At 38.0% G+C, this 144,179-nt stretch overlaps 1 protein-coding gene, 1 long non-coding RNA gene and 1 pseudogene across 3 annotated transcripts; all 3 read right to left on the bottom strand.

The window, feature by feature from the left end:
• Positions 1 to 32,969: 32,969 nt before the first annotated feature.
• LOC149213288 (uncharacterized) lies at positions 32,970 to 33,984 on the bottom strand. 2 transcript variants are annotated; one of them, XR_016250322.1, is made up of 4 exons: positions 33,716 to 33,984; positions 33,440 to 33,609; positions 33,247 to 33,291; positions 32,970 to 33,165 (listed from the first exon to the last, which is right to left on the bottom strand). It is a non-coding gene; the product is annotated as an uncharacterized LOC149213288 (long non-coding RNA). The 2 variants fall into 2 exon arrangements; XR_016250321.1 differs by having other exon boundaries at positions 33,739 to 33,984.
• Positions 33,985 to 35,685: 1,701 nt separating this feature from the next.
• On the bottom strand, positions 35,686 to 36,306 carry LOC149213287 (F-box/kelch-repeat protein At5g15710-like). Its single transcript, XM_089388960.1, has one exon. It carries the CDS (start codon positions 36,304 to 36,306, stop codon positions 35,686 to 35,688), a length of 621 nt encoding a protein of 206 aa, XP_089245086.1.
• A 2,473-nt stretch (positions 36,307 to 38,779) lies between these two features.
• Positions 38,780 to 97,065, bottom strand: LOC149213286 (uncharacterized; annotated as a pseudogene).
• Between the last annotated feature and the right edge of the window lie 47,114 nt (positions 97,066 to 144,179).

Here is a 144,179-nt window from a genome sequence, read left to right as displayed (position 1 = left end):
TGTATGTAGATTGCATGGTTGTTGCAGGTTCTAACATGCAGGAAATAAATGTGCTCAAAAGAAAATTTGCGAACTCATTTGCAATGAAAGATTTGGGTGCTGCAAAACAAATCCTTGGTATGAGAATAACTAGAGATAGGAAAAGTCAAAAATTAACATTGTCTCAGAGTGAGTATATACAAATGTTGTTGAAAATATTTAATATGCAGAATGAAAAACCAGTTAGTATACATTTGGCTAGCCATTACAAACTAAGTAAGGACGTGTGTCCCAAGACTCAGGATGAAATGGCTTATATGTCTAAAGCTCCATATGCATCAGCAGTTGGAAGCTTAATGTATGCAATGGTTTGCACAAGGCCTGATATTGCACATGCAGTGGGAGTTGTAATCCGGTACATGAAAAATCCACGAAAATAACATTAGATAGCGATGAAGTGGATTCTCAGGTATTTGGGAGGTACCACAAATCAAGAATTATGCTTTGTTGCTTCAAACATTTCTCTACAGGGATATGTTGATGCAGATATGGCGGGTGATAAAGATAACAAGAGGAGCACAACATGGCATGTGTTTACTATAGGTGGAACAACTGTCAGTTGGGTTTCAAAACTGCAAAGTGTTTTTGCACTCTCATCAACGCAAGTAGAGTATGTTGCTGTTACAGAGGCTAGTAAGGAAATGATTTGGTTACAAAGGTTTCTGGATGAATTGGGTAAGAAGCAAGAGTTGGGCAGGTTATACAGTGACAAACAAAGTGTCATAGATCTTGTAAATAAATCTACATTTCATTCCAAGACAAAACATATACAACTCAAGTATTATTTCATACAGTCAGTGTTGGAAGATGGACAATTGAAGCTAGAAAATATACACACTAGCTAGAATATTGTAGATATGTTAATGATTTTGGTTGTTGCTTATGATCATGAAAATAAAAAAATCATTAGAAGTAGAGATGTCATATTCAACGAAAAGGTTTTGTATAAGGATCAGATACAGGAAAAGAAATGGGAAAAGGAAAATTGAGAATACACAGTGCTTGATGACATCACAGAAAAAGTGAAGGTGCTTGAAAATCATAATGATCAATAGCCATAATAAAAACAACAACAACAACAACCTCAAATGTCTGAAAATGGTTTTAGAAGGTATACCAGGATAAGTAGACCCCTTGAACAATACTCTCCTTCATTATATTATGTATTATTGATTGATTCTAGTGAACCAAAATTTTATGATGAAGTAGTGCAGGTAGAAACTAGGAAGAAGTGGGAGCAAGCCATGAAAGAAGAGATGGAATCCTTAGCACATAACCAGACTTGGGACTTAGTTAGATTGCCTGTAGGTAAAACAACGTTGCACAATAAATGGATTTACAGGTTGAAGGAAGAAGATGGAGGTAGAAAAAGTTATAAAGTTAGACTTGTGGTAAACGGGTTTGCACAGAAAAAGGGTATAGAATTTGATGAGATATTTTCTCCTGTTGTTAAAATGACTTCAATCAAAACTCTTTCAAGTCTAGTAGTAGCTAAAGGTTTGCATCTTGAGGAGTTAGATGTAAAGACAACATTTCTCCATGCGGGTTTGGAGGAAGAGATATATATGCAGCAGCCACAAAGATATGAGGTAAAAGGGAAGGAGAAACTAGTGTGCAGGTTGAAGAAGAGCTTGTATGGCTTAAAATAGGCTCCAAGGCAGTGGTATCTAAAATTTGACAGGTTTATGTGTGAAAAAGGTTATACTAGATGTCACTCTGATCATTGTATTTATCTCAAAAGGAGAAATGATGGAAGCTATATTATATTGTTATTGTAAGTAGATGACATGCTTGTTGCAGGTTATAACATGCAGGAAATAAATGTGCTCAAAAGAAAATTTTTGAACTCATTTGCATTGAAGGATTTGGGTGCTGCAAAACAAATCCTTCGTATGAGAATAACTAGAGACAGGAAGATTCGAAAATTAGCATTGTCTTAGAGTGAGTACATAGAAACATTTTTGAAAAGATTTAATATGCAGAATGAAAAACCAATTAGTATACCTTTGGCTATCCATTTGAAATTAAGTAAGGAGGTGTGTCCCAAGACTCAAGAAGAAATGGCTTATATGTCTAAAGTTCCATATGCAATAGCAGTTGGAATCTTAATGTATGCAATAGTCTACACAAGGCCTAATATTGCACATGTAGTGGGAGTTGTAAGCAGGTACATGAAAAATCTAGGAAAATAACATTAGATGGTGGTGAAGTGGATTCTCAGGTATTTGAGAGGTACCACAAATCAAGCATTATGCTTTGGTGCTTCATACATTTCTCTATAGGGATATGTTGATGCATATATGGTGGGTGATAAAGATAACAGGAGGAGCATAATAGGGTATGTGTTTACTGTAGGTGGAACAACTGTCAATTGGGTTTCAAAAATGCAAAGTGTTGTTGCACTCTCAACAATGAAAGCAAAGTATGTTGCTGCTATAGAGGCTAGTAAAGAAATGATTTGATTACAAAGGTTTCTAGATGAATTGGGTAAGAAGCAGGAGTGGGGCAGGTTATACAGTGACAACCAGAGTGCCATACATCTTGTAAATAAATTTTCATTTCATTCCAAGACAAAACATATACAGGTCAAGTATCATTTCATATGATTAGTGTTGGAAGATGGACAATTAAAGCTGGAAAACATATACACTAGCTAGAATCCTACAAATATGTTAACAAAAGTTGTAGCTAGGGAGAAACTGAGATTTTACTCATTTTACATTGTTCTTCAAGTATGATGAAGAAGATGAGAAATAGCCAGGTCTAATGTGGAGTCATTATCCAACAAATGAAGTAATAGTGGAGTGGCTATACTCAGTCTCCAAGCGGGAGATTGTTGGGTGTGGAGCCTGATTATCTTCTTTATCCAGAGGTATCACCACATTGGCCTTGTAAAATGTTGTAATTTCATAGTCAATTTGGGTCATTCATTAGGCGGAGATATGACGGTAGAAGTTATGTTTAATTTAGTGTTTTTTCCCCTAGAAAGCACCCCTTAGTATATATGAGGGAATTTTATTGTGTCTATGGAGATCTATATTCTGAGCGAGAAAGAGAGAGGAGATTGAGCAAGAGAAAAGAGGGAATTACATCGGATCTATTGTAGGTTGTATCTCTTCCGTTTGCTAGATAATAAAAAAGGAAGAACTAGTTGTTTCTCCGTGGACGTAGCCCAAATTGGGTGAACCACGTATATCTGTGTCTCTCTTGTTTTATGTGTTTATTTTTCTGCAATATATTTTATGTGTTCCATTACTCTGTAATATATAATTTTCTAACACCCCATGCTTCATAACAATTCGCTCTCTGCAATAGTTTCTTTCTACTTCCCAGCAGATGCATCGACGTTGAAAACACGAGACCGCTCCTAGGCTACATCTTAACTAACACTCACGCCCCTCTGCACCTAGCTCGCGACCTCTACCCGCAAGACTCCTACAGGCCTCCCCACTCAGCCCTCGGCCCATAGTTCCCAGGATCCCCATGCGAGACAATAAAGGTTTGAAATAGAGGGAAATTACAGCAATACCCAGCAGTAGCAGAATATAGACATAAGACTGAGCCAACACAACCAGACGCCATCCCCAATTCCACCAATCTAGACCAACAAGACAACATACAATCAGTGTCATTGGCTGAGGGTGTGAGTGACAAGTGTGACACTTGTGATAGATCATTGAATGACCATTACGACTGTTGTGCAACAATGCATACAACTTTGTGTGTGAGTGCGACAGATGTTTACATAGTAGAAAAACTTGTACAAACCTTGCTCATGGCTAAAACATGACTGCAAGTGTGACATTGTGAGCAACATGCAAAAGGATGTCATGGGAATGATCAAATGAGGAGGGTGAAAAGACTCAACATGGGCTCACGAGATGAGCCCCAAGTGCTTGCAAACATCAATGAAAAACCGAAGGAAGGCTCCGAAATTGAATGCAAGCCAAAATTTTGGAGGGTGTTGCAGCTGCTACAACAATAGGGTAGACTCCCATAGATTAATTTGATCACTTTGGTCAAGGAATTTTTGTTTTAACCAATTTTTTAGTTTGAACAAGTTGAATTCATAGTTGGTTTCAACAATTTTATACTACAGGTCTAACAAGGGTACATGATCTAAGTTTAGAGGTGGGGATAGCATAGGGTTCTCTTTTGGCTTCTTTCTCTTTTCTTTGGGGAGTCTCATTTTTGATGGCATGATGAATTGATGAAATGAGGAAAGGTCATGATTACTTGGAATAGTAAAAAGACAAAATGATGCTTAATTGGGTCCCTGATGATATTTTGAAACATCAATGGTTTGCCAAATGAAATGGTTGTTGTTTGAATTAAGAATCTGTAAAAGGCTATTGATCATATGACACGGTGAAGGAAAGGAATTTTACATTTTCTTATCATTATATAGAGTAATTCCACAATTATCATTAATCATGTTACCCTTAATAGGGAGCGGGCTCCTTGCGCAGGAGCAGAAGGTAGTTAACGCCGCAACAACTTGGTGACATGGCGAGAGGGCTGCCAGCTGGAAGCATAGGATTGGGAGGAATTAAGTCATTGGAATGAGCTTAAATGATCAAGAGTAGTCACGGGAGTGTGGTTTGCGAGGGTTAGGTGGCGGAGAGCGCATGGAGGGAATTTGGAGACTAGAGGTTGACATTCTTGGTGATGAGTGGAAGTGGCATAAAGTCATCAACGGGAGACTTTTTGGGGTGGGGCGTGATGAGATTAAAGTGATGGGGATTACAAAACATCAAGAGGATGCCATCTAGCATGAGTTTTGGACCCCCCCCCCAATGGAGAAGTAGAGTTGAACTCGAGGGGCCTGAAAACATTCCCCCGTCATTGATCCTGGTGGGGGATGATCCCAGTCATTTGTTTTCTACTAAAGTTCTATCTTGGGCTAAATACATATTTCCAAATTTCTTACAAGTGCATTAAAGAGCTCTTACCCCTTACTTAAGGTAAGGTTAATAAAAAACTAACTTTCCCTAAATATTATTTAGAAACAATTCCATGTTGCATTTGAACTAGCAGAGCACACTTTTAATGATTTTTCCTATCAATTAATCATGATTAAACCAAGTGATTAATTTATTCAAGCCCGACAAGACCTTTTTGAAAGGTACTAATTATCAATGTGATCATCATGTGTTTGAACCAAAACCATTCCTATGGGGGATGGTGAGGTAGCTAGTTATAAGAGAAAGTCAAGTGTATAGTTAGGAGGACTCAAAAGTGGGGCTAAGGTTGGTGTCTTTTTGAAGGAATCGAATGAGAATTGTGCTTGATAATCCCCCAAAAAAAGGTACTCTTTTCTATAGAAATTTCATGAATCCTTTCGTTAACTCAGCATATTGACGATGAAATGGCATAAGAATTTTTCTTTTCATTTGCCATGGGAGGCCGACAGGATTTACGAGCCTGTTCTTGCAAAGGTTCAACTAGTTCAAGCCCTAACTTCTTATATCCTGACCTCGTTGGGGACATGCAAAGAAAAACAGAGAAAAAGCAGACTGCTTTGATACCATTGATCTGGATTTAAACATGAACGCAAAAAATTACATATATAACCATAAATACAGAGATGCAACATAAATAATGCTTCATTTCATTAATGTAAAATACTGAAATATGCTTACAAACAGAATTGGAGATAAACCAGTTGGGGTGATGGTAGCTTGCCTCTAAGAAGAGATGTGGTAGCTACATGGCTCTAAACTATGTTATAATGAGGCTCAAAGGCCTATTTATTTTTTAGAAACAAAGGAGAACCCTCACCATCCAAAACCCTAACCATAGGAGATGAAGCGCCAAACTAGGGGCCCCGTTTGGGTAAATTGGTACATCAACTTCCCGAGGTCGTAACTTTGTCATACGATCTCCATTTCACGTGCACAATACCTAGTTAGAAAGATCTATTCGAGGACTACAAATTTGGGATGAACATGGCTCCATTTCACTCCCAGTTTTCCCAAAAAAAACATCGTTTAAGGCCTCAAAACAACCTTAGAAGTCCAGGACCGGAAAAAATTCTAAAAATAGTAAACTATGCTACAATTAAGGAAAATGAAAAACTGAAAGAGACAGATTGTGGGGGTCCAAGTGGGATAGGCAGGTGGCCACCAACATCCACCTGGATCATTTACAATTCAGTGGAAGAAATATTGTCACACATGAAGTACATATATATTCAAGAGGCGTAGATTACTTAGTCTATGTGGGATTTTGTTTGCATTAGGGTTGAAGTTCAAACTTTATGGGAGTTCAGTGGAATAAATATTGTCACACACTTCTATATACATGAAGTACATATATATTCATGAGGTTTTGATTAATTGGTTTATGTGGGATTTAGTTCCCATAAATTTTAGATGGGCACTTCATGGGAGTAGTTCTGAGCACTAGTGAAATTGAAATTTGTATTGAGTAAATGGTTTTCCCATTCAACATCAGGGCCTACTCATAAGTTGAGAGACAAATTGAGGGAGATGAAGTTCTGAGCACTAGTGAAATTGAAACAGTCCAGATCAATGCCATTGAAAATTTCCCAGGTGATGCTCATGCAGTTTTAATCTAATATTGTCACACATCTCTATATACATGAAGCACATATACATTTATGAGGTGTAGATTAGTTGGTTTGTGTGAAGCTTAATCCCATCAAATTTTAGGTTCAAACTTCATAGGAGTTGAGGATATAGGAAAAAACAACATCAAGATCTACTCATAAGTTGAGAAAGAAGTTTGAGGGAGATGAAGTTCCGATAACAAGTGAAATCGAAATGACCCAGATTGATGCCACTGAAAATTTCCCAGGTGAGGCCCACATAGGTGACCCATCCAATTCATGCACCTACAACATTTCCTCCACGGTCCATAATGAATGGACTTGATCATGACCACACATAGAAGAAATCCATCAACTGGATTACATAAAGATGAGTGATTCACACGAATATATTAATTAACTAAATTATTTCATATAAAACTTAACAACATATTTATACTTAGTTCTTCATCACCTCACCCTATTCTCATTCCTATTTTTTCAACACAAAGACAGAATGCCATGGGACCATCGGCTCCCTGATTTTCTCCTGTTGCAATTGTATCCTTTTCTTATTCAAATTGATGATGAGCTAGCCCAACCTTCCCAAAAGACAATACCAAGAAACAGATGCTAACATATTCCCATAACTTTCTCTGATATCTTTGAATGCATCACATTCCAAAATGTTTTTTTTTTTTTGGTTTTTTTTTTTCTTTTCCGATTCCAATGAACTCTTTTTGTTGTAGATCACTCCAATGAACTTCTGTTTACGATATATTTTGTGGATAAATAATGTGTGTATGAAATATTGATCTAATGGTGTGTGATTCTATTGGATAACTATTAGATAATGTACACAAGCATGTTCATGTATTTTTGCGAAGACTTTGATGAATTAGCTAATGTTTATTAATAACACAAGTTTATCTACGTGAGCCCTAATCTAGAATTGTTCTCTTATGCACGTAAGTGGATAAATCAATTGATAAAGGTCCGCAAAAGCTAATGGTAGACCTTCGTGAAGGTCTAAAGACTGTTTGACTAGAGTTGTAGCACCGAGCCCAAGGGGATTATTGCATGGAGGCAGATCTGAGGCACTAAAACACATCAAACTTATCTCTGGATGCATAAACTTGGTTCTTACATCCCCCCATACTGCTTCGGGTGAGACTGCAGCCTGCACTACACGGGTTGTTGCCGAAAGGGCCAGTAGTGTAGGGATTTGTTGGTTGGCACAACTAACTTTGAACTTGGGTCAGGACCCCCAAAGCCAACATACTCCCTGTTCCTACAGAAGTCAACTGTCATAACCAGGATCCTTCGATCCAGAGACTATTGCCTACTCATGAGAATGTTGAAGATCTTGGCAACCAACCAGAACATAGTTGGTACGCTGTCATGGTGGAATGACACGCTCTTCGCCCCCCAACAATTCTGCCTTTTCTCAGACTTTCAAGACGATGCCTCTTTCCTACATTGTTATGCTCTACCACACCATCACGTGTAAACATATGGAAGTGTTAGGGCTCCTGAATTTCTCAGATGATCATTGCACATTTTTCTGCATGACTAGTATTGTTGGCCTCTACGTAGAAGCCTAGAACCAACCCACTCCTTTCCACATTCTGCATTCACTGCCTACATGAGCACTCTTCGTTGTCATGCCCTCTGCATATCTAGCCATTCAACGTCTAAATTCCATCATTCTTGGTGAATCCATATCACTCTTCAACATGCCACCTTTTGTAGGCTTTATTGATGCGCTCGTCTCTACCTATGCATTACTATGCATCTACCATTCATGCTTTGTCACAATCTGTGGATGTTGTCCTTGGTACCTTTGCATAAACCTTAGGTTCCAGATCAACATCGAGTAGCAGATCCACCTCTTCTCAACTTGATTGGTTTGTCACTTTGTCAAGGTCTTTCTTCAACTACCCTTGATTTTCTTTTTTCCCCTTTTTCTTTGAAAGTTTTTTATTGAACCTGTTGGTCACTTTTTGAGCATTGAGACCATTTGATAGAGGGCTACTACAATAAATGGAGAACTAGATATTCATGAAAGGAAACGATGTAGAGAGGAATCAAAGTATTAATGTAGGATCACGTAAGTTCTAGAATAAAAAATGCTTGGCTCAAGGGAGACTCTTGTGGGCCAAAATGGATATGTCTCTATGGTGGCCTGTACAAATTATGGACGAGAGAACTATAAGTCAAAACTACATTTTTAAGGATCCAATTAAAGGTGGAGTTCTAGCTCGCTTTTATGGGAGCTGTATTTATGCTTGGGTAGACCCATTTTCACAACCTGAGTAAAGTTTTAAGGGTTCCAATCGTTGTGCTTTTGAGAAGGCCTTGGAAGAGGATATGTTGCTTCTAAGTAAGATTATGAAATCTTTTGTGGAGCCAATTGGAAATCCCAATCCAAAAAATTCATCTCAACTTAAAAATTTTCCTTTGTCAATCGAACGGTGCAAGGCAAGTCTGCTTATTTACTTTATCCTACTCTGTGTGGGTAGAAATACTTTGTGCGAACCCATGTCGAGTAACACATGTCACACTAGGTGGCTTTCACACGAGATTCTCATTATAACTTTTGTGGAGATGGAGCCAAAATACGTCCGACACATGGAGAGATTTGGTGATGGAGGGATGCCCTTCTGGGCAGTCGGGCCGAGGATTGATCTCTCCAGGATTGCACCTCTTAGTGCAATTGCTAGTATATATGTTTTACTGGACTTTGATACATAGGTTTGGTTCAACGACTATAGCTTTGTAATGAGCTTCCTCATAGTACTTACCTCCCACTGGGAAGCCAAATCCATGTGTTATCAATTAAACTGTAAGCAATAATATATGCTACTTCTCTCCATCGAATCATGAAGTCAGATGGTGCAAAACAAACGTGATCTCCAGCTCCTATACAACATTCCGATAGAAAATTCGTTGGATGATCTTAATCAATTTTTCATGGACTGATGTGTTGATACCGTGTTCTAGGGTCTCATAGCTGAAATCATATAGAAGGAAAAGGAATTGTATGCCCTATTCCTCTTCAAAAGACATTATTCCCAAATAGATTTATATATTCTAGAGTTTCAAGAATAATACTACGAGAAAGTATTTAAGAACAAGGCAATTACAACTCAAAAAATTGACTTCATTTTTTATAATTTCACGACTAGAAAACAATCGAACAAAGTCTTTAAGAACAATGCTATTACAGCTCAAAAAATTGATGGACAATTAAATAATACTTCGCTATAAATGACTTTGAGTTTATTTCAGAAAACATAACTATTTAAGAATACCTCCACCAATACTAAAAATGACTTTGGTTTTAATAGGGTTCGTGTTGTTTAATGTAAGCCACCATAATCATTAAATAAAAACTATGTAGGGTACATCAAATGTCGAAACCATTAATCATTTAATAGAGAAATGCCATCATACTACAAGACACACTTGAACTATTCTTATATCAATGAGATCTCATCAAACTAAAATTAACTGAAACAAAATATCTAACGGAAAATAAGATATAATTTCTTCACTGGAATGGTGGGCCTTTCATATATATATATATATATATATATAGATATATATATATATATATATATATATATATATATATATATATATATATATATATATATATATATATATATATATATATATATATAACCGTTAATCATTAAATTCATAAGACAAATTTTAAACGTCAAAATTCTAAATATTTAAAGACATTTTATTTTATATAAACCACACTGAAATTGTTTCATTGGACTTTGATAAGTAAGTTTGGTTCAACGTTTATAGCTCTGTATTCGGGGTCCTCATAGTGATTACATCCAACGCAGCAGCGACGACTTAAGGGACAGCTGGGAAGCCAACTCCATGTGTTATCAATTAAATTGTAAGCAAAAACATCATATACTTTACTGAGTATACGACCTCCAAAGAGTAAATATGCGAAACAAATGTGATGTCCAACTCCTCTGCAATAACAAAGTTGTTTCATTCTTACCATCCATTCCTCCCTACAATCTATATATATATATATATATATATATATCTATAGAATTTTTTTTTCCTTTTGGAAAAAAATTTCAAACATGAAACATTATTTACAATTTACAAATATAAAATCATCAGGTAAAAACAAATCCTCCTATGAAATATAGGATCCTAAAATCGGGTAGGAGTTCAACGACGAGTTTAAGAGATGGAATTTGATGCTTGATAGGTAGAACTAATTTAAGGTCATAAGCAAATTGAAAGGGCATGAAGCCTCTAAATTGCTTTATTTATGCTTGATATGACCAAAGAGAAGAATATAACATTCTATGCCATCAGGTTTTGTGATTTCCTACTAACTGATGTATCATGGTCTTGAGGACACTGTTAATGGCTTCAACTTGGCCGCTAGGCTGTGGATAGTAGAAAAAAGAATTATCTTGGCAAAAGCAAAACATAGAAGTAAAATCAGACATCATATGGTTATGAAAGTGTGAACCATGGTCTATAACAATTATGCAAGGCACACAAAAATGACAAATGACCTAATTGAATAGGAATAAGGTCGCAAATTCCCCATCAATTCGGAAAGTGGGAATGGCTTCAACCAACTTCGTAAAGTATTCCATGACAACAAAAATGTAGCCATGGTCATCAAAGGAATGGGGTTTCAATTGATGAATTCAATGCCCCATTTAGAGAAGGGACTGATATAGACAACTAGATGTAGAAGGGCAGGGGGCACACACATTTTCTTTGTATATACTTGACAAGGATGACACTGTTGGATTGCAGTAATGTATAATTTGAATAAGGTTACCCAGTAGTATCTTGTGCGCAAAAAATTTTCAGTAAGAATCCATGTCTGAAAGGTGACTGTCACACATGGCAGTCATTAAGAACTTATTCTGCTTCAGAAAGGGTAAGACAACATCAAAAAATTGAGTCAGTGCCACAATGATGTAAAGTATCTTTGTGCACTAAGTAGTGCTTAGCCTGGTAGTGGATACGATCACAGTCATATGACAATAGATATGAGTGGAAACGATGTGTTTAGAGGTTGAAAAGGATGTATCCATACCCTGTATCAGTAGATTTGACCAAATAAATGGATTCATCTAACATAGGGTTATGGGCTACTTCATCCAAGTCAACTCTGGGAAGGTCCAACAATAACTTTGCGGAGACAAAGGATTTTTTTTTACTTTGCAGTGGTGAAAAACAAATCGAATTGTTGGAGGGTGACGATCCACTCTTAATTATTTCTTCCAATAACTTGAGGAGACAAAATGTGTCTCATGGGATTCTCTGAGGAAATGACAGTAGTCTAACATAATAGGATGTAATGTCAGAATCGATTGACAATAAAGGCTACTACTAGAGATAGTTTCTCCACATGTGAATACCATAATTCAAGCCCGACCAGACCTTAGTAATTATCACTGTGATCATCATTTGTTTGAACCAATACAATTCCTATAAAGGATGGTGAGGTAGCTAGGTATAAGAGAAAGTCACGTGTATAGTTAGGAGGACTCAAAAGTGGGGCGATGGTGTCCCTGTACAAAATAAACAATAAATAGAAGATCAAAAAACATAACCATTCTATAATCAAGCCAAGGAATCAAAACCTAATCCTACAACCTAGATGAGTGATTTTGGGTCCTTTGTCATTCTTTCTTCCCTTAGAGGATTCCCACAATGGTAGAAATTATGTTTAATTTAGGGTTTCTTTCCCTAGAAGGCAACCCCTCACGATATATGAGGGAATTTTATTGTGTCTATGGAGATCTATATTACGAGCGAGAAAGAGAGAGGAGACTGAGTGAGATAGAAGAGGTAATTACATCAGATATGCTATAGGTTTTATATTTTTAGTTTTCTAGATAATATAAAAGGAAGAACTGGCTATTTCTCCATGGATGTAGCTCAAATTAGGTGAACCACATATATCTGTGTCTCTCTTGATTTATGCATTTATATTTCTATAATATATTTTATGTGTTCCATTGCTCTGTAATATATAATTTTCTAACACCCTATGTTTCCTAATAATTCCCTTTCCACAATAGTTTCTTTCTACTTCCCACCAGATGCATCAACATCGAAAACAGTAGACCGCTCCTAGGCTCCATCTTAACTAACACTCACGCCCCTCTACACCTAGCTCGCGACCTCTACCCACAATACTCCTACAGGCCTCGCCGCTCAGCCCTCAGTCCACAGTTCCCAATATTCCCATGAGAGATAGTAAAGGTTTGAAATATAGACGCAGGACCGAGCCAACACAACCAGGCACCATCTCCAATTCCACCAATGGTTCTCGAAATTCAAATTATAATTCCTAGTTTTCCCCCACTCCCTCTAGTAGATACCCAAACAAGTCAACATTACAATGGATGAGAGATACGGGAAAAAATATCATTGTTACTTGCAGGCCGTTGACAAGCTTGAAGCTGAGGATGGTGTCATAAGTCCCATCCATTGCACCAACTCTCTCGTCCACGAACAAACTCACCAAGATAACCCATCTATCTACCCTTCCCTACATTAAAACCTTCTCCTCCACCACCCTTGCTTCCACCTTTCCCACCTCCCTTTCATTTAATCATGCCAAGGGCCACCACACCCATCGCCTTGAGTGTGTGGGGGGTGGTGGTACAGTAATCAGGAGTACTCAGCATTAATCCCGATTTGTTGTCCCAACCACCAACTCGCACCCCGATCGGGGTCTTGGTCTTCTAGGAGGCCGTATTGCTAGATTTGCCTATGATCTTATGCCAAGATTTCCGCTAGGGTTCTATATCTATCATCCCAGGGTTGGACTGGCCATAGTTTTTCTATCGAGCCATTTTGATGATTGCATTCCATATTGGTGAGAAAGTATGCCCCTTTATTCCCTTCTCTCATGCCATGTCTGACCATAATTTAATCAAAATTTTCTATTATTTCACCGATATCTTGGATTAGTGTGCCTGTCCTCCAACTATGGTTGAGATTGTCCCATTTAGTTCTATCGTTTAGCTTTGTCGAGGTGTTTATGACCAAACTTGATTCACCTTGTACCACTAGGTTCCAGTATCCCATGCAGACAGCTATTTGAAGACCTTGCCTGGCTGTAGAAAATCCTACCTTATTGTTACTTGTGATCCTATAGAAGTCAACATATATTAGCTCAGTGTTGGCCTGAGCATCCCAGAAGAGGCCACCTAGGCCTTCCAGTCTAGGATTACCTTTTTTAGCCCCATCGAAATTAAGTTTTATGAATCCCTCCCTCGGGGTAATGAAAAATATTTGTGAAGCCTGGTACATCTTAGTCCCTTCCCTACTGCAGCATGGTCCACTTTATGTATTTTTCCTCGTAGCTCTTAATAGGGTAGTATTGCTCCTTGATGGCATCTAGAAATGAACTCCAAGTGGTGCAACTGAAAATAGTGAGACCGTACTTTCATTCTTCTACTTGCAGTAGGTTTCCCACCAGTCCTTGATGTGGGGGGCTGCATTAAGAAGAGAAAAAGTGATCTTTTGTTGGATGGAAAAATCATGAACAGAAAAATAACCTTCTATTATGTTTAACCATTTATCTATGACATCTGAATCTATCTGACCCTCGAATACAGGGATTTCAAAGTTAACTTGTACCTTAAAGGGTGTGGCATTTCTAGAGTGGCTGTTGGAAGCAAATGTGTCATCCATGGGTAGCCGCTGAAGGATCCGAGCAAAGTTTTCCATCATCGCATTCCTTTTTCGCTCGAGGGATTCTTCGAGAAAGATTTTGATAGGATCTCCTACCCCCTTGTATTTCTTTTCGTCCTCCATGGGAGTCCGTTGGGATTTGCGAGGCTGGTCTTGCAAAGGTTTGACATGCACAATACCTCATTAGAAAGATCTATCTGAGGACAACAACTTTGGGATGAGAAACATCAATCCATGGACCCATGTTTCTCCAAGTTTTCCCAAAAACCCTTGTTTAGGTCCTCAAAATGGCCCTAGAAGTCTAGGACCCGAAAAACTGCTAAAAATAGTAAAATGTGCTACAATTAAGGAAACTAAAAAGTTGAAAGAGACAGATTGTCGGGGTCCAAGTGGGATAGGTGGGTGGCCACCAACATCCACCTGGATCATTCCTCCACCCTTAGGAAGTAATGTTCCCATTGCGTTGAGTTCCTCCATGAGATGAGGAAACTTCTACTGAACTTGGTCCCTAGTGAGCTCTTCTCAACCTCTAATGTGCCTAGTAATGGTGGGAAGCATGGTTGAGGGAGGTCTACATTGAAAACACGGTGTAGGCGAAGGAATGGTAGAATGTTTTGCTCAAAATCATTATTTCCCATAGGCTTGGTAATGGTGTAAGGACCATATCGGAGTGGTCTAAGCTTCTGATGGGCTCTTATAAGGCATTATTTATGCAGATGCAACAAGACTTTGTCACCCACTTGAAACTTGTGTGGTACCTGATGCTGATCATGTCGCTGCTTGTACTTGGCATTTTCCAGAATGGAGTGACGATATATTGATCCGTTGGGTAGAGGTGATACGAAAGTCAGTTCAGATGAATGCTTGACCTAACAGTCCAACGGTACCCCTGTGGGTGAGGAGGAGATGTCCCTGCCTTCTTTCATGACTATATCCACTTGCTTCTACTGCATGGAGGAACCCTTCTTGGGGGCCATGGATGTGGCGATGATCTTCCCCTTACTTTGGGAGAAAACCAGATAGAAAATGAATTTCCTAGTCTGGGAGATGATCTTGCTGCATTTCTTAGCAGAGATCAAAGATCTGGCAGTAGGTGGGGCTACCTACAGTATCATGTATAATGAATTACCCTAAGAAATAATAATAGTGTGAGGCCTTGACTCATACACAACATGTCGTCTCCACAAGTATGGTTAGCCTAATAATACATCACAAATATCAAGAGGTGCAACATCATACAATACCTTATTTATGAAGGGCTTGATGCTATAGGGAAGGCGGCATTGCTGACAGAATCAAAGATCTCATCCTTAGTGAAGCCACCTAAAACTATACGGATGCGGGTGTGTTGTAGGCAGTAGGCCCAACCGCTTCACAACCTCTGCTAAAATGAAATTCTTTTGGCTGCCACTGTCGACAATGAATTGTAGCAGCGAACCCTTCACCCACATTTGTGATTGCAAAAGATGCTCCCCCTCCTCTGGATCTTCGGGCTCATTCTTATGGACCTTGGTGGTGGCAACAATGGCGTTGGGCTTCGCATCAATGATTTTCTTCCCTTTGTCATTCCCCTTGTTGCGTTCTAACTCAGGTTAGAAACATGCATCTGATTTTGAAGCCTTCAACTCAACCACCAGCGACTGCTTGGTCTAACACTCACTTCTGTTATGAGTGGGGCGCTTATGCAACTCGCACTACTTTCCTATGTCCTTCTTTGACTTCGTGGTGTTTTTATTTTCTTGCGGCTTCGATGGGTTGTCTTGGGTCACCCCTTGGCTTTGTGCTCAATTCTTCGGATTTGTAGATCCAAAGTCTCGCTTCTTTTGTTTAAATTTTTTCTCAATCTTGACAATGTATCGGTACGCCATTCCGAGTGAGGAGATGTTCAGGAACTCCATCTCATCCTGGATTTACTTGTGTAGGCAGTCGCGGTATTTCAGTACCAAATGCATCTCGGGATCATTGATACCCAACTTTGTGCAAAGGGTATAAAAATATTTGTGATCTTCCGCACATCTTGGTCCATTCTCTACTGCAGCATGGTACACTTTATGTATTTTTCCTCATAGATCTTGACAGGGTAGTACTGTTCCTTGATGGAATCCTAGAATGAATTCTAAGTGGGTTCGGCTGAAAATAGTGAGCCTGTACTTTCATTCTTCTACTCGCAGTACATTTCCCACCAGTCCTTGACATGGGGAGTTTCTTTGAGAAGTTCAAAAGTGATCTTTTGTTGCCTGGAAAAATCATGAACAAAAAAATAACCTTCTATTATATTTAACCATTTATCTACGACATCTGCATCTATCTCACCCTCGAATATGGGGATTTCAAAGTTAACTTGTACCTTAAAGGGTGTGGCATTTCTAGAGTATTTGTTTGAGAAATATTTTAATAGGATCTCCTACCCCCTCATCTTTCTTTTCATTTGCCATGGGAGGCCGACGGGATTTACGAGCCTGTTCTTGCAAAGGTTCAACTAGTTCAAGCCCTAACTTCTTATATCCTGACCTCGTTGGGGACATGCAAAGAAAAACAGAGAAAAAGCAGACTGCTTTGATACCATTGATCTGGATTTAAACATGAACGCAAAAAATTACATATATAACCATAAATACAGAGATGCAACATAAATAATGCTTCATTTCATTAATGTAAAATACTGAAATATGCTTACAAACAGAATTGGAAATAAACCAGTTGGGGCGATGGTAGCTTGCCTCTAAGAAGAGATGTGGTAGCTACATGGCTCTAAACTATGTTACAATGAGGCTCAAAGGCGTATTTATTGTTGAGAAACAAAGGAGAACCCTCACCATCCAAAACCCTAACCCTAGGAGATGAAGCGCCAAACTATGGGCCCCGTTTGGGTAAATTGGTACATCAACTTCCCGAGGTTGTAACTTTGTCATACGATCTCCGTTTGACGTGCACAATACCTAGTTAGAAATATCTATTCGAGGACTACAACTTTTCGATGAACATGGCCCCATTTCACTCCCAGTTTTCCCAAAAAAACGTCGTTTAAGGCCTCAAAACAGCTCTAGAAGTCGAGGACCCGAAAAAGTTCTAACTAGCATTTGCACCACAAGTTGCAAAGGAAACGCCGTAAGGCGGTATAAGAAATATAACATAAAAGAAGAAATTTTCGTACAAAGTTCTCTGAGTATGTTTCTAGTTGCAAACCATTAATCATTAACCCCAAACGCATACTCTCTAGATGACAAAGAGATTTTAAAAAGTGGAATGTTATCATTCATGTTTATATTTTGAGCCCATTAAAAAATCACCGATTACGAGATTTCACAATTAAGAGACTTCACAATAAGGGAGTCCCCTTTTAGAGGATTTGTAATGTTTGTGTCATGTAAAGCACCCAGACATGTATGTAATATTTACAACATAAAAATGCTACATGAGTGGCATAAGAAGGAAAGTGTGTTGATACGAAGCTACTCTTTGTTTTACACTTTCACCCATGAAGAAATGTCAAAACAAAGCAGATAGGAAGGTACCTTATAAAGAGTCTAGGTGTTTTAAGCCTTGATGAAGGCCACATTCCTCAGAGTCATAAGTCAAAGATTTGGAATTTATTAATGAGAGTGAATTCAAGGCTTTGAACTCTGCAATATGAATACAGAGAAACACTCCTTTCGTCCACTTTGTGACTTATTATCAAGATAAAACATAGGTGTATAATGTATTCATGAAGACAGATTAATGTCAAAGACAAATAAAACTAATGTTCTTTGTAAATTGTCTCTGTTCTTCTAAACACATGCACACTTGCAATACCCAACTTTTTGTTGGTATTGTTGCATAACTGCTAGATTTTTCCCACGCCTACCTTGCATGAGGAATTGATCACAAACCAAATATAAATGTCATTTTCTGCTAAATTTATCATGCAACCCAAACTATCCATCTTGCTAGCAGAAGACAAATAATCAGTATAAACTATGAGCAGGAACAAGGCACTTGTCACAACATGCATATTGTTCCATTTCTGCGAGTACAACAGTCCACCTGAATACAAAGAAACACTCCTACGCTCCTTTAGTCCACTTTGTAACTTGTTATCAAAATAGAGGATAGTTGTATTTAACGTATTCATGAAGACAGAACAATGTCAAGACAAACAACACTGGTGTTCTTTGTATGTTGTCTCCATTCTTCTTAACACATGCACGCATGTAATACCCGTCTTTTTGTTGATATTGTTGCAAAATTGCTAGGTTTTTGCCCACCCCTACCATTGCATGAGGAACTGATCACAAACCACATTGCCTGCGAAATTTATAATGCATCCCAAACTATCCATTTAACTCTCGTAAACTTCCATTCATTTTAATACCAAAAGTATCCTTAAAAACCTTCTTGATAGCATTAATCTCCCCGAGATCTCCTGCTTGGGTTGAGGTTGCATATGCATTGATATAGTTGAATTGCAGTGTTATTGAGGATACGATAATTGGTCATTAAGAATTTATAAGTTTCAATAAAATATTAAAACTGTACTAATTCTACAACACTGATGATCCTTTATTAAAAAACCAAAAGCACTGACCTCCTTTGGTAAAATTCCTGCATCTTCCAGAGCTTTCCGAATGCAAATTAAAACTCCAAGTCCATCAAAGTGTGGATCGTTCATCTGGAAAACATCACAAGGGACAGTGTAGCTAACGTTGGGCTTTTGATTGAATTCTCAAGAATTTCAGGGATCATGGCTTTGAATGTTGACCTAATTTTTGAAATCTTAAAGCGAGTGGATGGCGCAACAATTGCCAATGTACAGTGTGTGTCCTCTCTATTTTCTGCTCTGCAACAAGAGAAGATCATAGTTGGGAGGAACTACGCTTCTCACTATGACTTTGCAATATTTACATAACATTTCCATTAACATTGGAAATATAGAATGCATAAATTATTGCAATCCTCTACTATGGCATGATTTTTTCCTCCACTTGTTCCACAAATTTGACCATTTCGGTTTGGAAGAAAACTTCGGTGGGTCAATGAATTCTATGCCAATATGCTTGTATAATCGCAGAACCATGCGTTGATGCATTGACTACGAATGGTCCGCATTTTGCTATCGATTAGGAAACTTCTGAGTCCATTACCAAAGAGCATGTGTTGTGCCACTTCACTCTCCATATGCCATGGAATTTTGGGAATCTTGCTTTTTTCCAGTGGTAATATTATACAGCTAATCCAAGACAACCGCATAAATTATTATTAGATGTCATCCTATAGATCAAAATGACAAAAGGATGGCACCTTTCTGGATAACAGGGTGTCTAAAAGGGTAGCCTGGTTCCTTATGTACTGTCTTGCTTCACTATATTATTTCATGTTTCAACATGTTAAAAGACGGATTAGAATTTCCATAACGAGCTTCATCATTCAAAGAGACAGGCATGATCCAGCTAGAAGTAGGGGATATTTTGGAATTTGTTTCCAATGAATTTCCAGACAAGCCAAGGGAAATTTGTGCCCTCTTAGTGCAATGCACGCCAAGAAGTTCACAATATTTAGCTTTTTACTTGGAGACACTTTTGAGCCAATACCAAGCAAGCACTAGAAGCACTGCTTTGCGAGATATCACAAAACGCCCAACTTGATTTCTGCAGTTATTAAATTTGCAGAAGCCAGGTTTTAATCTTGTATACTTTGTATTAGAGTTAGTTAACATTAACTCTCATGGCAACGAGGCAGAATTATATACTGCAAGGTTGAAGCAATTCTATAGACTTTTCAGTAGTACTACTCTCTTGCACTGATCTTTGAAAGAGTATATTGTAGATATATTTAGCTCAGCTTCAGCAGAAAAGCTGCTCAACAGGTTCATGATATGCCTGGCAGAATACTGTCTTGAAACAGTTTCTGATGTTTTTCCGTTGTTGAAGGACATGGTGTTTCAAATAAAGAGTGGAGAAAGCATTGATTGCCACTGTTAGTTCCTTGTGGGTTTGCTCACCGCTCAAGCGGGAAATGCAATTTCCTAACAAACGCTATTCTTCCAGGGAATAAAATGTCGTTGTTAGTTGAAATTACAAGTTTACAAACAAATGACGAGGCTTTGGGAAATTTTTTGAAGGGGTTTCCTTGTGTTAAGAATCAGGGAAGATATGGCTATATTGATGTGTACATGGACACTTATTTTCGATTGCTCCAGGAGGATTTCTTATGGGGTTTGAAGAAGGGTATCTCTGCTCTAAGGAAGAATTCGTTACAGGATGCGCCAAGGCACTTGAAGATTTGGAAAAATGGTTATGTTCTGGGAATCCATTTCGGTGGAAGCTATTCACAACTGTGGCAATACATGTAAAGAAGCTGAAGAATTATAAGCGTCCACTGTCCGGAAGCCTTCTTTGTCTCTCCGATGATGGAGGGAACTTTGAGTCCCCAATTTGGGGTGTTGTGGCTCACTGTGAATATTCTGTGAATGGAATGATCATGCTTGCAAGGATTGTGGATGGAAGAAGCGGAACAGGAGAAGTGGAGATCCAGGCAATTGGCTGACTCTTGTGTGCGAGCTCAAATATTGTGATAGCTAAAAGCCCTACATTTTACAAGGCCTATTGACCTGTATTGAAAGCATTCCAGGAGAAAGATATGATAAGGGTCATTTCACTAGCAATCAAACCAAATAGAATATCCTCCTTTGCAACTAAGAAAGGTTGAATCCTCTTTGTTTGATACAATGGAGGAAGCCCTGTGGTGGACCTGACGAGAATATTTTGGTCAAAATCCCACCATGTAACTTGTGGCCCTTGGATTGTCACCCAATATGTAATCAATCAAGCATTAGAACACCACCAACAACATCATCACTAGAACAAACTAAAACCAAATTGATTGCATCCTATAAGAGAAGGCTATTTGGAAGACTGTGGTCATTTCCAGCAATTCCCCTATAAAGTCTGGCCAAAAATCCCACCATAGGCCTGCTGTTGTAGTTTGTAGGTTTTGTCCGCTTATAGTTGTCTCTTGCATCTACGAAGTTATCATTGTTATCAGGTCCTGCAACAACAATACCAAATGAAACATTAGGGTCATTCCACTAGCAATCAAACCATATCGAATATCCTCCTTTGCAACTAAGAAAGGTTGAATCCTCTTTGTGATGCAATGGAGGAAGCCCTGTGGTGGAACTGATGAGGATACTTTGGTCCATATTCCACCACCATGTAACTTGTGGCCCTTGGATTGTCACCCATTATGCAATCAACTTGCAAGAGAAAGATTTTAGCCAATAGACTGGAGAAAATTTCAGTATTTCTAGCTCGTAGGCCAACTGAATTATCATAACGAATAATCATAACTCACCAAGAAGACATTCCACGCACCAAAAGCAATGTTCTGCGAGACATTAGAAAATGCCCAGCTGGATTTCTACAGGTATTAAATTTACAGAAGTCGTGTTTTAAACTTGTATACTCTGTATTAGAGTTAGTTAACATTATCTCGCATGGCAACGAGGCAGAATTATATACTGCAAGGTTGAATAAATTCTATAGGATTTTCAGTGGTACTTCTCTCTTGCATTGGTCTCTGGAAGAGTATATTGTAGATATATTCAACTCAGCTTTAGCAGAAAAGATGCTCAAGAAATTCATAATACGCCTTGCAGAATACTGTCCTGAAACAGTTTATGATGTTTTGTCGTTGTTGAATGACATCGTGTTTCAAAGAAAGAGTGGAGAAAACATTGATTGCCACTGCCAGTTCCTTCTGGGTTTGCTCACCGCTTAGGTGGGAAATGCAATTTCCTTAACGAACGTTAATCTTCCATGGAATAAAATGTCGTTGTTACCTGAAATTACAGGTTTACAAACATATGATGAGGCTTCGGAAAATTGTTTGAAGGGATTCCCTTGTGTTAAGAGGGGAAGCTATGGCTCTATTGATGTGTACAGGGGCACTTATTTTTTATTGCTCCATGAGGATTGCATCTGGGGTTTGAAGAAGGGTATCTCTGCTCTAAGGAAGAAGTCATTACAGGATGCGCCCAGGCACTTGAAGATTTGGAAAATTGGTTATGTTCTGGGAATCCATTTCGGTGGAAGCTGTTCTGGCAAGTATAAATATTTTAAATGTAAAAATTATGACATGAATAATGCAGAAGAAGTCATTACAGGATGCGCCCAGGCACTTGAAGATTTGGAAAATTGGTTATGTTCTGGGAATCCATTTCGGTGGAAGCTGTTCTGGCAAGTATAAATATTTTAAATGTAAAAATTATGACATGAATAATGCAATTGTATTCACATATTACTGTAAAAAAAAAAAATTAGTGATAAATTTATCCACCCGGCATTGTACTAAATATTTAATAAAAGTTAATATGCATGAACAAAAAAATATATTTTACCAATTTTGTATTACAAACTTAATAAAAATTAATATGCGTGAATACAGAAACATATATTTTACCAATTTTAGAATTACTCCAGTTTTTCTGTAAATCCAACTTACATTTGAGTTGTGTGCAGTGACTTCATTTTTTATCTGTGATATTAGTTATGGCAAGAACTATACTAATTATTTCGATGAATAGTTTAAGTTGAACTAAAACCAAATTGATTGCATCCTATAAGAGAAGGCTACTTGGAAGACTGTGGTCATTTCCAGCAATTCCCCTATAAAGTCTGGCCAAAAATCCCACCATAGGCCATTTCCAGCATTTCCCTCCCTAAAGTCTGGCCAAAAATCCCACCATAGGCCTACTGTTGTAGTTTGTAGGTTTTGTCCGCTTATAGTTGTCTCTTGCATCTACGAAGTTATCATTGTTATCAGGTCCTGCAACAACAATACCAAATAAAACATTAGGGTCATTCCACCAGCAATCAAACCATATCGAATATCCTCCTTTGCAACTAAGAAAGGTTGAATCCTCTTTGTGATGCAATGGAGGAAGCCCTGTGGTGGAACTGACGAGGATACTTTGGTCCATATTCCACCATGTAACTTGTGGCCCTTGGATTGTCACCCAGTATGCAATCAACTTGCAAGAGAAAAATTTCAATATTTCTAGCTCATAGGCTAACTGAATTATCATAACGAATAATCATAACTCACCAAGAAGACATTCCACCCACCAAAAGCAATGTTCTGCGAGACATTAGAAAATGCCCAGCTGGATTTCTGCAGGTATTAAATTTACAGAAGTCGTGTTTTAAACTTGTATACTCTGTATTAGAGTTAGTTAACATTATCTCGCATGGCAACGAGGCAGAATTATATACTGCAAGGTTGAAGAAATTCTATAGGATTTTCAGTGGTACTTCTCTCTTGCATTGGTCTTTGGAAGAGTATATTGTAGATATATTCAACTCAGCTTTAGCAGAAAAGATGCTCAAGAAATTCGTAATACGCCTTGCAGAATACTGTCCTGAAACAGTTTATGATGTTTTGTCGTTGTTGAATGACATCGTGTTTCAAAGAAAGAGTGGAGAAAACATTGATTGCCACTGCCAGTTCCTTCTGGGTTTGCTCACCGCTTAGGTGGGAAATGCAATTTCCTTAACGAACGTTAATCTTCCATGGAATAAAATGTCGTTGTTACCTGAAATTACAGGTTTACAAACATATGATGAGGCTTCGGAAAATTGTTTGAAGGGATTCCCTTGTGTTAAGAGGGGAAGCTATGGCTCTATTGATGTGTACAGGGGCACTTATTTTTTATTGCTCCAGGAGGATTGCATCTGGGGTTTGAAGAAGGGTATCTCTGCTCTAAGGAAGAAGTCATTACAGGATGCGCCCAGGCACTTGAAGATTTGGAAAATTGGTTATGTTCTGGGAATCCATTTCGGTGGAAGCTGTTCTGGCAAGTATAAATATTTTAAATGTAAAAATTATGACATGAATAATGCAGAAGAAGTCATTACAGGATGCGCCCAATCACTTGAAGATTTGGAAAATTGGTTATGTTCTCGGAATCCATTTCGGTGGAAGCTGTTTTGGCAAGTATAAATATTTTAAATGTAAAAATTATGACATGAATAATGCAATTGTATTCACATATTACTGTAAAAAAAAAAATTAGTGATAAATTTATCCACCCGGCATTGTACTAAATATTTAATAAAAGTTAATATGCATGAACAAAAAAATATATTTTACCAATTTTGTATTACAAACTTAATAAAAATTAATATGCGTGAATACAGAAACATATATTTTACCAATTTTAGAATTACTCCAGTTTTTCTGTAAATCCAACTTACATTTGAGTTGTGTGCAGTGACTTCATTTTTTATCTGTGATATTAGTTATGGCAAGAACTATACTAATTATTTCGATGAATAGTTTAAGTTGAACTAAAACCAAATTGATTGCATCCTATAAGAGAAGGCTACTTGGAAGACTGTGGTCATTTCCAGCAATTCCCCTATAAAGTCTGGCCAAAAATCCCACCATAGGCCATTTCCAGCATTTCCCTCCCTAAAGTCTGGCCAAAAATCCCACCATAGGCCTACTGTTGTAGTTTGTAGGTTTTGTCCGCTTATAGTTGTCTCTTGCATCTACGAAGTTATCATTGTTATCAGGTCCTGCAACAACAATACCAAATAAAACATTAGGGTCATTCCACCAGCAATCAAACCATATCGAATATCCTCCTTTGCAACTAAGAAAGGTTGAATCCTCTTTGTGATGCAATGGAGGAAGCCCTGTGGTGGAACTGACGAGGATACTTTGGTCCATATTCCACCATGTAACTTGTGGCCCTTGGATTGTCACCCAGTATGCAATCAACTTGCAAGAGAAAAATTTCAATATTTCTAGCTCATAGGCTAACTGAATTATCATAACGAATAATCATAACTCACCAAGAAGACATTCCACCCACCAAAAGCAATGTTCTGCGAGACATTAGAAAATGCCCAGCTGGATTTCTGCAGGTATTAAATTTACAGAAGTCGTGTTTTAAACTTGTATACTCTGTATTAGAGTTAGTTAACATTATCTCGCATGGCAACGAGGCAGAATTATATACTCCAAGGTTGAAGAAATTCTATAGGATTTTCAGTGGTACTTCTCTCTTGCATTGGTCTTTGGAAGAGTATATTGTAGATATATTCAACTCAGCTTTAGCAGAAAAGATGCTCAAGAAATTCGTAATACGCTTTGCAGAATACTGTCCTGAAACAGTTTATGATGTTTTGTCGTTGTTGAATGACATCGTGTTTCAAAGAAAGAGTGGAGAAAACATTGATTGCCACTGCCAGTTCCTTCTGGGTTTGCTCACCGCTTAGGTGGGAAATGCAATTTCCTTAACGAACGTTAATCTTCCATGGAATAAAATGTCGTTGTTACCTGAAATTACAGGTTTACAAACATATGATGAGGCTTCGGAAAATTGTTTGAAGGGATTCCCTTGTGTTAAGAGGGGAAGCTATGGCTCTATTGATGTGTACAGGGGCACTTATTTTTTATTGCTCCAGGAGGATTGCATCTGGGGTTTGAAGAAGGGTATCTCTGCTCTAAGGAAGAAGTCATTACAGGATGCGCCCAGGCACTTGAAGATTTGGAAAATTGGTTATGTTCTGGGAATCCATTTCGGTGGAAGCTGTTCTGGCAAGTATAAATATTTTAAATGTAAAAATTATGACATGAATAATGCAATTGTATTCACATATTACTGTAAAAAAAAAAATTAGTGATAAATTTATCCACCCGGCATTGTACTAAATATTTAATAAAAGTTAATATGCATGAACAAAAAAATATATTTTACCAATTTTGTATTACAAACTTAATAAAAATTAATATGCGTGAATACAGAAACATATATTTTACCAATTTTAGAATTACTCCAGTTTTTCTGTAAATCCAACTTACATTTGAGTTGTGTGCAGTGACTTCATTTTTTATCTGTGATATTAGTTATGGCAAGAACTATACTAATTATTTCGATGAATAGTTTAAGTTGAACTAAAACCAAATTGATTGCATCCTATAAGAGAAGGCTACTTGGAAGACTGTGGTCATTTCCAGCAATTCCCCTATAAAGTCTGGCCAAAAATCCCACCATAGGCCATTTCCAGCATTTCCCTCCTAAAGTCTGGCCAAAAATCCCACCATAGGCCTACTGTTGTAGTTTGTAGGTTTTGTCCTCTTATAGTTGTCTCTTGCATCTACGAAGTTATCATTGTTATCAGGTCCTGCAACAACAATACCAAATAAAACATTAGGGTCATTCCACCAGCAATTAAACCATATCGAATATCCTCCTTTGCAACTAAGAAAGGTTGAATCCTCTTTGTGATGCAATGGAGGAAGCCCTGTGGTGGAACTGACGAGGATACTTTGGTCCATATTCCACCATGTAACTTGTGGCCCTTGGATTGTCACCCAGTATGCAATCAACTTGCAAGAGAAAAATTTCAATATTTCTAGCTCATAGGCTAACTGAATTATCATAACGAATAATCATAACTCACCAAGAAGACATTCCACCCACCAAAAGCAATGTTCTGCGAGACATTAGAAAATGCCCAGCTGGATTTCTGCAGGTATTAAATTTACAGAAGTCGTGTTTTAAACTTGTATACTCTGTATTAGAGTTAGTTAACATTATCTCGCATGGCAACGAGGCAGAATTATATACTGCAAGGTTGAAGAAATTCTATAGGATTTTCAGTGGTACTTCTCTCTTGCATTGGTCTTTGGAAGAGTATATTGTAGATATATTCAACTCAGCTTTAGCAGAAAAGATGCTCAAGAAATTCGTAATATGCCTTGCAGAATACTGTCCTGAAACAGTTTATGATGTTTTGTCGTTGTTGAATGACATCGTGTTTCAAAGAAAGAGTGGAGAAAACATTGATTGCCACTGCCAGTTCCTTCTGGGTTTGCTCACCGCTTAGGTGGGAAATGCAATTTCCTTAACGAACGTTAATCTTCCATGGAATAAAATGTCGTTGTTACCTGAAATTACAGGTTTACAAACATATGATGAGGCTTCGGAAAATTGTTTGAGGGATTCCCTTGTGTTAAGAGGGGAAGCTATGGCTCTATTGATGTGTACAGGGGCACTTATTTTTTATTGCTCCAGGAGGATTGCATCTGGGGTTTGAAGAAGGGTATCTCTGCTCTAAGGAAGAAGTCATTACAGGATGCGCCCAGGCACTTGAAGATTTGGAAAATTGGTTATGTTCTGGGAATCCATTTCGGTGGAAGCTGTTCTGGCAAGTATAAATATTTTAAATGTAAAAATTATGACATGAATAATGTAGAAGAAGTCATTACAGGATGCGCCCAGTCACTTGAAGATTTGGAAAATTGGTTATGTTCTCGGAATCCATTTCGGTGGAAGCTGTTTTGGCAAGTATAAATATTTTAAATGTAAAAATTATGACATGAATAATGCAATTGTATTCACATATTACTGTAAAAAAAAAAAATAGTGATAAATTTATCCACCCGGCATTGTACTAAATATTTAATAAAAGTTAATATGCATGAACAAAAAAATATATTTTACCAATTTTGTATTACAAACTTAATAAAAATTAATATGCGTGAATACAGAAACATATATTTTACCAATTTTAGAATTACTCCAGTTTTTCTGTAAATCCAACTTACATTTGAGTTGTGTGCAGTGACTTCATTTTTTATCTGTGATATTAGTTATGGCAAGAACTATACTAATTATTTCGATGAATAGTTTAAGTTGAACTAAAACCAAATTGATTGCATCCTATAAGAGAAGGCTACTTGGAAGACTGTGGTCATTTCCAGCAATTCCCCTATAAAGTCTGGCCAAAAATCCCACCATAGGCCATTTCCAGCATTTCCCTCCCTAAAGTCTGGCCAAAAATCCCACCATAGGCCTACTGTTGTAGTTTGTAGGTTTTGTCCGCTTATAGTTGTCTCTTGCATCTACGAAGTTATCATTGTTATCAAGTCCTGCAACAAAAATACCAAATAAAACATTAGGGTCATTCCACCAGCAATCAAACCATATCGAATATCCTCCTTTGCAACTAAGAAAGGTTGAATCCTCTTTGTGATGCAATGGAGGAAGCCCTGTGGTGGAACTGACAAGGATACTTTGGTCCATATTCCACCATGTAACTTGTGGCCCTTGGATTGTCACCCAGTATGCAATCAACTTGCAAGAGAAAGATTTTAGCCAATAGACTGGAGAAAATTTCAATATTTCTAGCTCATAGGCTAACTGAATTATCATAACGAATAATCATAACTCACCAAGAAGACATTCCACAGCTGGATTTCTGCAGGTATTAAATTTACAGAAGTCGTGTTTTAAACTTGTATACTCTGTATTAGAGTTAGTTAACATTATCTCGCATGGCAACGAGGCAGAATTATATACTGCAAGGTTGAAGAAATTCTATAGGATTTTCAGTGGTACTTCTCTCTTGCATTGGTCTTTGGAAGAGTATATTGTAGATATATTCAACTCAGCTTTAGCAGAAAAGATGCTCAAGAAATTCGTAATACGCCTTGCAGAATACTGTCCTGAAACAGTTTATGATGTTTTGTCGTTGTTGAATGACATCGTGTTTCAAAGAAAGAGTGGAGAAAACATTGATTGCCACTGCCAGTTCCTTCTGGGTTTGCTCACCGCTTAGGTGGGAAATGCAATTTCCTTAACGAACGTTAATCTTCCATGGAATAAAATGTCGTTGTTACCTGAAATTACAGGTTTACAAACATATGATGAGGCTTCTGAAAATTGTTTGAAGGGATTCCCTTGTGTTAAGAGGGGAAGCTATGGCTCTATTGATGTGTACAGGGGCACTTATTTTTTATTGCTCCAGGAGGATTGCATCTCGGTTTTGAAGAAGGGTATCTCTGCTCTAAGGAAGAAGTCATTACAGGATGCGCCCAGGCACTTAAAGATTTGGAAGATTGGTTATGTTCTGGGAATCCATTTCGGTGGAAGCTATTCTGGCAAGTATAAATATTTTAAATGTAAAAATTATGACATGAATAATGCAGAAGAAGTCATTACAAGATGCGGCCAGGCACTTGAAGATTTGGAAAATTGGTTATGTTCTGGGAATCCATTTCGGTGGAAGCTGTTTTGGCACGTATAAATATTTTAAATGTAAAAATTATGACATGAATAATGCAATTGTATTCACATATTACTGTAAAAAACAAAAATAGTGATAAATTTATCCACCCGGCATTGTACTAAATATTTAATAAAAGTTAATATGCATGAACAAAAAAATATATTTTACCAATTTTGTATTACAAACTTAATAAAAATTAATATGCGTGAATACAGAAACATATATTTTACCAATTTTAGAATTACTCCAGTTTTTCTGTAAATCCAACTTACATTTGAGTTGTGTGCAGTGACTTCATTTTTTATCTGTGATATTCCTTATGGCAAGAACTATACTAATTATTTCTATGAATAGTTTAAGTTGATTGTGTATAATAAAAAATAAAATCAGTTGAGACATGCAATCTTTTCTTGGTCCACCGATAGTGAGTTCTCGATGAAAAATAACTCCATCAGCTATCCATGGCTCAAATACATATTTATTTAATCACTGCAAATAGAAAATTAAGAGCAAAGAGAAAATTATGCAAAATTTTTATTGCAAATAAAAAATTAAGAGCAAAGAGAAAATTATGCAAAAATTAAAGATAAAAGAAAAGTGCCTACTGTCAGAACCCTCTATGCCCCAGTTTTCCTGTTGTAAGTTCCAGGGTGGGAAGGGTCAACTTGCAGGCTGAAGGGAACGCGCAAATGAGCGTTGAGCATGGGTAGGAACCCAGCCGGAGACAACCAGAAGGGTTGGTGGTCAGAAGGTCTCAAGATCGATCCTACATTCACCTCTTCAGCAAGAATTGCACTACATGGATTATTATGGTGACATATATTGTCACACAGAAAATAATATGGCACTGGGAATTTCATGGTTAGAAGTGGGCAACACAACCAGCAAAAACCGAAGTCTGTTTAAATACAAATAAAAAGACATCATACACGTAATTATGAAAGTAGTTTATCCAACCATTATGAAAGTAGTCTATCCAACCGCACTTTCTGCAGCAAAGCTAGAACAACATACATACAAAAAGTTGGAACACTTACGGAACAAAACACACATTTGCTTGAAAATCTAGGAATCATTTTAAAGGGCAAATCTGAAATGGGTATAAAAATACCAACGCTGCAAGATGTTAGGGGATCCCTCTGCGAATCCGTGAGCTCCTTCAGAATCTTTTTTGACACCCATAAAAAAGAAAGAAGCACAATAAAGCCTATAAATTGAAATCCCCACAAATAAAACTTAACTTTTTTGACACCCATAAAAAAGAAAGAAGCACAATAAAGCCTATAAATTGAAATCCCCACAAATAAAACTTAATCCTACCAAAAAAAGCGAGCAATGAAATTAAGAAACACACACCATGGAAAAAAACCAAAACCATTCCATGCATATTGAGTAAACTAAAATAGGGAAAAGGCAAACTATAATAGTTGCAATTCAGACATTACCCAGACAAATCACCCATTGGAATGCCCTTTCTCGATATTGTGGAGCGATTCCAATTGAAACTCTGGTTAAATAGGGAGGAAGCATCCAACATACATATGCAGGTAACTTTCGAACCCTTAAAAAAACGCAACCCACATACAAAAAGCTAGAACATCATACATACAAAAAGATGGAACAGTTACATATTCTTTGCGCCAGAAAGCTGCAAAAAACAAAACAAACATTCGCTTGAAAACCCAAGAATCAATTTAAGGGGAAAATCTGAAATGGATGTAAAAAAAAATAACTGCGTTGCAAGATGTTTGGGGATACCACTAAAAATCCTGGAGCTCCTCCAGAATCCTTTTTGAAACTATGGCTGCAACTTTGAATGTTGTGCAAACCCTTCACTTATTAAAACATACGAACGGAAGAATACAGATATGTCACAAGGCGATTGATATAATAATCCAATCTGATGGTCTAACAAAACGATTGGATAATGCACAACCGCACACAGTGACACGGCGCGGAGTAGCAAGACCTAGCTGTCAGAAAAACCAAGCGAGACCTAGCTGCCACATAAACCTACCAGTGGCATGGAGCCTCGTAGCGGTAATGTTTTGAACAATAAATATTCATGTTTGGTTAGTTACAAACCTAACAGGATCGAACGGTAGAATTTGTTTTAATCGTCTAACATGTAAGATCGACGATGCACAATGAGACAAGTGGTATGGAGAGGGAGTCTATTTCAAAGGGTCAAAGGGAAACGCCTTACGGCGTAATTAAAGCAAAAATGGTCGTTGAGGTAACGTGGCTGTTGTAAAATAATTAATAAATATGGTGATCGGTTGAGGCACTGTTGTCCATGATGTATCCTTCTTGGCCTTCCATCCTTTTTCGTTTCATGGATATGTACTCTATAAAATCCCACGCCAGGCTTCTGCAGACAATATAGCTTAATCTGATATGTCGCCACCATATCCATCAATTTATACATCGCTTTTATTTGTTCTCGAAAAGGGCGTGTCCCATATAATACCCAGAATGAATCACTACATTGATGAATACCTGCAGTATATTTTCTCTCTTTTAAGTATAATGATAAGGATTTAAATGGGAAACTATGCTCCGTCAATTAGTATTACAAATAAAATTGAATTTTATAAGAACCGTAAAGACTAAGATTACGCACCTGGATAATCAAATCCACGGAAAAAGCATTATGTTTTAAATAGTGGGAAGAACTTGACCTTTCACTCCACTGAGAACTTTTCGAACTTCTGGAAACATCCATCTGATAACTATACTGCCAAACGATTGGAATAAACAAGAAACAAATCCACGCGAGGTTATGGTATCTGTTATCAAGTAGTCTGAGAATTTCTTTGTTCACGTTGCAGGAATTATGAACAAACAAAGACAATTAGCAAAATATAAGTAATGTTGAACCCAAAACATCAAATATTTTAAGGCGTAAGATTTATGGTTCCTCTTCTTCTCAGTTATTATATGGATTAGTAGACATTTAGGTAAGAGATATACCTATAGTCAAAAAAGAAGCCACTGAGAATTGATATATGGCAACATGAAAAGAATGTGTATAGGAACAAAAACAGGGTTTCACCAGAAAGGTATACATAAGTAAAGCCTGCATGTCACTCCTTGGCTAATCGGGTGATATTAAGAGAATATTTTAGCATAACAGAATGAAATTGTTAAATGTGATAGTGAAAGCGCTAGAGTTGTCGTTGCCACGAATTTAATTAAAATTAAGAAGAATAAAAACCCAATACACTGCAGATCAATAGAGTGTAAATTCGACTTAGATGGCACAAATATATAAATTAAGTCAATAATTGTAATGAAAGCAATGCAATTGATATCGAATTCAAAGGAATCAATCCTAACAAATTGTGACCTGAAAAGAATTTGTATAAGAACAAAATCAAAGAGTTTCACCAGAACGGTATACCTAAGTAAAACCTGCATGTCACTCCCTCTTGGCTAATCTGGAGATATTAAGAGAATATCTTAGCATAACAGGATGAAATTGTTAAATGGGATAGTGAAAGCACTAGAGTTGTCGTTGCCACGAATTTAATTAAAATTAAGAAGAAGAAAAACCCAATACACTGCAGATCAATAGAGTCTAAATATACAAATTAAGTCAGTAATTGTAATGAAAGCAATGCAATTGATATCGAATTCAAAAGAATCAATCCTAACAAATTGTGACCTGAAGATTAGCCTCCGTGGAATAAGAATTCCATTCCTCTCAAGTCCCGACGGACAGGGCTTCCCCTAACGCCGCCACATCAAGACGGTTAACCACTACGAAAAGTCTGAGCTTAAGGTAAATCTCCATAAATACTAGTAAACAAGAACAAAAAATTAAAGTGTCAAGCCGAATGTCATGAAAAAACAAAAAGAAAATACTATACGGGTGTTTACCTCATTCGGAGTTAGCGTCCATCCGAATCTCCATATACTACTACGCTGGAGGAAAATAAATCACCGTGAGCATAATGACGCTGGTTAAGAATTCGAAATAATGTGTGTTGTTGCACAGAGGCCTTCCAGCCAAGCCAGCAAAACAAATTAACAAAAATCTAAATCTAAATTGGGTAGCAGGGTTTTGACTTACCCTAATGAACTCCTACCATCTGATTGAACATTGAAATCTCAATCGTTCACAAGAAATGTGCTTACAAGCCACGTGAAGTCACATGTAAAAAAACGCAACCCACATACAAAAAGCTAGAACATCATACATACAAAAAGATGGAACAGTTACATATTCTTTGCGCCAGAAAGCTGCATAAAACAAAACAAACATTCGCTTGAAAACCCAAGAATCAATTTAAGGGGAAAATCTGAAATGGGTGTAAAAATAACTGCGTTGCAAGATGTTTGGGGATACCACTACAAGATGTTTGGGGACACCACTACAAATCCTGGAGCTCCTCCAGAATCCTTTTTGAAACTATGGCTGCAACTTTGAATGTTGTGCAAACCCTTCACTTATTAAAACATACGAACGGAAGAATACAGATATGTCACAAGGCGATTGATATAATAATCCAATCGGATGGTCTAACAAAACGATTGGATGATGCACAACCGCACACAGTGACACGGCGCGGAGTAGCAAGACCTAGCTGTCAGAAAAACCAAGCGAGACCTAACTGCCACATAAACCTACCAGTGGCATGGAGCCTCGTAGCGGTAATGTTTTGAACTACCAGTGGCATGGAGCCTCGTAGCGGTAATGTTTTGAACAATAAATACTCATGTTTGGGTAGTTACAAACCTAACAGGATCGAACGGTAGAATTTGTTTTAATCGTCTAACATGTAAGATCAACGATGCACAATGAGACAAGTGGTATGGAGAGGGAGTCTATTTCAAAGGGAAACGCCTTACGGCGTAATTAAGGAAAATGAAAAATTGAAAGAGACAGATTATGGGGATGCAAGTGGGATAGGCAGGTGGCCACCAACATCCACCTGGATCATTTATAATTCAGTGGAAGAAATATTGTCACACATGAATTACATATATATTCAAGAGGCATAGATTACTTAGTCTATGTGGGATTTTGTTTGCATTAGGGTTGAAGTTCAAACTTTATCGGAGTTCAGTGGAATAAATATTTTCACACACTTGAACTATTCTTATATCAATGAGATCTCATCAAACTAAAATTAACTGAAACAAAATATCTAATGGAAAATAGGATATAATTTCTTCACTGGAATGGTGGGCCCTTAATACAAAAGGAAAAACCTATGAAGTTACAGTCATACCCATATGTACCTACCCAACAACCTTACAATTTCATTAACTCAAAAGAAATAGTTATAATTAATATTGATTACAGAAGTCTAAACTCAATTAACACAATACTGGGTAGATTCATCTATTTTTAATTTTAACAATATAAATACAAAATTTAATTTTATGCCCATTTCATAAAACAAGTTAATGGAAAGGATTTGATTATCCCTTTATAATTTAGTTTTATTAATTATTTTATATATATATATATATATATATATATATTTTGAAAAAAAACCGTTATTTTATTTATATATATATATATAACCGTTAATCATTAAATTCATAAGACAAATTTTAAACGTCAATATTCTAAATATTAAGGACATTTTATTTTATACTGAAATTGTTTCATTGGACTTTGATAAGTAAGTTTGGTTCAACGTTTATAGCTCCGTATTCGGGGGCCTCATAGTGATTACATCCAACGCAGCAGCGACGACTTAAGGGACAGCTGGGAAGCCAACTCCATGTGTTATCAATTAAATTGTAAGCAAAAATATCATATACTTTACTGAGTATACGACCTCCAAAGAGTAAATATGCGAAACAAATGTGATGTCCAACTCCTCTGCAATCCCAATCTGAATATGAGAAACAAAGGTGATATCCAACTCCTCTGCAATAACAATGTTGTTTCATTCTTACCATCCATTCCTCCCGAAAGGAAGACGGCATCTGTGCAATCTTCACCCATTCCCACGCCACTGGGTGGTCCTCCTCACTCTTAAACTTAAATTCCCACACACTAATCACATCCACGTGCTTGCGCTTCCTTTGTCCACCAGCTTGTCGAACGGAAACGATCCAGTTGGCAGAGATGACAAGGAGACGTGAAAGGCAAGTGATCATCTGCCAATGTCCACCGCCCTTCCTCAATTTCCGAGGGAATGGTGCAAAATGCATGGGAATGGGGTTGGGCGTTAGAGCAGAACCGCTTCCTTCCTCTAAGGGAATGGTGAAACACCCGATACCATCCACATCTCGCCCCGCATCTTCCCCCAAACAGTGCGTGTAGAATGTTCCGTCGCAGTAAAAAAGCTTAGCGGATCTTTACATCCTTACATTCCGCGGAAGGTATCCCGCTATTTTCCATCTTTTTTGGGACGGTTCGTAAATTTGCACCGACTGTTGTCCAATTTCATCCTCAATTTCATCATCAATTTCATCCTCGACAATAGCTGCAATTCTGTATGTAGTGTCATTATATTTCTCATCCACGACAATGCAATCTGAGTAGGGACTTCCCTGTGCAGCCGGAATTTCAACGAAGGTTCGTGTATAAGGATTGATGAGTCTGCTAGAGTCTTGTCCCATATTTCCAACCAAGATAAGACCTCCCATAGATTCTTTGAAATAATTGATATCTGGCCAGTCCCGGTCCTCAAGGAATGAAAGGTCAAGACAGGAGTTAATCCAGGTCCTTGTGTAGAAACAGAAAGCCATACATGGGGTTTTCATACTGAAATCGCACACAAGCAGCCGAGTCTGATTGTCGTTGAGAGATGCCTCAGCCCACCTGGTTAGGAAGTAGTTTGAAGAAAGAAAGTCATTCCATTGCTTGCAAATCATGCGATAAGTATATACGAATTCCACCGGCATCCGCGCACATATCTCTGCTTGAAAGTCAAATGGCAATTCTTTCCACCATGAAGCCGCCTTTTCCATTTCCATATTTATAACTCAAGCGATCAATACAAATACAAAGTCAAAGAACACATACAGAGTCGAAGAATACACTATCAAAGAACACATACAGAGTCGAAGAATAGTTAGTGTATGAAATATGACTCGAAAGCAGTGATCAAATTTGAAGGGCAGGTCTTAATTTCATTTAGAAGGGCACATATTCAGGTCGCACTTCTATAATGAAAAGCATAAAAAAAAAGAGCAATTCAATTGACAACAATAAATTATTTTCAAATTTCTTTTTATTTTTTCACACGAAAATGGTGGAACAACAACCCCATGGATGTTGTATATAAGTCAGGTCTGATATGAGCCACAGGAAAATGGTGGAACAACAACCCCATGGATGTTGTATATAAGGCAGGTCTGATATGAGCCACAACTAATATATCGAATGCATTTACCATTAATGGATAAAAAGGAGACCTATATTCCTGCTCCAGTTTAGATAAGGATTAATTTTGTAGGAAATTTTTGTGACCAAAACGTTCAAGCCAATATACAAGTAGCTCAATCAAATTTAAGTTTATTGCATGAACGAAAAAATTTAGTAAAATTCTAAACAGGTTTAGGATTCAACAAACGAATGTACAAATGTGTATATGTTTTTGGTATCTCCTTTTTTAATATGAAAACATACCAGGAATTGGGAATCCGAAAACAAATCAAATCCAGTATGTTAGGAAGCTTGTTGAATGCGCTCCTCTACAAGCATAAATCGTGCTTAAACCTTGCTTGAAAGTCGTTTGCTGAATGATGAATCTATGCTCCTCTCCAACTTAAATCGTCATCAAACCTTGCTTTAGGCAACCTTCAAGCACAACCCAATGAAATTACAGACCTAATACATGGCCCATATTGACATCTAGTTGCTCTCAATTGAAACTACCAAATGTAATGGTATCAAGGGGTAGTTGTGACATAATAATTAATAAGAACTTCTATCATATGCACAATTAAAAAAAACAACTCGAAAAGAAACTGTTGTTTTTGAAATGGGAACAACTGCCAAATGTAATGGTATCAAAAGGTAATTGTGACATAATAATTAACTAGCATTTGCATCAGATGTTGCAAAGGAAACGTCGTAAGGCATAAATTGAAGAACACAAATACGACACAAGATTACTTTGATAAATAATAAAAATATATTGACCACTCAAATCAATGCCCCATTAACTGGAACCACTTAGTAGACATATCTATCAACATTAGGATTATACACAATGATCAAGAAATTTCCCATATACAAACAACACCTTCCACAACAACCTTTTGTCACGTCCACATTTTAAAAAATGCCTTGGAACATGATTGGAATCTCCCATATTGTCTTTTTCATTATGCAGATAAATCTTCCCTATTGCTATTTTCATCATGAATATTGTTAGTTCATTGTTGTAAAGTGTTAGTGTGTTAAAATATACAAACAGCACGTTCCACAACAACCTTTTGTCACATCCACATTTTAAAAAATGCCTTGGAACGTGATTGGAATCTCCCATATTACCTTTTTCATTACGCAGAAAATCCTTCGATCAAGTCTTGTGTAATGTGCAAGACTAATCTTTGTGGGGAAGTCACCGTTGTACACTATGACCCTTTAGAGCCTTTCAGGATTTTAGACTCTCTTTCAAAATGTTGGTATTTATATCGGGGCATACCTTCTAAAGAGTGGTTGTTACCGAAGGAGTCACAGATGAGGCTTTATTTAATGAGCAAGGAATATTTTCCCTCGTACTCCAACTTTAGAGTACAAGACACTAAAAAAATTATGTAGCTGAAAGTGATCCATCTTCAAGATATTTTTCCTGTCAGTTACGAACAAAATGTTTAAAACCTCAGTTCTGCGAAGAACTCTGTTAAGCTGGAATGTAAGAGTTTCCCTTGTATTTGACAAGAGCTTGAGAAAAACTTCGCAGAGGAAATCGTTCAATAGGAGGGTTTCCTTTTCCCCTTTTCAGTTATATCTGTGATCATGAGTTTCCATTAACCCACAAGTTTCTTCGGATCAAGGTCTGATCCGTGAGTATTGAAAACTGTTTTCAGCACAAATTCACCTTAACATAAGCAGGTTTCAGTCTTTTAACATACATCTCATAAGTCCTGACTAATGAGACAACCGACTAGGCTAAAATGTTGAAACCTATGTGATTCCATTCTAACTAACTTGAATGCATGCTGAGACGAATTGATTCAAGGTAAAATATTTGCAAAAACAATAGTTCCTAGAAGAAAAGGTTTCAAACATGTTGAAGAAAATAAATATGAAGAGATCGAAAAAACATAACTAATTCATATTGAAACGCCTGTCTGCTTAAAGTATTGCTTGCAAAGAAAAACCGAAGATGATTCGTCCTTTTAACTAAAAAGGAAAAATTCCTCCATTTGCTCATACAATGCAAATGTACCTATACTATGTGTTGAGAAATTGTTGCCATCCATGCTCTAAATGCCTTTAAAGAAGATAATCTTGGGGAGCAAATAAACAATAGCAGGGATATATGCCTTCAAGATTAAAATTGATGAACAGGAAGATTGCACTGAGAGTCTTATTCTTTCTGGTGAAACACATCAGAGTGAATCTATTCCATTCACTCAAGTCGACTGGAGGAGGCCATGCCCTTGGTTCGATTCTCACAACAGAGGAATCCACTTTAGGGCATGGCGTAAAATGCCTCTTGCTCACATCCATAAGGCGCTTGGTACTGGCCAGAAGATCCACATTGACAGCCAGGCGATTGAAAAGGGAATCACCAGGCTTTGCCACGAGGCAGTGGCCAAATTCCTTCTGAAGCATGAGGGTGGCACTTCGAAACTTGGGCATGGTGGAAAAAAGCTTGAAGATGAGCGGAGATGATATCTGGTAAGGTATATTGGCTACACATATGTCAAAAGTTGGAAAGTCTGTTCGTAGTATGTCCCCTCGCACCAACTGTTCATAACAGAAAAGAAAAAGGAGATAGTCATATTAGAGAAGAGCAACTTTGATTTATCGTAACCCCAAAAATTAATAAGGTATCACCAAAGACAACAATCACAAGGAACAAAAAAGGAATTGCAAGAGACAATTACGAAGACATCACAAGGGAACCTGCAAAGCACATAGCTTAGGCTAACCTTGCAGTAAACAAAATCTCTTTCCAGTGCATTTTCCTTGTAAATCTGGCAGAAATTTTGCCAGAATCTTGGAATTACAGGTTTGAATTGCATAAATTTAATACTGAGGTGCCCAATTGGACATAAGGGGGTAGGGAATCCATCTGCAACATCAAATTTGCAAAAAGAAGAAGTTTTTTATTGCCAAAATTGGCATTTTTCATTGCCAGACAGAAAGTGCAGTACGTTACAAGATTATGGCTTCCCAAAGCACACAGGTACTTCTAAGCATCATTAGATTGGAGAAAGGTAGTAACTGAAGAAAAGAAGGCTGCTATCACATAAGCATGAGGACTTCACCCCATAGCCAGTTTTCATCGCATAGGCATGAGAAATTCACCCTAAACCCAGTTTTCAGATTGGCAAAGATTTGAAAAAGTTTTAATGTATGTGGTATTTCACAAATAAACCTTCTTCAGTATTGTTGTCAATGTAGGATTTTTTTTTGGTTGATGTTTCCAGTTTACAAATGCAGCAAGCGCACCCTTCTCCATTATGGGATTATCACGATGAACTGAAGTCAGGTCATGCAGAAAGCATGCCCATTTCCATTATGTGAATATCACAACGAACTATAGCAGGCTGACAATAGATATTCGAAAACATATGTCTCAGTGATTGTGGCAGAAGACCTACACCTTGCCCCATCCACATGGAGCTGGAGCCTGAGCTGCTGCTTACACAGGTGCATAGAAGCAACAGCTCATGAAGGGAAAACATGTCTCTGAGGATTTGAAACTTGGGGTGGGCATGAAGAGTCACAATCCATGTGGAATTGACATATTGTTAATGAGGTAAATAAGGTGAATGAATGTAAAAACAAGATGCAAAGGAAATTGGAACTCACCTCCAATCTCTGAGCCATTTCGGTCCCCTTTATGCGTTTGTGAACTACTTCGATCATCCGGGGATCGATCTCGACTGCGATGACTCTGTGGGCGGCCTGCAGCAACTCTAGGGTTAGATTTCCAGTACCCGGGCCGATTTCTAGGACGGTATCACTTTCTCTCATGTCCGCTTTCTCAACGATGGATTTGAGAACACCGGGATTTGTGAGAATGTGGGATTTGTGAGAATGTGCTGCCTGCTCAGTACAGCCTTGGGATCAATCAACTCCACCCACAGACAGTACAAGAAAAGCCCGCCAACAGGGTTAGTGGGACGCATGTAGCACTAGAGAGCCCGGTTCAGCTGCCCTGATGAAACTATTCGATCTGCCAAATGAAACGCCCAAACCGTTTGGGCAACCCTTTTGAATCAACGATCAACGGCTGAAATTGTTGCAATCGTCTAACATATAATCGTGTGGCTTACACGATGACAGGTAAGCAGAGAGGGGAGTTGATTTCAGAGGGAAACGCCTTACGGCGTAATAAGAACTTGCATCATATGCACAATTAGAAAAAACAACTCAAAAGGAAACTGTTGTTTTTCAAATGGGAGTTTCTAAAATGGGACTTAAGTTTTAACATGAAAAGAAATTTACAAATTCAACATTCCTAAAATTCTAATTTTTTCATTTCTAAAATTCTAATTTCAGGAAAAATGAAATTTAAAAAAAAAATGACAATTTGACAGCACTTCTTAAAAAATTTTAAGATATTATTCCAATTTTTTTTTAAATGAAAAAAATCAATTTTTAAATTTTTTTTGACTGCTAAAATTTTCTTCTTACTTCTCTGACTTGCCAGAGACCCTTTGAAGGGCTCTGACGTGTTCAATTTTGATCCCTGCTCGAAAGGACTATATATAGCAAAACTATGAAGATTGAGTCTCATTGAAACAAAATATGGCACGTCGGTTCAGAGCTTATATTATATTATGAATAAAAAGTACGACGATTTTATATAGAAAAATATAATATTATAGATAAATGAAAATAATTGGGCATTTAAAAAATATAATATTATCGAGGAAATAATAATTTTTTGGAAACAATAATTTTTTGTTTTATATATATATATATATATATATATATATATATATATATATATATATATATAATTGGTAAACTGACTGTACATATTTATATATTTCAATGGTAAACTCACTGTAAGTATGTACTCACTCTAAGAAAAGGGAATTTTCCATGAGACACACTCAAAGGAACGCGAATTATTCCTATCAAATGATTTTCCTAGCCTTTGTAGACTATTGTCCCCAACCCATTTTAAAAGTGCGAGTAAGTCCTTTACCTTTGGGAGGAGTTAGTGGTATTCTAGTCTCACTTCACTCAACTCATTCTATGTATTTTACTTCCATGTCACCTTGGCCTTCTCTATATTGGTGCAGTCCTTTACCTTTTGGAGGAGTTAGTGGTATTCTCGTCCCACTTCACTCAATTCAATAGTGTTTCTATGGATCTAGAGCGAGGTGTAGTGATGTAATATTTAATACAAGGAGACATTTTAAAGTGTTTGAATTATATTTAAATAATTAAATTTATAGTAAGATTTTTCCAATAAATAATTAGATAATTTTTATAAGCTAAATATATTATGTGTATTATTTTAATTATTGTTATTATTATTTAAGTGATTATATATAATATAAATAATAATTTTCTTTAGTTAATTTTTTTTCCTTTTACTTTACAAAATTTTATAATTTTCTCAAATATTCTTTAAATAACATGTCATTTTAAAAGTCAGATCATATCTTTTTAATGGAGTGTTTCTCCTCTTACATCTTTAAACATAAGAAAGATATATGATTTCCTACAACTCTTAACATAAGAGAGAATATATAAGTTTTCCTACAACTCTCAACCTAAGAAATATAATATATAAGTCTTCCAAATATGAATGATAGATGAGATCATCATCTCCAACATGTTTTTCCTAAAATTAAAATTTTTCATCTCAACGTGACAACTATGAGTTGAAAGAGGCAAATGTTACCATACTAGAACTTAAACATTGACCTAGGTGTCCTTGTACAAAATAAACTATAAATAGAAGATCAAAAAACATAACCATTCTACAATCAAGTCGAGGAATCAAAACCTAATCCTACAACCTAGATGAGTGATTTTGGGTCCTTTGACGTTCTTTCTTCCCTTAGAGGATTCCCACAATTGGTGTTCAATCTATTCAACATTGTTGATATTAATTTCAAAGGTTGTGTTATTATTCCAAAACTTTTTCAAGGGTATAGCCTACGCCTTCTAACTCTCCAAAAATGAGAAAAAATGAATTTTGTAATATTGATTATACATTCCAAGAACATCTAAAAATGGAGATGATGAAGATCCAACTATCAACCATAAAGATAATGAGAAACTAGCTTGTTCAACAGATAATGATGCTAGGAAAATTTGATATGTATCCCTGTATTTAGTTCTTGTTTCTCTATTCTATAGCAAGTTCAAGATGTACATGTTGGTTTTTACTCGATAGGTAACACCTTATCAAAGTGAATTAATGATCTCGGTCTCCATTTGAAGATTCCTCTTTTGACTCAGGATGAGGAAATTCTTGTGACCATTCAGAAAGATGAGATAATATACCAAATCAAGTTGTATTGTAATACTATTCTTGGTGAGGGGAAGCTAGAAAATCAAAACTATGCTATTATTTTCTCTTTTAGACAATCTCTTTAGACAACTAATATGAATCAAGGAAACTATCTAGAAGAAGCATCGAAAATGTGAAACTTGCAGTGTTCATTTTTTTGTTATTGGAGTTGTTAATAGATAAAGGAAGCTTCACAAGTATGAGTTTTAATATATCAACTTTCTAGGTCCACTATCTAGATCCACTATCAAGACATGGAAAAAATGTGAAGAGCGAAGGAGAGATATATAGTGGGTACTTATGGTTAGGAATCCCTAGGGCCGAGTAGGGTCAAAATGTTTTATATATATTAAGGTTGTATATTAAATAATAAGCCTTTGAGATAAATAATAAAAATAGATGGTAGAGATTTGTTTGTCCCTACAAGTTTTTAGGAATTCTAGATCAACCACTCTTCTTTTAATTAATATTCTTAGATTTTCAAGTCAACAAACCTCATAATCGATACCCCTTCCATATTGGGCTGAAATTGAAGTATTCATTTTTCTCTAATTCAAGTTGTTAATAGATATAGGAAGATTCATATGGGGGTGTAAGATCCTAACATGACAGTCGGTTGAGCAGGACGAAGAGATAGGGTTTTCAGGCTTCTACAAGTGTTGAACTCCATGGAAGGACAAAAAGGAGGGAGCTCCACACCCTCCTACAGGCAGGCAGTGGCTAGCTGAGGTAAGAAACCAATAGAGATTTTCAGAGGTCCTTCGGGTGAAGGGAAAAGGAACACAGAAGAGGAGCAAGACTTAAACAAGTCAAGGGAGAATAATAGCAATAAAGAAAATGAGGAAGAAGACAAGGAACAGGGAGCGAAAAACAAAGCACACAAGGGGCCATGTAAACCCAAACCTAAGGTCACACCAAGAGTAGTTTTAAATGATCCTGCTCTGCAGGCACACGGGGACCACATGTAGACAATTTGCTATCATTTGTAAATTCATGGGATTATGGCCCACTGAAAAGGCATTACAGACATGGATTAAATACCACTAGAAACCAAAAGGAAGCATAGACCTACATCTTGGGTCAAAGGGTTTCTTCACTGTGGTCTTTACAAATATTGAGGATAAAGATAGGGTGTTTGAAGGAGGGCCCTACTTCTATGTAGCAGTAGGCCTCTACATGCAGCCGTGGAGGATGAATTTTGTCCTAGAGCGAGAAACTTTCACTTCGGTCCCGGTCTAGGTAAGACTCTACTCCCTACCTCTTGATTACTGGCAAACAAAATCATTATCTGTCATAGGAAATAAATTAGGGCATTTTGTCAAAGCTTCTGAGGCCACCATAAGGGGAAAATACACTTCCTTCGCACGAATATGTGTGGAGATGGATCTCTTTGGAGCTCTATCGGATGAGGTCATCTTGGAAGTATTTGATGAAGAATGGGTGCAAACAGTAGATTATGAACATATGCCTTTCAGATGTCGTAGGTGCCATGAGCATGGGCACCTATTTAGAGACTGCCCTCTCAGTAAAATAGAGAACAAAAGTAAAGCTACCACAATGAAAGATACTGAAGGCTTTCACAAAGTGAGACATAGAGGAAAAGGGGGAAAGAGGGGGCCAAAGCAACATCAAACAGAAGGGAAATAGGCTAGTCTGAAGAGGTTCCAAGTACTCGAAGAAGAAGAAGAGATAACAAAAGTAGATCAGGTAAGGGAAGTCAGCCCAGTGAAGAAGGAGAAAGAAGAAGACAGTGAACAAACATAGGATATTAACAAACAGAAAGAGACTATGTTGAGCGATGTAGAACTAGAGATGGACCAAGAAATGACCCAGAGTGAGATGGAAATGGAGGATCATGAACTGCATGAGATTCTTGATAGAGAACACCTAGATCTGGAAGGATTCTTCAAACAGGGGACCATAGGAGGGGTAGACTCATTACCTCAAGAAGAGTTCAACAGAGTATAGTAGTTGTTCCTATGGAAAACTCAAGCTAAAGGGCTAGAAAGGCAAAGAAACAATGAAAGGAAGGACAACGAAGGTGTAAAAACTATGAAAACCACACCTGGATTAGCACCTAGAAGCCCAAGAAAGAAAAGAGGTGTGAAAAAGAAGAACGAGTTACTAATGGAATGTGGAAAGCCAATGATAGATTCAAGTAAGATGAAAGACCTAACCAGCTACTCTTTTACAAATCTTTAATAATGAAGTTCACATCTTGGAATATCTTGGAATACTTAGTAATAGAATGAAACAAGAAGCTCTGGATATGATCTTTATCCAGGAAACTAAATGTTCCATTCAAAAAATAAAAGAAATTCACAGTAAATGGCTCAATAGATTTGAGTTTCTAGAAGTCAAAGAAGATAACACAGTAGGAGGCATACTCATTCTTTGGAACCCCCAAAGGATTGGCATAATAGATGCTGAGGCATCTACGAATTATTTATCAGTGGTTATTCAGCCTGTGGGAGATAGGGAGACTTATCTGGTCACGAATGTTTATGGCCCTCAAAGAATGGATGATAAACTTAGGTTTCTAGATTCTCTTATGGATCTAAGAGATAGACATGTAGGAGTACCATGGATCATGGGTGGTGACTTCAACATGATCAAATCACTTTCGAAGAAAAAAGGGGGAACCAGAACTCTAAGCAAAGACGCTTTAGCATTTCAAACTTTTATAGATAATATGAAGCTAGTTGACACTGACATGAGTAATGGTCTCTTTACTGGGAACAATAAAAGAGGAGGAGAGTCTCAATTAGCCTCAAAGTTAGACAGATTCATAATCTCAGAGGACCTTTCACTCACCGACAAGGAAATGATAGCGAGAATCCTCCCCTTTGGAGGCTTGGACCATTGGCTTGTTCAACTTGAGATTTAGGGCATTGGTACCCCCAAGAACAGACCTTTTAGATTTGAGAATATCTGGCTCACCCACCCAGATTTCATTAGCAACATTACAAAATGGTGGACAAAAGATCTGCATATTCAGGATACAAGAATGTTTCTTCTACACAAAAGACTAAAGCACATCAAGCTTAGACTTAAAGATTGGAACAAGAATGAATTTGGCAACATTTTTGAAGCAAAAAAAGCTGTTGAAGATAAAATGCACGAACTCAATCAAGCCCTTATCATGGATGGCTTTGATAAAGTCAGAAATGATCAAGTCACCAAACACCATCAAGACTGGGAGAATTTATGTAAACAAAAGGAAATATTTTGGAGACAAAAATATAGAGTTCAATGGCTAAAAGAAGGGGAGCGAAACACTAGATTTTTCCACAGATCAACCATAAAGAACAAATCTCATAATAGGATCTGTTCGATCAAGGATGAGGGAGGTCATCTTCTTAATTCCCATGAGGTCATCTTCTTAATTTCCTCCCAACGCCTTTTTGAGCAAATCTTAAGACAAATTAAGGAGACGATAAGTACCATAGTGCGAACTTCCACTAAGAATCCACCTTCAGAAGATGAAATGCAGATACTTCTTAAGTTGGGTATGCAGGGGCTTATACCACAGGGCTTGGATAGGAACGCACTGAAAATGGATACTAAGCAGGATTACTGGCATCCTGCACCTCAGGGTTCTTTGAAATACAACATTGATGGGGCTTCCAAAGGTAACCTGGGTATTGTTGGCTTTGGAGGGGTGTTAAGGGATGAAAACGGTTGTATCCTTTTCATTTTACATTGCCATTTGGGAAGAGCCACTAACAATATGGCAGAATTAATGGCTCTAGAGAAAAGTTTAGAATTCCTGAAGCAGGATAATCTCTAGAATGTAATAGTCGAAGTTGATTCTGAGTTAATCATTAACTCAGTCAAGAGAATTAGTTGTGGCACGGAGCCGGAAAAAGTCTCAAAACACTGGAGTCTGCTCCAGGTCTTTCAACGGATTCAACTTCACCTCCAGTGCTTACGTACAGTGATTTTTAACCATGTGCGAAGGAAAACAAATAAATTGGTGGACATTCTGGCCAATCAAGGGGTGCTCTATAACAAAAGCAGGGTCACACTAAGTTGGCAAGAGATGCCTCAAAATAGATTAAAGGCACAATGTCATGACTAGGCGAATGAGGATAGAATGGTGTTTCGAAAGAAAGCCACGGAGGCAGGGTCCAGTTGATTTGGATTCATTGTAAAGTGATTTTTCTGCAGTGAGGAATTTCTTGGGATGCAGGTCATTGTCAGCCTCCTCAACCCTCCTAAGCACAAACATAGAAGTTTCAGGTGGAAGTTGCTTGGCAGACACTGCTTTCTGGATGGTCGGTCGAACAGATGGATTTTCCCGCGGAGATGAGATGATGCGTGGGGCCGGAGTCCAGGCTTTCCCAGTAGACTTAAAACCCTTGTTTTCCTTTCTGTGGTGTAAATATTGCTCTCGGGGTGGTTTATGGTCCATCACATGCCCTTCAAGTTGGAAGTGGTTTTTCTGAGTTGGGAGTGATTCCACTCACCAAGCAACATGTGACCAAGGAAGGAATACCACCCTCATCGCGTGGTAATCCTCAATGCTTTAGGCTCGTGCGATATGCTCCTCAGCCGTCAGATCACGCAAGACGGATTTACGGTCAGGAATAAGCGAGCATGTTGGTGGGTCCAGGTTGTTTATTGCGTGGTTAATCATCGTGCTACTAGGTATTGCGATATTATCCTCCGCCGTTGGATCTAGCAAGGAGGTTCGATGGATAAGAAAAAAAATGCAGGTCCAGGTGAGGAATATCTTTGGGGCTTGTTTCGCTTCATGGTGGGAATCAGTGGATTTCGCGCACTCTACCTGCTCGAGGGTTATCCCCCCTTTTAGACCCAAAATCCTTTTATCTTGGTCCCTATTTCCTCATCGGGTCTGTTTCTTAATTTAAAGTGTCAGCTTGTTTTTGGACCGATTTGAGCCTCGTCCGTCAAATCTCTGAGGGGAGATCGAATGGTCTCGGCTGTGTCTGTATTTTGTGGGTATTGTTGTTTGTTGAGGGACCTTCGCTCGGTGTTTAAGCCTTTAGCTTGGTGCCCTCGGTTTTAAGTGGATAGTTTTTTCTTTGCCCCACAGGTCCTTTGGGACTATTGTATTTTATGTAATCCATTTTTAGATATAATGAAATAGAAGGCATGACTCTTGCTTCAGGAAAAAAAAGATATAGGAAGATTCATAGATATGAGATTTAATATAGACGTTTCAGAGCCACTATCCAAGCCCATTACCAAGACATGGAAAAAATCTGAAGAGTATAGGAGAGATATATAATTAATACATATGGTTAGGAAACCCTAGGGTCAACTAAGATCAAAATATATAACATAATTTGAGGTTTTATATTAAATAGTAAAAATTAGATATATATAATAAAAATTGATGGTTGAGATATATTTGTCCCTATAATTTGAAACTTGTTGGAAGACTTTAATAAAATAAAACATGGTGTATGATGTTTAAAAATAGTTAGCTTAGAGAGCATATTTTTATAGGAAGTGTCTCAGCACCTTCCTCGTTCATTTCAAATGAAGAACATGTCCCTTTTATGAAATTATGAGTATGAGTATTGTGTTTATAGTGAATAATGTAATGAATTTTCAAACCCTATATTGAGATCAAGGCTATGAACATGCCAAAACTAAATGTTGTTGAAATTCATGGACCTATCCTCAAGTTTTGTTAGCACACGAAGGTTAGTTACGAGTGTTGCTAGTCAAAAATGGATAAGTTATCTCTTTTTATTTTCCTATGGTATCATTCAAACCTTGTTTCTTTTGAGAGATAACATACTGGAGACAATCATAACAAATTTTTATATGGGATTACATATGAATGGAATTTGATCCCTTTTACCCTGAGCACAAAAACAAATTTATACTAGTTTGGAATATTAAGAGTTGTAGGTGGAAGGAATTTGATCATAATTTTGAATGTCATTGAGAATCATTCTCTCCATACTAATACTAAAGATAATATATGAAGGTGAAATAATCACATTGGTCTCTTTTACTGAAAATACAAAGGTTGGACAAATTTTTCAGAAGGAAAACAAAGTAAGATTTGGGAAGTGTTCAATTGAAAAGAGTGGAAACAATGTCATTAGAGTTATGAAGAATAAAATCATAGCAATTGCTATGCAATTTATTTTGTTTTATGAGGTTGTTCTTGTTGGGCAATGATTCATCAATTGAACAAGACTATTATTCCATAAGAGTATATATCAACCTGTCCTTGAGTAATTGCTTGATGCATATAACTAAGTCAAATTAGGTGGTATTCTCGATAAAAATATATTATTGGGAACATTGCATACTTTTGGATGCATTTTTATAATTTGATCGATTATACAAATTACAAGTAATCTTGTTCAATCTACCATTATGGAAATACCTAGAGAAACCATAATTATTGTGACTATTTTACCCTAAATATCAAAGGAAATATTGATCATTTCAATCATGTTTGTTACATGTTCTCACTTCCATGCCTTAGTATTACTTAAGGAGTGATAAAACTTAATATTATGCAGTATCATTTTCCTTCCTTTCATAGTTCAAGAATCACTAGTAATGAAACCAATGTTATGTCGCATGGAAGGCCTATTCCTATGTATAGAAAATGCTAGGAAAGTTTTAGAGGACACACTATTTTAGGAAGTAGGGGTCTATTTTACATAAAGATACATCATTAAATTTTTCATCAAAGGATATACATATTTATTCAAGCACCTAGGGCTTCAAAAAGAGTTTGCTTCATTAATGCTAGGGTCATCCTTAAGGAATATTCAATAATGATAGGGTTTCATCATATTAAAAAATGATACGCTTTTATCATTGACATCAATGACAATTTTTTCAAGTAGTTGGAAAGGACACATAATCTCGGGAATTTTTGGATTCGTGAGAGTTTGCATTCAGTCGGAACACATCACCCTGAAGCTTCTTCCCTAATATTTTTCGAATGATGTGGAAGTGAAAAGATCCTAGGGTGACTAGATGATGAGACAGGTGGGCATGCAAGTGGTAGGGATAAACAACAAGGTGGCATGTAGATGGAAGGGCCCAATAATGAGATGACACCTTTTGGTTGCATTAGGGAGATGTAACCTTGGAGGTTTTTACACAGGAGTTTCCAAATGAGAGATGAGGAAATTCCCTTCCCATTGCCATTATATATAATCTTTTTCTATATATATATATATATATTGGCACCTTTTGGTCCCATTAGGGACATGTAACCTTGGAGGTTTTTACACAGGAGTTTCCAAAGGAGAGATAGGGAAATTCCCTTCCCATTTCCATTATATATAATTTTTTTCTATATATATATATATATATATATATATATATATATATATATATATATATATATATATATATATATATATATATATATATATACATTTTCTTTCTTTTTCTTTTGGAAAAAAATTTCAAACATGAAACATTATTTACAATTTTCAAATATAAAATCATTAGGTAAAAACAATTCCTCCTTTGAAATATAGGACCCTAAAATTGGGTAGGAGTTCAAAGAAAAGTTTAAGAGATGGAATCTGGCGCCTGATAGGTAGAACTACTTCAAGGTCGTAAGCAAATTGAAAGGGCATGAAACCTCTAAATTGTTTTATTTATGCTCAATATGACCAACAAGAAGAATATAGCAATCTATACCATCAGGTTTTGTGATTTCCTACTAACCAATGGATCATGGTCTTGAGGACACCGTTAATAGCTTCAACTTGGCTGCTAGGCTGTGGATAGTAGGAAGAAGAATGATTTTGGAAAAAACCAAGCATAGAAGTAAAATCAAACACCACATGGTTATGAAAGTGTGAACCATGGTCTATAACAATTATGAAGGGCACACAGAAATGAAAAATGACCTAACTGAATTGGAATAAGGCCGAAAATTCCCCATTAACCTGAAAAGTGGGAATGGCTTCAATCAACTTCGTAAAGTATTCCATGATAACCAAAATGTAGCCATGGTCTTCAAAGGAAGTGGGGTTTCAATTGATGAAGTCAATGCGCCATTAGAAAAGGGACCGATACAGACAACTAGGTGTAGAAGGGCAGGGGGCACACACATTTTCTTTATATATGCTTGACAAGGATGACACTGTTGAACTGCAGTAATGCATAATTTGAATAAGGTTAGTCGGTAGTATCTTGTGCGCATAAATTTTCAGTTAGAATCCATGTTCGAAAGGTGACCATCCACATGGCAGTCATTAAGAACTTATTCTGCTTCAGAAAGGGTAAGACAACATCAAAAAATGAGTTAGCACCACAATGATATAAAGTATCTTTGTGCACTAAGTAGTGCTTAGCCTGGTGGCGGATGCGATCATGGTCATATGAAAATAGATCTGAGTGGAAACAATGTGTTTAGAGGTTGAAAAATATGTCTCCATACCCTAGATCAGTAGATTTGACCAGATAAATAGATTCATCTGACATAGGGTTATGGGCTACTTTATCCAAGTCGACTCTCGGAAGGTCCAACAATAACTCTGCGAAGACTAAGAATTTTTTTTCCTTTGCATTGATGAAAAGCAAATTGAATTGTTGGAGGATGACGATCCACTCTTAATTATTTCTTCCAATAACTTGACGAGACAAAATGTGTCTCATGGGATTTTCTAGGGAAATGACAGTAGTGTGACATAATAGGATGTAATGTCAGAATCGACTGGCAACAAAGACTACTGCTAGAGATAGTTTCTCCACGTGTGAATACCATAATTCAAGCCGGACAAGACTTTTTGAAAGGTAGTAATTATCACTGTGATCATCGTGTGTTTGAACCAAACCATTCCTATGGAGGATGGTGATGTAGCTAGGTATAAGAGAAAGTCATGTGTATAGTTAGGAGGACTCAAAAGTGGGGCTAAGAGAAAGTCATGTGTATAGTTAGGAGGACTCAAAAGTGGGGCTAAGGTTGGTGTCTTTTTGAAGGAATCGAATGAGCAGTTTTCTTGATCGTCCCACAAAAAAGGTACTCCTTTCTTTATAAAGCTCATGAATCCTTTTTTTAACTCAGAATATTGACGATGAAATGGCATAAGAATTTTTCATTCCTTTGCAAACTTTTGAGTTGAATAATTGATGGTGGTGTGGGAAATTGAGTAATCTCCGTGAACTTGTCGACATCAACCCATATCTCGTATTTTGAGACAATAAATTTAATAATAAGCCCAACCTAAACAAATAATACACACCTATCTAGATTCAAATGGATGTTATAGAACCTACACCTAAGAAAAATAACTCAACTGTGAGATAGGTGTTGGGATATTTTCTTGGAATGAGCAGGAAGATCATCCATGTAAACCTGAACAGTGTGTTTGATATTGTGAAAGGCATAGTCCATAGCCCTCTGAAATGTTGGGCTTGCATTCTTGAGACTAAATGGGAGCTTAGAATATGCAAATGTGCCCCAAGGATAGATGAAGGAAGTTTTGTGTTGTTCGACTAGTTTGATAGTGCTCTGGTTATATCCCGAGAAGCCATCCATGAAGGAAAAATATTCACAATCGTCAGAATCGTCAATAATTTGGTCAATGAATGGGGCATGATAATTTTCTTTTGGATAGGAACCATTCAAATTGTTGTATTCAACACATATTCAGGTGATGCCTTGTTTTTTGTCTACAAGAACCAGATTAGATACCCATTCTCTTAATGGAATGAGATAAATGAAGCCAACATGCAGTAGTTATTTGACTATAGTTTTTATGGAAGTTGTTTTGCGAGGGTGGAAATGTGGAGGTCTTTTCCAGACATGCTTGGAATTTTCAAATATCTTGATCTCATGCTCGACAATAGATGGGTCTATGCTAGGCATTTCCTTGTGAGACCAAGTGAGGACATCGTCAAATTCCTTAAAGAGGCAGGTCAAGCTCGCAATTTTCTAAGAAGTGCAGTCAACTCTAATATGAATGTTTTCCACAATACCTAGTTTTATTGAGATATTGATCAATAAAGTTTTGGAAATTTTACCCAATTTATCCTCTGAATCCATAGTTCGCACATTTGTATAAGCGAAAGGAACAATCTTAGGTTAGTCTAAAGGCAAGATTTGTAAAGGGATCACGTTCAAGTAAGATACTAAAGCGTAATGGTGAAAAGTATCCTAGGGTCACTCGTCTTTAGACATGAGTTCCCCGATATCCTTGTTAGAAGGAAAGACTTGAGTGAGGAGATCAATAGAGGGAGGGAAGATGGAAGAGGAAGTGGTACCATAAATCATGACCAAAGCAGTAAGAGAGTTAAATGTGGATTGGACATTTTGATAAGAAAGTTCGGCTGATGATAATGTCATATTTTCTCCATAGGAATAAATGGTTGAAGGGGCCTGGAGGATCCAAGGATTAGTGTAGCCATTAAAAATAGTATAAACCATTGAGACAATTTGTTGAACCTCTGGTGGTAGGAGAGAAAAACATCCTAAAATCGAGGAACCATTTAGAATGTTGGTACCAATATTGACATAAGAGTTAGGTATGACACCCACTGAGGGCACGTTGCTGCTTGGTAATGAGGATTAATTTGGAGCACAAAAGGATAGTGAATCCACTGTGACTCTTTTCCCATCAAAAACAAAGTGGATGATTCGGAAGACCAAACAAATAATGGCAGTCATGGAATAAGTCCAACTATGGCCCAAAAGTAGTTATAGTTGATATGGTGATCTATGACTTCGATATCCAACATTATAGTTTTCCCACACAAAGTGATGGGGTAGCTAGCAAGGTATCCTTTGGGGATGAAAGTATGATCATAAAATTCTTTGAGGGAATTCGATGGTGGTGAGATATTGGGAGAACCCACGGAGAACCAACCAGAAGTAGACATTATGCAGGTCGAAGAACCTTCATCAATGGTAGTGCAGTGAATATATTTTCCCTTTGCCATGACCTACACTTGAAATGAAAGTCGATGGGAGAGGTGAGGCTTACTCTTTTCCTTGTCGAAAATCACTAGATTGGAATCTTGAGGATAAGTTCCACCAATGGCCAAAAGCAAATCTTTCTATTATGCTCAGAAGATTTGTAATACTTCGAGGGGAGACATAGTAGAAGGTGCTTGCACCAAATCTTCTATGATGTTTTATTTTTAGGCATCACGTGTAGAGGTATTGTGTGTCATTCGATGAACTATCCCTTTTGGGGGACAAATCATAGGGTCAACGATAGGCCTTTTGATATGCATATCATTAGGTGACAGGAGAAGAGAGCTTGAGGCAATGTTCGAAGCGTTAGTGACTGAATTCCCATAGTCCTTGGCTCGTGTTTGTAAATCAACCATTTTGAAGGTGTAAATAATTGATGATCCTTCTCCAGAATGAGGTGGATGCGAACCATTGTTTCCCCCTTGCGAAGGTTGCGGTCGATTCAATACAAGATGTTGTTGTTGTTGAGTAGGGAAAGGGTTATTGAGGAATGTAGGGGTCTCGCCAGTGTCCTTTTGTGCAAGGAGTTTTGTTCACTATTGAATAAGAGGAAATTAATAGGTCATATGGTCCTCACCACATATCTTTCAAGGGATCTTAAATTTCTTTCCTTCCCTTTCTTAGATTTAGCAACAACTTTTTGATTTGGATTGTTCCAAATTGTTTGCCTCTCTTGAGAAGGATAGATTTATTTCTTATTATTCTTGTTCTTACTGTTGGGATTTTGTGTAGGCTACACAAAGTTGATCGCAGTGGTTGGATGAGAAGCCAATTGGGTAGTAGGAGCAGTAATGACAGTAACAAATAATTGGGTACCCTTACAACTCAGTTGTTTTATAATAGACCTAGAGGTGGCACCGACAATACCATTAGCATCTGCACTGAGTTACTGAGTAGAGGGAGCATTGGAAGTTCAAGGAGAATTAGGGAGAAAATCATAAAGTGTTCCAGATTGTGAATAGGTGAAATCTAAATGTTAGGCATGACGAATAGGTTAGTCTTTTGTAACCACACCAACCATGGCAACGTCCTTGGAAATGGGGGGAAGAAGAGACTTGTAGAACTAGTCTGCTAAGAGGTAATCCATTATGGGGGGCTTGAAAAGCCTCTACCTACATATCCATTTATGGATAAGATCAGAGATGTGGGTGGAAGTGTCTTAGTGTAGGGTATTAAGGAGTTCTGTTTCAGTTTCATAGCGTATAGGAATATAAAAGTGATTTGACAATTCGATCACCAACAAACCAAAAGTATTAACTGATGATCATTGTAACTCATTGTATCACTTGGTATCATTTCTAGTAAGGGTGTGGGAGAAGAGTCTGAGCCAAATACTATTGTCAATCATGGAGTTCGATACACACCATACATGGTAAGTAATGACTTGTGTAGCCCTGTCATCTCTCTTTTTTCCTTCAAACTTCGAGATATCTACAGGAATATTATGTGAGGTTCGAGCCCAGAGTAAGTTATGATTAATGGGGTCATTAGTCAACTTGTATAGATATGGGATATATAAAGTTTTCAAAATAGGCAAAGGCGTAGGTGCTCCCAAATTTAACCACGAAGATGTAGGATGACTTGAAGGACCAAGGGTTTCCAGCAGGGTACATCATATTCAACAGATAATAGTTTCCTGGGGCTGGTGGTGTGGTCATATAAGGTGGCGGGCCATATGGCATACTAGGCTCGACGACAAAAGACTAGTTTCCCCCATGATAGAAATTTCCCCCTTTACTCAATTATGGTTGAGGAGAGGGTGCCAAAATAGATATAGCAGGAAAAGATTGAGGGATATTGTTGGCCACATAGGTTGCAGTAGGTGTGGAAATGACACCGACAGAGTGTCCACTAGGAGGAAACATGTCTATCAATAAAGAACCAAGTTTTCCTATAAGTATTACGGAGACATTTATGTCCCCGAATGGTATGTGTACATTGGAAACATTACCCCCAGGCATTGATGCCCGGGGGTTAGATATTAGCAAGGGATTGCAACCAAATGGATTGTTGAAGGTGGTCATACTAACATACCATGGAGTTTTATCGAACTATGTTAAATAGCATGTCACTAGGAGTATGAGTTTCATTCTATGGTACTTCCATAGTTGAAAAGAATAAATATGAGCACATATTTAGACAACATAATAGATATTTGTCCATACTTATTAGCTATCTTCATAAAGAGTACCTCTTAATTTGTACATGCATCTTTCATACCAAAGGAATAAGAGTAAAGTAGCCGCACCTTCTAGGTGGGTTTTTTCTCATAACAGTTTCTAAGGAAAAAAATTTGTGTTTATTATGGATAGTTTGTGTATTTGTTTATGTTTTATATTTCTCACATTGAAGGACTAATTTATTCATTGAAGCATAATGATAACAAATATGGAATCTATGATCTAAATAGAATTAACATTCATAGTAAATATTTCATTATATTGTAAGATATGTTGTGATGGACCATTGAAGTGAATATCAATGAGTTTAGAAATTGTTAATTTGGGGTTTTAGGTTTGAAGAATAAAATATTATTTAAAAGAATACATGTAATGTAAGGTGGTTGTTAGTGGTTATTACAATGGTTAGATATATTTGCTTTTACACAATTTTTTTTCATGTACATGTTAAAAACCTTTTCCCATTCCAACTGTTCTAAATATAATACAATAATCTAAATAGATGATACATAAATTAAATGATAGATATACAATTTATTTTGCTTTCTAAAAATTATGATAATTTTTTTTTCAATAATATATAGATATATACATATACATATACATATACATATACATATACATATACATATATCTATATCTATATCTATATCTATATCTATATATATATATATATATATATATATATATATATATATATATATATATATATATATATATAGTTTAATTTATATACCAAATAGACTTTTAAACAATTTCAAGAAAGAATGTGCTTTTTTGTTGTTTAAAATGCATTTTTGAATAAATAGATGGATTCAACACCTTGCAAAACACCTAAGGCACTCAAATTCTACAAATCAAACAACTTAAACTCATTTTTTTTAAATATCCTGATTTTGGTTAAAATTAACTAGAAAAAATGTTATGAAAAATGTTTAAATTAATTGTTGAGAGAAATAATCACTCATTAACGTTTTCATAATTTTTGATAAATAATTTTTAGTTAAATGTAAATCTTATACATTTTTTTTTGTTAAGCTTGGTAGGTCCTCTTTTTTCCATTCATTTATAAGAAAATTTACACCACATAGATTGGCTAGGTGGCCTCAACTTTCCCATTGGGAAACAAAGTCTATTGGCCACCATTCCCCATTGTATGCCATCCAAAGTAAAAAGGTTGCATTCTTTCTATCCAAGATATATAAGTCTCTGTTTCATGATCGTATTCTAGATTTCTACCTATACATATTCTTGCATAAGGAAAAGTAAAATCTATCTGCATATAAAAGAATTAAGCAAGGGAGATTATCTAGTCATTCTACTCCTCCAAGGATGATTCCACTGGTGCAGGATCTTTGACATTCGATTTGAGAATCTCAAATAGTTCCAAGATACATCGAATGTGCCTTTCAATTCTACAAGCTTGGTATCTTGCTTATGGAGTTGGAAACTGAACTTTCTAGAATTATTGTTTGTACTTTGGCATGCTTTGGACATAAACAACCATGCCACCAAGATCTTCTTCATAGCCTTTCCCAATAGGCTTTTCATCAGCCAATAAAGGTATAACGTTTGTTTAAATTTCATTATCTTGCCTCTAGTGTTACTAGGGTCCAGGACAAGGTTCCTCTAGTCATCCATGTCCTCCTCTGTCTCACTGCCCTGCTTAACTTGCTCTTCCCATTCCTCTAAAAGTGTATGAATACCTTCATCGATTCCCTCTTGATGTGCCTTGAAAGCCTCACTGATAAGCCTTTCCACCGATTTCATTTATGGGCACCTGGGCCCATCTTCCACGACCACGTCTTTTCGCAGGTCTAGCCATGGCGGAGATGACCCAAACCTATTTAGAGAAACAATTCGTTAACCAAAAACAATTCAACATGGTATAACAATGCTCCCATCCCTGGGTTGAATTACTAGTAATAAACTCCCCACCGTGCTCCTCCCTTTTCCCTTTAGTATCGATTCTAGGGCCTTCGTGGTCATAGGTCCATTCCCTAGGAGGGGATGAACTACTGCCACTAGCAATGATATGTCATCACCACCCCCACCACCTCACGGCCATAGACAGGTTCTCTTCCCCTTGATAATTCCAAGTTGGTTAACTCGGCCGCTTACCAACGTTAAGCCAGCCATGGTTTGCAAACCCCTTCCCCTCTACCCAAGACACATGCGTATATCCTTTGGTATTTTCTTTGCTGACCTCCCCTCCCCGTGTTGGGTGTGGCGCTCAATTATCCTCTTTACTTAGAGGTATCACCGCATTGGACCCCAGTTCGTAATGTTGTGGCAACACTGCCTGTAAAATTTGGTGCTACAAGGGAGGTCTAGGGGGGGCGGTAACGATATTTAAGAGCCCCCCCCCCCCCGGCAGGGGATCGGGGCAAGCACCCCCAAAGCTAAAAATAGATGTAAAATTACCTTGTAAAATGTTGTAATATCGTAGTGAATCTGGTCCATTCATTAGGTAGAGATCTGACGGTAGAAGTTATGTTTAATTTAGTGATTTTTCCCTAGAAGGAAACCCCTCGCTATATATGAGGGAATTGTATTGTGTCTATGGATATCTATATTTTGAGGAAGAAAGAGATAGGAGATTGAGCGAGACAAAAGAGGGAATTACAAAGGATTTGTTGTAGGTCATATCTCTTCAGTTTGTTGGATAATATAAAAGGAAGGACTAGCTGTTTCTCTGTGGATGTAATCCAAACTGGGTGAACCACGTATATCTATGTCTCTCTTGTTTTATGTGTTTTCTGTGTTTATATTTCTGCAATATATTTTATGTGTTCCATTTCTCTGTAATATATAGTTTTCTAACAACCAATATCAGAGCCGAATGTCTATTTGGCTGATAAACTCACACGAGAGAAGGGTTCCTAGTTCGAGTGGGAGCAATGGCAGAAGATGGTAGGTTTAGGGTGGAAAAATTTAACGGATAAAACTACGAGTTGTGGATGATGCAGATGGAAGATTAACTGTGCTAGAAAAATCTATACCAACCATTAAGCAGAAAGGCGAAGAAGTCGACAAGTATGACAGACACAGAATGGGATATTCTTGACAGAAAGGCACTTGGAACAATACGGTCGTGCCTAGTGGCATCGATAGCGTTTAATATCTCAAACGAAACAACAACAGAGGGTTTAATGAATGCATTGACCAAACTATATGAAATCCCCTTGACCTTAGATAAGGTATTTCTTATGAACCGTTTATTTAATATGAAGATGTCAAAAGGTGGATCTGTTGTTGATAATTTAAATGAATTTAATTCAATTACCAATCAGTTAAGTTTTGTAGGGGTAACTTTTGATTATGAAGTTAGGGCTCTACTATTTTTATGTTCATTTCTAGAAAGTTGGAATGGTTTAGTTATGGCCATTAGTAATTTTTTCTTTGGATCTAGTACTTTAAAGTTTGATGATGTTGTCGGTGCAATCCTTAGCGAGGAAATGCAATGGAAAATATCTGGTGAGACATCAGGTAATGCTTTGACTGCATAGACTAGGGAAAGAAAAATGGAACGAGGAAAGAGCCCAAGATATCATATTAAGTCAAGGAAAGCCAGATCCATGTCCATATCAGGGGTAGTGTCCTTGAAATGCGGGAAGAAAGGAAACATGAAGAAAGACTACAAGTCACGGAAGGGAAAAGAAGGAGAAGCGTAGCAAGAAAACAATCATGAAGTGAATGCGACAAGTGATGTGTTGCAAGATGATTTGATTCTTTCATTAGAAAATATTATGGATGCCTGGGTGGTAGATTTAGGGGCCTCATTCCATGCCACACCTGACAGGAAACATTTTCATTATTATGTTCAAGGAGATTTTGGACAGGTTCAATTGGGTGATGATAAACCCTCTAAAATCATTAGAATGGGTACAATTTTCTTAAAGAAGTAGAACATAAATCAATGGCTATTGAAGGAGGTGATGAATGTTCTAGATCTAAAGAAAAATCTAATTTCAACAGGACAGTTGGGAGGTAAAGGATGTGTGACTACTTTTACAGATAAAACCTGGAGGGTCACTAAAGGAGCCCTAGTAATAGTAAAAGGATAAAAGGTTGGTACAATGTATTTATGCAATGGTATTTCTAATTATGTTAAAGCTTTAACCTCTACCAGAGAAGAAACGAGATTGTGGTATCATAGGATCAGGCACATGAGTGAGAAGGGGATGTAGATTCTTCACTCAAGGAATTTGTTTCCAAGTTTAAAGCATGTTGATTTAAAATTCTGTGAGAATTGTGTGTATGGAAAATAGAAGAGAGTCAGATTCCTCAGAGTTGGGAAAGAAAAGAAGAGAAAAAAAATAGATCTTGTGCATACAAATGTATGGGGACCTGCTCAGGTATCATCTCTTGGTGGATCTCGTTATTATGTCACTTTTATTGATGGTCCAACCAAAAAAGCCTGGATTTATTTTATTCAAAATAAATCTGATGTATTTGATACTTTCACGAAATGGAAATATTTGGTTGAAAATGAGATAGGAAAAAGGTTAAAGTGTCTCAAATCAGACAATGGAGGTGAATATTGTAGCAAAGAGTTTGATAGGTACTATTCAGAGAATGGAATTCACAGGGAGAAGACAGTTCTAGGAACACCACAAGAAAATGGTGTCAGAAAGGATGAACAAGAAAATCATAGAGCATGCAAGGTGCATGAGATTACATTAAGGATTTCCTTTACAATTTTGGGCAGATGTTGTAGATAATGTTGTTTATCTGATAAATAGAGGGCCTTCAAGTTCCTTGGATGGTGGTATTCCAAAGGAGGCATGCATAGGTAAAAAGGTAAACTACTCATTTTTAAAGACGTTTGGTTGTGAAGCCTTTGCCCACATTAATAAAGAAAGTAGAACAAAGGTTGAGGAAAAATTAAAAAAAATGTACCTTTATCAGATATGGTGTTTATAATTTTGGTTATTGCTTTTATGATCATGAAAAGCACAAAATCATTAGAAGCAGAGATTTCATATTCAATGAAAAGGTTTTGTATAAGGATCAGCTGCAAGAAAAGAAATGGGAAAAAGAAAATAGAGAATACATAGTGCTTGATGAGGTCACAGTAAAAGTGAAGGTGCTTGAAAATCGTAATGATCAACATCCATAACAACAACAACAACCACACAACAACAAACAGCTCAAATGCGTGAAAGTAGTTTTAGAAGATATAACAGGATAAGTAGGCCCCCTGAACAATACTCTCCTTCATTATATTATGTATTATTGATTCTAGTGAACTAAAATGTTATGAAGAAGTGGTGCAGGTAGAAACCAAGAAGAAGTGGGAGCAAGCCATGAAAGAAGAGATGGAATCCTTAGCACACAACCAGACTTGGGACTTAGTCAAGTTTCCTACAGGTAAAAACAAATTGCAGAATAAATGGGTTTACAGGTTGAAGGAAGAAGATGGAGGTAGAAAAAGTTATAAAGTTAGACTTGTGGTAAAGGGGTTTGCAAATAAAAAGGGTATAGACTTTGATGAGATATTTTCTCCTGTTGTTAAAATGACTTCAATCAGAACTATTTCAAGTCTAGTAGCAGCGAAAGATTTTCATCTTGAGGAGTTAGATGTAAAGACAACCTTTCTCCATGGCGATTTGGAGGAAGATATATATATGTAGCGGCCACAAAGATATGAGGTAAAAGGGAAGGAGAAAATAGTGTGCGTGTTGAAGAAGAGCTTGTATGGGTTAAAACAAGCTCCAAGGGAGTGGTATCTAAAATTTGACAGGTTTATTTCTGAACAAGGTTATACTAGATGTCACTCTGATCATTGTGTTTATCTCAAAAGGAGAAATGATGGTATCTATATTATATTGTTATTGTATGTAGATTGCATGCTTGTTGCAGGTTCTAACATGTAGGAAATAAATGTGCTCAAAACAAAATTTTTGAACTCATTTGCAATGAAGGATTTGGGTGCTGCAAAACAAATACTTGGTATGAGAATAACTAGAGATAGGAAGAGTCGAAAATTAACATTGTCTCAAAGTGAGTATATAGAAACGTTGTTGAAAATATTTAATATGAAGAATGAAAAACCAGTTAGTATACATTTGGCTAGCCCTTACAAACTAAGTAAGGAGGTGTGTCCCAAGACTCAGGATGAAATGGATTATATGTCTAAAGTTCCATATGCATCAATAGTTGGAAGCTTAATATATGCAATGGTTTGCACAAGGCCTGATATTGCACCTGTAGTGGGAGTTGTAATCCGGTACATGAAAAATCCAGGAAAATAACATTAGATGATGATGAAGTGGATTCTCAAGTATTTAGGAGGTACCACAAATCAACCATTATGATTTGTTGCTTCAAACATTTCTCTACAGGGATATGCTGATGCAGATATGGCGGGTGATAAAGATAACAGGAGGAGCACAACATGGTATGTGTTTACTGTAGGTGGAACAACTGTCAGTTGGGTTTCAAAACTGCAAAGTGTTGTTGCACTCTCAACAATGAAAGTAGAGTATGTTGCTGCTACAGAGGCTAGTAAAGAAATGATTTGGTTACAAAGGTTTCTGGATGAATTGGGTAAGAAGCAAGAGTTGGGCAGGTTATATAGTGACAACCAAAGTGCCATACATCTTTAAATAAATCTTCATTTCATTCCAAGACAAAACATATATAGCTCAACTATCATTTCATACGGTCAGTGTTGGAAGATGGACAATTGAAGCTAGAAAATATACACACTAGCTAGAATATTGTAGATATGTTAATGATTTTGGTTATTGCTTATGATTATGAAAAGAAAAAAATCATTAGAAGCAGATATGTCATATTCAGTGAAAATGTTTTGTATAAGGATCAAATGTAGGAAAAGTAACGGGAAAACGAAAAATAGAGAATACACAATGCTTGATGAGATCACAGAAAAGGTGAAGGTGCTTGAAAATCATAATAATCAATAGTCATAACAACAACAACAACAACCTCAAATGACTGAAAATGGTTTTAGAAGGTATACCAGGATAAGTAGACCCCTTGAACAATACTCTCCTTCATTATATTATGTATTATTGATTGATTCTAGTGAACCAAAATGTTATGATGAAGTAGTGCAGGTAGAAACCAGGAAGAAGTGGGAGCAAGCCATGAAAGAAGAGATGGAATCCTTAGCACATAACCAGACTTGGGACTTGGTTAGATTTCCTGTAGGTAAAACAAAATTGCAAAATAAATGGATTCACAGGTTGAAGGAAGAATATGGAGGTAGAAAAAGTTATAAAGTTATACTTGTGGTAAAGGGGTTTGCACAGAAAAAGGGTATAGACTTTGATGAGATATTTTCTCCTGTTCTTAAAATGACTTCAATCAGAACTATTTCAAGTCTAGTAGCAGCTGAAGATTTGCATCTTGAGGAGTTAGATGTAAAGACAACCTTTCTCCATGGGGGTTTGGAGGAAGAGATATATATGTAGCAGCCACAAAGATATGAGGTAAAAGGGAAGGAGAAACTAGTGTGCAGGTTGAAGAAGAGCTTGTATGGCTTAAAATAGGCTCCAAGGCAATGGTATCTAAAATTTGACAGGTTTAAGTGTGAAAAAGGTTATACTAGATGTCACTCTGATCATTGTGTTTATCTCACAAGGAGAAATGATGGAAGCTATATTATATTGTTATTGTATGTAGATGGCATGCTTGTTGCAGGTTTTGACATGCAGGAAATAAATGTGCTCAAAATAAAATTTGTGAACTCATTTGCAATGAAGGATTTGGGTGCTGCAAAACAAATCCTTGGTATGAGAATAACTAGAGACAGGAAGATTCAAAAATTAACATTGTCTTAGAGTGAGTACATAGAAACATTGTTGAAAAGATTTAATATGCAGAATGAAAAACCAATTAGTATACCTTTGGCTAGCCATTTCAAATTAAGTAAGGAGGTGTGTCCCAAGACTTGGGAAGAAATGGCTTATATGTCTAAAGTTCCATATGCAATAGCTGGAATCTTAATGTATGCAATGGTCTGCACAAGGCCTGATATTGCACATGTAGTGGGAGTTGTAAGTAGGTACATGAACAATCTAGGAAAATAACATTAGATGGTGGTGAAGTGGATTCTCAGGTATTTGAGAGGTACCACAAATCAAGCATTATGCTTTGGTGCTTCAAACATTTCTATATAGGGATATGTTGATGCATATATGGTGGGCGATAAAGATAACAGGAGGAGCATAATAGGGTATGTGTTTACTGTAGGTGGAACAACTGTCAATTAGGTTTCAAAACTACAAAGTGTTGTTGCACTCTCAACAACGAAAGCAAAGTATGTTGCTGCTACAGAGGCTAGTAAGGAAATGATTTGGTTACAAAGGTTTCTGGATGAATTGGGTAAGAAGTAGGAGTTGGGCAGGTTATACAGTGACAACCAGAGTGCCATACATCTTGTAAATAAATTTTCATTTCATTCCAAGAAAAAACATATACAGCTCAAGTATCATTTCATATGGTCAGTGTTGGAAGATGGACAATTGAAGCTAGAAAACATACACACTAGCTAGAATCCTACAGATATGTTAACAAAAGTTGTAGCCAGGGAGAAACTGAGATTTTACTCAGTTTACATTGGTCTTCAAGTATGATGAAGAAGATGAGAAACAACCAGGTCCAAAGTGGAGTCATTATCCAGCAAATGAAGCAGTGGTGGAGTTGCTATACTCAGTCTCCAAGTGGGAGATTGTTGGGTGTGGAGCCTGATTATCTTCTTTATCTAGAGGTATCACCACATTGGCCTTGTAAAATGTTGTAATTTCATAGTCAATATGGGTCGTTCATTAGGCAGAGATATGATGGTAGAAGTTATGTTTAATTTAGGGTTTTTTTCCCTAAAAAGAAACCCCTTACTATATATGAGGGAATTTTATTGTGTCTATGGAGATCTATATTCTGAGCGAGAAAGAGAGAGGAGATTGAGTAAGAGAGAAGAGGGAATTACATCGGATCTATTGTAGGTTTTATCTCTTCAGTTTGCTAGATAATACAAAAGGAAGAACTGGTTGTTTCTCCGTGGACGTAGCCCAAATTGGGTGAACCACGTATATTTGTGTCTCTCTTGTTTTATGTGTTTATTTTTCTGCAATATATTTTATGTGTTCCATTGCTCTGTAATATATAATTTTCTAACACCCCGTGCCTCATAAAAATTCCCTATTTGTAATAGTTTCTTTCTACTTCCCAGCAAATGCATTGACGTTGAAAATAGGAGACCGCTCCTAGGCTACATCTTAACTAACACTCACGTGCCTATGCACCTACCTCGCGACCTCTACCCGCAAAAATCCTACAAGCCTCCCCACTCAGCCCTCGGCCGATAGTTCCCAGGATCTCCATGCGAGACAATAAAGGTTTGAAATAGAGGAAAATTACAGCAATACCCAGCAATAGCAGAATATAGACACAGGACTGAGCCAACACAACCAAGTGCCATCCCCAATTCCACCAATCGCGCGAACCAACAAGACAACATACACTTAGTTTGATTGGGTGAGGGTGTGAGTGACAAGTGTGACACTTGTGATAGATCATTGAATGACCATGACGACTCTTGTGCGACAGTGCATACAACTTCATGTGTGAGTGCGACAGATGTTTACATAGCAGACACAACTTGTACAAACCTTGTTCATGGCTAGAACATGACTGCAAGCATGAAATTGTGAGCAACATGCAAAAATATGTCATGTGAACGGTCAAATGAGGAGGGTGAAAAGACTCAACATGGGCTCACGAGATGAGCCCCAAGTGCTTGCAAACATCAATGAAAAACAGAAGGAAGGCTCCGAAATTGAATGCAAGCCAAAATTTTGGAGGGTGTTGCAGCCGCTACAACAATAGGGTAGACTCCCACAGATTAATTTGATCACTTTGGTCAAGGAATTTTTGTTTTAACCAACTGTGTAGTTCGAACAAATTGAATTCACAGTTGGTTTCAACAATTTTATACTACAGGTCTAACAAGGGTACATGATCTAAGTTTATAGGTGGGGGCAGCATAGGGTTCTCTTTTGGCTTCTTTCTCTTTTCTTTGGGGAGTCTCATTTTTTGTGGCATGATGAATTGATGAAATGAGGAAAGGTCACGATTACCTGGAATAGTAAAAAGACAAAATGATGCTTAATTGGGTCCCTGATGATAGTTTGAAACATCAATGGTTTGCCAAATGAAATGGTCGTTGTTTGGATTAAGAATCTATAACAGGCTATTGATCATATGACACGGTGAAGGAAAGGAATTTTACATTTTTTTATCATTATATAGAGTAATTTCACAATTATCATTAATCATGTTACCCTTAACAGGGAGCGGGCTCCTTGCGCAGGAGCAAAAGGTAGTTAATGCCGCAACAACTTGCTGACATGGCGAGAGGGGTGCCAGGTGGAAGCATAGGATTGGGAGGAAGTAAGTCATCAAAATGAGTTTAAATGATTGAGAGTATTCGTGGGAGTGTTTTCTGCGAGGGTTAGGTGGTGGAGAGCGCATGGAGGGAAGTTGGAGACCGAAGGTCGACATTCTTGGTGATGAGTGGAAGTGGCATAAAGTCATCAATGGGAGACTTTTCGGGGTGGGGAGCGATGAGATTAAAGTGATGGGGTTACAAAACATCGAGAGGATGCCATCTAGCATGAGTTTTGGAACCCCCCCCCAATGGAGAAGAAGAGTTGAACTCGAGGGGCCCAAAAACATTCCCCCATCATTGATCCTGGCAGGGGATGATCTCAGTCATTCGTTTTCTACTAAAGTTCTATCTTGGGATAAATACATATTTCCAAATTTCTTACAAGTGCATTAAAGATCTCTTACCCCTTACTTAAGGTAAGGTTAATAAAAAAACTAACTTTCCCTAAAGATTATTAAGAAACAATTCCATGTTGCATTTGAAGTAGCAGACCACACTTTTAATGATTTTTCCTATAAATTAATCACGATTAAACCAAGTGATTAATTTATTCAAGCCCGACAAGACCTTTTTGAAAGGTACTAATTATCATTGTGATCATCATGTGTTTGAACCAAAGCCATTCCTATGGGGGATGGTGAGGTAGCTAGGTATAAGAGAAAGTCACGTCTATAGTTAGGAGGACTCAAAAGTGGGGCTAAGGTTGGTGTCTTTTTGAAGGAATCAAATGAGAATTGTGCTTCATCATCCCACAAAAAATGGTACTCCTTTATATAGAAATCTCATGAATCCTTTCATTAACTCAACATATTGGCAATGAAATGGCGTAAGAAATTTTCCTTCCCTTGCAAACTTTTGAGTTGAAGAATTGATGGTCGTGTGGGAAATTGAGTAATCTCCTTGAACTTGTCGACATCAACCCATATCTCATATTTTGAGACAATAAATTTAAGAAGATGCCAAAAATCAACAAAGAATACACACTTATCTAGATTCAATTTGATGTTATAGAACCTACACCTAAGAAAAATAACTCAAATGTGAGCTAGGTGTTGGGCTAATTTCTTGGAATGAGTAGGAAGATCATCCATGTAAACCTGAACAATGTGTTTGATATCGTGAAAGGCATAGTCCATACCCCTCTGAAATGTTGACCCTGCATTCTTGAGACCGAATGGGAGCTTATGATATGAAAATGTGCCCCAAGGATAGATGAAGGAAGTTTTGTGTTGTTCGACTAGTTTGATAGCGATCTGGTTATATCCCAAGAAGCCAACCATGAAGGAAAAATATTCACAATCATCGCAATCGTCGATAATTTGGTCAATGAATGGGGTATGATAATTTTCTTTTGGATAGGAAACATTCAAATTGTGGTATTCAACACATATGTGGGCAATACGTTGTTTTTTGTCTACAGGAACCAGATTAGATACCCATTATGTTAATGGAATGAGATAAATGAAGCCAACACACAACAGCTATTTCACTATAGTTTTGATGGAGGTTGTGATGAAATATAACACAGCCATATAGAAACCCACACAGCAAATTAACACATAATAATCAAACCAGCAACACACAAAAGACAAACTGGCAGAAAAGGCAAAGCGCCATCATGTGGTCTCTCATGCTCATGTTATTCTCTCATTATTAAAATAATGCTTATGATACATATAAATAGATGAGCAGGTTGTCTTAGGATAGTGCATCTATCTTGGACCAACTTGGTTGAGACAATTATCAACTACACACTAACTTAGGAGAACTAGTTGGAGAGAATCTCTGCTCGTAACTAAACTCCTTAGTTTGAGAAACTAACTCTCATTATTTAATTTAATTAATTATTTTATTTGGATTTATAACTGTTTTTAAGAGAGTGAGGCTAACATTCCCCCCCCCAATGATAAATCCAAAAAGAAAAAGGAACCATCTTCCAAGTTCTTAAGTTGCTCCTAAAATATCATTTGCCTAAAAAAAAGACCAAATGTGGATGCTGAAGAAATTGTAATATGAAGAGACTATGAGTCAACCTCATGATTGATTCATCTCTGAATGTCACTTGACAACTCCATCATGTGCCAAGCTGTAAAAGGATCCAACTGTCCTTTGCTTGAAAACAGCATCCGGTGTCCACTGTCACAATTTGATGAACAACAATTGGTGTATTTGCTGATGATGATCACCCACTGGCTAATGAAGACACCCACTGGCTAATGAAGATGCCCACTGGCTACTTTTCTAATGTTGTCGAGACTTTCAGTCTGAAAACTTCTTGTCAATTTCATTGACATTTCCCCCCCTTTGTGAGCTGAAAGGAGAGACAATCTTATCCAAATTATATATGAAATCCCCCCTGTAGGTGTAGGAGTATTCCACAAGTGTAATCCCCCGTTCAACTACACGATAGTACCATCATTATGTTGGCTACAATATGTGTGAGTGAATGCCATTGTAAAACTTATACAATCTTCTGGCTGTGGATGACCATTCCCAGGGATCAATCCATGAATAGTTTATCTTCAATCTGGTAGGTTGCTCATGTTTGCAGCATTTCTCTGATGAATGATTTGACTTGCCATAATGGCTACAATGATGGAGATAAAAACATTGATCTTCCAGATGATCAGTTCCTTAACAATGAGAACATTTCGGTTTGTTTGCAACTTTAGTTGGTGTGCATTTCTGTTTGTCTACAACTTCATGTTGTGTGCATTGATGTCTGTCTGTGATTCGGATTTAAACAGGAACGCAAAAAATTATAGAGATAACCTTAAACACAGAGATGCAACGGAAATAATACTTCATTTCATTAATGTAAAATGTTGAAATATGCTTACAAACAAGAATGGAAATAAACCAGATAGGGCGATGGTAGCTTATCTCTGAGAAGAGATGTGGCAGCTACATGCCTCTGAACTGTCTTACAATGAGGCTCAAGGGCCTTTTTATTATTGAAAAATAAGAGCAAACCCTAAACAACCAAAGCCCTAACCTAAAGAGATGTAACACCAAGAGTTTATGGGCCCCGTTGTGGGGAGTTGGACAACCAACTTCTTGGGGTCACGACATCGTCATATTATCTCTGTTTGATGCGCATGATAGCCTGTTGGAAATATCTCTCCGAGGACTACGAAGAAAAAGATGATTTTAGATAGAAAATTGCTGGCAGTAGATTTCCCAAAAAACGTCGTTTAGGGCCTCAAAATGGCTCTAGAAGTTTAGGACCCGAAAACTGATAAAAATAGTAAATTGTGCTATAATTAAGGAAACTGAAAAACTGAAAGAAGCAATGGTGGGATTCCAAGTGGAATTAGCAGGTAGCCACTAATATCCACCTGGATCAATCTGCAACTTGCTGAGGTGATTTGTTCAAGTAATCCAACACTGATCAACTGAATGGGCTTTGAATAATTAGGGATATGCAAGTTGTCGTTATCTTTGAGATATCCTAAGCTGCGTCGATTTCGATTACTTTCAATTTCTTCCCATGGCTTGATGATGGGTTTGGAAGAAAGTTTCACTGGAACAACTTCAACACTTGAATCAGGTTGGGTGAATGAGTTCAAATGAACAACTATATTTGGATTGGTTAAAGACTTAGAAGTAACATGCTTCTCTTGCAACTTTGTTCTCTGTAGTTGTGACTCTAGTTGAACTCAATAGTTTCATGTGCATGTTGAAGATGCGCTAGAATTTCAGCAAGAATGGTCAAAATTTTCCCTTGCCTCTCTTCACCAACAGTATGTGTCTAATTTTCCATTGGAGTAAACAAGCTCACTAAATATTTCCCACCTTAAATTCTTTGGAAGGTTTCCCACTATTTTCCATCTTTTTTCCAACGGTTCGTAAATTTCCACCAATTGTTGATTTCCCACAAATCTATTTTCATCATCCAACCTACGCATCCCAATAGTTGAAACTTTATATGTAGTGTCATTATCTTTCTCATCCATGACAATGCAATCTGAGTAGTGACTTTCCTGTGGGGCAAGATTTTAAACGAACTTTCATGTATAAGGATTGTTGAGTCTGCTAGAGTATTCTACCATATCTCAAACCAAGATAATACCTCCCACAGATTATTTGAAATAAATGATACTTGGCCAGTACCTATCCTTAATGAATGAAAGGTCAAGGCAAGAGTTAATCTAGGTCCTTATGTAGAAACATGAAGCCATACATGGAGTTTTCATACTGAAATTGCATACAAGCAGTCGAGTCTAATTGTCATTGAGAGATGCCTCAGCCCACCTGGTTAGGAAGTAGTTTGAGGAAATAAAGTAATTCCATTGCTTGCAAATCATGCTATAAGAATATACGAATTCCACAGGCATACGCACACATATCTCAGCTTGAAAGTCAAATGGCAATTTGTTCCACCATGAAGCTGCCTTCTCCATTTCCATTTTTATATATTAAGTGACCAATACAAATACAGAGTCGAAGAACACATACATAATCAACTATAGCACAACTATGAAGATTGAGTCTCATTGAAACAAAATATGGCACATCAGTTCAGAGCTTATATTATGAATAAAAAGTATGGTGATTTTATATAGAAAAATATAATATTATAGATAAATGAAAAGTATTCGGCATTTAGAAAATATAATATTATAAAGGAAACAATAATTTTTTCTGATATAGATATATATATATATCTATATATATATATATATATATATATATATATATATATATATATATATATATATTTCATTGCTAAAATCACTGTAAGTATGTACTCACTCTAAGGAAAGAGAATCCTCCAAGAGACACACTCAGAGGAACAAAAATTATTCCTATCAAATGATTTTCCTCGCCTTTGTAGACTATTGTCCCCAACCCATTTTAAAAGTGTAAGTCTTTTACCTTTGGGAGGAGTTAGTGGTATTCTCATCCCACTTCACTGGACTCATTCTATATAATTGGCTTCCATGTCACCTTGGCCTTCTCTATATTGGTGAAGTGCTTTACCTTTGGGAGGAGTTAGTGGTATTCTCGTCCCACTTCACTCAACTCATTCTATGTAATTGGCTTCCATGTCACCTTGGCCTTCTCTATATTGGTGCACTTCCACACCTGCCTTGTGCTCATCGCCCTCATGAATTCCTTGATGTGCTCCTTTTTCGATCACCTGGATGAAGAACTCCAAGGACACATCACCCTCATGCTCTCCCTTGATTTTTCTTTTGAGGGGACTCTAGTTCTATTACACCAATGCTTGTCAACTTGTAGATTCTAGTTGAAATTCAAAAAACTAAGTATTGTGAGGCCGACTTGTGTACTTCATTCTCAAATCTATTAATTGTTGTTTCCTGTCCTCTATCACTCCTATATCCCTCCAACTCACGAAGTCATAAGAGAATAGTTCAGTTATCCATGCGTTTGGTTACAAGGATTAAATCCCTCCCAAGACACATGACCGTCATGCTCTCCCTTTGATGGTTCTTTTGAGGGGACTCTAGTTCTGTTACACCAATGCTTGTCAACTGATAGACTCTAATTGAAATTCAATCATTAAATAAATACATCACTATAGCCCGCTCTCTATCTAAACTAATATCCCAAAAATATATTCTTTAAATAAATTAAAATTAAAAAGTCATTTAACAAATTATGAATTATAATGATTTTATTGACTAAATTCTATTAAACAAGTGAGGATGAAAAACTTCAAAAATTTTCCAACAAAATAAAAATGGAACACCATATCATACATTGAACTTGTTGAGTCCATGTAATTTGGAAAAGTAATATTTTTCCATAAACTTCACACCTAAACTAATAACTTTTAATATTACAAAATAAATTTTTATTTTAAATCTATTTATATTATCCATTAATGTTCAACAAGATTGAACCTTTTATATTAGAAAATCAATTCACTGTAAACATCATCTTTATTAACATATATATGTCAAAAACTTAATCATACTTTTTGATCTAAATAATAAAAAACCATAATAGAAATCAACCTTAATATTAAATAATAAGTACTTAGTGTTCAACAATGAAAACGTGTCAAAAAAAAATGATTGATTGCTTTATAATATTGTATTATATGTTCTTTAATAGATTTTTTAAAATTATAGAAAGACCAAACAAAACTACTCATTAATATATTTTTTAAAATGATAGAAAGACCAAAAAAAATATGGCACATTGGTTCATAGCTTATATTATGAATAAAAAGTACGCAGACTTCATATAGAAAAAATATAATATTATAGATAAATGAAAAGAATTTGACATTTAGAAAATATAATATTATAAAGGAAACAATAATTTTTTGTTTTATATATATATATATATATTTCATTGGTAAACTCACTGTAAGTTTGTACTCACTCCAAGGAAGGAGAATTATTCCTATCAAATGATTTTCCTGGCCTTAGTCAACTATTGTACCCAACCCATTTTAAAAGTGCGAGTAAGTCTTTTACCTTTGGGAGGAGTTAGTGGTATTCTCATCCCACTTCACTCAATCCAATAGTGTTTCTATGGGTGTGAGTAAGTCATTTACCTTTGGTAGGAGTTAGTGGTATTCTCGTCTCACTTCACTCAATTCAATAGTGGTTCTATGGATCTAGAGCGAGCTGTAGTGATATAATATTTAATATAAGGAGACATTTTAAAGTGTTTGAATTATATTTAAATAATTAAATTTCTAGTAAGATTTTTCCAATAAATAATTAGATAATTTTTATAAGCTAAATATATTATGTGTATTATTTTAATTATTGTTATTATTATTTAAGTGATTATATATAATATAAATAATAATTTTCTTTAGTTAATTTTTTTTCCTTTTACTTTACAAAATTTTATAATTTTCTCAAATATTCTTTAAATAACATATCATTTTAAAAGTCAGATCATATCTTTTTAATGGAGTGTTTCTCCTCTTACATCTTTAAACATAAGAAAGATATATGATTTCCTACAACTCTTAACATAAGAGAGAATATATAAGTTTTCCTACAACTCTCAACCTAAGAAATATAATATATAAGTCTTCCAAATATCAATGATAGATGAGATCATCATCTCCAACATGTTTTTCCCAAGATTAAACTTTCTCATCTCAACGTGACAACTATGAGTTGAAAGAGGCAAATGTTACCATACTAGAACTGAAACATTGACCTAGGTGTCCTTGTACAAAATAAACTATAAATAGAAGATCAAAAAACATAACCATTCTACAATCAAGCCAAGGAATCAAAACCTAATCCTACAACCTAGATGAGTGATTTTGGGTCCTTTGTTGTTCTTTCTTCCCTTAGAGGATTCCCACAATGGTGTTCAATCTATTCAAAATTGTTGATATTAATTTCAAAGGTTGTGTTATTATTCCAAAAAAATTTCAAGGGTATAGCCTACACCTTCTAACTCCCCACAAATGAGAAAAAATGAATTTTGTAATATTCATTATACATTCCAAGAACATCTAAAAATGGAGATGATGAAGATCCAAGTATCAACCATAAAGACAGTGAGAAACTAGATTGTTCAATAGATAATGATGCTAGGAAAAATTGATATGTATCCCTGTATTTAGTTCTTGTTTCTCTATTCTATAGCAAGTTCAAGATGTACATGTTGGTTTTTACTCGATAGGTAACACCTTATCAAAGTGAATTAATGATCTCGATCTCCATTTGAAGATTCCTCTTTTGACTCAGGATGAGGAAATTCTTGTGACCATTCAGAAAGATGAGATAATATACCAAATCAAGTTGTATTGTAATACTATTCTTGGTGAGGGGAAGCTAGAAAATCAAAACTATGCTATTATTTTCTCTTTTAGATAATCTCTTTAGACAACTGATATGAATCAGAGAAACTATCTAGAAGAAGCATCGAAAATGTGAAACTTGTAGTGTTCATTTTTTTTTTATTGGATTTGTTAATAGATAAAGGAAGCTTCACAAGTATGAGTTTTAATATATCAACTTTCCAAGTTCACTATCTAGATCCACTATCAAGACACGAAAAAATGTGAAGAGCGAAGGAGAGATATATAGTGGGTACTTATGGTTAGGAATCCCTAGGGCTGAGTAGGGTCAATTTTTTTTATATATATTAAGTTTGTATATTAAATAATAAGCCTTTGAGATAAATAATAAAAATAGATGGTAGAGATTTGTTTGTCCATACAAGTTTTTAGGAAGTCTAGATCAACCACTCTTCTTTTAATTAATATTCTTAGATTTTCAAGTCAACAAACCTCATAGTCAATACCCCTTCCATATTAGGCTGAAATTGCAGTATTCATTTTTCTCTAATTCGAGTTGTTAATAGATATAGGAAGATTCATAGATATGAGATTTAATATCGACGTTTCAGAGCCACTATCTAAGTCCATTACCAAGAGATGGAAAAAATGTGAAGAGTATAGGAGAGATATATAGTTGATACATATGGTTAGGAAACCCTAGGGTCGACTAAGATCAAAATATATATTAAATAGTAAAACTTAGAGATATATAATAAAAATTGATGGTCGAGATATATTTGTCCCTATAATGTGAAACTTGCTGGAAGACTTTAATAAAAGAAAACATGGTGTATGATGTTTAAAAATACTTAGCTTAGAGAGCATATTTTTATAGGAAGTGTCTCAGCACTTTCTTCATTCATTTCAAATCAAGAACACGTCTCTTTTATGAAATTATGAGTATGAGTATTGTGCTTATAGTGAATAATGTAATGAATGTTCAAACCCTATATTGAGATCAAGGCTATAAACATGTCAAAACTAAATGTTGTTGAAATTCATGGAAATATGATGTAGACCTATCCTCAAGTTTTGTTAGCACGTGAAGGTTAGTTGGGAGTGTAGTTAGTCAAAAACGGATAAGTTATCTCTTTTTATTTTCCTATGATAAAAAATCATTCAACCCTTGGTGTTATAGATTTTCAGGGATTCATGTTTGTAAGGAATTTTTTAGAGAAGGGCTTCATGCGCCACACCTTAATCATTTACAAACAAACTTCTTCAATTTGGATGGAGTTTGTAGGGTGACATCTTAGTCCATCAACCATGTCAGACCTATAAACAATCTCATAGTTGTTCACATGGTGTCTATAAGAGAAGCATTGGTTTGGAGACCTTGTACATATAGATCTAAAATACTTATTGTATCCAGCCAGTGCTCATGGTTATTATGAAGTGATAGTAAATTTTAACCCTAGGGATGACTTCTTTAAGTGATAAAATTATGTTGTAAATTCATATATACCTAGAGTAACTGACCATTACTTGTTTTTGGGGATGAATACCCAATTTTCAGGGAAGCAAATTCAGAAGAATCCTTAAATTTCATAGGGACAAGTTAGGTTTCTTTTGAGAGATAACGTATTGGAGACAATCACAACAATTTTTTATATGGGATTACATATGAATGGAATTTGATCCCTTTTACCTCGAGCACAAAAACAAATTTATACTAGTTTGGAATATTAAGAGTTTTATGTGGAAGGAATTTGATCATAATTTTGAATGTCATTGAGAATCATTCTCTCCATACTAATACTAAAGATAATATCTGAAGGTGAAATAATCGCATTGGTCTCTTTTACTAAAAATACAAAGGTTGGACAAATTTTTCAGAAGGAAAACAAAGTAATATTTGGGAAGTGTTCAATTGAAAAGAGTGGAAATAATGTCGTTAGAGTTATGAAGAATAAAATCATAGCAATGGCTATGCAATTTATTTTGTTTTATGAGGTTGTTATTGTTGGACAATGATTCATCAATTGACCAAGACTATTATTCCATGAGAGTATATATCAACATGTCCTCGAGCAATTGCTTGATGCATATAATTAAGTCAAATTGGGTGGTATTCTTAATAAACATATATTGTTGGGAACATTGCATAATTTTGGATGCATTTTTATAGTTCGATCAATTATACAGAATACAAGTAATCTTGTTCAATCTACCATTATGGAATTACCGAGAAACCATAATTATTGTGACTATTTTACCCTAAATGTCAAAGGAAATATTGATAATTTCAATCATGTTTGTTACATGTTCTCACTTCCATGCCTTAGTATTACTTAAGGAGTGATAAAACTCAATATAATGAAGTATCATTTTCCTTCCTTTTGTAGTTCAAGAATCACTAGTAATGAAACCAATGCTATGTCACATGGAAGGCCTATTCCTATGTATAGAAAGTGCTAGGAAAGTTTTAGAGGACACGCTATTTTAGGAATTAGGGGTCTATTTTACATAAAGATACATCATTAAATTTTTCATCAAAGGATATATGTATTTATTCAAGCACCTAGGGCTTCAAAAAGAGTTTTCTTCAATAATTCTAGCGTCATCCTTAAGGAATATTCAATAATGATATGGTTTCATCATATTAAAAAAGGATACGCTTTTATCGTTGACATCAATGACAAATTTTTCAAGCAACTGGAAAGGACACATATATGGAATTTTGGATTGGTAAGAGTTTGCATTCAGTCAGTCCCATAGGACACATCACCCTGAAGCTTCTTCCCTAAGAGTTTTTGAATGATGTGGAAGTGAAAATGTCATAGGGTGACTAGATGATGCAACAAGGGCTCATGCAATTGGTAGGGATAAACTGTTGGCATTATGATACAAGTGTTGTCCTTGATGGCAACTCACTCAGACGTATGATACAGGTGTTGCCCTTGATGGCAACTCACTCAGATGACAGATCATATATACACAGGTTAACCTTGATGAAAGTGTGTATACACGTAGGTTAGCAGAATAAAAAGCGTGTATACGTACACGCAGGTTCACAGAAGGAAAGGTGTGTACATGTTGGAAAACTAAGATTTGGTCCGTGGTATTTGGTCCATGGTATTTGGTCCGAAGTGTTGACCCCAAGTATTGGGTCCAAGGTATTGGATCTACGTGGTTTTTAACCATGGTATTGAGAGAAGTCTAAACCTATATAAGAATAAGATCATTAGGCCAATAGGTGCAAGTGTGCAAGGATTGAATATTTGATGAAGTGTGAGATCTAGTATGCTAGTTATGGGTTTGTGATGCTTTGATTGATTTGAATCAAGGATGCACCTATGCGGTTGATGATGGATGATGGATCAGGATCATAAGGCTTGGAATGTATTATTATTATTTGGTTTAATCATGGATAGACTAGATATGAATTATTGATGCATGTTTTATTGTATGAATGTTATGATCTGGGTATGATTGATGTTTGGAACAACTACAAAGTTATGAGTAAATATTTGCATATCTATATGCGGGTTGGATTTGGTAAAAGTGTGTATATATGCCGGTTTAGTTCATCATAGTAGCGTATACATTATGAGATATGATATTTTAATTTGCAAATGGATCTGGTTATTGTTGTAGAGTTCTGTGTTCTACTCTATGTTATGGTGACTATGTTTTGTTGACGGGGTTTCATTGTTTCAGTACTAGGTGATTCAAAGATTGATGATGCAAGTGTAGTTGATGGGTGTATTGCAGTGGTGATTGATTTTGTGATTCAATGTTGTTGATGGGTCCAGTATGAAAATTGGATGAAACGTGGCCTTCAGATTATGGTGTTGTGCTTCAGGAGTATCCAGTATGAAAATTTATGAAACGTGGTCCCTGGAGGAAGAGAGAAGATCGTAGCCTTCTGTAGGCTGGCACCTACGTACTGGTGAACATATCAGCCAGTACAAGAGCCAAGGGTTGGAGCTCCCTTCCAGGAGCAGCTGGAAAATGAGTGAAGGTTGGAGCCTTGAGTAGGCCAACGCCTATGTACTAGTAAATGGATCGGCTAGTACAAGAGCTATGGGGGTTGTAGCTCCCTTCTAGTAGAAACTGGAGAATGAGAGAAGGTTGTAGCCTTCTGCAGGTAGAAGCCTTCGTTCTAGTATAAGACTGTTCTAGTACAAAAATATTGTAAAAATAAGTTTCTTATTAAAAGAAGATAGAGACGAATTGCAACAGGTGGTTTTCACCCACATTGGGTTTCCACCTTATATCATGGTGTTCATGTGTGCTTCTTATGTGTGATGATATGTTCTGTTTTACTGCACCTGTTTACTATTCATATGGTTAATAATGCTCTAATGCACTCATTGAAGATTAATTAACTGAATTATAAGTTTATTGGATATACGCTAGTTGCATTAAACACAGTTGTGTATACATGCAAGTATCCTTAACTGAAGTAGCATATATGAATCTAAATATGGAAATGAAAAATTTATTGATTTGATAATACTGATTCACACACACCCCCCCCCCCCCCCCCTTAGTATTATTTCCAACATAAGCAACAAGTTGGCATGTAGATGGAAGGGCCCAATAGTGAGATGGCACCTTTTGGTCCCATTAGGGACATGTAACCTTGGAGGTTTTTACACAGGAGTTTCCAAAGGAGAGATGGGGAAATTCCCTTCCCATTTCCATTAAAACTTCACATCCTCATTCCATAATTTTTATAAAAAAACCTTTCAAATACGAAGGCCCAAGACCCCTTCCTTCTACGTACTAGTGACATAGACCATAGGTCACATGGTGGATTTTCATTGGAACATAGGATGGTGTGGAGCATAGGTGGCATGATGATGTCAATGAGGGTGACATGGAAAAAACATTCAATGAGACACATCATGCTAATTTAGCATTTTCATGTGCCTAAGTGGGCCAAAAATTATTTACATGTGGTACCACTTAGAGATGGACAAAAATGAGTTACATGTGGTACCAATTAGAGTTGGAAATGTGGTAGTAGTAAGCATGTGGTGCATTAGTGGTAGACGACATCACCCTGGGGGTTTTAGTCGGAGGATGACGAGAAATGCCTGAGATTTCTACATCTCGGGGAATGGGAATATTTCCTAACATGTGACAGCTCAAGGTTTTTGTCCCGAGATTTTTTTCAAATGATGTCACCCTAGTGATGATGGCACACAAGAATTATTTGAAGGGGTACCATATGAAATAGATGGGATAAAACTATTTACAACATTTGAAATTTTTTTCATATGATTCAAGGCATGCCCAGGGAAAGGTTTTGCACTGTTTTCATGTGTTATAGTTCCAGGGGCACTGTTACCACTCAAACTAGCAAGAGACCTAAAGGGGATCCCTAAAAGGGAAAATGATAGACCAAGGGAAACAAATGGAGACTTATCCCACTGTCACCTTAGCTAAGACTCTCTTCTATTTATGAAATTTAACTGATGGGAGGATACCTGGTATATTATGGAGTCACTGATGAAGGATAGATCAATGAATGGATGTGGAGTGACCCAAATAATCCCTTTCTAGAAGAGTTTGAAAGATAGATATTTTTTTCTTTCTAAGAAAGATACAATGTCATCTAGGAGAAGGAAGGGAGGATTTGAGGGTTAGGTTTATGGGATATGACTTGTGAAGGAGTTTACAAATCCCTAAAATCCTTGTTGAAATTGGTATCCTAGATGGTTCTTGAAGAATTATCTTTTCAAAGGAATGGGACCACACAGGACCAAGTGGAACTAGCCTAGGGTAGGAGGAAAGAGTATGAAAACCAATTATTTTCTTACCCTAGACAAGGTGGGGGAAAGGATCAAAGAAAGGATTTTCACTTAAAGGTGATGAATTGATCCTATGAGGCACTAGATTGGGGATGCTAGGGAAAATTTTGATCTCGGAGATAGGGCTTGTATTTTCTCACAAATCCACCATTGGAATGGCCTCAAATTTGGAGGAGATCTCGAGGAGACACTAACGTAGGAGATGCTAGGAGATCAATCTTTTTGGAGGGATAATTTGTCAGGAAAATGATGCCCTAGATGAACCAATTTGGCTAGACCTAGGAAAAGGTGAAAAATGTATGATTTTAGGTGACAACCTCTTGGTAGATCAGTGCCTTAGTCTTGGGATAATGGAGTCTATGATAAATGTGAGTGAGTATATTTGGTTCTTAATCATGGAGGCCTCAAGAGCACTTCTCTATTCTTTTATATCAAAGAGAAGAAAATATTGCAACTTTTATACTTTGATGTGCAAAAGGTGATGGCTTATCAAGACAAATTCATTAATAGAATTACCCCTAGGAGATTTCGTTCACATTACATGGTTGATACATTGAGAGATTCTATAATAGAGACAAAATTCGACAATTTAAAGCAGTAAATGCATGAAACAATTATCCCTAAGAATAGAAAAAAATCCCAGTCCAATGTATATGACGAAGTAATACAAGAATAACATTTAAATCATGTACTTACATGTAATATAATATATCCAACAATCCATAATTTGAAAATAGAGAAGTGTTGTTGGGAAAAGTATCTATTCAGAATGCCCCTATCCCACTCTAAGGTGTGATAGTGCCTTAGCAACAAACAAGGAAAACTATTTTCGTATTCTTCTTTATGAAATGTAAACGAAGAGGAAGGATGTAACTAACCTGTGTCTTTCGCTAGTTTGTTGGTCCACTCGCTCTCCTCTTTGTTCGCTTCCCGTTGCCTGCTCCCTTACTGGCCCAACTTCACCAAGTTCCTGCAAGATCACAGAAGAGGAAAACTACACAACAGACATAGGTTTACATTCATAACTAGCTTAGGATCAAATTTAAACTAAACATGCAAATATAACAAAGCATCATTGATACACAGCATGTAGGAGAAACTCAAATAGTTTTATTGATATAATAAGAAAGTCCAAGAGGAGATAAAACCAAGAGAGTCCCGATCCAGCATCTACCTCCCAGCAAAGGAATCCCTTCCTCACCTCCAACAAAGCTTAAATCACCCAATGCACTAATCTCAATCTCAAACCAACAGCAATTCTCTGCAAAGTACAAAATTCCAGCCTCTGGATCTCTGGGATGAGGGATCCATATATAGATGTAAGAAGAGAGGATGAGTCAGCTTATGTTTTGACTTGTGGCTTCTCTCTGTCAGTTCTTGCTTCCCCTTGGAGGCTGAGAGCCTCTTACTCATCCTTGGTCGAACTCAGTGAGGCAAGTTTCATTAAGGAAGATTCTGGAAGCTTCCATTGTCTGTACACCTCGCGGAATGACACTGCCATTTGACATTTCACGCTCAGCGCACCCTGGTAGTGCATTTAGGTGCGTTGCAATGCACGTAGCTAGTGTACTGGGGTGCTTTGCAACACAGGCAGCTAGTAGAGCATCTGAATTGATCCTGATTTGACTGATTCTGAGTAGTTTTTGGTGGAGAACTTCTGGGAGAAGCTGTCATTGGTTGACCTTGTTCCTTTAGGGGCAGGAACAACACTTTTAGGGACTTTGGATACCTTGGATTATGGACATTTCATGCTCAATGCTGTAAGGCACAAAAATGTCTATAACAGTTGCCCCCTAAAGTATGAGGCCGTTTATCGGGTGAAATGCTTTATTAGGAGGATCCGAAGTTCTTTCAATGCTGGGAGGAGACCTGTAATAAGATACAGTACAATACATTATTTTCATATTGTTTTCATGATCTAGCTGAGGCGGGCATCCCCATGCTCAGCTTTATAAATTCATTTTTATGTACATAGGACAGACAATCGTCTGATGGTAGACTGATGATCTTGATGAAATCATCATCCTTTTGGTAGAATGATTATCTGTGCTGCAATGGTGTACATGTCAATGTCTTTATTTTTCCTGAATATATATCACAGCCCGGATGGATGAAACTAGATCTGGGGTCTTCAATCTCGTCCGATCTTCACTCTAAGTACAAGTCGATCCATGTGAGAAATGTTCTGAAGTCGAACATGGAAAGACATCGCTTGATTACCAGTCAATGATGTAAACTGTTAACAAGCACGAGAGGAATCACCGATAATGATAATGACCCTCAAGGTACTGCAGTACATTTCACGTGGTGTGAATAAAGGACTTGGCGTCGAACACCACGCAAAATCTTTCGGTCGAAGGTCATTGATGTATACCTATCGCCGGAAGTGAGAAACTTGCCATTGAGGTATGCAAGCTTCAAAGTACTGAAGGGGGTGTTCCTAGATCAACTTCTTGGATAATGAGCTGACGTCGACAAGAAGCGATCCGTCAAAGGAGGGCCTTGATGTATCCCACATCAGTGACATGGAACGGAGCAAATGATTTTGATGGAGGTGAAAACGATCTGATGATATATTGTTCAGGGTGGCGGTCATGAAAGAATGAAGTATAATGTATGGTAGTGGATGGGACACGGGTGACTTCTCTGGATGACTTATCTTGAACATATCGGCGACACTTGTATGATGGATTGGTAGCATTTACCCCAAAGGCGGATGGTATGGCGAGACCATGGTGATGTGACCGGTGAATGAAACAACCCAACCCGACTCAGGCATGGAGTGGAAGTGTCATGTTCAAGAGCGACTTGCTACCAATAAAGATTCTTTGAGTTTCTTCCCAATTTTTCCCCAGTCATTGCTGACCAGTACCTCTTTATTTTTGTCAAGCTTGAGGAGGATAACATATGATTGTTCTATAATTTGCCCTTCGGGCAAACCCATCACTATGTTTTAACGAGCCTAGCGATAGTGAAACTCGTTCTCGTCTAAAGACAAGTTTGTCGCTATTAATGTTTTTAACGAGTTTAACGACAAAGAGAACTCGGTCCTTTTCATTTTTAGAGAGTCTGAAAAGGAACGTAAAGGTAACTCCGGAAGTCCTTTTTTGTCATCTACTCCCTTAAGTCTGAAAAAGTATAAAACAATACAGAAGGGATGAATTTTCGATAGTTTTAACGAGCCGAACAATACAAGCACTTGATATTTTTGTGCAATAATCCCTCAGGTCCAAAAAGATTAAAATCTAGAGGAGGGATAGCACTTCCGGTCGCTTTAACGAGTTGGAAGACCAAAACTTGGCAATCTTTTCATATTTTACAAGTCAAATGAAAAGAGCTTAAAGAAGACTCGTCTTTTGAGGAACAAGTGATAAAACGGGTAGCAGCTGATTCCAGGTAAGGGTTGGAATTTTCCAATCACGGCAGTGTCACAAGGATGGCTAGTGAAATCACTCTTCGCAGCTGTTCCTCAAAATGGATAAACAATCAAATGGAGGTGAATGATCGTCCAATGGAAAAGTGGAGGTGACGGTGCAAACACGACCAAGGCTTTAATGGCTGATAATGTTACATTCATGGTGGTTATTTATCGGAGTATAGTTCATTTTTTAACGAGCTTAAACGCGGATTGAAACACTTGCTCGATCTTATGTTTATTTTTTAACGAGCATGAACTATGTGCTAAAACTGCTCGATTAATCCAGTCGTATGATAAGAATGTCTCATTGAAGATGCCATTTTTTATGGAGCTTGCACCTTACAAAGCTTTTCCCCGGATTCTTTCTTTATGCAAGTTTGAAAACGACTAATCCTACGAGTTTAAAGGGTTAGAGGTCCTAAAAATTTAAAAAATAAATAGCCACCCCTAGCTTGCACTCCAAAAGGTTTGCATGCCCCCAGGTATAAAACAGAGTTTCGAGGTCTCCCTCTATTCGAGCTGACAAAACATTCATTCTATCAGGAAGGGTCACCCTTTGTTCGAGCTGACAAAACATTCATTTTATCCGGAAGGGTACTACCTCTTACAGGTTACCCAAAGATTGTTCTATTCGCGCAGCAAACAAAACACTTCTTCGGCGATGTCTTCCGAGATAGACAAAGGTGAGTGACAACGAGTGCCAAACACATAACTTTGACAAAAGAATCTTATTCTAGAACAACCCCTCTTCCAATCACGGACGGGGTACGGACTAGTCATATTCTCCCGCGGAAACCTACCCTATACCCAAAGTTTTCCTACCGAAGCAGACCAGGACGCATGCCCCCTAGGTTCCAATCATATCCCTCCGAATTACTCGCGCTCATCGAGAGGACTGATCGTGGGTTGAGACATTTCTTGTGTGAAGAGACCATTTAGGGATGGTATATGACTATTTGCGATGCGTGATCCGGGAAATGAAAGCTGGTCTACGAGCTTGACCACTCTTCCTTCGTGCGGAAAACACATTACTCTAAAGAGTGAGGAGACGATGGCTCCTATGCAATAAATATAGTCTCGTCCAAGGAGTAGGTTATAATCCAAGGGTCCTTGAACGACCATCACGTTCATTTGAACGGTCTTCCTTTTCAATGTTATGGGCACATTGGGGAGGATCCCTAAAGGTCGACTGGTTCCTTTATCAAAGCCTGTCAGATTTCTCATTTCAGGCAACAGCGATGGTGAACCAAGCGCTTTCCAAGCAATAGAGGAAAGGATACTCACAGATGCCCCCTCATCTATGATGGTGCCAACCATGACCATTCTGTATATTTGAATGATAATTCGGAATGGTATGCTTGTTGGCAAACGTGGGTCTGCCTAGTTGGTTCCGGTCGAAGGATACAACTAGGTTGCTTGGTGGTGGGACCGAGTAGACGGCCGGGTATCGCTCTGACGAACTTCCTTCCTGAAATAAAGGAATGGGTGGATTGCCCCCGTGTTCGTCGGAGTCTGTGTTGATGAAGAGAATTTGGACGGTGTCATCCTTATCCTCTTCAGTGACTGTATCATTTGAAGATAAAACCTCTGAAGGCAAGACCGGGTCAACTACCGCCTTGACCTTTTGACTTTCGACTGGTATGGATTCAGTTGGTTTGTCTTCAATGATAGACGCTTCAGCTAACCACTTGAGCGGGCCAGCTGGATTCTCAACTAACGAAGGACTCGGAAAGAGTTTTTTATATCCAGGAGGAAGTCGTAACGGTGAAACCGGACGATCATCCAAAACTCTCTTAGCTTCATCTAAGAAGGGACAACAGTGGAGGGCATGGTTGCCTTCGCACAGTCTACAGGGAGGTCTAGCCCTCCCTTTTTGTCCTGGGACTTCACTTTCGCTAGTTGACGGTGTACTTTCAACATGGCCATCAGAGGTTGACGACACCGGATTGTGCAAACGGGGAGACCAGTCCCTTAGTATCCGAGGGATGCAAGGACAATCTCTGTGAAAGTGGTCTCCCTTGCAAATGACACATGGCGATTTAGGCCTGGTCGGTGCTGTGTGTGGATTTTCATTAGACGACACTTGTTTTCCCTTATTTGCCTTTGGCTCCTTCTTCTTTTTCTCTTTCTTCTTCTTTTCCTTCTTCTCCTTAGGAACTTGGTTTTTAGCTTTACCAGTCCCGTCACGCGAAGAGGAAGGAAGAGAGGAAGAATTAGAGGAAGTAGAAGGTTGGTGGGAAATTCTGGACTCGTCTAACTGCTGATTCGACTGTTCAGGAATAGTGGTGTTCTTAACGACATTGGTCGAGAAGAGCCAGACTGGCAAGCCAATTTTTAGTCCTGGAAGCGACAATGTGGCCATATGGGGCGCACCAACATCTCCCCAAGAGGAGAAGGGACTAGGATTTCCACCAAGGGGAATTTCTTGGTTGGTAGGCTCCATTTTCTCAACCTAAAGATCAACGTAGGAAAAAGGGGATTAATATTCCGTTTAAAATAAATTTTAATGACGCTTGGACACAACTTGCTTTTTCAATTTTAAAGAGTCAAGAAAAAGAAAAAGATGACTCTAGTCTCCTTCGATTTTTAATGATCCTGAAGTGACAAGTGCTCAGATGGACCTTTTCCGTTATGGAGTCTGAAAAGGAACGAAAGGGACTGCTCTGGAGTTCTAGGTAGAGGGTGTGCCAAACCAATCGCAAAACCGCAGAATACTTTTTAGGGTACGGGCGGCCAATATTCCCGAATGCTGTGTTCAGTGCATTGCGATCAGTAGGGCGGCCGACATGGCTTCCTATGGATAAAGGTTTTGAGCCTATAGGGGTCTCCCAATATATACTCGACGGTACGTGGGAGCACAATCCGTACTGGTACTTATCGTCTCTCAGGAGGAATCACCCAACCATCAGTGAGGCCAACAGTTACCAGGTTTTACGACATCGGAACACGTCTCTAGCCTAGACCTCTATGTTGTGCGTTAAGTTACAAAGCGTTGTTAAGTTCATTCAATTTATTTTAGGTTGATCTTTCTTAGAAGTTTTCCTTTTTGGATCACCACGAGATGTAGATACAATTCCTAAATGCAGTCTAAAGATGATAAGCAAGCTTTTATCTCTTTTCAATAATGAAAATCCTAGCTACAAGGGGAAAAGAAAGACACAATCTTTTCTCAAAGAGCATAGAGCACACTGTAAATTCAATTTTCCTAAATCAATCCATACAAACTGTCAAAATGAAAATGCACGTGTGCATGTATTTGTTTTCACTTTCTTAATATTGATGCCTAAAAAGAAAGTTGTTGTACAAATTTGAATTCGATTTCAAGTTAAAACACAAACAAGCTTCTTTTTGAAAACAAAAAGACGATTACGACACTTTATGATTTTGAAGTAAACACTTGTTTCGACACTAGAAATTCATAAATTCAAACCAAAAGACAAAAGTAAAAGCGTAAACAACTGTCAACAGCAAACAAACTTACTCCTAAGATCAAAACGACACTTACGGCAGGTCTAGATCTAAGGGCGACAGTATGACTAGTTTACTTTTGTAATGGGAAACTGCAAATGATGTAACAAATACACAAAAACAAATACAGTTTCTTTTATACAACTGAGGTGGAATTAAGGCAAAGAAAAGGGGTTTTCAGATAGGTACACACACTGATAACAGGCTGCAAAAATCAGAGATAAAACTGAACAAAAAGAAGCAAAGAACCACAACTGCACAGGGCAAAGGCTGATCAGCGCACCTGTTGCACAGAGAAACTGAATTGCAGCGCAGGTAACCCTCTCGGGACCTACGTTGAAATGCAGAGTCCCTTCACAGAGCCTGCACTGAAGCAGAAACGAGAATTGTCTTCGGGTTTTGGGTCACGGTTTGCAGTTTAATCTTTGGTTTTTGGCCGGATAAAAGCTATCAATAAGGTACAATTAGAGGGATGATTTAAAGGAGGACTAAGAGCTATCGTAAAGGGTTGTTAGAGCATTTGTGGATTAGCTATTCAGATCATAAACAGGCCCAGTGAATGGACTAGCGTAGCATATCTCTAATTTGCATTTGTAAATGGAAAATGCAGTTCGATTCGCCACTCCTAAGTTTATGAGAAGAACAACAATAGAAACACAAATAAACTAACTAGATACGCTCCCCAGCGGAGTCGCCAATTTGTTGTTGGGAAAATTATCTATTCAGAATGCCCCTATCCCACTCTAAGGTGTGATAGTGCCTTAGCAACAAACAAGGAAAACTATTTTCGTATTCTTCTTTATGAAATGTAAACGAAGAGGAAGGATGACTGGCCCAGCTTCACCAAGTTCCTGCAAGATCACAGAAGAGGAAAACTACACAACAGATATAGGTTTACATTCATAACTAGCTTAGGATCAGATTTAAAATAAACATGCAAATATAACAAAGCATCATTCATACACAACATGTAGGAGAAACTCAAATAGTTTTATTGATATAATAAGAAAGTCCAAGAGGAGATACAACCAAGTGAGTCCCGATCCAGCATCTACCTCCCAGCAAAGGAATCCCTTCCTCACCTCCAACAAAGCATAAATCACCCAATGCACTAATCTCAATCTCAAACCAACAGCAATTCTCTGCAAAGTACAAAATTCCAGCCTCTGGATCTCTGGGATGAGGGATCCATATATAGATGTAAGCAGAGAGGATGAGTCAGCTTATGTTTTGACTTGTGGCTTCTCTCTGTCAGTTCTTGCTTCCACTTAGAGGCTGAGACCCTCTTACTCATCCTTGGTCGAACTCAATGAGGCAAGTGTCATTGAGGAAGATTCTGGAAGCTTCCATTGTCTGTACACCTCGCGGAATGACACTGCCATTTGGCATTTCTCGCTTAGCGCACCCTGGTAGTGCATTTAGGTGAGTTGCAACGCACCTAGCTAGTGTACTGGGGTGCTTTGCAACGCAGGCAGCTAGTAGAGCATCTGAATTGATCCTGATTTGACTGATTCTGAGTAGTTTTTGGTGGAGAACTTCTGGGAGAAGCTGTCATTGGTTGACCTTGTTCCTTTAGGGGCATGAACAACACTTTTAGGGACTTTGGATCCCTTGGATTATGGACTTTTCATGCTCAATGCTGTAAGGCACAAAAATGTCTATAACAAGAAGCTCCAATATCAAATAGACCAAATACACACATCAAAATTCATGCATTTATATGATGAGAAAATGAACTCATATCACTTGTATTTATACACTAATGAGGAGTTCGAATTAGTCTCCTTAGCTACATAAGCCCCCAAAATAAAATAATGTGCTAATATTCTAACTTTTGGTGATAAGCCCACCAAACTAGCTCACAAATGAGAGAATATGCCTCTTAAGAGGTTAGATGATGAATAATACATGTCATAGAGCCTTATAAGAGGGCGAATGAGGTGCATGGGTTCCATAATGAAGAGTAGGACCCTCAAAATTGATGGAAAAGGGGTTGGCCCCTTGTTATCCAAACAATAAACCTATGGTGCTCCCAATGGGTGTGGGGGCACAATAATAACCTCATGGGTCTCCAAATGAAGTCAAAGATGCCTGTAGATAATATGCAAGGGCTCTAATGAGGGTTTAGGGGATGCCACATCATCCTACAAGTCATGGGTCAGGGACCGAGTGCATGGTGCATTGGGGGGGGGGGCGGTTGGGAAAAGGTGAACCAAGTGCATCTTCTTCGTCCAATGGGATTTTCTCAAGCATCTCTGACCATCATTGGGGATCCAAGGAGTTTTATCTACTATTGTGGAGGCCCATGGCTCTCAACACACACCCTATATGTTCCATTGTATCCCTCTGGAGGATTAGGACCCCATATAGGGAGACCAAACCTATGATGGAGACCATATGCAACCCTACATAAGGTTGAATGTGTCCCCTAGCTTTCGAGTACAACAAGTCATTATAGAAATCAAGTAAATGAACTTACAAATGATGGAGCATAGGTGGGGGCTTCATAATGGCATGCCCTTCCATAATGAGTTTCGGGATGTGCCAATGTCCCCTAACTCCAAATGGGGTCAACCAAGCATCATATTAGCTGGTTTCTACTTCTAAAGGGCATAATGTGTTCAAGGTACATCCTTTAAAAGGTGGTGGCATGTGACAGATAGGTGAATGAAGTAGGGGATGAGAAGGGGAAGCCCTAGGCGACATGTTAGGGTACAATGGTAGCTAATAAAAGGGAAACCCACACTTGGGTTTATAATGTATAGGAGGGAGATATCGTGGTACATGAGGTGCCTCAACCTTGATTTTTCCACCCTTATTTATATATCTTTTCCTTTTTTGTTTTTCTTTGATTAACTTCTTGGGGCTCAAGGGGTAAGAGAATCATGCATAATATATAGCAATGAATGCCCCCTTTTTAGGTAGGGTGGTTCATTTCCCACCAAGGGTTGGGACAATCATGGGTTCCTATATGATGAAGGAGGCTCATAGAACTTGTAGGAACCGAGGTGATGCCCATGATGATGGGGTAGAGCTCATGTATTGACTTTTTCCCACATGTTAAATGTGTATGTCCCGACCTTATTAGCATTTTTTGGTACATTTTCCTATTGAATGTGGCCAAAAATGCATTTGTCTTTATTTTTAGTAGCATCAACCTCTGGGCATCATTCTAGGCCTAACCCAAGGTGTGGGCAAGGGGATGAGGTGAGATAACCCTATGTGGACCCATTGGAGGAATGTGGACCCAGGTGGGAGAAATGATGAATGGGGTGATAATGAATGGAAAGGGGGTAATATAAGTGGATGAGGGAGCAAGACAATGCAACCAAAATAAGGGTTTCCTATGAAATATGATCCCTAAAACCAAATAGTTAGTAAAAGAGGTCCCACGGGACTAGAATCCAACATTAATATCCAATCTTTGATTACGCACTTCAATATTTGATCCAACTCCCAAGGCATTTCACCAACCCTCATCGTGATTTCCTTGAATCCAATTATTGATTGCGAGTCAAACTTAGGGTTACCAAATGCTTTGTTCAAAGTGGTGTTGGAAATAATACTGAGAGGGGGGGTGAATCAGTATTATCAAGTCAAATATTTTCTTTTTCAAACCCAGATCATATACGCTACTTCAGTTAGATAAAACTGCGTATATACACAACTACAGAGAGGGAAACCCGCGTATGCAATGCAAACTTATAATTTAGTTTATCTTACTAATGTTTTATCATTAATCTGTCTATTAGGATCAAATAAACGGTAACCAGAAACAGTAAAACAGATCTGAAGACAATCACACACACAATAACACAAAATATAAGGGGGAAACCCAATGTGGGTGAAAACCACCTGCTGCAATTCGTCTCTCTCTTCTTTTAATTAGAAACTTCTTTTTACAATGTACTGGTGCAGTCCTTTACCAGTATGCAAGTTGCAACCTACAGAGAGCTACAACCCTCTCTCGTTCTCCAACTTCTCCTAGAAGGGAGTTACAACCCCCTTAGCTCTTGCACTAGCGAAGATACTAGTACGTAGGTGCTGGCCTACAGAAGGCTACAACCTTCTCTTTCTTCCAGGGACGACGTTTCATAAATTTTCAGACTGGATCCACATCAATCAAACATCAAGAATTTCTGCATCAATCAATCACCTTTTCACCAATCGAAACTGAATCAAAATAAACACTTCTCTGATAGCTGTACCCAAAACACAGTAACTGTAACCACACACCAATTTTGAACCCAGAACACTGCAGCAATAAACAGAAGCAGCTAGATCACAACTCAAAAAATGTACGCTACTTCAATAACCTGAATCGTGCGTGCATACACTTCTGTGTTTGGAGAAACCTGCGTATACGCCGTTTTCATTCACTGAACCAGCGTGTATATGCACCTTCACTTCACTGAACCTGCGTAAAAATCTATAAAAGATAATTCACTCTTTCAAATATTCAGACACTAATTAACCCAAATTATCAGATTTATAGATCAAGCATGTGCCACATATAATAGATCAAAATCATGCAAAGATATTATCATTCAAGCCAAAAGATTATGACCCATCAATAGAACTTATCCTTCTTTGTGCTAAGGTTCCTCCTTCATTCAGATCCAGATCTACACCATAACCCCAATCACCAATATTTCAAATCTCGCACTTATTAGATATTCAATTAATTCAGATGATCCTTTGCCAAATGATCTCATTCCTCTTTTATAGTCTTAGGCCTTTCACAATACCATGGTCCAAAACCATAATAAAACAATACCTTGGACCCAATACTTGGGGTCAACACTTCTGACGAGATACCATGGTCCAAAACCATAGGTTCAAATACCAAGGACTAACTACCACGGACCAAAAGTAAGTGCTCCAACATATACACACTTTTCCTTGCATGAAAGTGCGTGTATACGCATATGCGCCTTTGTAACATCTAACCCGCGTGTATACACGCCTTTGTCTAGGTGAACCTACGTATATATATTTTTCTTCATTCTGAAAGCCTAAACTGAGATCTGGACCTGAGATCTGTCACCAAAGAGAGTTGCCATCAAGGACAACACCTGTGCCATAGCTCCAAACTTGTGCCATAATGCCAACAAGTGGTTTGTGTGTCGGCTAACGACGCTAATGGATTATTGGTGCAATACTTAATGTGTTATGTCATCATGCGATCTTGTAGAGCGGTAACCAATTGCACCTTATTTATCTTATCATTCGTAACCTACTGTGATGTCCACACATCCTTCGCAACAAACCAAAACTAGTCTGGATCCTCACTTCCTAAGCCCTTGAAAACTAGAAACTTCATTGTATTTGACATGTTGAACGGTGGTGGTGTGGGCTTGATGGCAACCACACAATCCTCAAATTCATTCTCCCCCTTTGTCATCAAGGGAAAAGGGTTGTGCTCCCCTTGAATACATGCTAAAATCTCTGCCCTGTTGTGCTGACCATGCTCCCCCTGACTGTAGGCAAGATCTGCAAAAAGATGTTCTTCAAGAAGAACGATGACTTATACATCATAAAAGAGATACATGACATAGAGACGAAATATCTAGAGCAAGACTTATGAAAGTCACCAATAACAGATATCAACAACATCTTTCAATCACCATTTAGATCAGCAACCATCATTTCCTTCTGTTCTCCTTCTGCATTTGTTCCACCTGAACCCAACAACAGCTGAGAACTAGAACCAAAAACTTCTAAGATAATGCCAACAATGCATCATTAGAAGTGTATCTGCTCCCCCTGAACCTGTGGCAGATGGTCTCTGTCAGAACCACATCAGAATATCTTCAGCCAGAGCCTGTCCCTACTGATATCCATCAAACCTCCATGTACGTGACTGTCTCTGCACAAACTGGCGTATGTACGCAGATCCTCCTTACGAAACTTGCATACACCCATTTTTCTCTAAAACAGACAAGATTTAACAGCAAGATGATGCATCATCTAATCCCAGCTTCTATCTGAGGTATTCAAAAGTTTCCCTGGGCAGTGGTTTAGTGAGAATATCAGCAACTTGTTCCTTAAAAGGAACATACTCCAATTTGACTTTTTGTTCCAACACTTGTTCCCGGAGAAAGTGATACTTGATTTGTATGTGCTTGGTCTTTGAATGCATGACTGGGTTCTTTGAAATTTTGATTGCACTTGTATTATCACATAAGATGGAGATAGGTGGTGTACAAGTGATTTGAAAATCCTGCAAGGTCTGCATCATCCAAAGGAGTTGAGTGCAACAAGATGCAGCAACCACATATTCTGCTTCAGTTGTAGATAAAGCAATCAAACTTTGTTTCTTGCTTAACCAAGATACTAATCTGGAACCCATAAAGAATGCACCACTTTCGGCCCAATCTGCATCTATATAAGCATGAAGTGTGAGATCTGTATCTCTAGGATACCATAAGCCATAGTTTTTAGTTCCTTGAAGGAACTTGAAGATTCTCTTAACTGCCTGAAGATGAGTTTCCTTAGGATTTTCTTGAAATCTTCCAACTATTCCCACTGCATGCATGATGTCTGGTCGGGTACCTGTCAAATAACATAGACTTCCAATCATAGATCTATAGGTTGGTTGATGCACTGCTACTGATTCATCATTTTCACTGAGATTGCATCCTGTAACCATGGGGGTACATATTGGTTTTTCATCTTCCATGCCATATTTCTTCAAGATCTGCTTGAGATACTTGGTTTGAGACAAAAAGATACGCCTTCATTTTGTTGGATTTGCAATCCAAGAAAATATGTCAGTTCTCCAAGCAAAGACATTTCGAATTCTTTTTGCATCAACAAGGCAAAGCTTTGACTCATAGCTTCTTCATTGCTGCCAAATATAATATCATATACATACACAACAAGTATTAGCAATTTGTCATTTTCAATTTTTATATAAAGATTGCTATCTGCTGATCCTTTTGAAAAACCTTGTTCATGAAGATATTTGCCCAAACGGTAGTACCAAGCCCTTGGAGCCTGTTTAAGACCATAGAGAGCCTTTTTTAATCTGCATACAAGATTTGGATCATTCCCAAGAATGAAACTATCTGGTTGCTCAATGTACACTTCTTCTTCTAAGTATCCATTAAGAAAGGTTGATTTCACGTCCATTTCAAATACTTTGAACTTCTGAAAGCTTGAGAGAGCAAGGAACATTCGGATGGCCTCAAGTCTAGCAAAGGGAGCAAAAGTTTCTTCAAAGTCTATTCCTTCTTGTTGAGCATACCCTTTACAGACAAGTCTGTCCTTGTTTCTAATCACTTCCCCATTTTCATTCAACTTGTTCTTGAAGATCAATTTTTTTCCTATGATATTCTTATCCTTTGGTCTAGGTACAAACTCCCAAGTGTTGTTCTTTTTGATCTGCTCAAGTTCTTCATCCATTGCATTGACCCAGCATTCATCTTTGCATGCCTCTTTTACATTTTGTGGTTCGGTGGAGGAGAGCAATGCCAAATAGCTTGAGGCTTCTACAATTGTTCTTCTTGTTTGTATACCTACCTCTTTCTGCCCCAAAATTTGAGATTCTAGATGATTCTTCTGAACATACCTAGATGGAGTCTTCTCTTCTATCTGTTCCTCTGGTGCCTCTTGAGGTTCTTCCTCATCATCAGTCTGATTTGAAGGATGGTCTTCATCCTCTTCGATATTTTCATAATTTACTTGCCTAGGAATGTTTCCTTCTTCATCAACCACTACATCAATGTTGTCAACAATTCTTCCAAGTCTTTTATTGTAACACTTATATGCTTTGCTGTGAGGAGAATAACCAAGGAGAATGCCTTCATCTGCTCTAGGTTCAAACTTGCCAAGATGTTCATCATTATTCTTAATATAGCATTTGCTTCCAAAGATTTTGAATTTTTTTACCGAAGGAGTCTCACCATACCAGAGCTCATGAGGAGTTTGAGTGTTGTTCACCTGGACATTTGTTTTGTTGAGAATAACAACCGCAGCAAATGCAGCTTCACCCCAGAAGGTTGTGGGAGTTCCAGACTCATCAAGCATAGCACGAGCCATTTGTTGAACCATTTTGTTCATTCTTTCCACTACTCCATTTTGCTGAGGAGTCCTAGTTGTAGAGAATTCCCTTCTTATTCCATGTTCTTCACAAAAATAGAAAAATTCATTTGAGGTAAACTCCCCACCTCTATCAGACCTGAGGCACTTAATTTTGTGATTTGATTCATTTTCAACCTAGGCTTTGAAAGATTTGAATTTTTCAAAAGCTTCGTCTTTGTGCTTCATAGGTCCTATCCAAACCATCTTGGAGAAGTCGTCAATGAATAATATAAAGTATTCTTCTCCTCGAGGTGACCTTTTCCTAGATGGACCACATACATCTGTATGGACTAGTTCAAGAGGCCTGCTAGCTGATCCTTCCTTCTCAGGGAAGTTAGTTCTGGTTTACTTACCAAACTGACATGATTTGCATATTGTATTGTCTGGAATTCTGATGTCTGGAAGACCACGAACTTCCTGGTATTTGCATGCTTTCCTTATCTGGGAAAAGCTTAGATGCCCCAACCTCTGGTGCCATAACCAATGTTCATCATTCTTGCTCAAATAGCATTGTTGTTGTCCTCCTTCAAATATGTATAAATTATTTGGAGTTGTTGTGCCTTTGATCACTGTTCTTCTTGTATCAAGATCATGAACACTACATCCATTTGATCGAAATATTACCTCAGTTCCTTGATCGCACATCTGATTGACACTTAGTAGATTATGCTTCAAGCCATCAACATACAAAACATTTCCAGCCTTGACTTTTTCTTTCAACTGAACAGTGCCTTTTCCTTTTATGACTGCAGGGGTATGATTTCCAAAAGAAACTCTCTTTCCCTTTTCTAAAGCACTATATGATTGAAGTTTTTCTTTATCACCTGTCATATGCTTCGAACATCCACTGTCAATGTACCATTGATTTTCCTGTCCTTCTGCATATAAAGTTATCCCACATCTTTCTGGATTTAGTTCCTTCATTCTCCATGTTCTGGCATTTGAGGTTTGTTCCTTATGAGTTGTCTTCCGAAACCTACTCCTGCATTCAAAATTTTCATGACCAAAGTTATTACAAAAAGAACATTCAATTTCACTTTCAAGGGCTGAAAAGTTTTTATAGTTCCTTTTCATGATTCCAGTCATACTTCTTTGTTTTTGAGCTTCTATAGTCATGATTGTCTTATAGGCAACACATTGAGCTGCTTTGTGGCCAAAGTTATGGCAAGAGAAACATTGGCCATTGAAGAAACTCCTGCGATTATAAAATCTATCAACCAACTGATTGTAGTTTCTACTGACATCCATTCTTGAGGTAAATTGGGAAGATTTTACCTGTGGCTGGTTGTGGCTTCTGTTTGTCCTTAAGGTAGATTGCCCCCGATTTTCTTGATATTCTTTGTTCATTCTTGAGGTAAATTGTCCCTAATTTACCTGATGATTTCTATTAGGCCTTTGCTCGCTCCTCCTTGCTACATCAAGATAACTTTTGGAGATGGATGCTTGATATGCTTCTCCATTATATCCCAGACCTATCTTGATTAGTGGAGAATGCTGCACATTTATAATCTCATCTAGAGTTTTAGATCCTTTAACAAATTTAAGATTAAGAGCTTTTGTTTTCTCAATCTCTTTTCTAAGACCAACAATTTCACATTCCAATTTTTCATGATGTTTTTACCTTTCATCCAGTTGACATTGCAGAGAATCAATAATCACATTTTTCTCTTCTAAACAAATTTTGAGATTAGAGATATCTTCATAAAGACCTTCTTCATCTATAGCATCCATGTAATCATCATCTTCAAAAGCCATTAAAAGTTTATAATTATTACCTCGTTCATCTTCGTCACTATTTGAAAGTCCATCACTGTCTTCATGAGTCTAATAACTTTTCTTATTTGCATTCTGTTTCTTGTTCCATCTAACAGGTTCCTTCCCCTTGTGACCGAATCTTCCACAAGAAAAGCATTTGAAAGGTAACTTACCTCAGAATCGTCCAGCACACCGTTGAAGTTTTTTGACAAACTTTGATTCTTCTTCTTCTTCTGACACGTGTCCAGACTCATGGTAATCTCCTTTGCCTGAAGCCTTGAAGGCAGCTTCTCTCCTGTCCGATGGTGCTCCTTTCCTCATTTCATAAGCAATCAGAATTTCATGCAGCTGTGACATGGTAAGGTTTCATAGATTCTCTTTTTCTTCTATTGAAGAAACTTTATATTCAAACCTAGGGGACAAAGATCTTAGAACCTTTTCAACCACAACTGCCTTTTTTATTTCTTTACCCAAATTTTTCATACAATTAACAATCTCATCTACACAAAGGAAATAGTTAGCCACACTTTCATCATTATGCATTCTGAGATTTTCATACTGAATTCTGAGGGTTTGAAGTTTTTCTCGTTTTACCTGTTCATCTCCTTCATAGCTCAAAACAATCTTGTCCCATATTTCTTTTGCGGATTTATACTACATAACCTTCACGAATTCTGATTGGGATAGACATCCTAATAGAGTATTAACAGCCTTTGCATTTGTTTCATATTTCTTCTTCTCATCCGGATTTGTAGGAGTTGCTGATGGAAAAGTGTACCCTGTATCTATGATATCCCATACTTATGTACCAAGAGATTGAAGATAGACAGTAACTCTTACCTTCCAATATAAGAAGTTTGTCCCATCAAAAATTGGTGGCCTAATAGATGCTTCTCTCTTGTAGTTTCTCATGATGATGGATCTTCCTTCAAGCGATCAAGCTTCTTCAGAAGGACCTGCTCTGATACCAATTGTTGGAAATAATACTGAGAGAGGGGGTGAATCAGTATTATCAAGTCAAATATTTTCTTTTTCAAACCCAGATCATATACGCTAATTCAGTTAGATAAAACTACGTATATACGCAACTACAGAGAGGGGAACCCACATATGCAATGCAAACTTATAATTTAGTTTATCTTACTGATGTTTGATCATTAATCTGTGTATTAGGATCAAATAAACAGTAACCAGAAACAATAAAACATATTGAAGACAATCACACACACAAGAACACAAGATATAAGGTGGAAACCCAATGTGGGTGAAAACTACCTGCTGCAATTCGTCTCTCTCTTCTTTTAATTAGAAACTTCTTTTTACAATGTACTGGTGCAGTCCTTTACCAGTACATAGGCTACAACCTGCAGAGATATACAATCCTCTCTCGTTCTCCAGCTTCTCTTGGAAGGGAGCTACAACCCCCTTAGCTCTTGCACTAGCCAAGATACTAGTACGTAGGTGCTGGCCTAGAGAAGGCTACAACCTTCTCTTTCTTCTAGGGACCACGTTTCATAAATTTTCAAACTAGATCCACATCAATCAAACATCAAGAATTTCTGCATCAATCAATCACCTTTTCACCAATCAAAACTGAATCAAAATAAACACTTCTCTGACAGCTGTACCCAAAACACAGTAATTGTAACCACACACCAATTCTGAACCCTAAACACTGCAGCAATAAACAGAAGCAGCTAGATCACAACTCAAAACATATATGCTACTTCAATAACTTGAAACCTGCGTGCATATGCTTCTGCGTTTTGAGAAACCTAGGTATACGTCGTTTTCATTCACTGAACCAACATGTATACGCACCTTCGCTTCACTGAACCTACATACAGATCTATAAAATATAATTCACTCTTTCAAATATCCAGACACTGATTAACCCAGATTATCAGATTTATAGAGCAAGCATGCGCCACATATAATAGATCAAAATCATGCAAAGATATTATCATTCAAGCCAAAAGATTATGAACCATCAATAGAACTTATCCTTCTTTGCGCTAAGGTTCCTCCTTCATTCAAATCCAGATCTGCACCATAACCCCAATCACCAATATTTCAGATCTCGCACTTATTAGATATTCAATTAATTCAGATGATCCTTTGCCAAATGATCTCCTTCCTCTTTTATAGTCTTAGGCCTTTCACAATACCATGGTCCAAAACCATAATAAAACAATACCTTGGACCCAATACTTGGGGTCAACACTTCTGATGAGATACCATGGTCCAAAACCATAGGTTCAAATACCAAGGACTAACTACCATGGACCAAAAGTAAGTGCTCCAACATATACACGCTTTTCCTTGCATGAAAGTGCGTGTATACACATATGCGCCTTTGTAACATCTAACCCGTGTGTATACGTGCCTTTGTCTAGGTGAACCTACGTATATATCTTTTTCTTCATTCTGAAAGCCTAAACTGAGATCTGGACCTGAGATCTGTCACCAAAGAGATTTGCCATCAAGGACAACACCTGTGCCATAGCTCCAACCTTGTGCCATAATGCCAACAAGTGGTTTGTGTGTCAACTAACGACGCTAATGGATTATTGGTGCAATACATAATGTGCTATGTCATCATGCGATCTTGTAGAGTGATAACCAAGTGCACCTTATTTATCTTATCATTTGTAATCTACTGTGATGTCCACACAACCTTCACAACAAACCAAAACTAATCTAGATCCTCACTTCCTAAGCCCTTGAAAACTAGAAACTTCATTGTATTTGACATGTTGAACGGTGGTGGTGTGGGCGAAGGTGTATGCAGTGGGGGTGAAGGTGGAGGTGCCGTGGAAGGATGATTTACTTGCGGAAAATCCTTCCTTATCAACTAGATAGTGCTTGGTGGTGAGGCTTGTACCGCTCCCTCGTCATCACTCGAAGGAGGTCCGATCAATGGACTATATTTAGGACCTAATTTTCCTTGATTTCTAAAGCTTCATCCACTTCGTGTAGATCAAAACATCAAGGCAACCTCATAACCCACTTTTCACACAAGAGCTTATTAATCCAATTATTCAAAGATCTAAAATACTTACCTAGCAGTCCCTTGAAAAAGCGTCGCTCTGCTTCGTTGTAACTGACTAAGGTATCAACTGCGAATTCTATCACAAATCCTCCTATGACTCGATCAAGCCAGTGATCAACAATGTGCATGATTTCATCTTCAGAAGCTTCCAACCTCTGCACTAGCTCCTAGGTCAACACTATCAGACTGTCAAGCCTCCACCTTCCTTGGTCATCTGACAATTTAGTGATTGACTCGTATAGCTCGATCAAGAAGGTGCAGAAGAAAATTTCATGTATTTTTGTGTACAAATATCGGTCCAACCACTGTTCTTTTGTTAGGTGTGGATTTCTATTCTCTTGTGCCACGAATTCATGGATCTTTCTATCCAACGAATTCTCAATTTCCTTTTCGTTCGGATTCCAGTGATGCGACATCACACATCTCTTTATGCAGATCCTAGTCCCAGGAATGGAACCATTTGTTGGCTTAGGGGGTCCTGACCCAGGTTCATAGTTATTAGCGCCAAACAAATCCCTACGCTAATGGCCCTTTCGGCATCAATCCACGGTGCGTGGACTAAAGTCTCACCTGAAGTAGTATGGGGGGATGCTAGAACCAAGTTTCTACACCGAGAGATTAGTGTGATGTCCTTCTGTGACCTAAATCTACCTTCACACAAATCTCTAATCCCTTACATCTTATCATTGTAACTTCCCTCAATTGGACTCTAGACCTCCGCGAAGTTATACGACTGGCTTTTGCATACCTTGAATAAGCCAATTAGCTACTTACGCACAGCGATTACCCTAACCCTATGTGGACGTAGTGGAGGAATGTGGATCCAGGGTGGAGAAATGATGAATGGGGTGATATTGAATGGAAAGGGGATAATATAAGGAGGTAAGAGAGTGGGACTACACAACTAAAATCAGGGTTTCCCATGAAGTGTCATCCCTAAACCCAAATGGTCAGTGAAATAGATCATATATGATCTGAATTGGATCCTTAAACTCTCTTAAAGTTACTCGAACTCTGTAAAAACTCATGCTGAAGTTCAAAATATTATGGATGTTGAGCTTATCAGGAATAAAATCTTAAAAATTTGATTTATGGTCATCATGGAGCAACAAGGACCCTCGGTCAAAGCGCGCAAATCGTTGGCCCATGGTAACTACGTGCTGGCACAAAATTGGCAAACGGGAGGTCAAATCCCGAAACGGAGGCAGTTTTTTATACGCGATTAGCAGGGCGTCCCCCTCAGTGAAGGAAAATCCACAAGTGCTCGATCATGAGGAAAAAGCATAAAACCATACTAAAATCACTGATTCCATCAGAAGGCGGGTCCCATGCTAAAACCAGCAGGATATCAGAAGGGCTTGAAGCAGTGATCGGGTTCAGCCGAGTCCCACGTGATTCCATACACTGGGTGATGTGTGTCCGACAGATGAGAGAGAAAACCACTCTCATCGCGCGAGTAAAGGGCATGTACTTATCTACGCAATATGTACAGAGACCGTAGGATCTGGAGGCTCCAGATCAACGACGAAGAATTGATCTGATGGATGACCGGATTCGATGAATAAATAAACTGAGTCATATGAGATTTGAGATCTGACATGACCGCTGAGTTGGAAGAGGAATCAATTTTGTGGGCAATCTTGGAGCAATGGAAATAATGACCATTCAAAGAGAATTGACACTCAGTCTGTGAGGAAACAGGTGGCCACCTCTCTGTGAAGCGTTATAGCAATGATGATGTAGAGCAGGGGAATCCAAGCGGACAGAGGTAGGAGATCCAGGGAGCTAGGAAGCGGAAACGAACAGTCGAGGAGCAGATTGGTTTTAAGCCATGAACAAACAGAGAGTAAGCAAGCAGAAAGAGAGAGAAGCAAAAGCTGAGTGGCAAGCAAGAAGTGAATTGCATAGAATAGAGAAGCTAATCCGACCTGTAGATCAGAGGTAGCATCGATCCAAATAGAGACAGAGAGAGTCTGTGAGTCTATGAACTCCAGAGAAGGCTTGAGAGGTTCAAGCAACTCTTCCGTATATACCTATCAGGTATTGAGTACCAAATCGGGATCATACCACGAAGACCAATTGAGGTCGAGATTCAGTAAGGGGAGTCTGTGCACGCTAGAGACTTGGGGAATCCAAGTACCATCCTATTGATCATCATCTGTTAAGGGAGACTTGAATTGAGCTCCTGATTGTAAAAACTCTACTTTAAGACAAAATAGAAAAGGCCACCACTGAAGGCTGGACCAGGAGACGTAGCCCCAGAGAATTCGGTGAACTCGTTATTAATTTTATTGTGTTTATGTGTTTTCTTACTGTGTTTCTCTACTGCTTCTATGTCTATGTATTTCACAATCTTATCAATCTGTTGAATAAAATAACATAGGCACACCCCAGCACATGAGTTTGTAATACCTTCATTAATTCCCTGAGGTCATTTACAAGTGATTTCAGATCAAGTGGTATCAGAGCATTTAGGTTGTTAAGGTTAGACAAGCTTGTGCTAGATTTTTGTTGTTGAATGCTAACTAGATCAAAGCTTAAATTAGGAGAATGAGAGTTGGTTGAAATTAACCTGGAAATTGGTAGGATCTATTCCAAGAAGAAAATTTCAGAAGAAATTCCCTTAGGATCAGACCCCCAGTTTACAGATAGTTTCCTAGCCATGAGGTCCATGGTAGAGGAAATGTATAAGGAGTTTAAGAAAGGAAAAGATGCAGATGCATCACACTCCAAAGATAAAGGAGAGGAAGAATCTCTCCTCCATGACCACTCAAAAGGAAAAGGGAAAGAAGAAAACTTTCTCACACCTCCTAATAGCCCTGAGAATAAAAAGAAGACATCTCTGATTAAATTATATTTTAAATTTGATTTACCAATATATGATGGAGAGTTGAATGTAGAGAAGCTGGATAATTGGATCAGACAGATTGATGTATATTGCAGAGTGCAAAGTATTGACTCAGAAAAGAGTAAGATTCAGCTAGCTAGCCTAAGCCTTGGAGGCACTACCTTGGTATGGTGGGAAGGCAAGACCCAAGCTGACATGAAGGACATGGTAAGATTCTTTCTGTCTGGAGTGAATTTGTTTCTGTAATCAAAAAGCAGTTCTATCCACTAGCTTACATGCAACAAGCCATGATGAGGTGGCAAACTCTTCGCCAATTTAAATGGAAAAGTGTACAGGGTTACACCCAAGAATTTTGAAAGAGAGCTTTGATTCTAGGAATTTCATTAGACTCACTTGAGACTCTATTGAAGTACATAGGTGGTTTACACAGCTACATGAGGCACACCATCCTCATGTGTAATCCCACAAGTATAGATGAGGTATCCATTCAGGCTACACATCGAGAAGCTAGAGGTAAGAATGGGAACCCAGAAGTTGGGGGATCATCCCAACCCACCACAAGCAAAAATAAGGAGAAAAGAAAACAGAAATGGAAAGAGAGGAAGGCCAACACTACATAGAAGAGCAAGTCTCTATGCACTCACTGTAAAAAGGATGGGCATGATGATGAACACTATTGGATTTTGCATCTAGAGTTGAGACCTATGAAGTTCAAGGGCAAGAAGAAGAAGATTGTTGCAGCTATTCAGAAAGATTTCGGGTCAGACTCAAGAGATGAAACAACCATTGCAGCCACAGGTATAAAAGGTTGTCCACTTTAGAGAATGCAGAAATCAAGAAGCAGGTGAAGGAGTTGCTCAAGAATGGGTTCATTAGACCTAGCACATCACCATGCGAGTCTCTAATTCTCTTGGTGAGAAAGAAAGATGGCTTGTGGAGAATGTGCATTGATTACCGAGAATTGAACAAGATAACGATAAAAAATTGTTATTCCCTTCCTCGCATAGATGATCTATTAGATCAATTGAAGGAAGTTGTTTATTTTTCCAAGTTAGACTTGCATAGTGGATATCATCATGTTAGAGTTGCAGAACAAGATGCATGGAAGACTGCTTTCAAAACAAAGAAGGGATTGTATGAGTGGTTGGTTATGCCTTTTGGCTTAACTGATTCTCCTGCTACTTTCATGAGAGTAATGAATGATGTGCTCAAACCTTTTCTTGATGATTTTGTTATTGTATATTTGGATGACATTATTATATTCAACAAAACGTGGGAAGAACATTTAAATCATGTTAAGCAGACACTAGATGTTTTGAAAAGAGAAAAACTTTATGTTAAACTCTCAAAATGTGAATTTGGCAAAACATCTTTGAATTATTTGGGACATATAGTAGCGGGTGGTGAATTGAAGATAGATCCCTCTAAGGTTGCAGTCATTGTAAATTGGCATAAACCTAGATCTGCTACAAAAGTTAGAAGCTTCTTAGGAGCATCAGAGTATTGGAGAAAGTTCATTTCTAACTTTTCCTTAATTGCAGCTCCCTTACATTCTTTAACAGGATTGAACAAGGTGTTTCAGTGGGGAGGCAAATAGCAGAAAGCCTTCGACACCTTAAAAGAAAAGATTAGTACAGCACCAGTACTAGCACTGCCTGATCTTCAAAGACCATTTCAGATCCAAACAGATGTCAGTTACTATGCCATGGGAGCAGTGTTGATACAGCATGGTAAACCCATATGTTATCATTCTGAGACATTTAATTCTACAGTAGTTAACTATCCCACATATGATAAAGAATTGTATGCATTAGTACAAAGTGTGAAAAAGTGGAAACATTACTTAATGTGTAAAGAAACAGTTATACATACTGATCATCGACCACTTCAATATATACACTCCCAAACTAAGTTGTAGCAATTAAGACATTATAGATGAATGGGTTTTCTACAACAGTTTCATTTAGTCATCAGATATAAAAATGGCATACACAATAAAGTTGCAGACACGTTGTCCAGACCATTTACAAATGCATCTACTATACCTAAGCATAATTCGGTGTTTCATGAAAGCTACATTGAACAGTATGCTCAAGATATAGATTTTAAAGGTGTATATCAACTTTAAGTCAAGGAAAACGAGTAGAAGAATTGGATTATCATGTTAAGGACCGACCCTTGTATCATTTTGGGAAGCTATGCATTCCACAAACTGAAAGAGTAAAGATAATTCGAGAAGCACACACTTCTCTAATATCGAGTCACTTTGGGGTAAGTAAAACAGCTGCACAACTGCAAATATTTTGTTATTGGCCAAAAATGAATGAGACAGTTTCTAGATATGTAAGAGGGTGTACCATGTGTGCTAAGAGCAAGCCCAACAATAGAAAACTAGGCTGGTACACTCCACTACTAGTTCCTTCTCATCCTTGGGAAAGTGTTTCCATGGACTTTGTTGAAGGACTGCCTAAATCTAGGAAAGGTCATGACTATTTATGTGTTGTTGTGGATAGGTTCAACAAAATGTATATTTTGATACCTTGTGTTATAGACATTTTTGGGCACTACAACCCCAAACATGAAATGTCCATAAACCAAGGGCTCCTAAGTCCCTAAAAGTGTTGTTCTAACCCCTAAAGGAACAAGGTCAACAGATTACAGCTTCTCCCAAAAGTTCTCCATGAAAAACTGCTCTGAATTGGTCAAAACAGGATCATTTCAGCTGCTCCACTAGCCAAGTGAATTGCATCTCACCTAAATACACTGTGTGGGTGCGTTGCATTTCAAAAATCCCTTCTATGGGGTGTGATGGGCGAGAAATGACAAATGGCAGTGTCATTCCGCGAGGTGGAGAGGCAATGGAAGCTTCCAGAATCTTCTCCTGTGACACTTGCCTCTCTGAATTCAACCAAGGATGAGTAAGAGATCATCAATCTCCAAGTGGAAGCAAGAACTATCAAAGGGAAGACACTAATCAAATCATAACCTGACTCATCTCCATTACAGATATCTATATATGGATCCCTCATCCCAGAGATCCAGAGGCTGGAATTTTGCATATTGTAAGGAATTGTTGTTGGTTTCTTGAGAAAAACATCAGATTGTTGGGTGATCTAAGCTTTATATGAGGTGAAGAGGGGCTTCCTTGCTGAGAGGTTGATGCTGGGTCAGAACAACTGGTTGTAACTCCTCTTGGCTCTTTCTTGTTTATCAATAAAAGCTATTCAAGTTTTCCTCCATGCTCTTGTGTCATTGATGTTTGCTACATTTGTATGGTCAATTTACATCTGATCCTAGATTGTTTATGATTATAGATCCATGTCTTTGTATAGTGATATGCTACTGTGATCTTACAGGTACTTTGTGAAGCTGGGCGTGCAAGGGAGCAGGTAGCTAAAGACTATCAAAGAAGAGAGGAATCAAATCAGGAGATTAGCGCAAGACAGAGGTTGGTCTTTCTATTCCTCTCTATCTAAAATTAATAAAGGAAAAATGAAAGTAGCTTTTCTCTGTTTGTTTCTAAGGCAGCTGTCACACCTTAGTGGGATAAAGCAGTTCTATATAAACACTTTTCCCTGTAACAAAATGGCGACTCCGCTGGGGAGGAATTAGTTTGTTTGTTTATCATTCTTTGTTTTTTGTTTCATAAACATATAGGTAGCATTCGAACTGCACTTGCCATAACAAATGCAAAGTAGATAAATGCTACTTCAATCCATCTACTGGATCTGTTTATGATTTAAACAACTGATTCACAAACTATCTGATTTCCCTTGTGATAGCTCTTAGATCCTCCTTAGATCTACCCCTGATTGTTGCATTATTGATTGCTTTTTGCTTGGCCAAAACCCAAGAACTGAACTGCAAACTATGACCCAGAACCCAAACAGAATCTCGTTTTTGGCCCAGCGCAGGTACTGTTCAGAGAATCTGAACTTCAGCGCTCCCGAGTGGACAAAGTGCGCTGCATTTCAAATTCTTTGTGTTACATATGCGCTGATCAGACTAGGCTCTGTGCAGTTTTGGTTTCTGTGATTCATTCTTTCCAGTTCTATTCCTGAATTTTGCTGCCTGTGACCAGTAAATGTCTGTTTGAAACCCCTTTTCCTTGCTGTTATTCCGCCTCCTTTGTACAAAAGAACTGTAAATTTTTTTGTGTGTTTGTTGAGTCATTTTCAGTTCTCCTTTGCAAAAGTAGCATAATCATACTGTCGTCCTTTGATTTGAAACCGTCGCAAATGTTGATTTCAATTGTAGGAAAGAGTTTGATTGTTGTTGATGGTTGATTATCGTGTTACTATTGTTTTTGGTATGAATTTGTAATTTTACAGTGTCAAGAACAAGTATTCATTTCAAAATCGTAAGGTGTTGTGATCGTCTCCATTTTTTATTTCGAAAAGAAACTTGTTGATATTTGTCGCTTGAAAAGAAATTCAGATTTGTGCATCAACTTTCTTTTTAGCATTCATATACTAAGAAAGTCGAAAACAAATACTTGCATGTGCATTTTCATATAGACAGTCTGATTAGCTTGATTTAGGAAAGTGCATTTAGAGTGTGCTCATTGCTCTTTGTGAAAAGATTATGTCTTTCTTTCCTTAGTAGCTAGGATTTTCATTGCACAAAGAAGATAAAAGTTTGTTTATCATCTTAGATTTCATTTTAGGAATTACATCTACATCTCGCGGTGAACCTGAAAGGTAAACTTCATAAACAAGATCAGCTTAAAATAAATTCAATGAATCTAACAATGCTTTGGAACTTAACGCACAACATTTAGAAGTCTAGGCTAGAGACGTATTCCTGCGTCGTAAAGCCTGGTAACTATTGTTCTCACTGATGGTTGGTGATTCCTCCACTTTGAGGCGATAAGTGCCAGTACGGACTTGTGCTCCCACGTACCGTCAAGTATATTTTGGGAGACCCCAATAGGCTTAATCCTTTATCCATAGGAAGCCGTGTCTGCCGCCCTATCGATCGCAATGCACTGAACACGACATTTGGGAGGATTGACTGTCATACCGTAAAAAGTATTCTGCAGTTTTGTGATTAGTTTGGTAATCCCTCTACCTAGATTTCCAAATCAGACCCTTTCATTCCTTTTCATACTCCTTAACAGAAAAGGTCCATCTGAGCACTTGTCACTTCAGGCTCATTAAAAATCGAAGGAGACTAGAGTCATCTTTTGTTTTTTCTCGACTCTTAAAAATTGAAAAAACAAGTTGTGTCAAAGCGTCTAAAATTTATTTTAAACGGAATACTCATTACCCTTTCCTACGTTGATCTTGGGTTGAGAAAATGGAATCCACCGACCAAGGAATTCCCCTTGGAGGAAATCCTAGTCCCTTCTCCTCTTGGGGAGATGTTGGTGCACCCCATATGGCCACATTGTCGCTTCCAGGACTGACAATCGGCTTTCCTGTATGGCTCTTCTCAACCTCTGTCGTTCAAAACACCGCAATTCCTGAACAATCGAACCAGCAACTAGACGAGTCCAGAGTTACCCACCAACCTTCTACTTCTTCTAATTCTTCCTCTCCTCCCTCCTCTTCGCTTGATGGGGCTGGTAAAGCCAAAAGTCAAGTACCTGAGAAGAAGAAGGAAAAGAAGAAGAAAGAGAAGAAGAAGAAGGAGCCAAAAGTGAATGGGGGCAAACGAGTGTCGTCTAGCGAAAATCCACTCACTGCACCAACCAGGCCTAAATCGCCATGTGTCATTTGCAAGGGAGACCACTATCATAGAGATTGTCCTTGCATCCCTCGAATCTTAAGGGACTGGTCTCCTCGTTTGCACAACCCGGTGTCGTCAACCTCTGATGATCATGTTGAAAACACACCGTCAACTAGTGAAAGTGAAGCCCCAAGACAAAAAGGAAAATATAGATTTCCTTGTAAACTGTGCGAAGGCGATCATGCCGTCCACCATTGTCCCTTCTTAGACGAGGTTAAAAGAGTTTTGGATGATCATCCGGTTTCACCGTTACGACTTCCTCCTGGATATAAAGAACTCTTGCCGAGTCCGTCACTAGTTGAAAATCCAGCTGGCCCGCTCAAGTGGTCGGCTGAAGCATATATCATTGAAGACAAACCATCTGAACCCATACCAGACGAAATTCAAAAGGTCAAGGTGGCAGTTGACCCGGTCTTGCCTTCAGAGGTATCTTCAGATGATACAGTCACCGAAAAGAACAAGGATGACACCGTCCAAATTCCTTTCATAAGCACAAACTCCAACGAACATGGGGGCAATTTACCCGTTCCTTTACCGTAGGAAGGAAGTTCGTCAGAGTCATACCCGGCCGTCTATCGATCCCACCTCCAAGCAACCTAGTTGTCTCTTTTGACTGGAATCAACTAGGCAGACCCCGTTTACTAGCTAGTATACCATTCTGAATCATTGTTCAAATATATAGAATGGTTATGGTCGGTACCATAATAGATGAAGGGGCTTCTGTGAGTATCCTTTCCTCAACTGCTTGGAAAGCACTTGGTTCGCCATCGCTTTTTCCTGAGATGAGAAATCTAACAAGCTTTGATAAAGGAACCAGTCGACCGTTAGCGATCCTTCCCAATGTGCCCATAACATTGAGAGGGAAAACCGTTCACATGAACGTAATGGTAGTTCAAGGACCCCTGGATTATAATCTACTCCTTGGACGAGACTATATTTATTGCATGGGAGTGATTGTCTCCTCACTCTTTAGAGTAATGTGTTTTCCGCACGAAGGAAGAGTGGTCAAGCTCGTGGACCAGCTTTCATTCCCTGAATCACACATAGCAAATAGTCATATGCCATCTCTAAATGGTCTTTTCTCGTAAGAAATGTCTCAATCTCCAGTCCGCCCACCTGATGAGCGCGAGTGATTCGGGGGACATGACTGAAACCCAGGGGGCATGCACCCTGGTCTGCTTCGGCAGGAAAACTTTGGGTATAGGGTAGGTTTCCGCGAGAGAATATGACTAGTCTGTACTCCCGTCCGTGATTGGAAGAGGGGGTTATTCTAGAACAAGATTCTCTTGTCAAAGTTGCGTGAGTGGAGTAGCCTCCTTCACTCACCTTTGTCTATTTCGGTAAACATCACCGAAGAAGTGTTTTGTTTGCGCTGTGAATAGAACAATCTTTGGGTGACCTGTAAGAGGTAGACCTCTCCCGGTAAAACAAATGTTTTAACGGAAAAAAGAAGGGGTAACCTTGAAACTCTGTTTTATACCTTGGGGCATGCAAACCTTTTGGAGTGCAAGCAAAGAGCGATCATTTATCTGGTTTTTGGATTGGTCGTTTCCTAACTTGCATAAAGAAAGGATGTGGGGCAAAACTCTAAAAATTTCCTTTTTTATATATGGGAAATTCTTATTATACGACTGGATTAATCGAGCAGTGTTACTGCAAGCTTCAAGCTCATTAAAAAATAAACCCGCATCATACCGCAAGGTTCAAGATCGTTAAAAAATAAACCCGCATCAAGAAGTTTTAGCACATAGTTCAAGCTTGTTAAAAAATAAACATAAGACATGAGCAAATGTCTCCCCTCGCGTTTAAGCTCATTAAAAAATGAACTATTCACCGGTAAATGACCATCGTGAATGTAGTACTTCAGCCATTAAAGCCTTGGTCTTGTATGCACCATCACCTCCACTTTTGCATTGGCCGATCATTCACCTCCATTTGATTGTTTACCCATTTTGAGGAACAACTGCGAAGAGTGATCTCACTAGCCATCCTTGTAACACTGCCGTTATTGGAAAATTCCAAACCTTACCTGGAATCAGTTGCTACCCATTTTATCACTCGTTCCTCAAAAGACGAGTCTCCTTTAAGCTCTTTTCAACTGACTCGTAAAATATGAAAAGATTGCTGAGCCATTGGCCTCTCCAACTCGTTAAAGGGACCGGAAGTGCTATCTCTCCTGTAAATTTTAATCTTTTTGGACCTGAGAGATTATTACACAAAAAGATCGAGCGTTTGTTTTGTTCGGCTCGTTAAAAGTATCGAAAATTCATCCCTTCTGTATTGTTTTATACTTTTTTGGACTTAAGGGATTAGATGACGAAAAAGGAATTTTGGAGTTACCTTTACGTTCCTTTTCAGAATCTCTAAAATTGAAAAGGATCGAGTTATCTTTGTCGTTAAACTCGTTAAAAGTGTAATAGCGACAAACTTGTCTATAGACGAGAACGAGTTTCACTATCGCTAGGCTCGTTAAAACATAGCGATGGGTTTCCCGAAGGGAAAATTATAGAACAAGAATATGTTATCCTCCTCAAGCTTGACAAAAATAAAGAGGTATTGGTCATCAATGACTGGGGAAAATTGGGAAGAAAACTTGAAGAAACGTTTTTGGTAGCAAGTCGCTCTTGAACATGACACTTCCACTCCGCATCCGAGTCAGGTTGGGTTGTTTCATTCATCGATCACATCACCATGGTCCCACCATACCATCCACATTTGGGGTTAATGCTACCAATCCATCACATCAGTGTCGCCGATATGTTCAAGAGAAGTCATTCAGAGAATTCACCTGTGTCTCACCCACTACAATACATTTATACTCCATTCTTTCATGACCGCCACCCTGAACCTTATATCACCAGATTGTTTTCACCTCCATTAAAATCATTTGCTCCGTTCTGTGTCATTGATGTGGGATTTGTTATCACCTAGAACTGCAGTCACATGTACATAAATTTTGTCCAAAATTTCATTGTCAAAAATGGGTGTCAAATGGTTGTTGTCCTATGTTTACTACTTAGGGGTCATGTTTCTAAATGATATTGATGTGAATCATTTTCAAAAATCGTTAGTCATCCTCCATCATGATTGAATAAGACATGTCTTATCTTGTATACGTCACTGGTCCTTTTCGCATTTTCGCAGCGCAGTTTTATTGGTTGATTTTGCAGCGCAATGAAGTTTTAGCCTTTTCGCAGCGTGTCAGTATCCAGCCATTTCACAACGCATTCTGCTAATTTATAACTGTCTGCGCTACGAAATCGCGGATTCGGGGATTTTGCAGCGCAGATTCTTAAAATGTCATGTCTGGGGATGAGTCATTGTGTCCGTCCAGTTATTGTCAGTTGGCGTACCTTCTAAACACTTATGAGTCATCATTCCACCAGTAGGTTCATAGTCACGCACATTAAAATCATTCAAACGGTTTTGTCATGCATGGTCGTGTTATAATGTTTGTTAATAATGCATAAAGTGGTCAGCTTGTATGATAAGTTATTTGAATTGCAAATGAGCCCAAGTTTCTTCTTCAAGAGAGCCTGTTGCAAGCGAGCCTGCATTCTAAAATTTGAATTTGCCATTTGAGTCGAGGTTGGCGGTGTTTCTCTGTGCGAAAGATTCCAGAAGCGGAATGGAGAAGAAGGAGCATCGGTCTGGAAGATGTCAAAGGGCAGAGCCTGAAGGATTGGACCTTGCACTGAGAGATGAAGGTGTAAGAAAGGCTTTCAAAGATGCTGGTTGCTGGAGTTTCTGTGAAAGACTGAAGGGTGGCCACACTCAGGTAACAAAAGAGTTTGCCTTGAACTTTACAGGTTTAAGTTCTAAAGTGTCTATGTTAGAATTCCAAGTATCTCCAGAGGCTATTGCTAATGTAACTGAGATTCCGAGAGGAGGGCAGGAGTGGTTTAAAAACTTCAAATTTGATATGAACCCCTGCAAGGAATTCTTGAAAGAAGCCTATGTGAATGAAGATCTAACCAAGGCTGTGCCTAGAAGCTATGTTAAAGAACACTATGCTATGCTTCTTACCTGTATTCAAAAGTATTTAACCTGTGAGGGCAGATATAACAAAGTCTATTCCTATCATTTTAAGTTGTTGTTGCATTTTACGGGTAAGGCATCTATAGATATCCCATTTTACTTGTTTCGTAGCCTCAGCATGATGTGTGACAAAGTTCAATTGAGAAAGGATGATTGTGAAACATCATTATTTCATCATGGTCTAGTTAAACTGTTAGTGCTGGATGCTCTTCAGAAAATTGGTAGGGATTGGAATTCTTTCATCTATATGGCTGGTTTTCAGAGTAAGACAGGCCTCACCCCACAGCCTGTTAAAGAAAGAGAAGAACCAGTGGAAGAACCTACAATAGCTGAGCTTAGAAAGGAGGCTGAGGATAAAAAGAAAACCAGGTCTCAGTTGAAAAAACCAGTAAAGCCCTTGGTTATTAAAGAGACATCTCAGCCATCATTAAAGGAAAAGGTTAAGCACAGGAAAGATGTACCTGGATCAGCTGGGTCTGAAAGTGTATCAAGAGTTAAAACAAGAGGTCAATTAAGCAAAGAGAAGGGCAAATCAGTAGCTGTTGAGGAAAGTCCAATATCAAAGGCTAGCTTAAGTGATTTACTTGAGGCTATTGAATTTGAGCAGGAAGAACCGGTGCGTCTTGAACCCATTCATATTGATTTAACTCAATCATCACCTGAGAGCACTAAGAAGTCAAAAGCTTCGAAGAGACTTAGGTTTGATGAACCTAGTGAGGAGTTTATGTTCAAACCACGAAGGCCAGTTACAAGGAAACAAGTTAGAGAAGCTGAGAAAGTGCATAAAGAAAAGAAAGCTGTAAAGATGCCCAGAATGGAGGTAATTGAAGTATTGACCAAAACAGTGGAGGCAGTCAAGCATAAATACAAGAACAGAAAGGTTATTATTACCCAAGGAGGAAATGTTATAGCCATAAAGAACCAAGCAGGAGCAGCAAAAGATGAAGTTGTCCAGGTGAAGAATGTTAATGAAGTTTCCCAGGTGAAGAATGTTACTAAGGAGCTTGCAGTTAGATATGCCAACTACCGAAGAGTTGTGTTAAAAGGTAGCAAAAACCTAGTGGGTTAGGTAGATTCAGTGGCTGATGTGTATACATGGACGGTTCCAGCTCTCAAGCAAGCTAAACTCATCAGAAAGATGAACATGAGCCTGAGAGCTGAAAATAAAGCCTTAAAGAAGGAGGTTGCAAATTTGAAGATACAGCTAGGTCAACTAGCTCACTGATCTGAAGAAAATAGTGACATTCTTAGTTTTGGTCAATTTTGTTTAAGCTCCATTATTTTGAAGTCATATAAGTCTTTGACACCTGTAGAAGAAGTCTGAAGAGTCATAAGTTCAAACAAAAGACGCCTTAGTGCAAATATACTCTGTTTTAGCAAAAACAGCAGTTTCGTAGCGCGCTACGAAACTGCTGTAGGTGCTGTTTTATGATGAAAACAAAGAGTTTAATGATGGGATCAGCAAATTTTTAAAGAAAATGCCTAAGGAACATAAGGGAGACCACATAAGACTATTCTAGCTATACAGAGAATGACAGGTGTGCCTTTTGGAAAAGGTGAAATATTTTTGTCTTTAGTTAAACCTTGATAAAGGTGCTTTATTACCGATTATTAGGGTTCTGATAGGGAATGCATACGGAGATTTTGGTTCATACACCTGTTAAGTCAACAAGGCTTCCAGCACATTGGGGAATATGGTGATGCTCGTAATTTTTTAAGGAATTAAAGAGTTGGGAACATGTTACTTAATTTGTGAAGAATGATGGGAGACAAGGACCGGGAAAACAGGGGACTTATCTTGAGGATTAATGAACCATCTACGCAGCCAGTATCCAAAGCCAGCTTGTTCATTGCATTCTCCTCCAAGATATCTCGGCCAAAACAGAAAGAAGACAGATGTCAAGAATCAAGAAGGAATCATGCTACGAGGAGGACAGATTTTGAGTTTTGATTAAATTAGGACTCTTTGTAATTACAGTTCAGTACTTATGTATTTAATGAGTTAGTTAAACAGAAGATAGGAGTAGTTAATAGCAACCTTCGAGCTCCCCTCATGCTGGAGGAGGAAGCTCAAGGTGGTTAAGAATGTATTCCTATATATAGATCAGACTTGGATGTAATTGGGGTTGGATGTTTTGATAAAAGACAAGACTATTTTGGTTTATGTATAGCAGATTTCAGTAATGCAAATGACTGTTGTTTCTTCTCAGGATTCACAATAGATCTAATGGTTCAAATGTATGATGGTTTATTGTCTTTAGTGTTCTTTTACAGTTTTGTTACTGCATAATCACTCAGAACTCATGTGTCATGCTCTGACTTCCTGTATGCCTTGGCAAACTGTGTTTTATGTAAGTTATGTTTGAACATCAGATGTAAAGTGCCCTGATTTCTATGAAAGGATAGTGTTTTTTGTTTGCTGAGATGTGTGAGACTCCATAAGCCCAATGGGAATCACTTTGATATTTGTCCAGCCAGCTTATTTTTCATGTGTTTTAAGAGTTAGCCATCTTTCCTTGTCATTAGTCAATATTCATAGTCTGTGAGAGAGCCCTCTCTGACTAGGGAGGCTAAGCCTTAGTCTAAAGCCTAGTTTGAAATAGTTACACAGAATCTTGCTGATTGGCAACCTTCAGTATCTGATTTTGTGATAACATTTTGGTGCGTCTGCCGGGAGCCTGAAGATTACTCATTCCCGTAGTTATAAAATTGAATTTCTGAAGGTAGCAGGAGTTCAAAAAGGTTTTCGAGGCTGCATTATACCTTGGTGACTCCATGAATTTTAAAGTTTGAAAGGTGGCTTCGAGGGGAAGATATACAAGGAGTAACCCTGATCCAAACCCACCTAGTCCTGTGGAGAATCCTAATATCATTTCAAGGAGTAAACAAAGATTTTCTGATATACCAGGTACTTCAAATATTTCAAGGTCTTTGTTTCCTGAGTTTGCTAGAAGTCCTGAGGATAAAATTGTTGATGATAAAATCCAAGAAGTGTTGTTGAGGTCTGAAAATGAAGAAGAGATTATTGGTATCATATTAGATTTACAAAAGAAAGGCATTGATACTTCATCTTTAGTGTCACAAAAAGATAAAGAAGAGTTTTGGGAAATTGTTACTTCTGAATTGTTATTAGAGGAAGAGGATTTGAAACAGCTCAAGGAGCTTGACCCTTTTGAGGTTTTGCTTAAATCAAAAACTGGTTTACCTCTCCCAAATTGGAGTTCTTTTTTCAGTGGTTTACAAAGTCCCAATAGCCCTTTCCGTACTCATACTTTATCTTCTGCCTCTGCTAGTCCAAATACTCCTCCGTCAACATCTCATACTAGTTCTGGTCCTCCTAGTCACACAGTACCTGTTATCCCTGCTCCTCCTTTCATTATGGTTGTACCTTCTAGGTATGCTCCCCTAGCTCTCCCTGCTGTTTTGCATGATCTCCCTAGTAAATATGCTGCTAGGATTCCAACATGGGGAGGAGATGAAGACATTACAGCTGAGGAACATGTGGATAGATTCAATGACTTTGTTGATAGGGAAGAAGTGGATGATGAAGATGTAAAGTTAAGACTATTTGCTCAAACCTTTATTGGGGAAGTCCGGAAATGGTTTAAAGCCCTTGGAGCTGGTAGCATTCATAGTTGGCTTGAGTTTGAAGATCTTTTTCTGAGGAAATGGGGGAATAGGACCAATCCTGTTCAAGCGCTCACTGAATATAACAGTTTAAGAAGAGCTCCAGATGAAACTGTCCAAAAATTTTCTAAGAGGTTTAATAAAGTATATAACTCCATTCCTGCACATTTAAAGCCTCCTGGAGCTTTGGCACAGTTAAGGTATGCTGAGTCATTTGATTCAGTGAGTCATTTGATTCAGATTTCTCTCTTTTACTCAGAGAAAGAGAGTCTGCTACTCTTGCTGATATGCATAATGATGCAGTCAAGGTTGAGGTAAATATGCTAGCTGCTAAGAAGTCAAAGATGGCAAAGGCTAAGATAAAGGAAGAGGAGAAACCTTCTACCTCTGCTCAAGAAGAAAAGTTTGAAACCATGATGAAAACCATGGAGAAATTGATGGATCAGTTAGCACTTGGGAATACTGCTGCTCCCCAAGCACAACAAGAGCCTAGGTTTAGGAATCCTCAATTTAGAAGGCCTCAAAATCAGCAAAGACCAAGGGACAACATAAATCAGCAAGCAGATCCTCCAGTGAGACCTCCTTTCCAGCAAAACATGGTGGATGAAGAAGATGAACCTGAGGTACCTGAGGAGTCTATTCATTGCTTGGGTGAAGAAGACTCAAAAATTTTCTTAACCAAGGAAGAGCATGATGAGTCTAGTTTGGTAAAGGCAGAAGAGGAGCCTTCAGATTTCTTGAAGGGTTATCAGCATGCCATATTTGAAATTCAGAAACAGTACAACCTCAGAAACCGAGATGTCCCTATTACAGCAAATAAAGCACAGCCCAAAAAGAATGTTTCAAAGGCAGTTGAAGATAAGAAGGAAAAGGCAAAGCAGACTGATGGTAAAGGTGATTCCTCTGGTGAGAGAAAGGATATTCAAAGCCCTACACTCCCTAAAGAACTTGAAAAGTCTACTTCTGTTTTTAACATAGAAAATGAGATTGCCAAGATTAAAATATCAGTCCCATTTAATGAGATTCTCAAAGTAGACAAATATAGAAGCAAGATTGTGGAAATGCTTAATTCTCCACCAGGAGGGGCTAATATTCTAAGTGTGCAAGAGGATAATCCTATTATCTGTTTAGGACCAAGACTTGAAGATGAACAAAGTGATGAGTTTCCTCCTTTTTATATAAGCATAAATATCCATGATATGACTCTACATAATGCTATGCTGGATTCAGGGGCATCACATAATCTCATGCCTAAGGTAATTATGGAAAGAATGGGATTAGAAGTAACTATACCATACAAAGACTTATTTTCTTTTGATTCAAAGAGAGTTCATTGCATTGGGTTGATAAAAGACGTTGTTGTGGCTCTAACACAAATCCCAGCAAAAACAACTTTCATGGACATTGTTGTTGCAGACATTCCACCTAAGTTTGGGATGCTTCTTTCAAGGTCGTGGGCTGCAAAGATCAAGGGTACCATGCAAATGGATCTGACATATGCTACTATCCCAATGTTTGGCGAACAAAGGAGGTTGTATCATGAAACAAGGATGGCATACATGGTAAGTAGCAAAGACAAGCCTCAGAATTTTCCTATTTACTCATGTGATACAGGTCTGGGGTCAGCTATCTTGTTCCATGAATCAGTTGGTAAAGAATCACAAGATGAGCATGCAGAAAATCAGTGTCAGGAGGAACAGCAAAGAAATGAAAGAGATATCAATGGTTGTTGGTCCTTATACTTTGATGGAGCAGCAGGAAAAGATGGCGCAGGAGCTGGAATTTGGATTACTAGTCCAACAGAAGAAAGTAAGTTTCTTTCATACAAACTTAACTTTGATTGTACCAATAACATGGCTGAGTACGAGTCTCTAGTGTTAGGCTTAGAAACCTTGATAGAGTTGAAGGCAAAGAACATTGTTGTTTATGGAGATTCTGAATTAATTATTAAGCAAGTACAGGGTACATATCAAACAAAGGATGTCAGGATGAGAGCCTACAGAAACTTAGTGTTGGAGCTGTTGGAAAAGTTTCAGTCCTATTCTTTCAGCATTAAAATTAGAGATCAAAATTCTATTGCAGATTCTCTTGCTGTAGCAGCCAGTCTTTTTGTTATCCCCAAACATTCTTCTGATAGCTATGAAGTGAAAGTTCGCCATAGACCAGTCATCCCAGATAATATCATAAATTGGCAAGTATTTGAAGATGATCAGCAGGTAAGAAATTTTCTTGAGTTGAAAGAGGAGTTTGAAAATAATCAAATAGATCAGCAGAATATGTTAACTGAGACAAAGGAAAAGTCTGAAGTGTTGCAGTTGCAAAATAACTTGATCCCTAAAGGCCTCATTCCTCTTGAAAAGTTATTTGATCAGAATGATGTGTTTAAAGCACCAAGGTTGCAAGCTAATGAAGAGGAAATAGAAAGCTGTAATTTAGGTGACTCAGTTGTGCCTAAATTAGTCAAGATTTCAAAGTTCTTATCAGCTGAGATGAAGGTCAAATATGTTGAAATGATGAAGAAGTTTATTGATGTTTTTGCATGGAGCTATGCTGATTTGAAGCAGTATGATTCTTCAATCATACAACACACCATCCCAATTAAGCCAAATGAGAAGCCTTTTAAGCAGAAATTAAGGAGAATTAATCCCCTTCTGATGCCACTGATTGAAAAGGAGGTGAAAAAGCTTTTTGATGCAAAGATTATTGTTCCAATCAGATTCTCAAATTGGCTTGCTAACTTGGTACCTGTCAGGAAAAATAATGGGGAGATTAGAATTTGCATAGATTTCAGGAACTTAAACAAGGCTTCACTGAAAGATAATTACCCTCTTCCTAAAATGGATCTTATTTTGCAAAATATTGTTGGTTCCCAAAGAATGTCTATGCTGGATGGTTTCTGAGGGTATAATCAAATCCTTGTTCATCCAGAGGATCAGGAGAAGACAACTTTCACTACACCATGGGGCACATTTATGTATGCAAAGATGCCCTTTGGTCTCATGAATGCAGGGGCGACCTTCCAGAGGGATATGGACATTGCTTTTGCTGAAGAGAAGGATAAATCAGTGGTGGTATATCTTGATGATATCACAGTATTTTCAAAGAGGGAAGAAGACCACTTAAAGCACCTAGAAAGGATCTTGTTAAAGTGTAGGAGGTTTGGTATTTCTTTAAACCCAACCAAAAGTATCTTTGCTTTAACCTCTGGTAAGTTGCTTGGGCATATTATTTCTGAAGAGGGTATTAAGATTGATTCTAATAGAGTCAGTGCTATTCAAAGGCTGGATTTGCCAAGAAGCAAGAAAGAAGTTCAATCTTTTCTTGGAAAGGTTAATTTTGTTAGAAGATTCATTCCTAATTTTGCTGAAGTGGTCAAACATATAACCAAGATGTTAAGGAAAGGAGCAGATTTCAAGTGTACAGCTGAAGCAAAGAAATCATTTGAAGAAATTAAAAAGGCCCTCACTCAAGCGCCAGTCCTCATCAGCCCAGATTTTACCAAGGAGTTCCTGATATTCACATTTGCTTCTGAAGATACAATTGCTGGAGTTTTGCTGCAGAAAGGAAATCAAGGTACTGAACAGCCCATTTCTTTCTTTAGTAAGACATTGGCTAATTCTGAGTTGAAGTACAATATTTTAGAGAAGCAAGCATATGCATTGGTGAAGGCAATTAAGGATTTCAGAATTTATGTGTTGCACTCTCATATTGTTGCATACGTGCCAAGTGCTGTTATAAAAGATATTCTTACACAAGCAGACCCGGATGGAAAAAGAGGAAAGTGGATAGCCAAGTTGTTAGAATATGACATTGAGATCAGGCCCACCAAGTTGGTGAAGGGTCAAGGCTTGGCAAAGTTGCTAACTCAGTCAAATCTGGACTGGATTGGTGTCAATTTTAGCACAGAAATATCAGAAATTTTTGAGAATGAGGAAGAGTTGGTCCAAATCTCTGAAAAGTTTTTGACATCAGAATGGTATAGGGATGTGGCATTTGTATTGCAGCACAATAGAGCCCCTGATAACCTTTCCAAACCTAAAGCTCGGTTCACCAAACTAAAATATCTTAGGTATTTTGTGTATGAGCAGAATTTATTTTGGAAGGATGCAGGAGGGATTTTATTAAATTGTCTCATTGAAGAAGAGGCTGATAAGGTAATTGATGAATTTCATAAGGGAGATTGTGGAGGCCATCACTATTGGAAAGCCACTGCAAATAAAGTTTTGAGAGCTGGATATTTTTGGCCGACTATGTTCAGAGACATTTATAAAAAGATAGCAGCATGCCATGAATGTCAAGTATTTGAAGGAAGGAGAAAGCTCATGCCTTTGCCATTGGTTCCTATTTATGTTGAAGCACCCTTCCAGCAGTGGGGATTAGATTTTATAGGGGAAATCCATCCTCCCTCATCAGGACAGCATCGCTGGATCCTCACAGCCACTGATTATTTTACAAAGTGGATAGAGGCGATACCTACCAGGCAGGCATATGACTCAGTGATAATATCCTTTCTGGAAAATAATATTTTATCAAGGTTTGGTTGTCCAATCAAGATTATCACAGACAATGCCCAGGCTTTTAAGTCTAAAAGAATGATAAATTTTTGTCATCAATACCACATTTCCCTGGGTCATTCCATTGCTTATTATCCACAGGGGAATGGCTTGGCTGAAGGTTCAAACAAGAGTCTTGTGAGGATTATCAAGAAGCTGCCGCAGGATAATAAAAAGGCTTGGCATTTGAAACTGAAGTATGCCTTGTGGGCTGACCGAATTTGCACAAAGAGGTCCATTGGAACATCACCATATGAACTTGTGTATGGAGCAGAGGCTATTTTCCCAACATCTCTTGGGGTACCAGTTATGAAGCTAATTCAGGGATTATAAGAGGAACCAAATGCCATACAACGAAGAATTAATCAGTTGATAGCTTTGCAGGAGAAAAGGAATGAGGTGTTTGAAGATCATCAACAAAATCAGAATAGAGTCAAGAGAGCATTTGACAAGAAGATCAAAGAGGTCACATTTCAAATTAATGATAAAGTCCTAAAATGGGAAGCCAGAATTGAAGAGAAAGGTAAACATGGCAAATTTGAAAATTTGTGGAAAGGGCCATATCAGATTTCTGCTTTCCATGGAAACAACACCTACATTCTGCAGGAAGTTGATGGAACACCATATGCTGGAGGACCTGTTAATGGCAGGTTCTTAAAGCATTACAATCAGTAAAAGTCTGCCAAGTATCTCATGAACATTGTATATAACCGTTTTTGAATTTTCCTGTTGAAAATAAATGACAAGCTGAACAGAAAAGCTTTAGCCCGAGGAGAAGGCCCACAAAGCTCGAAAGGGATGCTTGTCAGTTGTGTTTTTTTTTTTTTAAAAGTGGACAAGACACTGGTTCTACGAGTTCTTAGTGTACTACAGGAGCACACTATCCCAAGTGGAGCCACTGTTATCACCTAGAACTGCAGTCACATGTACATAAATTTTGTCCAAAATTTCATTGTCAAAAATGGGTGTCAAATGGTTGTTGTCCTATGTTTACTACTTAGGGGTCATGTTTCTAAATGATATTGATGTGAATCATTTTCAAAAACCGTTAGTCATCCTCCATCATGATTGAATAAGACATGTCTTATCTTGTATACGTCACTCGTCCTTTTCTCATTTTCACACCGCAGTTTTATTGGTTGATTTTGCAGCGCAATGAAGTTTTAGCATTTTCGCAGCGTGTCAGTATCCAGCCATTTCGCAGCGCATTCCGCTAATTTATAACTGTCTGCGCTACGAAATCGCGGATTCGGGGATTTTGCAGCGTAGATTCTTAAAATGTCATGTCTGGGGATGAGTCATTGTGTCCGTCCAGTTATTGTCAGTTGGCGTACCTTCTAAACACTTATGAGTCATCATTCCACCAGTAGGTTCATAGTCACGCACATTAAAATCATTCAAACGGTTTTGTCATGCATGGTCGTGTTATAATGTTTGTTAATAATGCATAAAGTGGTCAGCTTGTATGATAAGTTATTTGAATTGCAAATAAGCCCGAGTTTCTTCTTCAAGAGAACCTGTCGCAAGCGAGCCTGCATTCTAAAATTTGAATTTGCCATTTGAGTCGAGGTTAGCGGTGTTTCTCTGTGCGAAAGATTTCAGAAGCGGAATTCAGAAGAAGGAGCATCGGTCTGGAAGATGTCAAAGGGCAGAGCCTGAAGGATTGGACCTTGCACTGAGAGATGAAGGTGTAAGAAAGGCTTTCAAAGATGCTGGTTGCTGGAGTTTCTGTGAAAGACTAAAGGGTGGCCACACTCAGGTAACAAAAGAGTTTGCCTTGAACTTTACAGGTTTAAGTTCTAAAGTGTCTATGTTAGAATTTCAAGTATCTCCAGAGGCTATTGCTAATGTAACTGAGATTCCGAGAGGAGGGCAGGAGTGGTTTAAAAACTTCAAATTTGATATGAACCCCTACAAGGAATTCTTGAAAGAAGCCTATGTGAATGAAGATCTAACCAAGGCTGTGCCTAGAAGCTATGTTAAAGAACACTATGCTATGCTTCTTACCTGTATTCAAAAGTATTTAACCTGTGAGGGCAGATATAACAAAGTCTATTCCTATCATTTTAAGTTGTTGCTGCATTTTACGGGTAAGGCATCTATAGATATCCCATTTTACTTGTTTCGTAGCCTCAGCAAGATGTGTGACAAAGTTCAATTGAGAAAGGATGATTGTGAAACATCATTATTTCATCATGGTATAGTTAAACTGTTAGTGCTGGATGCTCTTCAGAAAATTGGTAGGGATTGGAATTCTTTCATCTATATGGCTGGTTTTCAGAGTAAGACAGGCCTCACCCCACAGCCTGTTAAAGAAAGAGAAGAACCAGTGGAAGAACCTACAATAGTTGAGCTTAGAAAGGAGGCTGAGGATAAAAAGAAAACCAGGTCTCAGTTGAAAAAACCAGTAAAGCCCTTGGTTATTAAAGAGACATCTCAGCCATCATTAAAGGAAAAGGTTAAGAACAGGAAAGATGTACCTGGATCAGCTGTGTCTGAAAGTGTATCAAGAGTTAAAACAAGAGGTCAATTAAGCAAAGAGAAGGGCAAATCAGTAGCTGTTGAGGAAAGTCCAATATCAAAGGCTAGCTTAAGTGATTTACTTGAGGCTATTGAATTTGAGCAGGAAGAACCGGTGCATCTTGAACCCATGCATATTGATTTAACTCAATCATCACCTGAGAGCACTAAGAAGTCAAAAGCTTCGAAGAGACTTAGGTTTGATGAACCTAGTGAGGAGTTTATGTTCAAACCACGAAGGCCAGTTACAAGGAAACAAGTTAGAGAAGCTGAGAAAGTGCATAAAGAAGAGAAAGCTGTAAAGATGCCCAGAACGGAGGTAATTGAAGTATTGACCAAAACAGTGGAGGCAGTCAAGCATAAAGACAAGAACAGAAAGGTTATTATTACCCAAGGAGGAAATGTTATAGCCATAAAGAACCAAGCAGGAGCAGCAAAAGATGAAGTTGTCCAGGTGAAGAATGTTAATGAAGTTGCCCAGGTGAAGAATGTTACTAAGGAGCTTGCAGTTAGATATGCCAACTACCGAAGAGCTGTGTTAAAAGGTAGCAAAAACCTAGTGGGTCAGGTAGATTCAGTGGCTGATGTGTATACATGGACGGTTCCAGCCCTCAAGCAAGCTAAACTCATCAGAAAGATGAACATGAGCCTGAGAGCTGAAAATAAAGCCTTAAAGAAGGAGGTTGCAAATTTGAAGATACAGCTAGGTCAACTAGCTCACTGATTTGAAGAAAAAGGTGACATTCTTAGTTTTGGTCAATTTTGTTTATGCTCCATTATTTTGAAGTCATATAAGTCTTTGACACCTGTAGAAGAAGTCTGAAGAGTCATAAGTTCAAACAAAAGACGCCTTAGTGCAAATATACTCTGTTTTAGCAAAAACAGCAGTTTCGTAGCGCGCTACGAAACTGCTGTAGGTGCTGTTTTCTGATGAAAACAAAGAGTTTAATGATGGGATCAGCAAATTTTTAAAGAAAATGCCTAAGGAACATAAGGGAGACCACATAAGACTATTCTAGCTATACAGAGAATGACAGGTGTGCCTTTTGGAAAAGGTGAAATATTTTTGTCTTTAGTTAAACCTTGATAAGGGTGCTTTATTACCGATTATTAGGGTTCTGATAGGGAATGCATACGGAGATTTTGGTTCATACACCTGTTAAGTCAACAAGGCTTCGAGCACATTGGGGAATATGGTGATGCTCGTAATTTTTTAAGGAATTAAAGAGTTGGGAACATGTTACTTAATTTGTGAAGAATGATGGGAGACAAGGACCGGGAAAACAGGGGACTTATCTTGAGGATTAATGAACCATCTACACAGCCAGTATCCAAGCCAGCTTGTTCATTGCATTCTCCTCCAAGATATCTCGGCCAAAACAGAAAGAAGACATATGTCAAGAATCAAGAAGGAATCATGCTACGAGGAGGACAGATTTTGAGTTTTGATTAAATTAGGACTCTTTGTAATTACAGTTCAGTACTTATGTATTTAATGAGTTAGTTAAACAGAAGATATGAGTAGTTAATAGCAACCTTCGAGCTCCCCTCATGCTGGAGGAGGAAGCTCAAGGTGGTTAAGAATGTATTCCTATATATAGATCAGACTTGGATGTAATTGGGGTTGGATGTTTTGATAAAAGACAAGACTATTTTGGTTTATGTATAGCAGATTTCAGTAATGCAAATGACTGTTGTTTCTTCTCATGATTCACAATAGATCTAATGGTTCAAATGTATGATGGTTTATTGTCTTTAGTGTTCTTTTACAGTTTTGTTACTGCATAATCACTCAGAACTCATGTGTCATGCTCTGACTTCCTGTATGCCTTGGCAAACTGTGTTTTATGTAAGTTATGTTTGAACATTAGATGTAAAGTGCCCTGATTTCTATGAAAGGATGGTGTTTTTTGTTTGCTGAGATGTGTGAGACTCCATAAGCCCAATGGGAATCACTTTGATATTTGTCCAGCCAGCTTATTTTTCATGTGTTTTAAGAGTTAGCCATCTTTCCTTGTCATTAGTCAATATTCATAGTTTGTGAGAGAGCCCTCTCTGACTAGGGAGGCTAAGCCTTAGTCTAAAGCCTGGTTTGAAATAGTTACACAGAATCTTGCTGATTGGCAGCCTTCAGTACCTGATTTTGTGATAACATTTTGGTGCGTCTGCCGGGAGCCTGAAGATTACTCATTCCCGTAGTTATAAAATTGAATTTCTGAAGGTAGCAGGAGTTCAAAAAGGTTTTCGAGGCTGCATTCTACCTTGGTGACTCCATGAATTTTAAAGTTTGAAAGGTGGCTTCGAGGGGAAGATATACAAGGAGTAATCCTGATCCAAACCCACCTAGTCCTGTGGAGAATCCTAATATCATTTCAAGGAGTAAACAAAGATTTTCTGATATACCAGGTACTTCAAATATTTCAAGGTCTTTGTTTCCTGAGTTTGCTAGAAGTCCTGAGGATAAAATTGTTGATGATAAAATCCAAGAAGTGTTGTTGAGGTCTGAAAATGAAGAAGAGATTATTGGTATCATATTAGATTTACAAAAGAAAGGCATTGATACTTCATCTTTAGTGTCACAAAAAGATAAAGAAGAGTTTTGGGAAATTGTTACTTCTGAATTGTTATTAGAGGAAGAGGATTTGAAACAGCTCAAGGAGCTTGACCCTTTTGAGGTTTTGCTTAAATCAAAAACTGGTTTACCTCTCCCAAATTGGAGTTCTTTTTTCAGTGGTTTACAAAGTCCCAATAGCCCTTTCCGTACTCATACTTTATCTTCTGCCTCTGCTAGTCCAAATACTCCTCAGTCAACATCTCATACTAGTTCTGGTCCTCCTAGTCACACAGTACCTGTTATCCCTGCTCCTCCTTTCATTATGGTTGTACCTTCTAGGTATGCTCCCCTAGCTCTCCCTGCTGTTTTGCATGATCTCCCTAGTAAATATGCTGCTAGGATTCCAACATGGGGAGGAGATGAAGACATTACAGCTGAGGAACATGTGGATAGATTCAATGACTTTGTTGATAGGGAAGAAGTGGATGATGAAGATGTAAAGTTAAGACTGTTTGCTCAAACCTTTATTGGGGAAGTCCGGAAATGGTTTAAAGCCCTTGGAGCTGGTAGCATTCATAGTTGGCTTGAGTTTGAAGATCTTTTTCTGAGGAAATGGGGAATAGGACCAATCCTGTTCAAGCGCTCACTGAATATAACAGTTTAAGAAGAGCTCCAGATGAAACTGTCCAAAATTTTTCTAAGAGGTTTAATAAAGTATATAACTCCATTCCTGCACATTTAAAGCCTCCTGGAGCTTTGGCACAGTTAAGGTATGCTGAGTCATTTGATTCAGATTTCTCTCTTTTACTCAGAGAAAGAGAGTCTGCTACTCTTGCTGATATGCAGAATGATGCAGTTAAGGTTGAGGTAAATATGCTAGCTGCTAAGAAGTCAAAGATGGCAAAGGCTAAGATAAAGGAAGAGGAGAAACCTTCTACCTCTGCTCAAGAAGAAAAGTTTGAAACCATGATGAAAACCATGGAGAAATTGATGGATCAGTTAGCACTTGGGAATACTGCTGCTCCCCAAGCACAACAAGAGCCTAGGTTTAGGAATCCTCAATTTAGAAGGCCTCAAAATCAGCAAAGACCAAGGGACAACATAAATCAGCAAGCAGATCCTCCAGTGAGACCTCCTTTCCAGCAAAACATGGTGGATGAAGAAGATGAACCTGAGGTACCTGAGGAGTCTATTCATTGCTTGGGTGAAGAAGACTCGGAAATTTTCTTAACTAAGGAAGAGCATGATGAGTCTAGTTTGGTAAAGGCAGAAGAGGAGCCTTCAGATTTCTTGAAGCCCCAAGACAAAAAGGAAAATATAGATTTCCTTGTAAACTGTGCGAAAGCGATCATGTCGTCCACCATTGTCCCTTCTTAGACGAGGTTAAAAGAGTTTTGGATGATCGTCTGGTTTCACCGTTACGACTTCCTCCTGGATATAAAGAACTCTTGCCGAGTCCGTCACTAGTTGAAAATCCAGCTGGCCCGCTCAAGTGGTCGGCTGAAGCATATATCATTGAAGACAAACCATCTGAACCCATACCAGACGAAATTCAAAAGGTCAAGGTGGCAGTTGACCCGGTCTTGCCTTCAGAGGTATCTTCAGATGATACAGTCACCGAAAAGAACAAGGATGACACCGTCCAAATTCCTTTCATAAGCACAAACTCCAACGAACATGGGGGCAATTTACCCGTTCCTTTACCGTAGGAAGGAAGTTCGTCAGAGTCATACCCGGCCGTCTATCGATCCCACCTCCAAGCAACCTAGTTGTCTCTTTTGACTGGAATCAACTAGGCAGACCCCATTTACTAGCTAGTATACCATTCTGAATCATTGTTCAAATATATAGAATGGTTATGGTCGGTACCATAATAGATGAAGGGGCTTCTGTGAGTATCCTTTCCTCAACTGCTTGGAAAGCACTTGGTTCGCCATCACTTTTTCCTGAGATGAGAAATCTAACAAGCTTTGATAAAGGAACCAGTCGACCGTTAGCGATCCTTCCCAATGTGCCCAAAACATTGAGAGGGAAAACCGTTCACATGAACGTAATGGTAGTTCAAGGACCCCTGGATTATAATCTACTCCTTGGACGAGACTATATTTATTGCATGTGAGTGATTGTCTCTTCACTCTTTAGAGTAATGTGTTTTCCGCACGAAGGAAGAGTGGTCAAGCTCGTGGACCAGCTTTCATTCCCCGAATCACGCATAGCAAATAGTCATATGCCATCTCTAAATGGTCTTTTCTCGTAAGAAATGTCTCAATCTCTAGTCCGCCCGCCTGATGAGCGCGAGTGATTCGGGGGACATGACTGAAACCCAGGGGGCATGCACCCTGGTCTACTTCGGCAGGAAAACTTTGGGTATAGGGTAGGTTTCCGCGAGAGAATATGACTAGTCTGTACTCCCGTCCGTGATTGGAAGAGGGGGTTATTCTAGAACAAGATTCTCTTGTCAAAGTTGCGTGAGTGGAGTAGCCTCCTTCACTCACCTTTGTCTATTTCGGTATACATCACCGAAGAAGTGTTTTGTTTGCGCTGTGAATAGAATAATCTTTGGGTGACCTGTAAGAGGTAGACCTCTCCCGGTAAAACAAATGTTTTAACGGAATAAAGAAGGGGTAACCTTGAAACTCTGTTTTATACCTTGGGGCATGCAAACCTTTTGGAGTGCAAGCAAAGAGCGATCATTTATCTGGTTTTTGGATTGGTCGTTTCCTAACTTGCATAAAGAAAGGATGTGGGGCAAAACTCTAAAAATTTCCTTTTTTATATATGGGAAATTCTCATTATACGACTGGATTAATCGAGCAGTGTTACTGCAAGCTTCAAGCTCATTAAAAAATAAACCCGCATCATACCGCAAGGTTCAAGATCGTTAAAAAATAAACCCGCATCAAGAAGTTTTAGCACATAGTTCAAGCTTGTTCAAAAATAAACATAAGACATGAGCAAATGTCTCCCCCCGCGTTTAAGCTCATTAAAAAATGAACTATTCACTGGTAAATGACCATCGTGAATGTAGTACTTCAGCCATTAAAGCCTTGGTCTTGTATGCACCATCACCTCCACTTTTGCATTGGCCGATCATTCACCTCCATTTGATTGTTTACCCATTTTGAGGAACAACTGCGAAGAGTGATCTCACTAGCCATCCTTGTAACACTGTCGTGATTGGAAAATTCCAAACCTTACCTGGAATCAGTTGCTACCCATTTTATCACTCGTTCCTCAAAAGACGAGTCTCCTTTAAGCTCTTTTCAACTGACTCGTAAAATATGAAAAGGTTGCTGAGCCATTGGCCTCTCCAACTCGTTAAAGGGACCGGAAGTGCTATCTCTCCTCTAAATTTTAATCTTTTTGGACCTGAGAGATTATTACACAAAAAGATCGAGCGTTTGTTTTGTTCGGCTCGTTAAAAGTATCGAAAATTCATCCCTTCTGTATTGTTTTATACTTTTTTGGACTTAAGGGATTAGATGACGAAAAAGGAATTTTGGAGTTACCTTTACGTTCCTTTTCAGAATCTCTAAAATTGAAAAGGATCGAGTTATCTTTGTCGTTAAACTCGTTAAAAGTGTAATAGCGACAAACTTGTCTATAGACGAGAACGAGTTTCACTATCGCTAGGCTTGTTAAAACATAGCGATGGGTTTGCCCGAAGGGAAAATTATAGAACAAGAATATGTTATCCTCCTCAAGCTTAACAAAAATAAAGAGGTATTGGTCATCAATGACTGGGGAAAATTGGGAAGAAAACTTGAAGAAACGTTTTTGGTAGCAAGTCGCTCTTGAACATGACACTTCCACTCCGCATCCGAGTCAGGTTGGGTTGTTTCATTCATCGATCACATCACCATGGTCCCAACATACCATTCACATTTGGGGTTAATGCTACCAATCCATCACATCAGTGTCGCCGATATGTTCAAGAGAAGTCATTCAGAGAATTCACCTGTGTCTCACCCACTACCATACACTTATACTCCATTCTTTCATGACCGCCACCCTGAACCTTATATCACCAGATTGTTTTCACCTCCATTAAAATCATTTGCTCCGTTCTGTGTCATTGATGTGGGATTTGTTATCACCTAGAACTGCAGTCACATGTACATAAATTTTGTCCAAAATTTCATTGTCAAAAATGGGTGTCAAATGGTTGTTGTCCTATGTTTACTACTTAGGGGTCATGTTTCTAAATGATATTGATGTGAATCATTTTCAAAAATCGTTAGTCATCCTCCATCATGATTGAATAAGACATGTATATCTTGTATACGTCACTGGTCCTTTTCGCATTTTCGCAGCGCAGTTTTATTGGTTGATTTTGCAGTGCAATGAAGTTTTAGCCTTTTCGTAGCGTGTCAGTATCCAGCCATTTCGCAACGCATTCTGCTAATTTATAACTGTCTGCGCTACGAAATCGCGGATTCGGGGATTTTGCAGCACAGATTCTTAAAATGTCATGTATGGGGATGAGTCATTGTGTCCGTCCAGTTATTGTCAGTTGGCGTACCTTCTAAACACTTATGAGTCATCATTCCACCAGTAGGTTCATGGTCACGCACATTAAAATCATTCAAACGGTTTTGTCATGCATGGTCGTGTTATAATGTTTGTTAATAATGCATAAAGTGGTCAGCTTGTATGATAAGTTATTTGAATTGAAAATGAGCCCGAGTTTCTTCTTCAAGAGAGCCTGTTGCAAGCGAGCCTGCATTCTAAAATTTGAATTTGCCATTTGAGTTGAGGTTGGCGGTATTTCTCTGTGCGAAAGATTTCAGAAGCGGAATTCAGAAGAAGGAGCATCGGTCTGGAAGATGTCAAAGGGCAGAGCCTGAAGGATTGGACCTTGCACTGAGAGATGAAGGTGTAAGAAAGGCTTTCAAAGATGCTGGTTGCTGGAGTTTCTGTGAAAGACTAAAGGGTGGCCACACTCAGGTAACAAAAGAGTTTGCCTTGAACTTTACAGGTTTAAGTTCTAAAGTGTCTATGTTAGAATTTCAAGTATCTCCAGAGGCTATTGCTAATGTAACTGAGATTCCGAGAGGAGGGCAGGAGTGGTTTAAAAAATTCAAATTTGATATGAACCCCTACAAGGAATTCTTGAAAGAAGCCTATGTGAATGAAGATCTAACCAAGGCTGTGCCTAGAAGCTATGTTAAAGAACACTATGCTATGCTTCTTACCTGTATTCAAAAGTATTTAACCTGTGAGGGTAGATATAACAAAGTCTATTCCTATCATTTTAAGTTGTTGCTGCATTTTACGGGTAAGGCATCTATAGATATCCCATTTTACTTGTTTCGTAGCCTCAGCAAGATGTGTGACAAAGTTCAATTGAGAAAGGATGATTGTGAAACATCATTATTTCATCATGGTATAGTTAAACTGTTAGTGCTGGATGCTCTTCAGAAAATTGGTAGGGATTGGAATTCTTTCATCTATATGGCTGGTTTTCAGAGTAAGACAGGCCTCACCCCACAGCCTGTTAAAGAAAGAGAAGAACCAGTGGAAGAACCTACAATAGCTGAGCTTAGAAAGGAGGCTGAGGATAAAAAGAAAACCAGGTCTCAGTTGAAAAAACCAGTAAAGCCCTTGGTTATTAAAGAGACATCTCAGCCATCATTAAAGGAAAAGGTTAAGCACAGGAAAGATGTACCTGGATCAGCTGGGTCTCAAAGTGTATCAAGAGTTAAAACAAGAGGTCAATTAAGCAAAGAGAAGGGCAAATCAGTAGCTGTTGAGGAAAGTCCAATATCAAAGGCTAGCTTAAGTGATTTACTTGAGGCTATTGAATTTGAGCAGGAAGAACCGGTGCATCTTGAACCCATGCATGTTGATTTAACTCAATCATCACCTGAGAGCACTAAGAAGTCAAAAGCTTCGAAGAGACTTAGGTTTGATGAACCTAGTGAGGAGTTTATGTTCAAACCACGAAGGCCAGTTACAAGGAAACAAGTTAGAGAAGCTGAGAAAGTGCATAAAGAAGATAAAGCTGTAAAGATGCCCAGAACGGAGGTAATTGAAGTATTGACCAAAACAGTGGAGGCAGTCAAGCATAAAGACAAGAACAGAAAGGTTATTATTACCCAAGGAGGAAATGTTATAGCCATAAAGAACCAAGCAGGAGCAACAAAAGATGAAGTTGTCCAGGTGAAGAATGTTAATGAAGTTGCCCAGGTGAAGAATGTTACTAAGGAGCTTGCAGTTAGATATGCCAACTACCGAAGAGTTGTGTTAAAAGGTAGCAAAAACCTAGTGGGTCAGGTAGATTCAGTGGCTGATGTGTATACATGGACGGTTCCAGCCCTCAAGCAAGCTAAAATCATCAGAAAGATGAACATGAGCCTGAGAGCTGAAAATAAAGCCTTAAAGAAGGAGGTTGCAAATTTGAAGATACAGCTAGGTCAACTAGCTCACTGATTTGAAGAAAAAGGTGACATTCTTAGTTTTGGTCAATTTTGTTTATGCTCCATTATTTTGAAGTCATATAAGTCTTTGACACCTGTAGAAGAAGTCTGAAGAGTCATAAGTTCAAACAAAAGACGCCTTAGTGCAAATATACTCTGTTTTAGCAAAAACAGCAGTTTCGTAGCGCGCTACGAAACTGCTGTAGGTGCTGTTTTATGATGAAAACAAAGAGTTTAATGATGGGATCAGCAAATTTTTAAAGAAAATGCCTAAGGAACATAAGGGAGACCACATAAGACTATTCTAGCTATACAGAGAATGACAGGTGTGCCTTTTGGAAAAGGTGAAATATTTTTGTCTTTAGTTAAACCTTGATAAGGGTGCTTTATTACCGATTATTAGGGTTCTGATAGGGAATGCATACGGAGATTTTGGTTCATACACCTGTTAAGTAAACAAGGCTTCCAGCACATTGGGGAATATGGTGATGCTCGTAATTTTTTAAGGAATTAAAGAGTTGGGAACATGTTACTTAATTTGTGAAGAATGATGGGAGACAAGGACCGGGAAAACAGGGGACTTATCTTGAGGATTAATGAACCATCTACACAGCCAGTATCCAAAGCCAGCTTGTTCATTGCATTCTCCTCCAAGATATCTCGGCCAAAACAGAAAGAAGACATATGTCAAGAATCAAGAAGGAATCATGCTACGAGGAGGACAGATTTTGAGTTTTGATTAAATTAGGACTCTTTGTAATTACAGTTCAGTACTTATGTATTTAATGAGTTAGTTAAATAGAAGATATGAGTAGTTAATAGCAACCTTCGAGCTCCCCTCATGCTGGAGGAGGAAGCTCAAGGTGGTTAAGAATGTATTCCTATATATAGATCAGACTTGGATGTAATTGGGGTTGGATGTTTTGATAAAAGACAAGACTATTTTGGTTTATGTATAGCAGATTTCAGTAATGCAAATGACTGTTGTTTCTTCTCAGGATTCACAATAGATCTAATGGTTCAAATGTATGATGGTTTATTCTCTTTAGTGTTCTTTTACAGTTTTGTTACTGCATAATCACTCAGAACTCATGTGTCATGCTCTGACTTCCTGTATGCCTTGGAAAATTGTGTTTTATGTAAGTTATGTTTGAACATTAGATGTAAAGTGCCATGATTTCTATGAAAGGATAGTGTTTTTTGTTTGCTGAGATGTGTGAGACTCCATAAGCCCAATGGGAATCACTTTGATATTTGTCCAGCCAGCTTATTTTTCATGTGTTTTAAAAGTTAGCCATCTTTCCTTGTCATTAGTCAATATTCATAGTCTGTGAGAGAGCCCTCTCTGACTAGGGAGGCTAAGCCTTAGTCTAAAGCCTGGTTTGAAATAGTTACACAGAATCTTGCTGATTGGCAGCCTTCAGTATCTGATTTTGTGATAACATTTTGGTGCGTCTGCCGGGAGCCTGAAGATTACTCATTCCCGTAGTTATAAAAATGAATTTCTGAAGGTAGCAGGAGTTCAAAAAGGTTTTCGAGGCTGCATTATACCTTGGTGACTCCATGAATTTTAAAGTTTGAAAGGTGGCTTCGAGGGGAAGATATACAAGGAGTAATCCTGATCCAAACCCACCTAGTCCTGTGGAGAATCCTAATATCATTTCAAGGAGTAAACAAAGATTTTCTGATATACCAGGTACTTCAAATATTTCAAGGTCTTTGTTTCCTGAGTTTGCTAGAAGTCCTGAGGATAAAATTGTTGATGATAAAATCCAAGAAGTGTTGTTGAGGTCTGAAAATGAAGAAGAGATTATTGGTATCATATTAGATTTACAAAAGAAAGGCATTGATACTTCATCTTTAGTGTCACAAAAAGATAAAGAAGAGTTTTGGGAAATTGTTACTTCTGAATTGTTATTAGAGGAAGAGGATTTGAAACAGCTCAAGGAGCTTGACCCTTTTGAGGTTTTGCTTAAATCAAAAACTGGTTTACCTCTCCCAAATTGGAGTTCTTCTTTTAGTGGTTTACAAAGTCCCAATAGCCCTTTCCGTACTCATACTTTATCTTCTGCCTCTGCTAGTCCAAATACTCCTCAGTCAACATCTCATACTAGTTCTGGTCCTCCTAGTCACACAGTACCTGTTATCCCTGCTCCTCCTTTCATTATGGTTGTACCTGCTAGGTATGTTCCCCTAGCTCTCCCTGATGTTTTGCATGATCTCCCTAGTAAATATGCTGCTAGGATTCCAACATGGGGAGGAGATGAAGACATTACAGCTGAGGAACATGTGGATAGATTCAATGACTTTGTTGATAGGGAAGAAGTGGATGATGAAGATGTAAAGTTAAGACTGTTTTCTCAAACCTTTATTGGGGAAGTCCGGAAATGGTTTAAAGCCCTTGGAGCTGGTAGCATTCATAGTTGGCTTGAGTTTGAAGATCTTTTTCTGAGGAAATGGGGGAATAGGACCAATCCTGTTCAAGCGCTCACTGAATATAACAGTTTAAGAAGAGCTCCAGATGAAACTGTCCAAAATTTTTCTAAGAGGTTTAATAAAGTATATAACTCCATTCCTGCACATTTAAAGCCTCCTAGAGCTTTGGCACAGTTAAGGTATGCTGAGTCATTTGATTCAGATTTCTCTCTTTTACTCAGAGAAAGAGAGTCTGCTACTCTTGCTGATATGAAGAATGATGCAGTCAAGGTTGAGGTAAATATGCTAGCTGCTAAGAAGTCAAAGATGGCAAAGGCTAAGATAAAGGAAGAGGAGAAACCTTCTACCTCTGCTCAAGAAGAAAAGTTTGAAACCATGATGAAAGCCATGGAGAAATTGATGGATCAGTTAGCACTTGGGAATACTGCTGCTCCCCAAGCACAACAAGAGCCTAGGTTTAGGAATCCTCAATTTAGAAGGCCTCAAAATCAGCAAAGACCAAGGGACAACATAAATCAGCAAGCAGATCCTCCAGTGAGACCTCCTTTCCAGCAAAACATGGTGGATGAAGAAGATGAACCTGAGGTACCTGAGGAGTCTATTCATTGCTTGGGTGAAGAAGACTCAGAAATTTTCTTAACCAAGGAAGAGCATGATGAGTCTAGTTTGGTAAAGGCAGAAGAGGAGCCTTCAGATTTCTTGAAGGGTTATCAGCATGCCATATTTGAAATTCAGAAACAGTACAACCTCAGAAACCGAGATGTCCCTATTACAGCAAATAAAGCAAAGCCCAAAAAGAATGTTTCAAAGGCAGTTGAAGATAAGAAGGAAAAGACAAAGCAGACTGATGGTAAAGGTGATTCCTCTGGTGAGAGAAAGGATATTCAAAGCCCTACACTCCCTAAAGAACTTGAAAAGTCTACTTCTGTTTTTAACATAGAAAATGAGATTGCCAAGATTAAAATATCAGTCCCATTTAATGAGATTCTCAAAGTAGACAAATATAGAAGCAAGATTGTGGAAATGCTTAATTCTCCACCAGGAGGGGCTAATATTCTAAGTGTGCAAGAGGATAATCCTATTATCTGTTTAGGACCAAGACTTGAAGATGAACAAAGTGATGAGTTTCCTCCTTTTTATATAAGCATAAATATCCATGATATGACTCTACATAATGCTATGCTGGATTCAGGGGCATCACATAATCTCATGCCTAAGGTAATTATGGAAAGAATGGGATTAGAAGTAACTATACCATACAAAGACTTATTTTCTTTTGATTCAAAGAGAGTTCATTGCATTGGGTTGATAAAAGACGTTGTTGTGGCTCTAACACAAATCCCAGCAAAAACAACTTTCATGGACATTGTTGTTGCAGACATTCCACCTAAGTTTGGGATGCTTCTTTCAAGGTCGTGGGCTGCAAAGATCAAGGGTACCATGCAAATGGATCTGACATATGCTACTATCCCAATGTTTGGCGAACAAAGGAGGTTGTATCGTGAAACAAGGATGGCATACATGGTAAGTAGCAAAGACAAGCCTCATAATTTTCCTATTTACTCATGTGATACAGGTCTGGGGTCAGCTATCTTGTTCCATGAATCAGTTGGTAAAGAATCACAAGATGAGCATGCAGAAAATCAGTGTCAGGAGGAACAACAAAGAAATGAAAGAGATATCAATGGTTGTTGGTCCTTATACTTTGATGGAGCAGCAGGAAAAGATGGCGCAGGAGATGGAATTTGGATTACTAGTCCAACAGAAGAAAGTAAGTTTCTGTCATACAAACTTAACTTTGATTGTACCAATAACATGGCTGAGTACGAGTCTCTAGTGTTAGGCTTAGAAACCTTGATAGAGTTGAAGGCAAAGAACATTGTTGTTTATGGAGATTCTGAATTAATTATTAAGCAAGTACAGGGTACATATCAAACAAAGGATGTCAGGATGAGAGCCTACAGAAACTTAGTGTTGGAGCTGTTGGAAAAGTTTCAATCCTATTCTTTCAGCATTAAAAATAGAGATCAAAATTCTATTGCAGATTCTCTTGCTGTAGCAGCCAGTCTTTTTGTTATTCCCAAACATTCTTCTGATAGCTATGAAGTGAAAGTTCGCCATAGACCAGTCATCCCAGATAATATCATAAATTGGCAAGTATTTGAAGATGATCAGCAGGTAAGAAATTTTCTTGAGTTGAAAGAGGAGTTTGAAAATAATCAAATAGATCAGCAGAATATGTTAGCTGAGACAAAGGAAAAGTCTGAAGTGTTGCAGTTGCAAAATAACTTAATCCCTAAAGGCCTCATTCCTCTTGAAAAGTTATTTGATCAGAATGATGTGTTTAAAGCACCAAGGTTGCAAGCTAATGAAGAGGAAATAGAAAGCTGTAATTTAGGTGACTCAGTTGTGCCTAAATTAGTCAAGATTTCAAAGTTCTTATCAGCTGATATGAAGGTCAAATATGTTGAAATGATGAAGAAGTTTATTGATGTTTTTGCATGGAGCTATGCTGATTTGAAGCAGTATGATTCTTCAATCATACAACACACCATCCCAATTAAGCCAAATGAGAAGCCTTTTAAGCAGAAATTAAGGAGAATTAATCCCCTTCTGATGCCACTGATTGAAAAGGAGGTGAAAAAGCTTTTTGATGCAAAGATTATTGTTCCAATCAGATTCTCAAATTGGCTTGCTAACTTGGTACCTGTCAGGAAAAAGAATGGGGAGATTAGAATTTGCATAGATTTCAGGAACTTAAACAAGGCTTCACTGAAAGATAATTACCCTCTTCCTAAAATGGATCTTATTTTGCAAAATATTGTTGGTTCCCAAAGAATGTCTATGCTGGATGGTTTCTCAGGGTATAATCAAATCCTTGTTCATCCAGAGGATCAGGAGAAGACAACTTTCACTACACCATGGGGCACATTTATGTATGCAAAGATGCCCTTTGGTCTCATGAATGCAGGGGCGACCTTCCAGAGGGATATGGACATTGCTTTTGCTGAAGAGAAGGATAAATCAGTGGTGGTATATCTTGATGATATCACAGTATTTTCAAAGAGGGAAGAAGACCACTTAAAGCACCTAGAAAGGATCTTGTTAAAGTGTAGGAGGTTTGGTATTTCTTTAAACCCAACCAAAAGTATCTTTGCTTTAACCTCTGGTAAGTTGCTTGGGCATATTATTTCTGAAGAGGGTATTAAGATTGATTCTAATAGAGTCAGTGCTATTCAAAGGCTGGATTTGCCAAGAAGCAAGAAAGAAGTTCAATCTTTTCTTGGAAAGGTTAATTTTGTTAGAAGATTCATTCCTAATTTTGCTGAAGTGGTCAAACATATAACCAAGATGTTAAGGAAAGGAGCAGATTTCAAGTGTACAGCTGAAGCAAAGAAATCATTTGAAGAAATTAAAAAGGCCCTCACTCAAGCGCCAGTCCTCATCAGCCCAGATTTTACCAAGGAGTTCCTGATATTCACATTTGCTTCTGAAGATACAATTGCTGGAGTTTTGCTGCAGAAAGGAAATCAAGGTACTGAACAGCCCATTTCTTTCTTTAGTAAGACATTGGCTAATTCTGAGTTGAAGTACAATATTTTAGAGAAGCAAGCATATGCATTGGTGAAGGCAATTAAGGATTTCAGAATTTATGTGTTGCACTCTCATATTGTTGCATACGTGCCAAGTGCTGTTATAAAAGATATTCTTACACAAGCAGACCCGGATGGAAAAAGAGGAAAGTGGATAGCCAAGTTGTTAGAATATGACATTGAGATCAGGCCCACCAAGTTGGTGAAGGGTCAAGGCTTGGCAAAGTTGCTAACTCAGTCAAATCTGGACTGGATTGGTGTCAATTTTAGCACAGAAATATCAGAAATTTTTGAGAATGAGGAAGAGTTGGTCCAAATCTCTGAAAAGTTTTTGACATCAGAATGGTATAGGGATGTGGCATTTGTATTGCAGCACAATAGAGCCCCTGATAACCTTTCCAAACCTAAAGCTCGGTTCACCAAACTAAAATATCTTAGGTATTTTGTGTATGAGCAGAATTTATTTTGGAAGGATGCAGGAGGGATTTTATTAAATTGTCTCATTGAAGAAGAGGCTGATAAGGTAATTGATGAATTTCATAAGGGAGATTGTGGAGGCCATCACTATTGGAAAGCCACTGCAAATAAAGTTTTGAGAGCTGGATATTTTTGGCCGACTATGTTCAGAGACATTTATAAAAAGATAGCAGCATGCCATGAATGTCAAGTATTTGAAGGAAGGAGAAAGCTCATGCCTTTGCCATTGGTTCCTATTTATGTTGAAGCACCCTTCCAGCAGTGGGGATTAGATTTTATAGGGGAAATCCATCCTCCTTCATCAGGACAGCATCGCTGGATCCTCACAGCCACTGATTATTTTACAAAGTGGATAGAGGCGATACCTACCAGGCAGGCATATGACTCAGTGATAATATCCTTTCTGGAAAATAATATTTTATCAAGGTTTGGTTGTCCAATCAAGATTATCACAGACAATGCCCAGGCTTTTAAGTCTAAAAGAATGATAAATTTTTGTCATCAATACCACATTTCCCTGGGTCATTCCACTGCTTATTATCCACAGGGGAATGGCTTGGCTGAAAGTTCAAACAAGAGTCTTGTGAGGATTATCAAGAAGCTGTTGTAGGATAATAAAAAGGCTTGGCATTTGAAACTGAAGTATGCCTTGTGGGCTGACCGAATTTGCACAAAGAGGTCCATTGGAACATCACCATATGAACTTGTGTATGGAGCAGAAGCAATTTTCCCAACATCTCTTGGGGTACCAGTTATGAAGCTAATTCAGGGATTAGAAGAGGAGCCAAATGCCATACAGCGAAGAATTAATCAGTTGATAGCTTTGCAGGAGAAAAGGAATGAGGTGTTTGAAGATCATCAACAAAATCAGAATAGAGTCAAGAGAGCATTTGACAAGAAGATCAAAGAGGTCACATTTCAAATTAATGATAAAGTCCTAAAATGGGAAGCCAGAATTGAAGAGAAAGGTAAACATGGAAAATTTGAAAATTTGTGGAAAGGGCCATATTAGATTTTTGCTTTCCATGGAAACAACACCTACATTCTGCAGGAAGTTGATGGAACACCATATGCTAGAGGACCTATTAATGGCAGGTTCTTAAAGCATTAAAATCAGTAAAAGTCTGCCAGGTATCTCATGAACATTGTATATAACCGTTTTTGAATTTTCCTGTTGAAAATAAATGACAAGCTGAACAGAAAAGCTTTAGCCCGAGGAGAAGGCCCACAAAGCTCGAAAGGGATGCTTGTCAGTTGTGTGTTTTTTTTAAAAAAAGTGGACAAGACACTGGTTCTACGAGTTCTTAGTGTACTACAGGAGCACACTATCCCAAGTGGAGCCACTGTTATCACCTAGAACTGCAGTCACATGTACATAAATTTTGTCCAAAATTTCATTGTCAAAAATGGGTGTCAAATGGTTGTTGTCCTATGTTTACTACTTAGGGGTCATGTTTCTAAATGATATTGATGTGAATCATTTTCAAAAACCGTTAGTCATCCTCCATCATGATTGAATAAGACATGTCTTATCTTGTATACGTCACTGGTCCTTTTCGCATTTTCACAGCGCAGTTTTATTGGTTGATTTTGCAGCGCAATGAAGTTTTAGCCTTTTCGCAGCGTGTCAGTATCCAGCCATTTCACAACGCATTCTGCTAATTTATAACTGTCTACGCTACGAAATTGCGGATTCGGGGATTTTGCAGCGCAGATTCTTAAAATGTCATGTCTGGGGATGAGTCATTGTGTCCGTCCAGTTATTGTCAGTTGGCGTACCTTCTAAACACTTATGAGTCATCATTCCACCAGTAGGTTCATAGTCACGCACATTAAAATCATTCAAACGGTTTTGTCATGCATGGTCGTGTTATAATGTTTGTTAATAATGCATAAAGTGGTCAGCTTGTATGATAAGTTATTTGAATTGCAAATGAGCCCGAGTTTCTTCTTCAAGAGAGCCTGTTGCAAGCGAGCCTGCATTCTAAAATTTGAATTTTCCATTTGAGTCGAGGTTGGCGGTGTTTCTCTGTGCGAAAGATTTCAGAAGCGGAATTCAGAAGAAGGAGCATCGGTCTGGAAGATGTCAAAGGGCAGAGCCTGAAGGATTGGACCTTGCACTGAGAGATGAAGGTGTAAGAAAGGCTTTCAAAGATGCTGGTTGCTGGAGTTTCTGTGAAAGACTAAAGGGTGGCCACACTCAGGTAACAAAAGAGTTTGCCTTGAACTTTACAGGTTTAAGTTCTAAAGTGTCTATGTTAGAATTTCAAGTATCTCCAGAGGCTATTGCTAATGTAACTGAGATTCCGAGAGGAGGGCAGGAGTGGTTTAAAAACTTCAAATTTGATATGAACCCCTACAAGGAATTCTTGAAAGAAGCCTATGTGAATGAAGATCTAACCAAGGTTGTGCCTAGAAGCTATGTTAAAGAACACTATGCTATGCTTCTTACCTGTATTCAAAAGTATTTAACCTGTGAGGGCAGATATAACAAAGTCTATTCCTATCATTTTAAGTTGTTGCTGCATTTTACGGGTAAGGCATCTATAGATATCCCATTTTACTTGTTTCGTAGCCTCAGCAAGGTGTGTGACAAAGTTCAATTGAGAAAGGATGATTGTGAAACATCCTTATTTCATCATGGTATAGTTAAACTGTTAGTGCTGGATGCTCTTCAGAAAATTGGTAGGGATTGGAATTCTTTCATCTATATGGCTGGTTTTCAGAGTAAGACAGGCCTCACCCCACAGCCTGTTAAAGAAAGAGAAGAACCAGTGGAAGAACCTACAATAGTTGAGCTTAGAAAGGAGCCTGAGGATAAAAAGAAAACCAGGTCTCAGTTGAAAAAACCAGTAAAGCCCTTGGTTATTAAAGAGACATCTCAGCCATCATTAAAGGAAAAGGTTAAGCACAGGAAAGATGTACCTGGATCAGCTGGGTCTGAAAGTGTATCAAGAGTTAAAACAAGAGGTCAATTAAGCAAAGAGAAGGGCAAATCAGTAGCTGTTGAGGAAAGTCCAATATCAAAGGCTAGCTTAAGTGATTTACTTGAGGCTATTGAATTTGAGCAGGAAGAACTGGTGCATCTTGAACCCATGCATATTGATTTAACTCAATCATCACCTGAGAGCACTAAGAAGTCAAAAGCTTCGAAGAGACTTAGGTTTGATGAACCTAGTGAGGAGTTTATGTTCAAACCACGAAGGCCAGTTACAAGGAAACAAGTTAGAGAAGCTGAGAAAGTGCATAAAGAAGAGAAAGCTGTAAAGATGCCCAGAACGGAGGTAATTGAAGTATTGACCAAAACAGTGGAGGCAGTCAAGCATAAAGACAAGAACAGAAAGGTTATTATTACCCAAGGAGGAAATGTTATAGCCATAAAGAACCAAGCAGGAGCAACAAAAGATGAAGTTGTCCAGGTGAAGAATGTTAATGAAGTTGCCCAGGTGAAGAATGTTACTAAGGAGCTTGCAGTTAGATATGCCATCTACCGAAGAGCTGTGTTAAAAGGTAGCAAAAACCTAGTGGGTCAGGTAGATTCAGTGGCTGATGTGTATACATGGACGGTTCCAGCCCTCAAGCAAGCTAAACTCATCAGAAAGATGAACATGAGCTTGAGAGCTGAAAATAAAGCCTTAAAGAAGGAGGTTGCAAATTTGAAGATATAGCTAGGTCAACTAGCTCACTGATTTGAAGAAAAAGGTGACATTCTTAGTTTTGGTCAATTTTGTTTATGCTCCATTATTTTGAAGTCATATAAGTCTTTGACACCTGTAGAAGAAGTCTGAAGAGTCATAAGTTCAAACAAAAGACGCCTTAGTGCAAATATACTCTGTTTTAGCAAAAACAGCAGTTTCGTAGCGCGCTACGAAACTTCTGTAGGTGCTGTTTTGTGATGAAAACAAAGAGTTTAATGATGGGATCAGCAAATTTTTAAAGAAAATGCCTAAGGAACATAAGGGAGACCACATAAGACTATTCTAGCTATACAGAGAATGACAGGTGTGCCTTTTGGAAAAGGTGAAATATTTTTGTCTTTAGTTAAACCTTGATAAGGGTGCTTTATTACCGATTATTAGGGTTCTGATAGGGAATGCATACGGAGATTTTGGTTCATACACCTGTTAAGTCAACAAGGCTTCCAGCACATTGGGGAATATGGTGATGCTCGTAATTTTTTAAGGAATTAAAGAGCTGGGAACATGTTACTTAATTTGTGAAGAATGATGGGAGACAAGGACCGGGAAAACAGGGGACTTATCTTGAGGATTAATGAACCATCTACACAGCCAGTATCCAAAGCCAGCTTGTTCATTGCATTCTCCTCCAAGATATCTCGGCCAAAACAGAAAGAAGACATATGTCAAGAATCAAGAAGGAATCATGCTACGAGGAGGACAGATTTTGAGTTTTGATTAAATTAGGACTCTTTGTAATTACAGTTCAGTACTTATGTATTTAATGAGTTAGTTAACAAGAAGATATGAGTAGTTAATAGCAACCTTCGAGCTCCCCTCATGCTGGAGGAGGAAGCTCAAGGTGGTTAAGAATGTATTCCTATATATAGATCAGACTTGGATGTAATTGGGGTTGGATGTTTTGATAAAAGACAAGACTATTTTGGTTTATGTATAGCAGATTTCAGTAATGCAAATGACTGTTGTTTCTTCTCAGGATTCACAATAGATCTAATGGTTCAAATGTATGATGGTTTATTCTCTTTAGTGTTCTTTTACAGTTTTGTTACTGCATAATCACTCAGAACTCATGTGTCATGCTCTGACTTCCTGTATGCCTTGGAAAACTGTGTTTTATGTAAGTTATGTTTGAACATTAGATGTAAAGTGCCCTGATTTCTATGAAAGGATAGTGTTTTTTGTTTGCTGAGATGTGTGAGACTCCATAAGCCCAATGGGAATCACTTTGATATTTGTCCAGCCAGCTTATTTTTCATGTGTTTTAAGAGTTAGCCATCTTTCCTTGTCATTAGTCAATATTCATAGTCTGTGAGAGAGCCCTCTCTGACTAGGGAGGCTAAGCCTTAGTCTAAAGCCTGGTTTGAAATAGTTACACAGAATCTTGCTGATTGGCAGCCTTCAGTATCTGATTTTGTGATAACATTTTGGTGCGTCTGCTGGGAGCCTGAAGATTACTCATTCCCGTAGTTATAAAATTGAATTTCTGAAGGTAGCAGGAGTTCAAAAAGGTTTTCGAGGCTGCATTATACCTTGGTAACTCCATGAATTTTAAAGTTTGAAAGGTGGCTTCGAGGGGAAGATATACAAGGAGTAATCCTGATCCAAACCCACCTAGTCCTGTGGAGAATCCTAATATCATTTCAAGGAGTAAACAAAGATTTTCTGATATACCAGGTACTTCAAATATTTCAAGGTCTTTGTTTCCTGAGTTTGCTAGAAGTCCTGAGGATAAAATTGTTGATGATAAAATCCAAGAAGTGTTGTTGAGGTCTGAAAATGAAGAAGAGATTATTGGTATCATATTAGATTTACAAAAGAAAGGC

This window comes from Pinus tabuliformis, chromosome 1_1 (genome assembly GCF_031772625.1).
Source record: "Pinus tabuliformis cultivar Carrire ecotype Pingquan chromosome 1_1, CPIR1, whole genome shotgun sequence".
NCBI lineage: Eukaryota > Viridiplantae > Streptophyta > Pinopsida > Pinales > Pinaceae > Pinus > Pinus tabuliformis.
This window is presented reverse-complemented; position numbering and strand designations above follow the sequence as displayed.

Excerpts from the sequence above, each read along its gene's own strand:
- LOC149213287 (XM_089388960.1), bottom strand. The coding sequence starts at position 36,306 with ATGGAAATGGAAAAGGCGGCTTCATGGTGGAAAGAATTGCCATTTGAC.